Below are 144179 nucleotides of genomic sequence, written 5' to 3'. Positions count from 1 at the left end.
GGAGACAATAATATTTATTCATTATCTCTAGCAATTATTGTTGGTCAGGAATTTGAGACTAGCTTGGTTGGGTGCCTCTAGCTTGGTGGTCTTTTACAAAGTTCCAGGTAGATGTCAGCTGTGGCTGTATCATCTGAAGGCTTGACTGAAGCTGGAACATCAAATGTCTCACCCACATGACTGGCAAGTTGGTGCTGACCGGCTGTTGGCAGGGGGTCTGAATTCCCAGACTCCATAGGGCTGCTTGCATGTCTTCACGACGTGGTGAGCGTGACCGCAGTCTGAGTGAGCTACCCCAGAGGCAAGGTGGAGCCTGCAGTGTTATTCATTATCGGCAAAGACTAGAGCCTTGAAAATCATGCACTTCTGCTGCATTCTACTGGCCACACAAGGCCAGTCCTGAATCTTGTGGGGGAGGAGACAGAGGATCAAACACCAGGTGAGGGTCACTGGGGGCTAAGCTGACACTGTGTTCTATTTCTGGATCCACAGCTGTGCCAAGCTGTCTTATCCCATTTTAACTCCCCATGTGTTGGTATATTTCAGCAGCTACTCTTGGCTCCTCAGGGCAGATAGGAGTTTTGCCCCACTTCATGTTTTCTAGACTTCTGAGAATGCTGTTTATAATTAGCCAAGCAATAATACCACCGCTGAGCTAACTCCAAGGCTCATTTGCTTGTTTCTCTGGAGGTTTTTAAATAGACAGGGATGTGCTAATGACACAGTACATTACCTGTCTGTTGCCGTTTGGCAGGCAGTGTGGAAATGTGACTAATGTATGGCAAAACCACTACAACATTGTAAAGTAATTAGCTTCCAATTAAGACGAATAAATTTATGAAAAAAAATAAAAGGAGGAGTTAATCGGTATTAAAGCAGCTCCAGTGGCATTGTGCCAAAACAGGTGCCAATGGCTGCCTGGGAAGGCTGAGCTTCCATAGTGCCTGGGGCCTGGCAACTCACCCTTTGAGTGCTGATGGGCAAGACCCAGGTGCAGAGATGGACAAGCTTACTAGGACACATCCCAGGAGGTCCCAGTGTCCTGGCCAAATCAGGCTCATTACCACTGGCATTTTCTCATTCCCTCTGCTCTTTGAAGGTGTTGAGTTTGCTCACACACTCCACATCATTCTCAGGGAGGAAGCCTATGAAGTGTAATCGTCGCTGATGCGCTGATAAGTCTCATCTATGTGCTTACCTTACCCACCACCAAACCTGTGCCCTGAGTCCAGCCTACTTACTGCTTGTCTCTGTTTGGAGATCTCACAAGCACGTTGAAAACTGACCACGTAATGTTATTCCCACCCAAATTCATGCACCCTTTTATGTTCTCCACTTCCAGAAATGTCAGTGATATACACACAAGGGCCCTGTGTGCCTCCTGGGCACACAGCCGTGCTATGTCCCCCATTTCTTAGATGATTGGAAGCAGCCTTCATTCAGCCTCTGTGATCTTTTCTGAGTTCAAATGGGCAGATTCACGCAGTTGTTAACTAGAAGTTCTTAACTAGTTGTGAGACCAGGGAGAAACAAACAGTCAAGAGCAGCCTTGGGGTAAAGTCTTATTCCCCATCAACAAATACATACAATAATATCTTTGAGCTACTTACAGATGCTGAGACCCCCCCGTCCAGCCTCCAGGTGGGAGAAGTTAATGTTGGTCTGCTACTCATAGCAGTAGACCCCAGACCAGTTAGATCTGAAGGTTGATAATGCTGACTCCTACTTACCTCAACACCAACCCATCAGAATAAAGTCCAAGAGCTGGTCTCTTTGAACAATTACTATAAAACTTTTCATTATCTTCTCCAAGGGAGGAAATGCAGTTTCAAGGACAATAGCCCAATGTGGCCCCCTTTGCCTAGAAGTAAAGTAATAAAGCTGTCATTTTCTACATTACCCAAATCTCTGTCTCTGAGATTCAGTTTGGCACCAGTGTACAGAGAACCTGAACTCTGACATTAGCACCAACATTTCTCACTTTTGCTCCAGCCAGACACCCTAATGGAAGGCATGAGGATTAAGAGGGAAGGGTAGGGGGATGGGAGCTTGTGTGTAGTCCTGCATCTCAGCCCAGCCATTGACAAAGCGGGTGGTCTTTTGCAATTTCCTCCACTTGATGTCTCCCTTTCTTCTTTAGAAATGGAGCTAACGATTGAGACAATCCACGGAATTTGTTAGAATTAAATAAGATGCTTTATGCCTGTTACACAGCAAGACCTCAGTCAGTGCTCTAAGAATCATTAGGCTCTTTGGATTCTAGCTCCTAAACATTTCCCGAATTCATCTACTTCTTAACATTTGCCATGGTTCAGCCTGGATCACCATCATTACTCAGCTGGAAAAGTGCTTCCTGATGGAATCTCTGCAGCCAGGAAGATATTTTAAAAGTACAAATATGAGTGATGTCACATTGCTCTCAAGCCCAACCTCTTTGTTTTTGGGATTTGGGACAAATTCCTTGCACAGACCTCAGGGCTGTGCAGACTCTCCCCTGCCTGCCTCTCTAGCCTCATCACCCACTCCCCTTATTGAGTTTCTTTCAGTTCCTCTATTGGAACAGTGATCTCTTACCTTCAGGTCTCACACACGCTTTTTCCTCTTCAAAGAAAATTCCCCTGGTCAAGACCATTCTCAATGTTCACCACGGATCTTATTGTTGGGAAAGAAAAGGAGAGGCAGGTAAAGGTGCAATCAGATCAGGGTGTTTTATCTCTTCATTTCAAACTACTCTTAGGCTTTCAATAGATCCAAGGGTGGAAGTGATATTTGACTTGAGGTGTCTTCATTGAAGAGCTGGGCATGGAAGATTTTTCAGCTAGAGCCAGAGTTTTCCTGGGTAAGTCCTGTGACACCTCCAGCTCTGCCTCTTTGCCTGACCCTCAGCCCCTTTCAGTTCTTTTAAATCTCAGTTACACATCACACCTTTGAGAATGTTTGCAGGAACTTGGCCTAGCTCCCCTCGCCTCTTCCCTCAGTCATGCTCTTCATCTCCCCTTACGTTCTCCACAATCAACTAAGATTTCTGAAATTATCTATCATCTGGGGGAAATCAGGCTTACCTCTGTATCCTTCGTGTGTACATAGTGATGGGTGTTTAATAAATATGTGTTGAAGTAACATACGAATGGGCCGCTACAAATTTGCAAGTCCATGCTATGAATATCCAAAGGGCAGAACTGAGTACATAAATCAGATTCTTAGCTTAAATGTGTTTGGCATTTCCTTGGGGAAAAAAAAAGGAAAGATAAGTAGAATTCCTATGTTTACCAAACAAATACTTTTTGCTGTTTCATATATACCAGAAAATGCAGGAGATGCAAAGTTGAATATGACATAGTTCTAGGCTTCCAATTATCATAGAATTTTTGGTCATTAATTGAGTTATTGAACAAATATTTGTGGAATGAATGAATAAATGATGAATATGGGCTTCCCAGGTGACTCAGTGGTGAAGAATCCTCCTGCCAAGTAGGAGACACAGGTTCGATCTCTGATTTGGGAAGATCCCCTGGAGAAGGAAATGGCAACCCACTCCAGTATTCTTGCCTGGAAAATTCCATGGACAGAGGAGCCCAGCAGGTACAGTCCATGGGTCACAAAAGGGTTGGACATGACTTAGCAGCAAAACAACGAGTATTTAATCTTAAAAAAGCAAAGCTCTTAAGCATTATAATTGGAGACCTCTGAATGTGTGTTGTTACAGTGCAGTAAGAAATCTATCTTTACATTCACTTATTCATTTTTTTTCACTTAACCAAATTACTTACTTATCTATTATACTCTTATACTTATCTGCTATCTATTATATTTCAAGTATATTAATTGATTTCTGGATGGGAGCCATCAACACCAAAAACCATGGAAAAATATCATGGACTTTTGAAGACCAAATCAAATGTCCACACAAAAGAGCTATTTGCAAGTTAAATGTGAAGTCACCAGCCTTTGTAATAAACTGGCCAATAAACAAACCCTGGGAATTTCTTGTGAGAAGACTAGGTTTAGTAGTTCCCTTAAATTATAAAAGCAGTTAAAATCTAGGGAGCTTCTGATTTGTTTACCTCCCATGTTTAAGGCCACGGCATCAATCTGTACTTGGGAAGGGCTGTCAGACACTTGGGCTGTTTGTAAACCAACCAGCTTCTGCCTGCACATCAGGGATTTTTAACTTTTACAGGCAAATTCCCTTTGGAAAATCTGCTGAAAGCAATGAATTCTCTCCCAAGAAAATATAGGGCCAGTGTGTTTTGCATTCAGGTCTAGTTCTGATACACTGGGAGCCCAGAGTCAGGGACCCTGGAGTGGAGCCATATGTGTGAACCCATGTGGTCCCCCAAAGGTTGCTATTGTTACTTTGGAGCTGGAACTTTTGTACCATAATGACATCTTACTGAGACTGAGCACAGTCAACATCTGTTTGATGTAATTCTTGGAGCATTTGAGGGCACCTCCTGGCAAATGGTGGTAGCTCTAGACCTATGCATTAGTAAGGGTCCAGGGCAACTTCTATAAACCAGGAGGTGCCCCACATCACGTGTTTTCCATATACGGTTATGTCTTCTTTGCTGGAGCAAAGAGATCCAGAACTAAAACCCAGAAAGGCCTTTTAATATGGATTGCAGTGTTTCCTGGGCCCATGGCAGTTCAGTTAGGGTTGGTGACGGAGGCTAGGATTGGATTGAAGGAGGGTCGATAGCAATGGCTCTGGCTTCTGCTCACTGAATGGCCTTTCCTGCCACTGTTCTGCTCCTCATTACAAAGGAGGTGGGAGGTAGATACACAGAATCTCTCTGTCAATGTCATCAGAACTCTCAGTGCCTCCAGGGCTGGAAACCTTCATTTCCATCACTTTGAATCACTGCCCTTTTCTCCCCAGGAACCTGGCATAGTTTCCACAAGGGCAGGATTAGATGCTAATCTGAGGGAGTCTCCATTGACCTTGACTCCATTTTAGCTTAGGTTCCTTCTTCAGTGGTATTAAGGAGTTTATGGGCACATTTCCCCTAGGTCTTAGAAGAGGAGGAAGAGAAGGGCTTTAGATTGATTTGCTTAGATGTCAGCCCAGCCTGCTTGGTCATCGTCTCCATCAAATCTACCAAGTCCTGGTGGGGCCACCCACATCCTGGAAAGACACCACAGATGTGCCAGGAATGGGTCAGAGGTACACAGAAAGGTAGTTGCTTGTTAAAAATCTTGATTGCTCTCTGCCTATTTGCATCTGAGTTCTTTTGTTTTTTGTTTCCAAAATCCCTAGGAGTTTTCAGGGCTGACTCAAAACGCCTGATGGTTTCGGAGACATGCTGCTCCTGGCAGACACTCTGACACCTCCCTCCAGGCAGGAGGACCTGGGCCAGGGCTGGCGAAGAGCTGCTCCCAGCTGGAGCTGCTGGGGTCAGGGCCCATGGACATGCCCACCCAGACCGTGACAGTCCTAGGCTTCCACTCACAATTCACCATTTTAGCTTCCCAGGGTTTGACAAAAACCCAGCTTTTACACCACCAGCATAGCATGAAACTTACTGTTTGAAATATATTAGCAACTGCTGCTATATCCAGCTGGCACGGTGCCAGGGAAGGAAATTAAGCCTTGCATTTCCCCAGCCCCCCCTCCCTACTTCCTGGTAACCCATCAATTCTGTTCAGAATGTGCCCAAGAGAGCCAACCCTTGCCATTTGCCATTGTCATGGCACTTGGAACTCTCAGTGAAACTGGGTATCCATTTAGCCTCTGCCAACCCATTGACGGGCTCTGAGAATTCTAATCTTATTCCATGGAGAATCATTCTTGTCTACCCTGAGGTGCGTGTAGCCAGTGGAGAGATGGAGAGGGGGTGATGTTGCCAACATCTCAATTTGACTTTTCAGTGATAGGAAATAATTTATGAAAGTCACAAAAGGGATATATGTCAATAAATTATGGCTCTATTTATTCTGTGAAACAAAACTGTAATCTTCCACTGAGAGAGAAAATGACAAATTTACTCTCTTCTCTTGGAGATAACCACCACTACCATGCTGAGGAATTTTTGTCCTTCTTTTCCAAACCATTTACCCAGACTGCCTTTCGGCCCATGTCTGGTAGGGGCCACAGGAACGTGGAAGGCCCCTTCTAACACTGGGGAATTTATGGCCCACTTAGGGAGAGAGCAAACATGCTCATTTTTATCTCTAACATAAGGCTGTGTAAACACTTGTCTGAGGGAAGAGGCATCTATAACAAACATAGGGCACAGCTCACACCCATTCATTCTTTCAGAAAACATTTACAGAACTCTTATGATGCTCTCAGATTGATTCTTGCATGTAGGATTCAAAGATTAAACATGTTAAAAAAAAAGTTTCTATCCTCAAAGAATTCGCCGTGAGGAGCCAGGGAAAGAACATGACTTTCGTAGAGAAGACTTGGGCTCAAGTCCTATATCTGCCTCTCGCCAACTGAATAACCCTGGGCAAGTCTCTTTTCCACTCTGAGTCTGTGTTTCCTCACCAACAAAATAGAGGTGAATGAGAACAATCTCAAAGGGATGGTGAACATGAAGTGAGATAAAGCACGTGAAGAGCATTGTAAGTACAAATAAATCACTGCATAAATGGGACTATCCTAGGCCATCAGGTGGATTGAGAGCTGGGCAGGCTAACTGAGGCCTCCCGGTTGGACGTTTCATCACCAGACCTGACTGCTCCTCCCGTTGAGGGTCTGGGGATCCTGCAGTCTCAGGGCTCCAGACCTGGAGCCTGGGATTCACCACCTCTGTTTCTCTGCCTGATGGCCTGGGCTTTTGGGGGATGAGTCCTCTTGGCCACAAAGCTCACCTACCTCTCCTCCCTGCCAGATATCTGGAACCCTAGTAAGACTCCAGCGTGATGTGGCATGAAATCTGCTGAGTGCCTTGTCCTTTGTTTATCATTTATAATTTTTATTCTTGAAAATTTCAGACATATATAAAAGTGGCGAAAATAGTATGGCAAACCCTCATGTCTTTTCAATGTCAATAGCTACCCGTGCATATCCAATATTATTTCATTTGTAATTCCACTTGCTCCTCCTGCCCTCCGGATTATTTCAAAGGAAAGCACTTTTTTAAAAAAATCATAATTGCAATACCACTATCAAACCTAAAAATTAAGAAAAAGATTTCTTAATATTAGCAAGCATTTAGTAGGAGTTCTCTTTTCCCTGATTGTGCCACAAATGCTTATATGGAGTAGATTTCTTTAAACTGTGGTATGAACAAGGTCCAGAGGATGTACTTTGTAGCTATTTTGGCCTGTGTGCACGGATGGGAATAATCTATTGGGAGGGTCAACTTCTTAATGCAGGACTGTGAGAGAGAATTTCAGTACCAAAGTGCTGTTGTGGATGGAGGGTTCAGGGCACCAGCAGAAATGTTGACATTAGAGAGGGGTAAAGATACTTTCCCACTTGACCAAAGGAGGAGGCAGGGGGTATGGCTTTAAGGCAACAGTCCCCAACATTTTGGCATAGGGACTGGTTTTGTGGAAGCAGTTTTTCCATGGACTGAGGGCGGGGTGGAGTAGATAGTTTGGGGATGATTCAAATGCATTACATTTTTTTGTGCACTTTATTTGTATTATTATTACATGAGCTCCTCCTCAGATCATCAGATATTAGATCCAGGAGGTTGGGGATCCCTTCTTTAGAGGAAGGTGGATAAGAAGGTGGAGATGATTCTTAGTTGGTTGCTTTCACATTCTCAGTTTGGTGTGAAGAGGATAAGAGATTTGATTTGAGCTGGGGAGAGCCTGAGGGCCTCTTTGAAAAACCTTTGTTTAATAGATAAGGAGAGCAAGGTCCCAGAAGAGATTTGCCCAAGATTCCATAGCTAGTTAATGAGAGGTTTCAGAGCAGAACCTAAGTCTCCTGGGTCTTAGGCCAGCGCTCTCTTAACTGACCCTGACTGTTCTTGAACAGGAGACTTTGTGGTTTTTCTGTCTCCCTCTAGTGATGGTTTGTTGGGCTCTACTGGGGCTAACAAGGAGTGTGTGTCCCTGGAGATGGTCATTGCTATTCCATGTTGGTTTGGGTGAATCTGGATATTGAGTAGCACAATTTAAGTCTAAGAGCTTTGCTAAAGAAGGGACTCAAAATCACAGAATTTCAAACCTAAAGAGGCCCCTTCCAGTGGTCCTCAAGTCCCATCACATTTGCTGGAATATTCCCCAAGGCGTCCTGTTCAGTTCATTCAGTTCAGTTCAATTCAGTTGCTCAGTTGTGTCCGACTATTTATGACCCCATGGACTGCAGCACGCCAGGCTTCCCTGTCCATCACCAACTCCCCGAGCTTGCTCAAACTCATGTCCATCGAGTCAGTGATGCCATCAACCATATCATCCTCTGTCATCCCCTTCTCCTGTCTTCAATCTTTCCCAGCATCAGGGTATTTTCCAATGAGTCAATTCTTCCCATCAGGTGGCCAAAGTATTGGAGTTTCAGCTTTAGCATCAGTCCTTCCAATGAATATTTGGGGTTGATTTCCTTTAGGATTGACTAGCTTGATCTCCTTGCAGTCCAAGGGGCTCTCAAGAGTCTTCTCCAACACCACAATTCAAAAGCATCAATTCTATGGCACTCAGCTTTCTTTATGGTTCAACTCTCACATCGATACATGACTCTGGAAAAACCATAGCTTTGACTATACGAAACTTTGTCGCCAAAGTAATGTCTCTGCTTTTTAACATGCTGTCTAGGTTGGTCATAGCTTTTCTTCCAAGGAGCAAGCATCTTTTAATTTCATGGCTGCAGTCACCATCTGCAGTGATTTTGGAGCCCAAGAAAATAAAGTCTGTTACTGTTTCCATTGTTTCCCCATCTATTTGCCATGAAGTGGTGGGACTGGATGCCATGATTTTCATTTTTTGAATCTTGAGGTTTAAGCCAGCTTTTTCACTCTCCTCTTTCACTTTCATCAAAGGGCTCTTTAATTCCTCTTCACTTTCTGCAATAAGAGTGGTGTCATCTACATATCTGAGGTTATTGATATTTCTTCTGGCAATCTTGATTTCAGCTTGTACTTCACCTAGCCCGGCATTTTGCATGATGTACTCTGCATATAAGTTAATTAAGCAGGGTGACAATATGCAGCTATTATATACTCCTTTCCCAATTTGGAACCATTGTGTTGTTCCTTGTTCTGTTTTAACTGTTTCTTCTTTTCCTGCATACAGATATCTTTGGAGGAAAGTAAGGTCGTCCCATGTCTTTAAGAATTTTCCTCAGTTTGTTGTGATCCACATAGTCAAAGGCTTTGGAGTAGTTAATGAAGCAGAAGTAGATGTTTTTCTGGAACTCTCTTGCTTTTTCCATGATCCAATGGATGTTGGCAATTTGATCTCTGGTTCATCTGCCTTTTCTAAATACAGCTTGGAAGATGGCAGAGTAGAAGGGCATGTGCTCATCTTCTCCTATGAGAACTTCAAAATTGCAACTTGCTGCTGAAAAACCATTGACAGGAGAATGTTTGATTCCACCAAAAAAATGATACCCCACATCCAAGAGCAAAGGAGAAGCCCCAACAAGATGGTAGGAAGGGTGAAATAGCATTTAGACCAAACTCCAAGGCTTCCTACAATCCCTCAGTGGGTGGTTGTCCAGCTACTTTTTGATCACGTGCAGTGACTGGGGGCCAGCCACCACTCAAGCTGTGTACCCTAGCAGGGGACATCTTTAATGGCAAGAAAACATCAGGCTAATGTTGGGTTGAAATCTTCCTCCCTATAATTTCTACCCACTGAGCTGAATTCTGCCCCTGAAGCTATATGCACAAACTCATCCCTCTCCTTCCTGACAGCCTTTCAGATCCTTGGAGCTGCCTCTCAGCTCCCCCTGCTGAGAAGTGACACTGCTTCTGAGCCTGTCCCCAGAACAGAAGCCTCAGTCTGGAGCTTAGAGGGTTGATTCTCTTGAGAGCTCAATTTTGTTACTTGCTTTGTGGAATCCAGGAAATAAATTCTGCTATTTCATATTCTGTTTGTGAAAATTGCTTTTTTTTTTTTTCATTTCTGTGCCCTGGGACCCCAATCAAAGCTATTTAGTACATCCTACTTCTCTTCCAAGAATGTTGCCTGCACCATCTCATGTGCCTCAGGCACACCACAGGGCCTGCTTGCAAGAGACAAGCTCCTTCCTTCTCCATTAAATTCCAACAAGGAGCTCCGGGGCACCAAGCCTCAGTCAGAAGCTTCTTCTCCACCAGCTCATTGATCTACAACAAATAGGAAGTCTTTGTGGGGTGGGGGGAATGCTGCTCAGTGCAGCAGACATAGTTGTGGGATCTTGACTGGAATCCTTATACATATCCCTTGTTATTTACATTCTTCCCACAGAATCTCAGATTTTGTTCACCTGAGAAGTCTTTTCAAGCTACTCTAACCTACGTTAACCTCCCCCTTTTTCGGAATCTTTATCTTAAGACTAGTGGTGTATGGGTAAGAGCCATCTTTGCCTGTGAGGAGGAAAATTCTATCAGAGATGTTATTTAATTACAGCAATGGTGATAATAAAAATCAGATCTGCCTTCAATGAGTGTTTTGCTTCTATATTCTTTCTGCACAGAGTACCAGCTTACCACTTGCACTGGATGCATGCTCCGCCGATTAGCCTTGGCCTGCTGCTTGTTGACAGTGACTTGTAGCTTACCCTGTGGTTTCTCAAATGTTTTCGTGAACCTTGGTTTTCTCCCCCAGCCCAGGGATAAGCTGTTGGTGCTTGGGAGGAATCTGGCTGCTTTTACCCACAGCCTAAGCCTGGCGCAGACATGGGCACATGGTCACTGCTTAACACATGAATCCCTGATTTTGTGAGTGAATAATTGGAGTGGTTCCCTGTTCCCAACTCCAGAACAACGCATTGTGATTTTCATTTTTTCCTTTGAAACATCCCTTCAGATCTGCCTCAAGGAGGAGAGAGACAGGGGTAAGCAAGGTTTTATACTTACCTGAATAAAGAAGAGTGATACACACAGGCTAACCCTCCTGGCTTTCTCACACCTGTCACCCTCAGCTTCCTGACAATGCAGAGCTCGAGGCTGTCTGGCAGGTGGGGTCCACAGGTTTCTGATTAGTCAGGGGCAGGAATCTGACTTTTCCCTACTTCTCTCATCCTTCTTCTCAGCCCCACCTTCCTTTCCTAATTACTTTGATGGAATTTCAAAGACCAGAGCATCTTTTTTGTTGTTGTTCCTAACCTCAGCAGTCCATATGATTTCATTCTGGTTTTGCTTTGGCTGAGTCCTTGGCCTGTTATAATTATTTCCCCAAACTGCCTGCAGTCCCCAGGGCACACAGCTAATTATCTGCGGAGTAGGCCCAGAGTGTTCTGTCTGCTTCTGTTATATCTGGGGCTCTGCATCCCTTGTCTGTTGGTTGGGTGCTGAGTGCCCCGGCTGGACAGCTCTGGCCCATGGGAGGCTCTGTAAGGGCCCCATCCCTTACCCAGGCTGGTTGTCTGTGAGGATCACCTAGTGATCACCCATTAGTTCCTCTTGAATCTCCATTCCAGCCACAGCCTCTAGTCTACTTCCTGGGAATGAGGCCATCCTGGGAAATGATTTCATTCAATTATTTGTTCAACTCATTCCTTCATGTCTTCAACATCTTTTGAGACATGACTATGTGCTAGATATCATGCCAGGTGCTATACGTCTGATTCAAGAGTCAATAAGCCATGGCATCCGCCCTAAAGAACACCAGTCCAGTTGAGCAAACAAGTACATAAGGAAGTCTTGTATGCTATGAGGGGGGCACAGTTCAAATACTCCTGGAGCTCAGAGGACAGGGGGGAAATTTACTTTTAAATGGGACAGCAGGGAAGTCTTCTTGGGAAAGGCTCTGGTGAAGCTGGATCTGAAGGGTGGATGCAATCTGGACATTGGAAGCAGGAGGTGGAAGAAACCATTTGTGTGAGTGAGTCTGCAGGACCCTGTTGAAGGCCAATCAGGATCCTGGCTTCCCCAAGGCCAGCTGCTGGCTATCTTCAGAAACTTTGCCTACCACCTATCTGCCATTCCCCGTTCTTACTTTCTCAAGTTGGAGCAGTGATGAAGACTGATGGTCAAGGTTACATTCATTCAGTGTCAGGCTCATGACTTCCACTATCTTCTTTCTGGCTGATCGCATGAGAGCTGAGGAAGCTCCCCACTTCTAACTTCTTCTACCTTCTTATGCTACACTGCATCTTCTCCAAGTACTGGATGAATTACTCTAGAATGTCAAAGATGCGTCACTCAGACTGACGGCCCATAGAAGCCCTCATCCCCTGCCCTCAGACCAATGCTATTTTTCATCTTTGTTCCTTAGCATACGCTGGTCTTCCCTTCTCCTCACTCCTCTTGACAGGCTGACTCCTTACAGCCTTCCAGACTCAGCTCCAGTGTTGCCCCTCCTCCTGGCTCAGGCTGGATTATGTGCCCCTCTCAGTGTTCCCCTAAATATCACCGTTGCCCATAACCACAATACCTAAAATTATGTTTGTATTTGAACCTGTGTGCTATGTTTTGTGAGCCCCTGAATACTGTCTTCTTTGAGGATAGCAACTCTGTATTGTCCCATCATGGTGCATACATTGTAAATGTTTAGTTGGCATTTGTTGGGTCAAGAAATGCAGGCAAGGTACTCTATAAAGCAGATGTCTCTACAATCTGTATGGTGAGATTTGGCTTGAGGAATTGAAGGGAAAGACTGCAAACTTTTTCTTAAAACTGTCATGATATTTAAATTATCTCTGCTCTGGCCATTTTCTGGCTAGCAAGAAGGCTCTGGGAGCACATTCAAAAGCAGGAAAGTCTTTTTAGACGTGATGGAAGGCAGTGGTCTAGAGTGGCCTACAGGTCTGGGGTCTGGGGACCTTCTAGGTAAGACTCTTCTTTTGCCCAGATGAGTGGCCTCAGTAGTCGTCAGGAGGTCAGCAGTTCTCCAGGTGTGTTCCCCAGGCCAGTAGCATCGGCATCCCCTGGGACTTTGATGAAAAGTCAGATTCCTAGGCCGCACCTTAGACCTACAGTGTCAGGGGCTCCAGGACTGGAGCTCAGTTATCTGTGACTTAATAAGTCATCTAGGTGACTCTGATAGATGCTAAGGTTGGACACCCTGTGGACTAGCTCAGTGCTTCTTAAATTTCCCTCTGTGTAAGAAGCACTTCAGTTCAGTTCAGTTCAGTTGCTCAGTTGTATCCGACTCTTTGTGACCCCATGAACCGCAGCATGCCAGGCCTCCCTGTCCATCACCAACTCCCGAAGTTTACTCAAACTCATGTCCATTGAGTCGGTGATGGCATCCAATCATCTCATCATCTGTCGTCCCCTTCTCCCGCCTTCAATCTTTCCCAGAATCAGGGTTTTTTCAGATGAGTCAGTTCTTCCCATCAGGTGGCCAAAGTATTGGAGGTTCAGCTTCAGCATCAGTCCTTCCAATGAACACTCAGGACTGATCTCCTTTTGGATGGACTGGTTGGATCTCCTTTCAGTCCAAGAGACTTTCAAAAGTCTTCTCCAGCACCACAGTTCAAAAGCATCAATTCTTCTGCAATCAGCTTTCCTTATAGTCCAGCTCTCACATCCACACATGACTACTGGAAAAACCATAGCCTTGACTAGACAGATCTTTGTTGTCAAAGAAATGTCTCTACTTTTTAATATGCTGTCTAGGTTGGTCATAATTTTCCTTCTAAGGAGTAAGTGTCTTTTAATTTCTTGGCTGCAGTCACCATCTGCAGTGATTTTGGAGCCCCCCAAAAATAGTCTGCCACTGTTTCCACATCTGGGGTAACTTATTTAGAATGATGATCCCTAGACTGCATCAGAGAAGTACTGATTTGGAAAGTCAGAGAGGCCCAGGAAGCTGCACCTTTAACAAGCACCCTGGGAGATTCAGAATTCACCTCCAGATCCTGCCTTCAGATTGTCAACACCACAGGAGATGATCCCTGAAGCCCCTGTGGCAGCAGCTGGCCTTTGGTTCTGATTGGCTAGGAGCTGTTGGTACAAGTGGCAGAAAAGTGGGTCTGGGAGGCAGGTATTTGGCCTGCCTTCTGATTGGCCAAGAGAGTCCCTTGGAGAGAAAAATGATGACCATGCAGTGGGACAGAATTCTGAAAGGAAAGAGGTTCTGTGCCTGGAGTAGGATATTCTTCCCCCAAAATAGCCCAGAGGGGTATCGAAGGTAGGGTGTAGCACTTCTGCCCCTTTAAACACCCTTGTATATTTGCATTTAAAAATAGAAAGAAACTCATGAATAATTTGCGAGTCATGAGCAAGCCCCTTCAAAATACAGTCATGAATAAAATATCCTGCTTTGCCTCCTCTAATGGCACCGGCCTTTGATGTTTTATTGATGGTTTGCCTGTCCTGAGTGCTGCTGGCTCCTGGATTAATTCCTGTGATTGAGCCCTCGACCCTCCTAGGTTGGGGGACTTGGCCTCGCTGGCTGTCTGGCTTGCTTACACATAAATACACTGCCCTGTTTTAGACAGTCCAACAGGGCTGCCTCAGACCCCTTCAGAACAAGAAGCATAATTACAGGGTCGTGGGAACCTCTGCCTGGCCCTACTGGGAGCATGGGATGTAAATTACCAGAAACCATTGCTTGCAGCAAGGTGAGTCTTTGGGGCAGGTGCGAGTGTGTCTCCCATTTTATTGCTTCCTAAGAAGATGGGTATGGAGAGCAGACATTAAGAAGCTGCAAATAATAATCTCCCAATACCTGTATTGACCAAGGCTCTGAGGCTGTGCCCCATTGGAACAGAGGTTCCACTTGCCCAGGGGCTGTGTGTGTGAAACAAGGCAGAAGCCCCATCAAAGGAGATGGAGGGGGTGCTTGGCTTTGTATCAACCTAGGGAGTTGGTGGGTCTGGGCACCTGTCAGGAACCCTATTTTAGGCAGTCTCCAAAAGCTGCTAGGGGTATATTGCTGCCTATATAGGCATAGGAAAAATTGTGGGGGAGAGTAGGGGAGGGGAGATACATGGCTTTTAAAATTAAAAAATAAAATAAAACTTATAAGAAAGAAAGCTCCATGGATAACAAAGAACACCAAGAATGAAGGTTCTAGACACTGGATGTCCTAGTTGTGGCCAAGAAGTGACCCTGGCTTCACAGAGGATGACCCTGGAAAGACAGGGAGCCAATGAGCTGGGACTCCTAGGGATTGTTGGAGGGTGAGATCGTTTCAGGGTAGGAGTGTGGGGACCCTACAGATGTATTTTGGCTCAGACATTGGATCAGGCCCCCAGTTTATTGAGAAAGATAGCCATAAGAACTGAGAAAACAAAGTGAGCATTTGAGGCACCTACAGTGGTGGAGGCAGAGCCCTTTAGAAACCCAGTCCAGCAATGTTGGTAGCTTCAGTCATTGTTGTGGTTCCAAAGAGGACCCTGCCAAGTCTGCAGGGATGAGAGGAGCCCAGGAACACTAGGGGCTGTGGCAGAGCAGCTGAAGGCATTCAGTCTAGGGAGCAGGAGCGTCTCAATAGCTAGAGACTACAGTGGTCAACAGGTAGACCACGTGAGCTCCCTTGACCCCTGACTCCAACCCCCTCTCCCCACTCTGTGACTGCCCATCAACTCCTGGGCTGGAGTCCCCAGACAAGGTTTCCTATGGGAGAGTGGGACGCAGATCCTGGGCAAGATGCAGAAGGAGGTGGTGGAGGCAGATTGAAACCACCAGGGAGCACATAGCCCTGGTGGGAAGAAGAGACCCCAGAAGACACAGTTCAGGATGCTTGCACCCCCTCCAGGGAGTGAGGGCAGCAAGGAAGTTGCATTAGGTGGGTTCTGTCCTGTTGGGAGCAAGCAGCACCAAGACTAGACCTTTGACCACCGTCTGCTGAAAAGTTATTCACACACACACACACACACACACACACACACACACACACACACACACACACCTCTGTTGTTTTTCAGTTGCCAGGTTGTGTCTGACTCTTTGTGACCCCATGGACTGCAGTGCACCGGGCTTCCCTGTCTCTGACCATCTCCTGGAGTTTGCTCAAACTCTTGTCCATTGAATAGGTGATACCATCCAACAATTTCATCCTCTGTTGCCCTCTTCTCATTCTCCCTTCAATCTTTCCCAGCGTCAGGGTCTCTTCCAATGAGTCGGCTGTTCACATCAGGTGGCCAAAGTATTGGAACTTCAGCTTCAGCATCAGTCCTTTCAATGAGTATTTAGGGTTGATTTCCTTTAAAATTGACTGGTTTGATCTCCTTTCTGTCCAAGAGATTCTCAAGAGTCTTCCTGAGAACCACAGGTCGAAAGCATCATCTCTTTGGTGCACCACTATCATGATGTGTAAATGACATCGCATGAGTTGTGGAGCATATAGTCCATAGTCACATACAGCACCCACGACAGGGACGGGCTTTCTCACCATCACTTCAGGCTGCCTTCAGAGTCAAGTGTATTTAATAGAATCAAAGCCTCCTGTGAAAAGAACTCGTGGTGTTGCCCACTGGGGGTGGTGATAGGTATTTTTCAAGCAATGTCTTAGTCTGTTTGGGCTGCTATAATAAATTGCCATAGATTGAGCATTTATAAACAACAGTATTTGTTTCTCACATTCTGAAGACTGGAAAGTCCAAGACCAAGGTGTCAACAGATTTGGCGTCCAGTGAGGGCCAATTGCTGGTTTGTAGATGACCATTTTCTCCCTGTGTCCTCACAAGGTGGAAGGGAAAAAGGAGCTCTCTGGAGTCTCTAAGAGCACTGATCCCCTTCATGAGACTCTATCCTTATAACCCAATCACCCAAAGGTACCATCCTTTAGTACCATTGGGAGTCAGGATTTCAACATATGGATTTGTGGAGGACACAAACATTCAGCATGTAGCATCAAGGGTGCTGGAAGCGGGGTTCCCTGAAGATCCCGAGAAAACCATGCATCTGTCATTAAGTCTTCCACCATGAGAATATAGTCTTGGTTTCAAAGATCTTCACTGTTCATCCAGCTCATTCATTTTACACCTACCCCTACTTGATCAAGAGTTCATTCCAGTCTCTGGAAATAAGTCTAACTTAGTGTAGAGCTGATATTCTGCTGTAAGAGTGTTGGTTTGACAAATTTGAAAGTGGATGCAGAAGTGTGTGTGCGTGTGTGTGTGTGTGTGTGTGTGTGTGTGTGTGTGTGAGAGAGAGAGAGAGAGAGAGAGAGAGAGAGAGAGAGATGGAGGTAGGGGTGGGGTGGGGAGAGAAGCTGTCAATAGAGGCTTGATTTGGAGACACTAAGGAGCTCACAGGAGGTAAGAACAGCTAATTGTTTTCTTGTCCACACAGTCTGGGAGACAACACAAGTTTGGGTATTGCTGAGACTCAGGGGAAGCAAACACCCCAGAAAAGAGGAAATGTGTGCAGGCCAGAGGAGGGAGCAGATTGACTTCATTTCCTCATCTGCCTCTTAGTCTGTATTAAACAGAACATCTTTTCTCTGGAACCTTTGCCCAAATCTCATCCAGACCACTTTGTTCAGTATTTACACAGGAGACAAGAAGGTGGACTGACAGGGACTCTGCAGCCAAATGACTGGGATTTTAGAATAACGTTGTCGCATCCAGACCAGGTGGTCTGGGGAGAGTTACTCAGTGCTGGTGAGCCTCGGCTTCTTCAATGGAAAACCTGTGAAGTGGTCATCCCGTGACCTTGCAGGGTTGTTGTGAAGGTGAAATGAGGGCGTTTAAGCAGTTGTCACTTAGTAATCTCAGTAAATGTAGTTTTCAATGCTTGTTGGAAAGGAAATACGTAGGAATGGTAAAACTATCACTGTAAGATGTGGAAAAAGCTATTACATTAAATATGAAAACTTTTGAAAAGCTATTACACATACATAGAAACAAATCAAATATGGCAAAAGGGTGTTCTGTAAGAATTAATTCTCCTTACCCTGTTCTTACTTTCTAAGACCCTTCTCCCGAGAGATAATAAGATCTTTTGTTTTCCTTCTGTCTGAAGGGCTGTGTTTCAGACCCTCCTGTATTTCACTTTTGTGATTTCATCATCTCCACTTCCAAGATTTTTTATGCAACTCCTCTTGCCCTGGAGCCAGTTTTTACCACAAACATGATATGAAATGTCTAACAACTAAATAAGCATTCTCCACATTTGCTCTACAAGGGATTTGTTTTCTTACACCCTGTTGCCCCAGACAAATACATCTGCCTCGCTGGCACTTTGAATGGCAGCTGGTGTGCTTCTGTGTGATGGCTAAGGGGGGGGGGGGGGGGCAGTGCTGTGAGTGCACGAGATGTGAAGGACAAATGCCACTTGGGAGTGGGCTTCCGTGGCATTCAGGGTGGTGTGGGGCTGTGGTTGCACCTGAGCTTGTGCCTCTTCATACTAAAATGTAACCTCCATTGGTAACTGGCTCCTGCCAAACAGCCTTTTGTAATAGGAGCATTTGAGAGTAAACCCTGGACTCTGTGGTGGCTCAATGGTAAAGAATCTGTCTGCCAATGCAGGAGACACAGGTTTAATCCCTGGATCAGGAAGATCCCCTGGAGAAGGAAATGACAACCCACTCCAGTATTCTTCCCTGGGAAATCCCAACGACAGAGGAGCCTGGTGGGCTACAATCCATGGGGTCGCAAAAGAGTCTGGCGTGACTTAGGGACTAAAAAACAAACAAAAAACCCTGGACTCACAAAGCAGCAAATACCATGGCTGAAATCTCACTTTCATGGCAAAAGACAGACAACTGAAGCCAGTGATGTTTTCTTTATCCTTCTGGGCTCCTAAAAATGGCATTGATGTGAGTTCCTGCTTGGGTTTTCTGTATAGGCACTTAGTACCAATAATGGGATCATCAACTGTCCCCTGCCCCTACTCACATCTCTCACCTTTCCAAGTCTTCATGAAGATAGGGCTGTGCTCAGTTAACTCCAGCTCTGGGAGGCACTGCCCCACACCGAGGATGTTAAGTCTCAGGCCTACAGAGAATGGGACAGATGGCCCGCTTCAAGGACCTACTGCATCTTCCGACAGATGCAATGGGAGAGGAGAATAACTCAAAAAAAGAAATGTTTTGCTCCAATATAGATGCTCCCTGGGCTTCCTTGGTGGCTCAGTGATAAAGAATCCTCCTGCAATGAGGGAAACCTGGGTTCGATCCCTGGGTGGGAAGATCCCCTGGAGGAGGGCATGGCAACCCACTCCAATATTCTTGCCTGGAGTATCCCATGGATAGAGGAGCCTGGTGGGCTGCAGTCCATGGGGGTCCCACAGAGTTGGACACTGAAGTGATTTAGCATGCACGCATGTATATGCTCTCTTCACTGGCTGCAATAACTGCCCTCAGAGAATCAGATTCTCAAGAGAGCTCTGCGATCCTAGAATTCCATACTCATTCACTAAATGAATATCTATTTTGAGGTCCTGGGAACACGGTATTTCTCTTGACCTAGAGAAGCTCACAACAAACGAATTGCAGAACGGCTGATGTGAGTTTAGAGGTGTGTGTGAGCAGGTTGGAATGACTGGGCTCTATGGCGCGAATGGGGCAGGGAGCGAGGGGCATCTGTAGATGGAGCATCTTGTGCAGAGACACCAAGAAATCAGCATGACTTGTTCACAAAGTTCTGTCCAGACATCCATGGTCCTGCCACCACCCCAGGAGTCCTATATTTATTTCTTCTTATTTGCTTTCCTCCTTTCCTTTCTCTATTCAGAGTTCTGAAATCATCTCCATCAGCTGTCACAAGTCTAGGAACCACTGAAGAATCTTCATGGGGAACTTGACCACCCAGCCAGAGCATCCTCCCCTCTAATGAAGACCAGTGGGCAATGTCAGTTCAGACTCAGTAGGGCTCTTGAATGAGCTCCTGGCATGCTGGGTCTTAAAAACAAGGTTAATTCCACTCTCACCCCTGTGGGCTCCTGCTGTTCCTCAATCTCATCCATGTCCATCTTATTCCAGCCTCAGGGCCTTTGCACTGTTTGTTTCCTCTTCCTAGTAAGTTCCTTCCCTAGGTATCTGCATGACTCACTCACATTAAAAAAAAAAAAATGTAGTTGCCATATATTAACTGCCCACCACATGACAGGGGCTGATCTAGCATTTTTTGCATTATCTCATTTAATCCTCACAGTTAGTCCATGAAGTAGGCATATCATTCTTCACCTCCTAAGAACTAGAAGTGGTAGAGACTGAGTGACTGGCTCACACCCACTCTGCTAGGAAGTAAAGGGCTCTGTGTGTCCAGCTTTATCTGGTTCAGTATCTGTTCTGTTTCTGCTTTTTCCCACCTGCATCTTCACGGTCTATTTTTATTGGAGTACAGTTGATTTACATGTTGCATTGATTTCTGCTGCACAACAAAGTAAATCAGCTACATGTGTAAGTATAGGTCCTCCCTCCTGGGTCCCCCTCCCGGGCCTCTTCCCACCAGAGCACCGAGCTGGGCCCCCTCTGTTACACTGCAGTTCCCACTAGCTGTCTATTTTACACATGCTGGTGTATACACATCAATTCTAAGTCTCTTTTTAAATGCTCCCTTTTCAGTGAAACCTCACTGACCACCATATCTTCAACCCCTCATTAATCTACCCTTCATCTCTTGCTTTATTTTCCTCCAGAGCACTTATTCACATAGACTATATTTTGCTTACAAATTGTCTGTGTCGTCTATCTCTCCCCAGTTCCCAATTTTGCCTGCCTTGCTCACTCCTGGGTCCCTCACTCCTATAATGGGTGCTAGAGTGTATCAGGTGTGCCCTATATGTGTGTTGAATAAACGGTAAAGACATGGTTGTTTCTGAGGGCTGAGCAATGAGACTGAAGGGAGGTAGCTGGGCCTATCTTGCACATCTGCTGAAAGGAGCTGGATGATGGCTGTGGGTTACAAGAGAAACTGCTGCTTGGCTCCTCTGTGCCATTTCTGAGCCCTTGTTCCCCTGACTCTGGGGCCCACAGCCCTGTTTCAGACAGGCCTCATGCCCTTTAGGCAGAGCTGGTCACAGCATCCTCGAGATCTCCTCCTCACCCTTGAGAGCTTGGGATAAGGAAGGCAGCAGGGCTCCTGTTCCCATCCCCTGCACAGTAGATGCTGCTCAGATGTTTGTTTATCCCCTCTGCCTCTCCCATCACAGGCAGGATTTTCTTAGTGTAGCCTGGCAACAAAGGTGTGAAACAGAGATATAAGGATGTCCTTGTACAGGCTCTGGTTCCTGCCTACCTGAGCTCACCAGCAGGGAGATCTTTCACTGGGGGGAGCAGGCAGTCCAGAGCCAGGGCCCCTGATTACCTTTGTTGCTGTGTTTCCTGCCGCTCCTGCAGTGGCCTCCCTGTCCCTGGGACCCCAGGCTGTGTGAGTACTGAGTCACTCAGTTCCCTAGACTAGCCGTACACACACCATCAGTGCGGTGATGCTGGTCTTCATTTCATCCACCTTGAGACCTCCCAGTACCCCTCCTGGGTACTTTAGGGGAGGTAGGGGCTATGACACAGGAAGGTGAAACAGGAGTGAATCATGAGGGGAGACACTGGGGAGAAATCTCATCATTCCCTCACAGAGCTGGGTCACCCAGGGTTCCCTTGGAATCACGCTTCCTAGGTCAGGGGGATTTCTTCAGGGCTGGAAAGGGAGGTTGTCCTCAGCCTTTGTGGGGTCTTAGCAAGACCCCCAGACACAGCTGCTTCAGCCCCCCTCACTCTGCCCACCACAGAGGGAAACTTGGTCCTCAGGAGCCTTCAGCTAGAGGGCGCTTGAGTGGAGTTGGGACCCAGCACCAGACCAAGCAGGCCTGTGTGTTGGTAGATGGGCTAGCCTTCTGTGGGCATCAGTGGTATTTTGAGTTCTCATCCAAAGGCAGCTGCGTTTCTCTTCCCATTGCTTCTGTAGCTTTAGGCACAGAACTGATGCTACTAGTGAAATAAGTGTCTTGCTGTTATGCCCAAGAGAGCTCCCAGCTAATCCTAACACTGCCCTGGGGTTCAGAGGGAGAATCCTAGTTCTGCAACTTGTTCTTGTGATGGAGGTAGATGATTCCCAGAGGACTGACCTCAGGTGGAAGAGATACATCAGAAAGTTTCAAGAAGAGCACAAACCCGCAGGAAATAAATTGTGGCTTTCTCTGCCTGTCCCCACCTGACCAGGGAGGGAGAAGCCAGAGTTGAGAGCAAGGGCCCTTCTCCTGGTTGGCTGCCTCTCCATCCCTGAACCTGGGGCTAGACCCTGACCAGAGGTGTGTTGGGGATCCAGGCACCTCTCTTCTGCACTTTGGGCAATTCCTGTGGCTAAGTGAAAAATACAGTGACTTCTCGAACCTCAGTGTACTCATTGCTAAAATGGCCTGACCGCATCATAGGTGGGCTTATTTCTTCAGTTCTAAACTTCCAAGCTGGAGCCATGCAAAATGCACTGCATAGAATAGAGACGGGGACACTCCAATGAAAGTTTCAGGCCAATGTTTACTTTCAATCTTTCTGAGTCTCTGTTTTTCCCTATGTAAATCCAGGCTAGTATCATGAAGAAGGGGAAAACTAAGGACAAGATGGTTGGATGGCATCACTGGCTCCATGGACATGAGTTGGAGCAAGCTGTGGGAGATAGTGAAGGACAGGGAAGTCTGGCGTGTTGCAGTCCATGGGGTCGCAAAGAGTCAGACACAACTGAGAGACTGGCCAACAATTATCACCCTACAGGGTTACTGGTAGTTCAAGTACTGTGTGGGACAAAGTTTTATCAACTTCTGGGTTTTATACAGTGGGACATGCATAGAAATCTCTGAGTTTGGGAATGAGAGGAAACTGCAAGTCAGGGTATGTGAGACCTGAACCCTCTAGGAGCGAGCTCACTTCTCTCTCAGAATAAATGATAACTACAAATGGAAGGCAGCCCTGAGGTCACTCCTTGTTTGACACTGAGGAGACATTTGAACACCACTAAACACTCAAGCGGAGAAGGCACTGGCACCCCACTCCAGTGTTCTTGCCTGGAGAATCCCAGGGACGGGGGAGCCTGGTGGGCTGCCGTCTATGGGGTCGCACAGAGCCGGACACGACAGACGCGACTTAGCAGCAGCAGCAGCAGCAGCAGACACTCGAGAGTCAGGTGGCCCGAGGCCTCTTGACAACCTCAAATACAGCCTGGTCATGGGCATCCCAGAGTGCTCGGCTTTCCCCTGGGAGGTGGTTCTCCCGCTGGAGGCAGGCTCTTTTAGAGAGCTGGCATTTGGAGCGTCCTTCAAGCCATCAGTTTACCACTGTGGTATTTGGAAGAAAGAGCCAGAGTCAACTCAGACTTGCCCAGGGCAAACCGTCCAGTCTGCTGCATTTGCTGATGCTGTGTGGCCGCCTCTGTTTGGGATGGGAGAGGGATGTTAGGAAGAGAGGAAAAATTCTCCACCAGATGCCACTTTTTACTCGCTCAGGATATAATCGATTCCCATCATCTTCAGTGTAGATAATCCCACTAGAATGAAGAGTTGCCACACCACGGATTGGGCTATGGGGCTGAGGCAAAGGTAGGTTCCAGAGTTTTGCAGATAGATTTGATTCAAATTATTTTATGTACCTGTCTCATTTGTGACACAAACTTTTGGTTTGAAAATTATGATCATCATGATTTTAGCATTTCTTTTTATGTATTCCTGAAGTTTTTTTATTGTCTATCTTGGTTTATTCTCTGTTCTTTGCCATCAAAATGAGATTTGCCTACTTCCTTCATTTTGGACCTGGGCTCACCAAGAAATTTTTGTTTTTTGGGTGATTTTATCCAACTTCTCTTGGAATCTTTTTTGTTTTTCTTTCACTGTTATTTACTTATTTATTTTTAAATTTTAATTGGAGGCTAATTACTTTATAATATTGTGGTGGTTTTGCCATACATTCACATGAATCTGCCATGGGTGCACATGTGTTTCCCATCCTGACCCTCCCTCCCACCTCCCTCCCCATCCCATCCCTCAGGGTCGTACCAGTGCACCAGCCCTGAGCACCTTGCCTCATGCATCGAACCTGGACTGGTGACCTATTTTACATATGATAATATACATGTTTCAGTGCTATTCTCTCAAATCATCCCACCCTCGCCTTCTCCCACCAACTCCAACAGTCTGTTTTTTACATCTGTGTCTCTTTTGCTGCCTTGCATATAGGGTCATCGTTACCACCTTTCTAGGTTCCATATATATGCGTTAATATACTGTATTGGTGCTTTTCTCTTTGACTTACTTCGCTCTGTATAATAGGCTCCAGTTTCATCTACCTCATTAAGTCTGATTCAAATGTATTCTTTTTAATAGCTGAGTAATATTACATGGTGTATATGTACCACAGCTTTCTTATCCATTCGTCTGCTGATGGGCATCTAGGTTGCTTCCATGTCCTGGCTATTATAAACAGTGCTGCGATGAACATTGGGGTGCACGTGTCTCTTTCAATTCTGGTTTCCTCAGTGTGTATGTGCAGCAGTGGGATTGCTGGGTCATATGGCAGTTCTATTTTCAATTTTTTAAGAAATCTCCACACTGTTCTCCATAGTGGCTGTACTAGTTTGCATTCCCACCAACAGTGTAAGAGGGTTCCCTTTTCTCCACACCCTCTCCAGCATTTATTGTTTGTAGACTTTTTGATAGCAGCCATTCTGACCAGCGTGAGATGGTACCTCATTGTGGTTTTGATTTGCATTTCTCTGATAATAAGTCATGTTTAGCATCTTTTCATGTGTTTGTTAACCATTTGTATGTCTTCTTTGGAGAAATGTCCAATTTTTCACCATTGAGGATAATGTTTTCTGTGGGTTTATCATATATGGCTTTTATTATGTTGAGGTATGTTCCTTCTATGCCTGCTTTCTGAAAGCTTTTTATCATAAATGGATGTTGAATTTTGTCAAAAGCTTTCTCTGCATTTATTGAGATAATCATATGGTTTTTATCTTTTAATTTGTTAATGTGGTGTGTCACATTGATTGATTTGCGAATATTGAAGAATCCTTGCATCCCTGGGATAAAGCCCACTTGGTCACAATGTATGACCTTTTAAAATATGTTGTTTGATTCTGTTTGCTAGAATTTTGTTAAGGATTTTTGCTTCTATGTTCGTCAGTGGCCTGTAGTTTTCTTTTTTTGTGACATCTTTGTCTGGTTTTGGTATTAGGGTGATGGTGGCCTCATAGAATGAGTTTGGAAGTTTACCTTCCTCTGCAGTTTTCTGGAAGAGTTTGAGTAGGATAGATGTTAGCTCTTCTCTAAATTTTTGGTAGAATTCAGCTGTGAAGCCATCTTGTCCTGGGCTTTTGTTTGTGGAAGATTTCTGATTACAGTTTTGATTTCTGTGCTTGTGATGGGTCTGTGAAGATTTTCTATTTCTTCCTGGTTCAGCTTTGGAAAGTTGTTCTTTTCTAAGAATTTGTCCATTTCTTCCAAGTTGTCCATTTTATTGGTATGTAGTTGCTGATAGTAGTCTCTCATGATCCCTTGTATTTCTGTGTTGTCTGTTGTGATCTCTCCATTTTCATTTCTAATTTTGTTGATTTGATTCTTCTCCCTTTGTTTCTTGATGAGAGTGGTTAATGGATTGTCTATTTTAATTATCTTTTTGAGGAATCAGCTTTTAGCTTTTTTGATTTTTGCTATGGTCTCTTGTTTCTTTTGCATTTATTTCTGGCCTAATTTTTGTGATTTCTTTCCTTCTATTAACCCTGGGATTCTTCACTTCTTCCTTTTCTGGTTGCCTTAGGTGTTATTTATTTGATTTCTCTCCTGTTTCTTGAGGTAGGCTTGTATTGTTATGAACCTTCCCCTTAACACTGCTTTTACTGAATCCCATAGGTTTTGGGTTGTTGGGTTTTCATTTTCATTCGTTTCTATGCATATTTTGATTTCTTTTTTGATTTCTTCTGTGATTTGTTGGTTATTCAGAAGTGTGTTGTTTAGCCTCCATATGTTTGTATTTTTAATAGTTTTTTCCTGTAGTTGACATCTAATCTTACTGCACTGTGATCAGAAAAGATGCTTGAGATTATTTCAATTTTTTTGAATTTACCAAGGCTAGATTTACAGCCCAGGATGTGCTCTATCCTGAAGAAGGTTCCGCGTGTACTTGAGAAAAAGGTGAAATTCATTGTTTTAGGGTAAATGTCCTATAGATATCAATTAGGTCTAACTGGTCCATTGTATCATTTAAAGTTTGTGTTTCCTTGTTAATTTTCTGTTTAGTTGATCTATCCATAGGTGTGAGTGGGGTATTAAAGTCGCCCACTATTATTGTGCTGCTGTTAATTTCCCCTTTCATATTTGTTAGCATTTGCCTTACATATTGTGGTGCTCCTATGTTGGGTGCATATATATTTATAATTGTTATTCTTCTTGGATGGATCCTTTGATCATTATGTAGTGTCCTTCTTTGTCTCTTTTCAAGGCCTTTGTTTCAAAGTCTATTTTATCTGATATGAGTATTGCTACTCCTGCTTTCTTTTGGTCTCCATTTGCATGAAATATCTTTTTCTAGCCCTTCACTTTCAGTCTACATGTGACCCTAGGTTTGAGGTGGGTCTCTTGTAGACAGCATATATAGGGGTCTTGTTTTTATTTCCATTCAGCCAGTCTTTGTCTTTTGGATGGGGCATTAAACCAACTCCCATTTAAGGTAATTATTGATAAGTATGATCCTGTTGCCATTTACTTTGTTGTTTTGGGTTTGAGTTTATACACCCTTTCTGTGTCTCCTCTCTAGAGAAGATCCTTTAGCATTTGGTGAAGAGCTGGCTTGGTGGTGCTGAATTCTCTCAGCTTATCTGTAAAGCTTTTGATTTCTCCTTCATATTTGAATGAGATCCTTTCTGGGTACAGTAATCTGGGCTGTAGTTTTTTTTCTTTCATCACTTTAAGCTTTCTTTCTCTCAGCTTATCTGTAAAGCTTTTGATTTCTCCTTCATATTTGAATGAGATCCTTTCTGGGTACAGTAATCTGGGCTGTAGGTTTTTTTCTTTCATCACTTTAAGTATGTCCTGCCATTTCCTTCTGGCCTGAAGAGTTTCTATTGAAAGATCAGCTGTTATCCTTATGGGAATCCCCCTAGTGGGTTATTTGTTGTTTTTCCTTTGCTGCTTTTAATATTTGTTCTTTGTTATGATATTAGATCTTCTTTAATTTGATTAATATGTGTTTTGGGGTGTTTCGCCTTGGGTTTATCCTGTTTGGGACTCTCTGGGTTTCTTGGACTTGGGTGGCTATTTCCTTCTCCATTTTAGCGAAGTTTTCAACTGTTATCTCCTCAAGTATTTTCTCATGGCCTTTCTTTTGTCTTCTTCATCTGGGACTCCTATTATTTGAAAAAATGTTGGGGCATTTAATATTGTCCCAGAGGTCTCTGAGGTTGTCCTCATTTCCTTTAGTTCTTTTTTCCTCTCTGCTTCATTTATTCCCCCCATTCTATCTTCCACCTCACTTATCCTATCTTTTGCCTCAGTTATTCTACTGTTTGTTCCCTCCAGAGTGCTTTTAATCTCATTTATTGCATTATTCATCATTAATTGACTCTTTTTTATTTCTTTTAGGTCCTTGTTAAACTTTTCTTGCATCTTCTCAATCCTTGTCTCCAGACTATTTATCTGTAATTGTATTTTGTTTTCAAAATTTTGGATCATTTTCACTATCATTTGTCAGAATTCCTTATCAGGCAGATTCCCTATCTCTTCCTCTTTTGTTTGGCTTGGTGGGCATTAATCATGTTCCTTTACCTGCTGGCTATTTCTCTGCCTTATCATCTTGTTTAGATTGCTGTGTTTGGGGTGGTCTTTCCATATTCTGACAGTGGTTCCTCTTTATTGTGGAGGTTCTTCCCTCTGGGTGGGGTTGGACGAGCGGCTCATGAAGGTTTCCTGGTTAGGGAAACTTGCATTGGTGTTTTGTGGGTGGAGCTGGATTTCTTCTCTGTGGAGCGCATGAAGGGTCCAGTAGTGAGTTTTGAGGTGTCTGTGGGTTTTGTGTGACTTTTGGCCGCCTGTATTTCTGTGCTCAGGGTTATCTTCCTGCATTGTAGGAGAATTAGCTTGGTGCGTCTTGCTCTGGAACTTGTTGGCTCTTGGGTAGAGCTTGGTTTCAGTGTAGGTATGGAGGCTTTTGAATGAGCTTTTGTCGATTAATTGTCCCTGAAGTCGGTTTCCTGGTGTTCTCAAGTTTTGGACTTAAGCCTCCTGCCTCTGGCTTTCAGTCTTATTCTTATAGTAGTCTCAAGACTTCTCCATCCATACAATACTGATGATAAAACATCTAGGTTAATGATGAAAAGATTCTTCACAGTGAGGGACACCCAGAGAGGTTCACAGAGTTACATGGAGAAGAGAAGAGGGAGGAAGGCGATGGAGGTGACCAGGAGGAGAAGAGGGGGAATCAAAAGGGGAGACAGCAAGCTAGCCAGTAATCAATTCCCTATTTGCTCTCTACACTTGAACACCCAGAGAGGTTCATGGAGTTATATAGAGAAGAGAAGAGCGAGGAAGGAGATAGAGGTGACCAGGAGGAGAGGAGGGGGAGTCAAAAAGAGAGAGACAGATCTAGCCAGTAATCAGTTCCCTAAGTGTTCTCCACAGCCTGGAACACTCAAAGAGATTAACAGAGTTAAGAAGAGAAGAGAAGGGGGAGGGAGGAGATAGAGGTGACTGGAGGGAGAAGAAGGAGAGTCAAAAAGGGAGAGAGCAATCAAGCCAGTAATCACACTCCTAAGTAAAAATTGCTACTGAAAATTGGATTCTTAAAGGTACAGAATTGATAACAAATACCAAAACGCGAAGATTAAAAATCTAGAGTAGAGGTTAGACTCTCAAAAATTCAATATTAAAAAAACAAAACAAAATTGCAAAAGGTATAAAAAATATGAAATTGCTTTAAAAATAGGGCCTTTCCCTCCCAAGGTAATAGTAGGTTTTAAAAATGAAAATTAGAGTAATAAAGAAATTTTTAAAAAATTAAAAAATGATAATAGTAAAATATACCTAGGAATTTCTCTGTAGCTGTTGAGGGCAGTGTGGGGTCAGGGGAGATGCCTGGGATCTTTTCATTAAAGGCACCAAACCTATTATGGAGGCTCCTCTCACACAGGCTTCCTTGGTAGCTCAGAGGGTAAAGACTCTGCCCACAATGCAAGAGACACTGGTTTGATTCCTGGGTTCAGTAAAATCTCTTTCAAACCTAATTACCTCCCAAAGACTCCATGTCCAAATACTATCACTTTGAGTATTAAGGCTTCAACGTGTGAATTTGAGGAGTGTACAACATTCAGCCCATAACACTTCTCCTCCTATAGTTTGTATCTTCTAAGCTTTCCCAGAAACAAAATTCAGTCTTATTTCTTAGCTTAGACTAGGAAATAGTACCAGACTAGGCTCAGTATAAGCTGCCTTTCAGGAAATGTGACACCTTTTTAAAACAATTTACTGGTGGGGATTCTCCAATTGCTGAGATAACAAAAGATAACAAAAATGATGAAGAAACCTAGAAGAGAATAAGAAACACAACTAGTTGCTCACAGCCACAACTGTACCCTGGGATGTGTCACAGGAATGTCTTCATCTGCAATGATGCTCAGGAGCTCCTAACAAGGTCCGTGTACCAGTGCTTCTTCAATACGTTTAGCGTGATTATGCATGTGCAGTTACAGAACATCTTCAAAGCGGGTTTGCTTTGAATCTCTTTGAATCAGATAATTAGTTTACAAACAGAAAATATTTACTGTTTTAATTTGCCCAACTTTAGTAAGAACTGCTTTGGGAGTTGTGTGCAGTATGCTATAAAAATAACTCCTTTTAATTATATTTATTTACTTAATGAATCACACAGATAGTAGGTGAACGGAGTGTTGAGGCAGCCTGCAGAGTTGCCCCAAGGCGCCATATTTGTACTGCGCCTTATGATTTATAACGTAATTTAAAATCCAGTCTTATCTTATGTTTGCAGGGAACTTTTCAAGGTTTCATACACCTAGTTAAGACACAGTGCTGGGTCTCAGTTTTGGATTTTCTGGCTTCATATCTTGTGCTCTTTACACATGCTTTGAGAAAATCACACAGTGGACTCAAGAGAGACTTATTGGAATTCTCACTGTGACAGTAGCTATGTGACCTTGGGAAGGTCACTTAAACTCTCTCAACTGCAATAAATTAAGTCCTCATGGGTTAAGATAGGAGACAATAAACCTAAGACTGCTTTGGAATGTATAAACTGTAGATCTCAAGCTTTACATGGAAAAGGATGCCTGTTAATGCAGAGATTAAATGGGGTGTCTAGAGAGGCCATAATTATTTGTTGTTGTTATTAGTAAGCGCTTTTGACACTTTTTCTTGGTATATAGCCTACACAGAAAATCACCTGGAAGCAGATCTTCTAGAATCTTGATCCTCTTATCTATTCTTTCCCCCTCCCACAGTACTTCTTTCCATCTAACTACTGTACAATGTCCTTATTTATTGTATCTACTGTCTGTCTTTCCTCCCACTAGAATGGAAGTACCAGGAGGGACAGATTTTCATCTGTTTGGTTCACTGAGGAATGTCCAGCATCCAGAACAGAGCATCTGGCACATATTGGTCATTAATAAGTGTTTGTTGAAATAAAAAATCTTTTTTCTCTAAGGGTCAATCCAGTGATCTCCTTCACTTATGCAAGAGCAGGCTTTCAAGGGAGGGGGCATGGAAGAAACACATCGACTTGCAAAGAGAACCTGGGTATTTCTGTGATACAAGGAGCCAACTCCTCCTCTACAGGCTGGAAGCTGGGATCTCCAAGGGGCCCCCACCCTGGCTCAGAGTAGGATGAGTTATGAGACTGCTGACCCAGGGAGGACAGGGCTCAGCTCCTTGACTTGGGCATAAAGCAGAGGCACAGAAATTTGTGATGAAGGTGACTTTGGCATAAGGTAGGACTGATTCTGGAAGGTCACCTACAGCAGTGAGAGTGGCCCTGCCAAGCTCCATCCTTAGAAACTACACTCTCAGCATCAAGCCTCCCTGGTTTTGAATTGTGTCTGTGAGCATCTGTGCTTTATATAAACTCATTCGGTGCATCCGTTAGCAAGATGTGTCCTAAGGTAATTACTTCTTTGCTTTATGCCATTTTGATTGATGAAAGGTTTCATTGGCTGCTCTGCTTTCAGATAGTGGGAGAGACCCCTATATATACATACATTCATACTTGGTGCATTCAGCCTTTGCCAGTGCATTGTTTATTTCTTAAAATGAATGACATAGAAAAAAAAGTGTAAATTGCCCTTTCTCAGAGACTGTAGCTCAGAACATGCTTTCTAGTGGAGAAGATGCAGAAATTCTTTCCTAAAACGTGTCCACAAAGCTGCTTCCCGTGGAATTGAGGATGTGTTGCTTGGCTGACTTGTTAAGGTTGTGGGGGTGTGTGTCTTTGATTAAAAATACATGTGCTTAAAAATGCATTCCCCTTGCCTCATGACATGTATGATAGAGAAATATTTTTTTCCAGGAATGGAAACCACTATTTGCCACTATTCTTATATCTGGGCTTCCTTTCTTGCTCTCCCTCTTTTGAGTGGTGGTGATGGTGATATGTGTGTATGCATGAGAGAGATAGAGAATTAAAGAGAGATGAGAGAGAGAGAGAATGTGAACTAGTGACTCAGCCCTCTGAAAACTGCTGATCCCACAGAATGGTCACAACTCTTGTTTAAAATAGCCACATCAGATTTGAATAAAAGTTGCAGGAGAGAGAAGAGCTGGTACCTAGATGACTCCAAGCTCTTACCAGCCAGGCACTGACTTCCAAAGCAGAAAAGCAGGTTCAGGGCTAGGTAGTAGGGAGAGGTGGGGTGGGGCTGGGATTCTGATGGGCTGGGTCATCAATTCCTTTTATCTCCATTGGGTTTCAGAATCTAAGAGGTCCATCCCCACTGCACCTCCCACTCTTGCCTAGCTGCCATCTGATCATCTGAAAATGCAACTCTGAGACAGAGAAGGCAATATCCCAGAAGGTTTAACTGCCTTCAGGAACCCAGACTCTTCCAAATATCTTGTTGTAGTCAGAACTTGGGTAGCAAGTGTTAAGCTAGAGGAAAATCATTTAGTAAAAGGAAAGTACAAACTGGTCAAAGAGTGCTCCAGGGAAGAGTGAAGGTGGAGAGAGGATGGAAGAGCAAGGTTTGCTCTTTGTGTTTCTAGAATGTTCTCCTTCCCCTAATTTCACAGCACTGAGTCACAGACTAAGACAGAATATCATCAGGGAGAAGGATGAGGATCCCTTTCTGTTCCTTACTCAATGTCATCCAGCTTCTTTCTCAACTGAGACTTGCCTTCTGGACCAATGATGATTGCATCACTTGTCTTAGTCTGCCAGATCTCCTTGCTGAGCAGGGCTCCTGCATCTGCCTCTGTATGTCCCAGGGTCTTATTCCTGGAGCTTTCCCTGGGCTTTTTGGAAAACCCACCACTGCATCTTTAAGGACCAAATTACAGAGAAAAGATACATTGTTGTTGAATACATACTGTATTTAACATTTTTTAATCCCAGAGAAGTGAAATGCAACATCTGTTTGAGTTTATGTAATGTCCAACGACTGACAATTCAGAATTTCCTAATTAAAGTCATTTTTAAGGCACTCTGCAGAGCCAGCTTTCATTCTTCCTTCATTGGGTTTTTCTCCAAACTGTAGCAGAATACCTGGGTTCTCTTTCTTCAGAGTGACACACACATGCTCATGCTTCGAACCTGCTCTTTGTCCTGACGACACAGAAAACAGCACAATTCCAATTGGGAAACAGGAAAGGAAGGAAATACGTGTGGTGAGGTGGGTCAGAAGAACGCGGAGAAGATGTACAAATCGATGAACTGACACAGTGGGAGCAGAAAAGAGAAGGAGCAGAAGGGAAATGGGACAGGGTGGGGTGGGCCAGATGGCTGGCAGCCAGTGAAAAATAGGCTACATTTCCCAGTGAGGTTTCAATTAATTTAGCTGGTTCCTTTTTTTTTTTTTTAAGATGTGGCCGATATAAGGGAGGTGTCCCAGAGTTATGGAAAGTGTATATACATTCAGTGTGCTTGCTTGTGCTCATGCACTGAAGAAGGTTTGATTTTAGACATAGGCATGATTTAGGGGCTCTAAAAAGCCCCCTTCTGATAAAAAATAACATCCCTTACTGGCCCACTACTGTGCCTGAAATTCCCACCACGAGAGCCACACTTTCGGATTAAGGCAAAATCTATAGCCCCTATTAAAACATAAGTGTCACCTGAGAGGGTAACACTGAACTCTTTAGCACCCACTGACTGAACTGCCTGTCACCTATCCAGAGCAGGACCCTGAGAGATGGGATGGAGGGGTGGGCACATTCTGACTGTTGGGGGAAGAAGGCTTGGTGACACGGGAGGCAGGAGCGGGACAGGCTGGGCAGCTGAGGGTGTGTGATGCAGTATTAATAGTTGCTCCAGGAGGTTTCTCAAGGGCAAGAGAGTAACTCTTGGAGGGACGGGGTGGCAAAAACAACTCCTCCCACACCACAGGTTTCCTTAGTGTGTGTGTGTGTGTGTGTGTGTGTGTGTGTGTGTGTGGTGTATCTAACAGTTTGTAAATGTTACAACATTCTGGGTATATACCCAATATATTGGGTTGGTCAAAAATGTTCATTCATGTTTTTCTGTAACATATTATGGAAAAACCCAAATGAGCTTTTTGGCCAACCCAGCAGAATTCACTTGGGCCTGTGAAGAACAAGGTATATCTCTATGGGTCCCTATGGTGTGTATACAGTTTGTGCACATGTGCACACACACACACACACACACATTTCCTTATAGTCCACAGTAAGAGATCTTGTAAGCTGTCTGGGATTTGGATGGGTCCAGTTCTCGGGGAAAGGACTGGCTTGGGGCAATGGGATTCCTTTCTTCATCGTCAGCAGACTTTCATTAACTTCAGGTGGCTCTGCAGAAATGGCCAAGGCTTGGGTTATAAAGATTGGGCATGGACCTTTCCACCTGGATTGGGATCTGAAGACATTCATGTGGAGTTGGGGAGCCTGGGGGAGCGGCAGGTGGAGAGAGAATGTGGCAAAGGGTAGGTCTGAGATCAGCCCCCAGGCTGCACAGGAACCACTCTTGGGTACAGCTAGCAGGATCTGCCAGGCTGATTGACCTAATGGGGAAGAGTCAGAAATGGGGAAGGCTCAGGGCTGGAGGAGTGGGACGAGAACGCGTCATTCCTCAATGGCCTTTTCCTATTCTTGGCACAGGAGAAAACTTGGGAAATCACGGATGAAGAATGTGGGCGGGGGGAGGGCCAAAGGTGGGAAGACACTAGAAGTGCTTCTCAATCCCAGTCTCACATTAGGATCATCTGGGTGACTTCCTAAAAACACCCGTCCCAGGCCCCACCCACAAAGATTCTGCTGGAATGAGTTGGGGCGGGGATCAGACACGGGTTTTCTGTAAGCTCCTCGGTGTCTCACATGTACATGCCGCGTTAGTTAGGAAGACAGCACCAGAGCAATTGAGAAGTCTAGTTCTGAGAGGGCCAGGCTGGAGCTGACTGCTCAGTCCCCATCATCACATGAAGGAGAGGAGATGGGTAGATATGAGGCGGGACAGTGGGGGGCAGTTCTGAGACCTTCTGTTTTGACAGTCAAGCCTCTACTAGTCTGTTTGGCTTTACAGCCTCATTCGGTCTCTAACCCGCTTCTGGTTTAAAATCTGTCTGAGGTGGAGGTGTCTGGGCACAGGGAGAGAATCTCCCCCCTGTTTCCTGTCGCTTCAGAGAGGAATAATTCACTGTGCTGTACGGGGCCAAGAAAACAAATTCTGGGGTGAGATGGGAGTAGATTTTTCCATTATATAATAAACACAGGTTTCATAAATAAATAAACAAACCAGTAAGCAAGGCAATAAACAAAAAAATGCACACAGTTTTTGTTCTCTTAGAGTGGTTCTCTCCCCACTCCATTGATCCTGGTGACGTACACTTTGCCCTTGGTCACCTGAAGGTAACCAGCCCAGTCGTGTGGAGGAAGTAGGACTGCTTTGGCCTCGGCTCTGCAAGGATCAGAGAAATCTGGACAGAGTATTAACACTGGCCACCCATGTGGAGGAGGGAGAAAGAGAGGAGATATATATTCCCTCTGTTTTTCACCCAAAAGTATAGAGAGGGAAGTTAGGGCTTGGGAACCAATGCTGGAACATTTTAGGTATCTGAAGTCGAAGTTGACCAGCACTTAGAACTGTGGGAATGGACTTGAGATCTGGATGGACCCAACCGTTCCACACAAAAAGATACAGCCAGCACAACTCCCACTTCAACACAGCCCCCCAGGAGCCAACCAGCCAGCCTGTGGAGAGTGCTGCGTGGCGTGTATGGGGGGGGAGGGGGACAGGTCATGGGGTGAGGGAATGGGAGGATGGCAGGGAGACAGGCAGGATGGCGCCCATTTTAATGGGAAGTCAGCTATCCAGGGCTTCAGCTTCTGGAGCCAGCAGCCATTGCTCACTTCCTCCTCTTTAGTCTCTGCCATGTGGTTCTGCTCCTGGGCGTGCCTTGTTCTACTAGGTGACCTGTATGTGGACATGGAAACATGTAAATAAAATGGTCATTAAGACAGTGGCCAAAGAATGTCATTCCTTAAAAGCAGATGTTTATAATCTGGGCTTCGTAAATAGATTGCAAGGGGACAATGCCCTGAGATTTTTATGCAAAATTATGAGTACTTATTTACATATGCATTGCTCTGTCAAGACAGTCTGTAGTATTTAAGTGGTTTTTAAACAAAAGCAATATTAGATTCTAGATCGTCTGTAAGTGTAACCCATTAGCAAGGGACGAAAGGGTCTAGAGAAATGGGTGGGAATTCCAGACCCTCCACGGCTTTGGTTCTCAGCATCCACAAGGCACAAGGTGATTTGTAAGAACTGCTGATTCACAGAACTCCACAGCTCTCCCAGTATACCTGTGCATGGGCATATATTTGAGCTGTCCTAAAACATTTTGGATGTGAGTCTATATTACTCAACTTGAAGTTGTTGATCAATTTTTCTTTTTTTTTTTAAAGACTATTTTTGGGGAGTACTTGCATATATGGTAAGTTGTGGTCCTAAAGAAGAAGTGAACTGAATTTTTTAAAATAAAAAGGGTATTTTTGAATGCATGAAAGTAGTTGCTTTGAGGTAAATCCACGCATTGGACATCCTCCTCTTGCTTTCCTGATCATTTGTTTATGCTTTGTATCATTGGATTGTTGATATGTGGGGTTGGTTATAGCAATGTACTATACTACTATAATGGCACAATGAGTTTTTGTGATTCCAAATGAACACTGCTGCATTCAGATTTTAGGCATGGTTTCAGTTTCAGAAAGAAAAAAAATCTCAAATTCTTATAGAGATGGTGAAATAAACCTGTTCCAATTGTTTGAAGTTTGCCGACAACCTCATTATATATACAAATGGGGACTTAATAGCCTAGTAGCCATTCTGGAAACTGTCCCTCCCTTCATCTTGTGCTCTGGAATAACTGCCACGCTCTAGTGTCAATGAATGCCAGTTCCCCTTCCTGCAGTGAGAGACTGACTGTGCTGGCCTCTGCCAGCCTTTGATGTCATGCATGCCACAGAGTGACACATATGGTGGGTGATGGGAAAGAGTGGGGTTCTGAGCGGATACAGGTGTGCAGAGGCTTGGAGACAACCTCGGAATCTGTCTACTGTTCATGGACCACAGTGGAGAGATACCTGTGTGCAAAAGTCACATCATCGTGATGATAACTTTATATGACTATTATATTTATTATCATATTCCTATTATATTAGTTATACAATAAAGATGCCTTTAGATTAGCATAATTTTTGCACAAAAAAGTTTATCAACTACATAGTTGAGTTTCATCTATCAGTTTTCCCCAAGGCAAGGCACAGGAAGCTTAGAGTTCTCTGTCAATGTGCTCCCACAAACCCTAAAACTTTAAGGGAGTGACTGTGGCACTGAGGACAGGTTTTCTTCCCATTTCACAGATGGAAAAGTGCAGGTGATCTGCATGAGAAGTCTTGCCTAATAAAGTCAATCTAATATCAGGCCTTAGGGATTCTCAAGTTTCCGCATCCACAAGACCTCCTGAGCACTTGAAATAGGCTTGGTAAATGACTCTTTCTCTACTGAAGAGGAAAAGACAAGATTGTTCTGGCTGCAGGAAGTTTGGAATCTAACTGAGTTTAGAGTTGCTTATTCTCTCATAAGAAATGGCCCATTTCCTTTCTGATAAACATGCCCTAAGATAGCATTTCTCTTGGCTATTGTGAATGGCTTTTTGGAGGTGGTGTTTTCTTGTTGTTTCTTCAGGTGAGATAGCGAGTCTTTAGTCCCTGATATGTGTGTGTGTGTGTGTGTGTGCATGTATGTACACTGTGCATGCATAAGTGCTGTGCCTGAAGAGGTAGGTAGGTTAGTGCCTTGGTCCCTGTTCATTGGATATGCACACACAAAGTCCTTCTTTATTTCCTAATTAATTAGTAATAATAGCTTTCTATAGTTTTTGGTATGTGAGGGAGTGAAGTGGGAAATAATCTAATTGGCTGTCTTGCTTTCATAGCCCAGTTTAATGAAATAGTTCTCAGCCTGAAGTGCATGTATTATCTTTCCTGTTATTTTTCCAATTAATATTTCATTGGATCATGTCTGTGTGGAATATTCTAATTGGTTTGAGGTGGGGGGTGAGGGGATGAGAGCAGATGGAGAGATGACCAGCTGTTCCTCTCATCACCAGGACCATGCATGTACTGATGCAGCTGTAGGTTTTCCCCAATGCCTTTCCTTGGAAGAGCTCAAAGAACTTGACAGAGTGCTGCCTTGTCACCTTAACCATCCTCACTGATCTCTTGGGCCAGACAGACAGACAAGGGGACCTCTTGCCAAGCTCCCTGGGTTCGCTGAGATGTGTGACTCCAAAGGGCAAATGAGTAGCTCCTGAAGTTTCCTGCGAGCATTGTCTACCTGCAGACTCTGTTTAGCCTAGAAGAGTGAACACCTCTTATAAATACTTGCTTTAAGAGTGAGTCTCCAGAGGGGCCTCACAATACCTTCCCATATCTGCTCTTTTTGTGAAGAGAATGATGCATAGAAGATGGCATGAAACAGGGCTGGGCCTGGGGTAAGGCAATCCGGGTGCCCAGGGCAGACACTGAAGGGACCTCCCTCTCAGCAGATGCAGAATCAGTGTTTACAAACAGGAGTGAGTGCCTTCTTAGATTTTCCAGGGCAGGCACCTTGGTTGGTTTATGTCTGGCCTGAAGCAAAGCATGCTGTCCTCTCTCCTGTCTCCTCCTTGCTCCCAGTGATGTTGGGTCTCAGGTATTCTGAGTTCAGTCCCCAGGCTTAGCCATCTCTCTATTCAGATGCTTCATGTGCATAATCAGAGCCCCTCACAATCCCCAGGGAGGTCTGCATGCAGCTAGGCTGCTGCTCTGCGTCTTGGCCTTCTCCCTTCATTGCTGTAAGTTGAACGTCTACTTTCCCTTCTCTCGGGCATTTCTGACCCAGTATTCAGCTGTTTTAAGGGCCAGGCCACATTTTCTGGGTTAGTGAAGGACAGATAGGAGCCGGAGGCAGAGAAGAGCCTCCTTTGCGTGGCCATGTGACCTGCTGCCCAAAGGCCTGACTTCATGTTTGTCTTGGTGAGAAAAGATAGTCGGTTCTCTTTGGGATCACTCTCCAGCTGGGCAAAATTGCCTTTCTTCCCAGAAAGTCTGTGGTGCGGCCAAGCTGGGAGTGACGCACAGACTGGGATGTGGGGGCGGGGGCCTTGGGAAGCAGCGCTGAAGCCAGTGCTGTGGCTGGTCCGGGGGGGCAGGCAGGGAAGGCAGAGAAAGGGGCCATAGCCAATTATATTTCCAGTGTGCTGAGACAGCCTGGGGTCGGGGGCAGTGTAGGAAGAAGTATTTCTTCCTTTTACAAGCATCCATGTGACCAAATCTGTAACGTTACCTACAAACTTGTAGTCCCAGCCAAGATCTGGTGCATCTCGTAGAGATGGGAACTGTGTAGAGACAGACCACACAGGCCAGTGGAGACCCACATAAAGATATGTATACATATAATAATAAGAGTAATTTCCCCCTCTGTATTTCTTGCCTGAGCCCATGATAGGAAAAATGTAGCTGTCCTTTGCTGCCTTCTCCAGGAGGTTTAAATAGGCAAGTCATTTTGGGATTTCAAGTCTGGCCCAGATCTGATCAGCCTCTTTTCCTTTCTGAAAGATCTCTTGAAATTCCAGCTATAAATTCTTCCCAGAGCTGCTTTCTACAGGGCTATGTAGAGGTCTTCTTTCTTTCCTTGACTGCCAGGGTCCAGGCCTCACCATCAATGTATCTGGGGGCAGGGTGAACTCGGGACCGCCACCAGCCCCCACAGGGCCAGGCCTCCCCTGGCAGGGACATTGGGTTTCCCTGAGATGGTCTTGGGCTTCCAACTTGATGGGGCTTGAGGGCCTGCAACTCATCCTGGGCCCCGTGATTCTACTGACACGACAAGACCTTACATCAGGCAGCACTTCAGACATTTTGGAGTGTTTCCAGACATCACATCACTGTGTCTTCCTGACTATGATGCTGAGGCTGAGATGAATGACATGATCTGTTGAAGGTCTAGTTCATCAGCTGGGTTTAGAAGACTCAGGTCACTCGGAGGTCCTGGGCTCTGGCCTCTGACCTCAGAGTGCCCAAGTAGCCCTCCTTTCCAATACGGAAGAGAGAAGTCACCTGAAAGCGCAGAGCCTAAGACCACCGAACCCAGATTCCTCAGGAGAGCTTACTCTGCCTGGTCAAAGCGCACCAGAGATCAATCAGGGCGGCTGTGCACAGACTTCCTCTGCAAGTGAGTCAGCCCTGCCTCAGGAGAGCAGTGGAGAAAATGCTCCACCAGAGCGGTGGAAAGGTGAGGAGCCAGAAGACTGAAATTCAAATCTTAAGAGCACCATTGGTAGTAGTGTGACCTTGGGCAGGTCACTTGACCTTCAAGTCTCTCATCTGTAAAATGGGCATATAAACTAGATCTTACAAGATTGTTGAGAATCAAATCAAAAAGTACTTGTGTCTGTGCTATGCAAATGGCAACAAACTAGTCAGATGGGAATTATTGTTGTTAATAACAGTAAGAATACAAGGATTAGACCAACACTAAGAATTTCTATCTTGAATAGAGATGTTTCATACTCTGTGTAAAAGGGAGAAAATAGACTGTAAGCTGTAAAGTGCTGTAGACCTCACAGGGATTGTTAGGAGGAAGGTCAATTAGCAATGTGACCCATCATGGGAGGGAGCACGGCTGACCAAGGTGGGCAGCAGGACTCCATCTCTCCAGAGGCATTCTTGTGAGTGTTTAAAGATCACCAAACAACCTTGGCTGTCCTCTAGTCACTGAGCTGGCAACTCTTCTGAAGGCCTTCCACAGGCAGATGTCCTAACTAAGAAACTGGAACCAGACGTACTCAAGATCTCAAAAGAAATTAATGGCAATAAGACTCTGGGGTAAAAATATCTCTGGGCCCTGAGCTAGCTCACTCCACTCCCTTTCTGTCTAAGGATCATTTAGGCTTAATTATAGAGTTCAGGCATTCATTGGGGTTTTGATTAATTTTCTTTTCAGCTTGAAGCATGTGTGAGTGTAGCAGGTCTGTGTGTGTGTGTGTTTACATCTTTTTTTGCAACTCAGTTGGGAGCTGGCTCTGGCAATGTTTAATTGCGCCCTCGGTTCTAACAAGAATAGTCAATGTGCCAACTGGAGCTTGGAAAGCCATTGTCTCCAATGCCTCCGCCCCATGGGCTGTTCCTGCTGCATTGAGGGGTGGCGGGTGGTAGGGCCTTGCTCAGCTGGCACCTCGGCTGTGGGATGCTTGCTTTCCTCCCCTTTTTGTGCTCTTGGTGTTTCAGGGATTCTGGGACCCGGAGAGTAGATTTCCTACTTTGCTAATTACCAGTACTGTGCTAAAAGCTGGTGAGTGACAGCCAGCTCACCCACACTGCAGCCCCTGGCAGGATTTTTTTCTGGGCAAATCTCCTTGTGGATTACACAGTTTTCTACATAAAAAAACAGTGCTATTTCTCTTATTTTATTATGCCCCCTTAGTTGATGGGTAGGGACTACATGACTAGTGTAGGTGAAAGTGACTTTCTTTCTCCATTCCTTCCTTCTCTTCTGAGCTCTCTAGGCAGGGAACAACTCAAGAGGCACCACAGCATAGTATAGCAAGAGATTTGGAGCCAAATGGCTCAGTTTGAATCCTAACTCCTCACATTTTCTATTTGTGTGCCTATCCACTTAACCTCTGTGGATCTCAGTTTATTGTTACACTCATAAGACTGTCTGGGGATGAAAAAAAATGCATGTGGAAGCCTTTGGTAAATGACTCCATAAATCATACTTCTTTTATTTTACTGCTCAGAATGACTGCTGAGAACATGATTTTGACCTGTGAGATATTCCTAGCTCCAGAAAAGAGGGAATTGGAAAAAGGCCCATGGAAAGTAAGACAGAGAAAGAACTAGCTTCCAACCTTCTTGGGTGCTGTGGACCAAAGCAACAAGCTGGGAATGTAAGATGCTGCAAAGACCCAGATTAAGAGTTCAAAACAGTTGGTATAGATAAAAGAGAATCAGGAACATTCATTTCTTGGGCATAACTGTTCTTTAAAGGATGGATTTGATTGTCTCTAGTGCTAAGAGGGTGAATGACTCAAGGATTGTGACCATGTTTTGCCTGGAGTCAAGAGGAGAACTATGGGTCTCAGGTGGGTGTGACCATGCTGTGATATGAGATATGGGGACCCAGGTCTTCTTTTGGCTCTGCTGCTGATTATGACCTTGAGAATGATGTGACTCTGAACAGATGAGACCTCAATTTCCTTGAGATTATGGAATAAAAAAATCTCAAAGGAATCTATGAAGAATCTATGACTTAATAAAATGCTCTTTTCCGCATAGGAATTAAAAACTCTTGTGCCACTAAGAGACTGTTGTGGTATGTATGTGTGTTTAGAATCCAAATATAGTAGTAAGACCACTCAACTAAAACCTGATCGAGGCACCACACAGACCCCTTTAAACTGACGGCATCTGGTGTCAGATACAGGAGCTGTCAGGGGAAGAGAGGTCTGATGGGGGGATGGAGGTAAACTCACTCTTGTTGGAGAGCCTTTCTCTTGGCAATATCTGACTAAGCTGAAAGGTAATGACCGAAAGGCACTGTTTCCTTGTAAAGCAAATCTAACTTTAAAATAATAGGCTGCAGAGCAATAGAACATTCTGCCAGGCTGACTTCAGAATTGAGAGACCCAACTACAGATTTCAGAGCACTACCACTGACAATAATCATAATGTATATTTGCATAGTACCTTTAACTTTTATAAGTACCTTCCTATCTATTTCTCTCATTTTTTTTAATACCTAATTTTCCAGAAAACTTGCCCAGGGTAATTTCTTTTAAAACTCTAGAAAATGTGAGTTTTCAGTGGGAAAAATGTCTAAGTATGTAGCATTTATAAATATAGATATGCCCTTGAAAAAGTTATGCTATATGTAAACATAATTGTGTAAGTCATATCATATTTTCATGGGCAGAAATCTTGTGTAGCATTTTGTAATGTAAAAAAAAAACTTTCTTCTTTAACCTTCTGTTTGTTACAATTTTAGATTTGTAAATATCAGGTTTTCTTAAAGTAGGGCCATAAGGATTAGATTTCAGGATCAGTATCCACACTCCAGAATTCCATAAGGGTAACATGTAATACAGTCACAGGGAGAGATTCCTATTTCTGATGTCAATATGGAAAATTAAGCAGCTTTGTATTTAAACCATGGAGCTCTCTGAGACTATCTCTCCCATAAAATAAAGAGAAATAGGAAAGGACAGGGAAATCCAAATGTAACAGTTGAACTGTTTCTAAATGGAAAGTCTCCAGGTCTTCTGTGAGTCACTGATGTGTCATTAATGTGGTGTTATAAATAACTCAGCTTGCCATCAATAACTAGTCTATAAGAGAGTAGTTGGTGGTTAGGGTGTAAGGTTAAAATTTGGAGCGGGTCTGTTTAACCTCTCACGTAAGTAAGCACCTACTCCTGTGACCTGAAGTAACCTGAAGTAAATGAGACTAAACTTAATTTTTAATAAAAGTAATGAACAAGTCTTCCTGCTCTTTCTTCTCCATCTTCAAACTCAGATAAAAGATAGATCCGTGGAGCCAACCATGGGATTATAGTAACTGCATGAACCTTAACTGTCTCATCTCTGAAATTAGGCTGGCAATATCCACTCATAAAATCCACAATGGTATTGTGGGAGTTTTAGAATTATTTTGCATGGAGGATTTTGAAAAAGGATCTTTCTATCTATCTATCAAAATTAGCACTATCAAGAATAAAAGGAAAAGCTCTTTTGTAATGATTTAAAAGTTCTTTTTGTGGTGATCCTTATGGCAAAGATTGGATACCTTTAAAAACGTATATTGTCCTGACTAGAGGGAATATAGCTTCTCATCCTTATTGGTTGGATCTCACCAATACAGGTTTGTTTGCTGTGAGTAGTTCAGATTTTCATTGAGAGTCTGAAGTTAAGCATGAAGAAGCACTTTCTCACAAATGCTCAAACAGTTAAAGTTGAGCTTCTGTGAAACTGAGCTAAAATAAACACATAGAGATACACAGCATACGTACTGTGTATACATGAAGGCTACAAGCATGCATGCAGATATGGCCAGCAAGTCTGCCAGCAATCATGTTGGCACGTGTGTCTGCATGTGTGGATGTGTAAGAGTAAAACACTATTCTTACTTGTTGAAATGTTCTCAAAACCATACCTGGGTTCATGTTTTATAAACAATTATCTTTTTGTAAATTTAGGGCTGGTAATGGGAAGAGAAGCAGCAGCTGTAAACAAAACCACAATTTGGGTTTCAGTAAAAACATGGTGAAGGCCCCAAAGAGCACAGCTATTGCAGAATTCAGAAACTATCTATCCAAATACTGGGGTTGAGGATACTCTAAATAAACAGATTTTGGAAAGATGTGGGTAGGTGGAAACCTAGAGTCATCATCGACTAGAACCACCGTCAGCACCCTGGACAGTTCCTAAGAGGCTCTCCCGCGGAACGGAACAAGTATGTCTTGTTTTCTTAGCGTTTCTTTCATTTCAGTGAATGTGCTGATGATCTGATGATTGACTAACACATGCATAGGTATTACTTTGCAGTAACAAAGTTACCCCCTCCTCTTTCCATTGCCCATTCACTTTCATTCCACCCCATTCCCCAGCACCCTCCAGTTAGACAATGGGACATATGTCTTACAAACACCTGGTGTGGATGTTTTCACTTTCACTTCTAATTGGTTGGGAAGCAGCATTTGCCACAGGCACTGTTTAATTTTGTTTCCATCCCCTGCATCTCACAGGAAAGAAATGGTCAATAGTTCAGAAAAAATAATCATCCTGGTCAGCTCCAAAATATGGCTACTTGCATGGTAATCACAGCAAGTCTCAGAGTAGTGATTTTCTTTATTCCTAAAAGGAAGGGATTTTTTTCCTAAGGATTATGGTTCTACCACCCAAGGAGCAGCTCTACTCTTCACAAGTGGCTGCAAAGGCTGGCAAACCACGAGGTCTGCTTTGGCTCAGAAACTCCGTTTGGCTCCTGCCACTCCTGGCAACCTCACTGCGTGTCTCAGCGGCATAAGCTCCACACACAGTCAGGCCAGTCTGCTTCTACTTAGGAGGGATCACGACTAGAGGTGGCCCCCGCTTGGGCCTCCACATGAGGACCTGGGCATCGTTGGCATTGGGCTTCACTAGTGCATTGGGGGGTATGGGCTCCATCCGGCTCAGGATCCGGGGCTGCTCCTGCTGAGTCCTGCCCACCAGCCGGGCCCGTTGCCCCAAGAGTTGCAGAGGGTCCACCTCAATGTCCACCCTCATCCTCCACTTGATGGTCTGCAGAATGATCTTCTCTTTCGTCGTCGTGTTCATGGCCACCAGCCAGGTGGTGAAACTTTGGTCCCTCTTGATCCTGGTGAGCAGCGGTACATTGCTGTCACTCACTGGCACTGCCCACGTCACGCTGGGGTAGAAATTGTCATTCATGCTGACGGAGAACCTGGAGATCTTGTTGGTGGGGCCAACCAAGGTCACAGTTTCTGTGGTGTTTCCGTACCAAGGGTAGCTCACCCCATCTGAGTCACTGATGGCTTTTACTCGCCCTTCCCTCAAGTCGGGCAGTTCCCAGCTTGACCTGGCAAAGCAGAAGAGACGCACAGAAAAGAAGAGGCTGAATGAATTTTTTAAAAGCTGGCGAGGTGCCCACCACTTACTAACAGTCATTTTGGGCAAAATAGGAAGTTTAGAGGGGGAGTTCAGGTAAAAAATTTCTATGCTGTCCTGGCTTAAGGATTAAATGAGAACAAATCAAAACAGAACAAAAATAAAATGCAACACCAATACAAATTAAATTAAGCCATAAGTAGTTCAACAGAGAGCAAAAATCTCAAAGAAGCATTTGTGAGATCCACAAAGGCACCAACTAGCTGCAATAATATAATTGTAATGAACTATCTAGAGGTATTCAACTGAATAAAAATACCTTCTCAGGAAGTATGAGCTTATGTAAGGTTTGCTTGTTAAGAAAAGATGGTGGTTGAAATACAACATACTTGTAAGGAAGTTTCAGGTGGAAAGGAGGGCAAAGAGAGTTAAGGTTAAGGTTACACTGATTTCATATGAAATCACAGTAGTAGAATTTCTACTCAACAGAGAAAAATGTTTAAATTCTAGTCATTGACCAATCCAGTGTTTAGGAAACCTGCACACAGAAACTCATAACAGGAGATAATGGTCAGCTCTGGGAAGGCACCTCCGTGAGCAAGCTGAGCCACAGACCGGCATCCATAGTCTACTGTGCTCTTCTTCCACCACCTCTGAGTCCAGCCTGGAAGTCTAACTGCTTAGCTTAGCAATCACGCCATTCTGGGTACATTGCTACTCCTCCTGGCTGCTTCTAAATTTGAACAGAAGGAAGGAGAAGATATGCCCATATTCTTAGCCCATGTTTCTCCCCCAATACTATGGAACATTCTCCATCATCATCATCATCATAACTGATACTTATTGAGTGCTTACTCTATTCCAACCTCTATGCTGAGTTTTTTATGTTATCTCAGTTAACGCTCAGAATATCCCACAAGATATATATATCTTTATTTCCATTTATACTTGAGAAGATGGACAAGAAATATTAAGGCACATGCCAAGAGTTCTACAGGTTGTAAGGCATGGAGCTGGGAGTTGTCTCACTCCAAAGTCTATGATTTTGACCACTAAGCAACAATGCCTTCTGAAGTGTCATTACATGATGCTGGAAGAAGCCAGAGTGGAGGGGATTCAGGTTATCCAATGATCTAGCAGCTCCCAGAGCAGCCACAGGAAGCTGGACTGGACCCCACTGGGGGGCAGATATTTAGTCAGCAGAGTCTGGCTATGGAACCTCCATATATCCTTTCCTGGGACCAAGAATAACTCTCAGTAATGTATAAGAATTTAATAATTAAGGAAAGAAAGGAGACTGTGCCACTCATCAGCAAAGAGGTGGTTTTGTTTGATATAAAGTTCTTCCTCTTATGAAGTTACAGAAGAGCCTGCAGGACTTTATACCAATGGCCTGAAAGGGAGCTGCATCGCCAGGTTAATACTGAACTGTCTCAGAATCTTTCATACAAGGACACTAACTACTGCCTCTTGCTGCCGCCCCCGCCCTGCCCCCCGCCCCAGCATTTCCTATGCTAGTCAGACCCAGCCTGAAGGGAAGGGAAAGCTGGATTGCCTGGAGAGGAGGTGAGCCCACTGCTTCAAGAACCTATTATCTTGCCTCCATGCCCTTAATAACTGCTGGCAATAACTGCAATGTATAATGGTTAGCAGAAACTAAGTAATATGAACTGACTTGATGCAGAAAGTTGGAGATTTTGTTACTATTTTGTTACCTGTGCTAGCTGTAGCTGGACCAAGGAGTAGCCAGATAATTCTATAGCTGCTTCTTACTGTACAAAAGGGAATAAGTGTTGTTTGAGTGGGATATAATCATACAAGGGTCAGGTCAAGTGAGAATCGAACTGCTTGCTGGGTTGATGAAACAACCACACTGGAGGTAGCTTTGTGTCCCAAGTCAAAGGGTTGCTACAATTATTCAGTCACAAGGCGCTCATTTTCTGTGTTGCTCCAACCCGCTTCTTCACTTTGGTTATAGTGACCAGGCTCTACTGGCCTGTGGTTCCTCTGTGGGACTGGAGGACAAGTATTCTCAATAGTGTAAGGCTGTACTCGCTCTCCTGTCCTAAACACTGGGCCAACTGTGGCATGTTGTTTGGCTTGTTATAACACTGTCCTTTTCTGGGCTGAATATCTTGCCATTCAATTATTTTTCTCTATAGAGTATTTACAGTTCACAATTTGCCTTTATTTTCCTACACAGAATTATGTGAGCAGAGACTTGGGCCCAAAGCTTAGTTTGGTCCCAGATTTTCTGAAAGCAGAGATAATAAAATAAAGTTGCACTCTTGTGCCTGTCTTGAAAGAGAAGGAAGATACCCTTGTCTTGGAAGATTCTCTGGATCAGAGAAACGAAACAGGCTTCTTAATCATCACAATGGACACGAACTTGAGCAAATTCCAGGAGATAGTGAAAGACAGGGAAGCCTGGAGTGCTGCAGTCGATGCGGTCACAAAGAGTCAGACATGACTTAGCAACTGAACAGCAATCATCACATCAAAACAAAGGCATCTGGAAAGTGTAGCCAGTGAATGTGGTGACCTTGGGAGGCTACACACTTGTTCATTCCACCCACTGCTCTGACTTTGCCCACTGCTCTATGGGAATCCCTCAGGTCTGAGGCATGGTCTCTTTCACAGACCCAGATACCCCAGGACTACAACGGTTAAGGAAGAGTTTGATTTTAGAAGCAGCCAAACTCATTGTGACTTAAACCTAGTGATTGGGAGTAGGTTTCTTTCTGAAAAGTATCATATCATTTTTATTTCTTTTATGAATAATAGCTATTACATGTGCACTTCAAGGTAGTAGTTTTTACAAAAAGAGTCCTGCCTATATAATGCATAACTGGTTAATGCAGTTTTTAAAATAGTTTTCAAAGAGATCCCTGATAAGTTCCAAGAATAGCACCACTGGAATCTTTCTATGACTATTACAACTACTTTGAATGAGATGCCAGAATCACTTCAAATTCCACATGACCCAAACTAAGTCCGCCACACCCACCATAAATTTGAGCTTCCCTGATAGCTCAGTTGGTAAAACATCTGCCTGCAATGCAGGAGAGCCCTATTCAATTCCTGGGTTGGGAAGATCTGCTGGAGAAGGAATAGGCTACCCACTCCAGTATTCTGGCTTGGAGAATTCCATGGACAGTACAGTCGATGGGGGTCACAAAGAGTTGGACACGACTGAGCGACCTTCACCATAAACGTGGTCCTTTCACCCTGTCTCTGCTGCAGGCATTGGTCTACTGCTCATCCCATCTTCCAGGCCAAAAGTGTGATCATTTTTGGCTCTTCCTCTGCCCTGTCCTAGACTGCCACAGCTACTGTGTGACTGCATATTGTGAATTTTTCCCCATAAATGATGCTTGACTTTATCTCCCTTTCTCCATCAAACTCTCACTGCCCTCGTTTAATCCAAGCCCTCAGCATCTCTGACCTGGTCTACTAGAATGGTCCACAACTGGTCTCTCTGCATCCAACTCTGATCCCTCTTAAATTCATCTTCCAGGCTGCATTGATGTGCAAATATGCAGATATGATTATGTCTTTTCTCTGCCTAAAACCCTTCATATTCTCCTTTACATGGACATCGCTGGCATCACCTACAGGAAAAATTCCAGTTCCTTAATAGGACGTTTGTCGCCCTCTGTGGTCTGGCCTCCTGTCCCCATAAACCATGCTGTTTCTCGCCTCTGCCCCTTTGCTCATGTCGTGCCTTCTACCTGCACTGCTCTTTCCTCTCCCAAAGTCTTACTGTGTATAACTACCTGATATCTGAGAATCATTGCACGCACCACCTCCTCCAGGAAGCACTTCCATGGATATCTCCAGGTCCTTATAGGTCCCAGATTTTAATTATCTGGAAGGCTTGCCCCTTTGCCCCCATTATTCCTGGCAATCTTTCATGATTTCTTGAATCTCAGTGCAATCTTTCCTGATCGCCATGTTTAAAATCAAAACTTCCTGCCCCAGCCCTCACCATCCCCCATCTTTGCTTCATTTTTCTCTATAGCACTGTCTAATATAGTATATTGGCCTTCCCTGGTGGCTCAGAGGGTAAAGTGTCTGCCTGCAATGCAGGAGACCTGGGTTCGATCCCTGGGTCAGGAAGATCCCTTGGAAGAGGAAACGGCAACCCACTCCAGCACTCTTGCCTGGAAAATCCCATGGACAGAGAAGCCCAGTTGGCTGCAATTCATGGGGTCACAAAAGTTCTGGGCATGACTTAGCGCCTAAGCATGGGTAAGGAAAAGAGAACTATGCAAAGTCACATAGATGGGAAGGGGTGATGCCAGGAGTTAAAGCCAAACCTCCTTGACCTCAAACTCTGCCTTTTCCACTGCATCACACTTGTGGGAACAGCTCCTTTGAATTCTATATTTCACATTTCCTTCCTTGAAGTCTTGGTGTGATGGATGCAAGAAGCACCAAGGCTGCCCTCAGGAGTCTTGGATGTCAGCCCCAAGGTGGCAGCCGGCTGACCTTAGCAAGTCAGCCTCAGGCTGTTCATGTGTAAAATGGGAAGAAAAATAAGCCCACCTCCTTAATCTCAGGGCTATTTCAAGGATCAGATGAAGTGATGTGATGTGTGAACAACTGCTTTGTAAACTGTAACACACTAAGTCAATATTAATTCTTATCATCTCATTCCCCTCCTTCTCCAACAACCCATCTCCTCACTGTTGTAAACACAGTGTTTTTGTTTTAGACAATCAGCCATTGACCCAAAGCTCACAGTTAATGGACTCGCCAATGGAGCTAATAATGAAAACATCGATTATTGCAACCTTCATGCTTTGTGAATCCTGTTTCTAAAATAAAGAGGCAAATCTCAATCAAACAAGCTTATGTGAAGCATTTCATTCAAATAAGCAGTCCCTGGGTTTAAGTACAGGCCTCCACCCAGACCCAGCCAGTTTTCCCAGTGTCCATGAGGGCCAGAGCAACCTCTCTGAGGGAGCCTTGCTTTGCTCTCGTGGAAGCCTTGTGGTCATCAAGTGGACGGGGGCAGGGGCAGCAGCCTTATTGAAGGCGGGGAGTGGGCAGGTGTGCGGGGCACTGCTGACACTAACACCCTCTGATGGAGACTGGAATGGGAGTCAGAGAACCACACATGAGAGGACAGATGTTTTCAAGCCTGTATAGCTGCCAGGGAAGGCTCTGAGATCCTGGATGGTTTTACCCACCAAGCCTAGGTAAAAAGAGCCCCTGCCTGGCCCTACACTTTAGAGAGACCCACTCTAGTATCTCCTGGCCATGCCCTTACATGGTGGGCAGGGAGTCTGTGGGGCCAAGAGGGCATGCCCACCTATAACCTGGACCCCTCCTTAAAGATCCTCCTCTGGGTGTCTGAGATTCAGCTCACATGGCCCCAAACTTGCCTTCAGGGTCTACATAGGCCTTTTTCCTGGTCTATTTTCCTGAGGGTAGTCCACGCCACCTGTGTGTACCCCTGGACCCAAGGTGTTTGTACTCATGGAATTTGCACATGCCTCTGTATGATGAACCACATCTTGATGTGATGCAGAGCATGGGGAAGGAAGAGCAATGGAACTAGATCCTGAGGGTCGGGTATGACACAGAGCAAGGGGAAGGAAGAGCCACGGAACTAGGTCCTGAGGGTCGGGCACTCCTATGCGGCTGTATCTGGCACAGAACTTTGGGAGCTTAAGAATTCTAAACCTGAACCTGGCTCTCCAGGTTGTTATAAAGGTACATCTGTTAAGGTCAGAGGATAGAACTTAGCATTCTGTTAGTATGACTTTTACATTTAGCATTGTTAGTTTGACTTAAAATTAATATTCAAAAATATGGTATGTGGGCCTTCATGCTTCTCTTGGACCATGAAAATATTAGGGGTAGGTAAGAGGTGGGACTCATTGGAAAAGATTGTGATACTGTGAAAGACTGAAGGCAGGAGGAGAAAGGATGACACAGGACGAGATGGTTGGATGGCATCATCGAATCGGTGGACATGAGTTTGAGCAAACTCCAGGAGATGGACAGGGAAGCCTGGTGTGCTGCAGTCCATGGGGTCGCAAAGAGTCAGACAAGACCGAGTGACTGAACAACAGCGAGAGATGGGAGATCTCTAGCCACAGCTTTGGAACCATGGAGAGTTCCAATTCTGAATTTTCTCGGGTATGTGAGCTTTATTCACATCCATTTAGTCTTAACTCTTGGAAATAGCGTTGCATCTACCTCTTACATGGATTGCATGAGGTGGACACCATTCCACTTCCATTATAATGATAAGAAACCTGCTCAAGGTCATCCAGCTAGTGCTGGGCAGAATTGGGTTGCGAACACAAGATCTTATTCTAAATTCCCTACACTGACTCTCTAGCATTAAATGAGTGCTCCAAAGGCTCTGAAAAATAATAACAGTCATGGATGATAATGGCTGACACACACGCTATCAGCATACCCCTTGTTAAAACATTAAAACATTTTTTGAACAATTACTAAACTGACTTCCCTCTTCCTAGAAGCGCCCTCCCAGGCTACCCAGCTTCTTCCTTGGGCCCTGGTTCTGTCCAACAACTGAAGGGTTAGCGCAGGCATGGCAGAGGACACGTTCCGCCACTGATTCTCCATCCTGGTCATGTCACAGGCCATGTTCTGAGAGTCTGTGGCCTAACTGCCATGACAAGCCTGCTCTTAAGGGAAGTCTGACCGCTGCGTAAACGTCATTGCACTTAGATGGTGGAGAAGAGGCCCCTACTTGTTTCTCATGGTTTGAACCTATGGAGTTACCAGTCAGGAGTGTGGAAAGTTTAAAGAGCACATCAGGTTTTCTGAGAATTCATCTTTCCTTCTTCCGACTGTGTTAGGAGCCCTGTGACCATGTCCCAGGAAACCTCCTGCTCTGCATTACTTCTGGCAGATGCAGCACCCAGTATCTTTCCTCCCCACAACCCCCTGCAGAAGAGGCTCTGGAAGCAGCAGTCCAAGGCAGGCGGGGAGGTGGAGAGGGAGACGATGGAGAAAGCCCGCTGGGGACAGGGCTCACAATTGGAAGAGGTCTAAGGTGGCGGTGGGGTGAAGCCAACACCCTGTGTCACCCAGGGGAGTTATGAAGCCACGGCCCCTCGGCTCACGCAGGCACCAGTCCCAGCCCGGGTGCTGGAACACGTACTGATTCTCAGATGGTCTGCATCATGATTACAGAGTAAGTTTTAAAATTAGGTTTTTCCTCATTCTGCTCTGTTTATGTCAGACTCTTGAGAAGCCTGTAAATACCACCCTCCCACCTCCCCCTCCGCCCTCTTCCTTCCTGACCACATCCTTTTCTTTCTGGCACACAGGGAGGCCTTTTTTCCCCCACAGCAGAAAAGACAATTTCCAGTGTTTTTAAAGAGTCATCAGTGTTGGGCAGGACTCCATGTTTAAGTGAAAGGCTTCTTTGGTCAGTCACCCTCATGTTCTGTTTAGACTGGGTTTCTCTACCACTGGAGACACCTTTTTAGCATGTACTTATCCTTCACCACTTGGAGGTCAGTTACCTTCTCAAAGCCCCTGCCTCAGAGGCCTCTCCTGGGCTGTCTTATTTGACAGCTCTGAGGTCTTGGATCAGTGGCCAGCTTTCTGGGTCATGTCTGAGGATGGTTTGTCTCTGACTCCAGTTCTGAGTTTCTTGGAGCAAAGTCCTTTCCCCACGGAGCGAGAGTGAGCTGCAGGCCGGGGTAGTTTTACCTGGGAGGATCCTCATGCACCTGTGGGGTGGGAGTGAGGAGCTCTGTCCCTTACAGAGCTAACCAGGCCCTGCACATGAGGGTCTTTATCCACCCTCAAAGAGCTCACAGCCAGCCTGAGGTGACAGACCACATGTCCTGATGAGCTGGAGACCAGAATTCACATTTTCTCTCTATGTGCGTGGCCCCCATCCTGCTCCTCATCATTGCTCCTCTCACTGGGATGCTGCAATGACCTCCTTGCTGGGCCCCAGATCTAAGCTTGCTCTACCCCCACAAGCCACAAATGTGGTTTTTAAGAAATGTAAGTCAGGTCATGCCTCACTTCTCTGAAAACTCCTACGATGGTTTCTCTTATACTTAACATCCACAATGCATTATTTGCCCCCTGTCAGTTCTCCAGCCTCATCTCCACTGCCTTCCCCAGCTGCTTATACTCCACCAACACTGGCTGTCTTCACCCTGGAACAAGACACCTCCCCACCTCTGGGCCTTGGGACTTGCTGTTCTCTTTGCCCAGAGCCCTCTTCTCCCAGTTCTTTCAATGCTTGGCTCCTTTCCATCCTCAATTTGCAGTTACAAGTCACCTCCTGAGAGGGGCTGCCAACAGCGTGTGAACTTCCCGTGTGGTGCATCTGCCTGTCCCCACGCCTGTCTCCCCACCAAACCCAAGCATCTTAAAGACAGGGACGCTGCATCTCCAGGGCTGAGCCCAGAGCAGGAACTTCCTTCAAGCTGCGGCAATGAGGGGCTGAGTGTTCCCTGTAGAACAGGCAAAGCAGGCTAATGAGGTGAGTTCTAGAGGGCAGCAGGGGGGATGAGATGAGGAAGGCTCTTCAAGAGACCAGGGGGACAGGCCAAAGGAGTGCAAAGGGATCTGACGAAGATGCATTGGGACAAGTGTCCTGGGGCTTCTGGCTCGGTGCTGAGTGCCCTCCTTCTGACAGGCAGCCCTGCCCATGGGCCCGGCCCCCCAGGCGGTGGGAGAGGCCGTAGGAGACAGGTGGCGGGGGTGCACAATCGGGCATGGCATCCCTTGAAGCAGACAGATGGTGGACCAAAGAAGAGGGAAAGTGGACATGTGTTTTTTCTTGTTTTTATTTTGGAATTCTGCTACTACAGGTAGAATCTTAGTTAAAATTTTTAAAAGACATTGTTGGGTGGAGATCATCAAAATGTTAAAAGTATGATGATAAGATTATGGGTATTTCCTTTTATTTTTATTTCGTATCCTTCTCATTTAAAAGGGAGGTTCCCTGGTAGCTCAGTGGTAAAGAATCTGCCTGCAGTGCAGGAGACCTGGATTTGATGCCTGGGTCAGCAAGATCCCGTGGAGAAGGAAATGGCAACCCACTCTAGTATCCTCACCTGGAAAATCCCACGGACAGTGAAGTCTGGCAGGCTGCAGTCCATGGGTCGCAAAGAGTTGCGCATGACTTAGTGACTAACACTGCGTCACTGGGCTTATATAAAAAATAATTAATATGTATCTATTCTGTAATCGAAAGTGATGAGATGTTTCACAGGACTGCATTCGGGGAGAAAAAAGAGGAAGAGGAGTGGCAACATAATGTAAGATGAATTGAGCTGGGCAGGCGAGTGGCGACTGGAGGTGACATGGGGAGGCAGTGGGTGGGGCTGACTTTGACCTATGTGTAGCTCTGGACAGTACTTCCTGAAGCGCCACACAGCCTTGGGCAAACAACTAGGATTCTGGGGTTTTCAGTCTCCAACAAGGACGGGAGTAATAACAAAACCTATCTTATAGGTTGCTTTTAGAAATAAATGAGAAAGGTTTGCAAAGCAGTCTCTTTAGTGCCTGGCACAGAGTAGGTGCTTCATGAATGGGAACTGTTATTACAGACACAGCTCATTTAGGGAGAATGTTGACTGGCTGGGACCCAAGCATCCTCAAAGGGTAAGAGGTATTTCCTCCTTTTATGCAGGTGATGTGGGTACCTGAGTATATCCCCTCCATCCCAGCTATGGTTTTTACAGTAGTCACATATGGATGTGAGAGTTAGACCATAAAGAAAGCTGTGAAAGTCGCTCAGTCCTGTCTGACTCTTTGTGACCCCCTTGGAATTCTCTAGGCCAGAATACTGGAGTGGGTAGCCTGTCCCTTCTCCAGGGATCTTCCCAACCCAGGGATCAAACCCAGGTCTCCTGCATTGCAAGCAGATTCTTTACCAGCTGAGCCACAAGGGAAGCCAAGAATACTGGAGTGGGCAGGCTATCCCTTCTCCAGTGGATCTTCCCAACACAGGAATCAAACTGGGGTCTCCTGCATTGCAGGTGGATTCTTTACCAACTGAGCTATCAGGGAAAGCTGAGTGCTGAAGAATTGATGTTTTTGAACTGTGGTGTTTAAAAAGACTCTTGAGAGTCCCTTTGACAGCAAGTAGATCAAACCAGTCCATCCTAAAGGAAATCAGTCCTGAATGTTCATTGGAAGGACTGATGCTGATGCTGAAGCTCCAATACTGTGGCCACCTGATGCGAAGAACTGACTCATTGGAAAAGACCCTGATGCTGTAAAAGATTGAAGGCAGGAGAAGAAGGGGACGACAGAGGATGAGATGGTTGGATGGCCTCACCAACTCGATGCACATGAGTTTGAGGCAGCTCTAGGAGCTGGTGATGGACAGGGAAGCCTGGTGTGCTGCAGTCTATGGCATTGTAAAGTGTTGGACATGACTGAGCAACTGAACTGATTTGAACTTTCTTCTCAACATTGAGTCAGACTTTGAAGTTAACACAGAGGACCAAGGACACCAACGCTCTCAAATTTTGCATACAATTTCATGGGAGAAGAGTTTTCAATGTTAAAATACCTCTTTTGGAAGCTACTAGCCTGGTGAGAGACCACCCTCTCATGCTCTTCTGGGATGATTTGTGGGGCTCCTTCTCCAATACCAGCCCTTTCATCCTCAATTTCTTCATCTGTAAAACTGAGAGAATGAAACAAACAGCCTCATGAATAAGGCCATGTTCAGCTCCTATGCTCTTTGACCAAAGACCTCAGCCCTTGTGCTGATGGCCAGTGGGGTTTCCAGGGCCACAGAGGAAGAAGCTCTGCTTTCAGAAGAGAAGTGTTGGGGGTGCTCCCCAAGGACAGGGAGGAGCACTGTCCCAGAACACACGATCCAGCACAGATTGTCCTTCCTGAGATCCAAGGACCCTGGGGACTTACAATGGCTTCCCTTCATCCACACTCCACTCCAGGGTCTGACAGCATCCTGCCTGAGGTTCCTACAGAGGCTTCCCTTCATCCACACTCCACTTCAGGGTCTGACAGCATCCTGACTGAGGTTCCTGAACTACCTGCAGCTGGGGAGCCACTGCAGTTCTTGAACCCTGATGGCTGTCTCTGACTTGCCAGTTGGCAGACTTCTAACCTGTGCCTTGGTGGCGGAAGGAGACACCATACCTGCCTTCACATGGCCTGGATCCCAGCCCCAAGGCAGACAGGCCTCCCCTACAGTTCCCAATGGAGCCTAAAATCTGGGAGCTTTGTGATGATGAAAGGCCTTTGACAGTGTGAATACTCAATCTCTTTCTTTCTTTGCATTTTTCTTCTTGTTTCTGACTGGGAGGAGGTGTGGTTCACTTCTTTCTTTTTCTGTTACTTAAGTAGGATTCCTAGTATGGAATCTTTTGTTGATCCTGGAGGTGGACATGCTGAGGTCCTCCCATTTACTCCATCTCAGTGAACTGACACCATCTGGCCCTGCGTGCTCTGCAGTCTCATTGACTCTTTTACCCCAGAATATATGCAGCTTTAACTGTTATTTATACAGATATGGCTAGTTTTCTGGGGGCTGAATCTGATGGTGGCACATATGTATAATGAAGGCAATAAGAAGAAGGTTGGCTGGGAGCCCTGGGCAGCCCAGAGGAAGAGACAGACACTCTGCCACCCCAGTCTGTCATCTGCACCTAACATGGATGGGGGCTGAGGCCAGAACTCAGAAGTCTTCCTATCTGTTGGCCTGGACAGCAGTTATTGTGATTTCTAGATTTCCATCTAATTTGAGGACTATTAAGAGGAAAAATTCTTCAAGATCAAGGAGATATGGGTAATGACACAATTGCCAAATCTTCCCCGAGATGAACAGGAAGTCACTAGACATTCACCATCTGAGTGAACAAATGAACCAGAGCAGGACTCCCGGAAACAAGTCTCTGTGCAGGCTTGCAGGGGCACCACTCACCCTCTGGTGGTAGGGAGCATCCTCACCTTTCTCCTGTTTCTGGTTACAGAGGTCTCAGGGGCCAAGTGAGAAATGACCATGATCTGGACTTGTCTGCTTGCCATTTGTTTAAACGTAGTTACTCGGACCAGAGCCGCGCAAGGCTCAGTGATCCCAGCCTGGGGAGGAGGAAATGTGGCCCCCTTCCACTCTCGCCCACTCCACCAGCTGGCCCTGAGGAACATCGCACAGAGGTCTGGATGCTTTGGGGGACTAGAGTTAGGCAGGTAGAGAGGCAAACAGACTGTGGCCTGTGCCACTGACCCAAGGCTGGGGCTCCAGAGTGGCCCAAGGATTTGGGTGCAAGGGGTGGGCGGCCAATGCAGGGTTTTGGGGGGCGGGCTCCCTGGCCTCAGTGGTCTAGAGGAGGCTAAAGTCTGGAAGTTGGGAAACAAAGTCAAAGTTAAAAATACATTAATTGGAGCAAGAACAAGACCAGGAGAATCAGACTGAGCAAAACAGCCATGCTGACAAGGTTGAGAAGATCAAGGCAGACAGAGGGGAGAATCTCAGAAGTCAGGTATTATTAATACCGCTACTACTCATAAGAGCTGGAGGCTTACTGCGTGCCAAGCAAATCTACTAGATGCCTGATACATCAGCTGCAAAGGAGGCACTGCTACTCCCTGCACCCTTTTTCTCCCCACTTAAGGGAACTGAGGTTAAATCACTTGGCAAAGTCACAAAGCAAGTAGGCGGCTGAGCTGGTGTGAACCTAACTCTCTAGCACCTGTGCACAGCTTTTGCCTGGAACCAAAGGTATTGACCACCATTCCCTAACTTGATTGCTTGAGTAGCCCCCAAACGCCGGTTCTCTGTACAGGTGACACTGTAGCTGACACTGCAGGTCCCCAGGGGAGCATGATGGCAGAAGGACAAGAGTGTTGGCTGCTGCCAGCTGGCTGCTGGGACCAGTCCTCTCTCCCCAGTAACTGGGCCAGGTGCAGCTGCGAGCCACATTGGCAGAATATGGATATGCCTGTTCCCCTTCTCCCAGCTGCCAAATCCTTCCACCGCTTCTTCAGGGAGCTCCTATATTCTGCCAAATATTGGCCAAGGTATTATTAGTAGCTGAGTTGGTAAAGAATCTGCCTGCAAAGCAGGAGACCTAGGTTCAGTCCCTGGGTCTGGAAGATCCCCTGGAAAAGGAAATAGGAACCCACTCCAGTACTCTTACCTGGAGAATTCCATGGACAGAGGAGGCTGGCAGGCTGCAATCCATGGGATTGCAAAGAGTCGGAAACGACTGTATGGCTTCCTGTCACTTTCAGTGGCAAAGGAGGCAGAGGGAAGGGTCAGGTTCACCAGGTTCAGCCAAGGAGAGAGGCAGACACAGAGACACAGAGCAGACTAGGCTAAGGATGGAGGTGGGGCCGTGCAGCTGCACAGCTGTTTTCATTAGCTTCCCACCATGTGTTCACCCCCGGCCACATTTCACCACAGGCTGAGCAGGGCAGCAGATGTGGGGAGTTACTGTCAGCAGCTAAGCTGGGGTCAGACCATGAGGATGCTGGCAGCTCAGTGTGTGTTCTGGCGACAGAGCCATGAAGACTGGCGCCTACTTAGCACATGGAAGGCGCACCTGTGTGCAGGGGTTTGATATCTGCACACATGTGGGCGCAGAGGGCTTCACGTAGGGCATATCAGTGTTTCCCCAGCGCGGCATGTCCAGGAAGGATGTCCCTGCGGGCAGAGGAGGTAAGTGCTTCACACTTGTCCTCATTGCATCCGTATCACTACCAGGTGCTTTCTATCAGGTTGATCAAAAAGTTCGTTTGGGATTTTCTGTTAAATGTGACGGAAAAACCCAAACAAACTTTCTGGCCAACCCAATATTGCTCTTGCTCAGTCACTTCAGTTGTATCTGACTCTCTGAGACCCCATGGACCACAGCCCACCAGGCTCCCCATCCATGGGATTCTCCAGGCAAAAATACTGGAGTGGGTTGCCATTTCCTTCTCCAGGGATAAAGTATGAAGTGAGTGAAGTGAGTGAAGTGAAGCCGCTCAGTTGTGTCTGACTCTCTGCAACCCCATGGACTGTAGCCTACTAGGCTCCTCCGTCCATGGGATTTTCCAGGCAAGAGTACTGAAGTGGGTTGCCATTTCCTTCTCCAACCCAATGTTATTGCCATCCTATCTTGCAAAGGGGGAAACAGATATAGAAAGATTCAGAGGTGCCCAGGATCACGTGACTGGTAACCATGAGGCCAAGATTCACACCCAAGCAGTTCTCTCCATGGCCCATATTCAGGCACTTGGCTCTTTAGAGACAGAGAAAAATACTTTTTTCTTGAGTACCTCCCATGCTTCAGGCAGCATGCTAGGTCCTTGGTCAACTTGTCCAGGTTTCATAACTGTCCTTGTGAAGGAGGCAGAGACCTGACTTAGAAATGCAGCAACTTAGATTGACAGAAGTTGGTAACCTATCTACATCCTCCTGGCTAGTAACTGCAGAGCTGAGATTTAGCCCAAGAGAGATGCCTCAATGCTGTGCTTTCCCCTAACATGGGAAAGAGCATGGTGTGCCTCCTACATGACATGACAGTATAGTGTTTCCAATTTTAAGAAGTTACACTACAATGGGCCCTTGGCATCCAAAGGTTCTGCATCCACAGATTCAACCAACAGTGGATTGAAAATATTGGGAAAAATTATTCAGAAAGTTCCAAAAAGCAAACTTAAATTTGCCACTGTTGTTGTTCATCAGTCACGTCTGACTCTTTGCAACCCCGTGGACTGCAGCATGCCAGGCTTCCCTGTCCTTAAACATCTCCTGGAGTTGGCTCAAACTCAAATCCATTGAGTCGGTGGTACCATCTAACCATCTCATCCTTAGTCATTCCCATCTTCTCCTGCCAACTATTTACATAGCACAAATGGCAACCCACTCCAGTATTCTTGCCAGGAGAATCCCATGGATGGAGGAGCCTGGTAGGCTACAGTCCATGGGGTCACAAATAGTTGGACACGACTGAGCGACTTCGCTTCACTTCACTTCTACATTGTATTTACAACTATTTACACATTTATATTGTGTTAGGTATTATACCTAGGTATAAGTAACCTAGAGATGATTTAAAGTATATAGGAAGACTTCCCTGGTAGTCCAGTGGTTAAGACTCCATGCTTCCAATGTAGGGGCCACAGGTTCGACGCCTAGTCAGGGAACTAAGATTCCACATGCCATGGAGTGTGACCAAAAAAATTAAAAAAAAAAAAAAGTATATGGGAGAATGTGTGTATGGTATATGCAAATACTATGCCATTTTATATAATGAACTTGGGCATTCCCAGATTCTGGTATACTCTGGGGGTCCTGGAACCAATATCCTGTTAATTGAGGGACAACTGTATTTATTGACACTGCTTTGCTTGTTGATTATTTAATTCCTTTAACATGTAATTTTTGAAGTCCCCTGTGTCCAAGGCAACATGAGGGAGGGAACCAAAGCTGGCTGTAGTCTGGCTCCTAGTGGGTATCTGAGGAGGAAGGAGGAAGGTGAGGAGTGTTGCTCAAACAGAGAACATTTTAGGGGTGTCAGGGATGTTCTTAGTACTTTATTCTTGATGCTATTGTAAATGGGATGTTTCCTAATTTCCTGTTCAGATAGTTCATTATTAGTGTATGGAGATGCAGATGATTCAGGGAGCACCTGCATCTGCCACTGTTCCTTTCTGCACCCTGGGGAAGGTGGCTCAGGAGTCAGCCTTCCCTAGTGTGAAGTCCAGGCTTACACACTTTGAACCAGTTCCCTTCAAGCCGTGGATCACCTCCATCAAACACTCAGGGGATTGGCTCTTTCCCTTGGATGGATCATCTCTGCTCTGATGATTCTGGTGTCAGCCTGAGAGCCAGGAGGAGAGCTAGCTTTCAACAGAGGCCTCTGGAATCTCATGCTTTTTAGAGGGTCAGTTGAAAGCAGGAGCTTTATGACTTTTCCTTTATTTGAGAGCCCATCAAAGCCATATGGGAGCTACTGTGGATTCAGAAAGAACACCAGCATCACACCTGCATGGCTAGTAGGCCCACCATGTTCCACTTCACTCTCCTTCCAAGGGAATTTTCTTTCTTCTGCAGACCCTGCTGGGTGGGGCAGAAAAAACACTGGGAGGCAGAAGCTCCAGGTCCACATTCCCAGCTGTCACTCAGCGGCTTGACTCTCATGAGTCACATTCTCCTAGGCCTCAGTTGTCTGAGCTGTAGAATGGAGATAATAACACCATCTTGTAGATCCAGCATGTGAGTTACATGAGAAGTAAGTGAAATGCTAGGTTTTATGTCCATTACAACTTCTAGGCTTCACTGAGTAACTTTCAGCTACAGCCAAGTCATTTCTACCCTCTGAATCTCTGTGAAGGGCTGCTTGATTAGTCTAGCCCACCTGACTTCCAGAGGACTGTGTGGCTTCTTCCAAGATGCTCGGGCACAAGAAGCAGATGCCAGATTAATCTGGGGTTTGGGTTTTGCTGGGCTGGTGGCCTCCCCAGTTTACGGCACTTCAAAGGCTTCCTATCACAGGTAGAATAAAACACAGAACCCTGACTTGTTCCACATGGCCTCACCTATTCTGGTCTCTGACTCTCTCCCCAGCTTCATCTTGCACTGCACTCCCTGTGCTCCCAGCTCTCCATCCCCGCCAGCTTCCATTATAGTTCTGAAACATGCCTTCTCTTTCCTGACTCAGGGCCTTGGCACATGCTGTCGAGAAAGCCCTTTTCCCACTGTCAATGTGGATAACTGAGTAATCTTCTCTGTCAGTGCAAGTATTACTTCCTCTGGGATCTTCTCTGGTCTACATGTGATCACCGAACTAAACTAGGTCTCTTATTGAGCCCAGATTAATAGAACATATCACCATTTGCAAATACATATGTGTGAATGCGTTTATGGCTTAATCTCAGCTTCTTCATGTCTGACTGGACATGTAGACCCTGATGACTGTTACAAACTCAGCAGCTGCCAGTCCGGCTCATGGTGCTATTTCGTGAGTTTGTGGAAGGGTGAACATCTGCAGAAGAGGCAAGAGGATGGAGAGTGTTGCAAAATGAGTGATGATAATAATGCACCTGAGAGGTGAGGAGGCAGGGAGAAAGCAGAGGGCTCTATGAGATGGAAGATAAGTCCAGTGGAAGATCTGAGTATTTGAATTTAAGATTTCATAGGAGCAATCTTGAAGGATGGTCAGTTTTGAAGCTCCCGGAAAGGATACGTGCTGCCTCCTGATCAGGTCTTGTGCAGCTGGGGTATACAGAGGCCCCGGGAGCTGAGGAACAGGCCAGGAAGCGAACTCCTGTGTTGTCATGACCCTGTGGGATGGGGCAGCCCTGCTTCCAGGTATCTGCAGGAGTTGGGATTTCACGTGTATCCCTTGGACTCAGCAGGAGGGAGCTCTCTCTGGGAGGCAGGGGTTCTGGGAACATAATTTCAGTGGGGGCTAAGTAGCAGTTTTCCCTCATGGTCTGGAGCTGTGTGGCCAAAAACGCTGCATGGACTCTGTGAGCCTCAGCTTACACTGCCCCTGGGCCACACTGGGGCTCTTCATCCTCTTGGTGACGATGATAAAGCTGAACAGCAGAGGAGGGAGGGAAGGCCAGATAGGAAGCTGGTAACAGCCTCTTGCAGAAACAGCTCTTCTGTAATACAGAGGTTCATACCAAGGTCAGTTATACAACCCTCGCCCTGTCCTGCCCAGGCCTACAATTCTTCTCAGTGTCTACTTCCTGACCCGATGCTCTCATGTGGATTGAAAGGTGTCAACATGAAAACTGGGAAACAGGAAGAACTGTCCCATGTGTATCACTTTTCAGGGCTCTTGAGCATACAGCTGTGGGGTAAATTTACATTTTCCAAGCCAGGACCATGATAACCATCTGCTTGTTCACAAGCCCTGCCCCTAGACAGACAGACCACATTCCAGAGCCGCTGAAACTGACCCTCATGCAACAGGAAGACAGGCTGAAAAAGTAGAGGTCATCAGGAGAAGCGGGCGCCAGAAGCTGGCCACTTTGATGAGGACAACAGAGTCAGAGTCACACAAGAGTATGGGTTAAGTCCACCCATCCATGGCTATGACTAGCTCCACTGAAAGGAATATTGTTCCAGTCAAAATCGATAGTAAAGAAAAACCACCCCAAGCTGACAGATGGTAACTAGACATTCTGGTGGTCATTTTCTAATGTATAGAGATATTGAATCCTTATGTTGTACACCTGGAATTAACATAGTGTGGTAGATCAAGTTATACTTCAGTTAAAAAAAACAATCATGATCAAATGGATATGGAGGCAGGGAAGTTTGCCAAATTCCTTTTAGCAGCATCCTGCTTGCACACCTAATTAGATAAATCATGGAAAGAAGTTACACTGAAGTCCCACCCAACTCTAGAGTCTTCATTCCAGACCCAAAGCTCAGATGCCAGTAGACAGGACAGAAGTCATCTAGAGTGTACACTGAAATGTCATGTTACTTCTGAGAGTGGTGGTGAGGGTGATTTTATTTTCTGCCTTATATGCTTACGTATGAATTACTTGTGTAATAAAAAATGGTATTAAAGAAAAAAAGAAAAAAACACCACAGGGATATTTGAGATCAGTTCCATGATTTCTTGAACCGTACCTCGTGCCTGGCTTTGTCTGGGTGCAGAGAACATCAAGACTTATAAGACAGGGTACCTGTCCTCAGAGAATGTCAACATTATTTAGGGAGGAATTAGAGGCAGACCACTTCAACTCAGTGTGGTATATTTGGGGACAGAGACACATCATCATGGGAGAAGGAGTATGTGGGCATTGTTCATGGCCCTTCACATGTATTATCTGATTAATCTTCACAGTCACCCAGTAAGACTGGAACTAGCCTTGTCCCCTGGGAGAAGGAAAGGGCAACCCACTCCAGTGTTCTTACCTGGAGAATCCCAGGGATAGAGGAGCCTGGTGGGCTGCCGTCTATGGGGTCACACAGAGTCGGACACAACTGAAGTGACTTAGCAGCAGCAGCCTTGTCCCCATTTTATTTATTTTTTAATACTTACATTTATTTATTTGCTTGGTTGTTCTGTATATTAGTTGTCTCATACAGAATCTGTAGTTATAGCATGTGGGATCTAGTTCCCTGACCAGGAACCAAACCTGGGACCCCTGCATTGGTAGTGTGAAGTCTTAGCCACTGGACCACCAGGGAAGTCCCAGCCGTGTCTCCATTTTAAAAGGGAAAAACTGAGGTTTGGGGAGGTGAAGAAACTAGTCTTAGGGTAATGCAGGATTTGAATGCAGGCCAGCTGCCTCCTGAGCAGAATCAGGAGAAAGAATGGGTGGCAGAAGAGGAAGCAGTGTGAGCAAGGGCCTTGATGTGTGGGGTGGGCGGAAAAGGTAGAAGAAGTAATTTCTGTATCACCTGAACAGACGTTGGGCTAAAAACAAGGAAGGACGAGGCTGGAGGGGAGGTAGTGGCCTTGACAATTGCCCCAGGGCTGTCTGCTCAGGTTGGTACAGGGAGGTGGGGTCTCAGGAACGATTCCTTGTGGTCCTGTCACCTCCTGCTGCCACGGAAATGCTCCACAATGTTTGGTGACTGAACGGGAAAACAAACACAGCCAAATACTGGTTTGGGCTGTACTAAGTTGCTTCAGTTGTGTCTTACTCTGTGTGACCGCATGCCCAGTAGCCTGCCAGGCTCCTCTGTCCATGGGATTCTCCAGGCAGGAATACTGGAATGGGTTGCCATGCCCTCCTACAGATGATCTTCCACATCCAGGGATTAAAACCCACAGCTCTTCTGTCTCCTGCATTGGCAGATGGGTTCTTTACCACTAGCGCCACCTGGGAAGCCCAACAAATATTGGCTCCGCCTTCTACTTTTCACAACATCCTTTCCTTTTTCTTGGCCATGTCACGTAGTTTGTGGGATCTTAGTTCTGTGACCCCAGTTCAGTTGCTGGGTTGGGAAGATCCCTTGGAGAAGGCATAGGCTACCCATTCCAGTATTCCTGGGCTTCCCTAGTGGCTCAGATGGTAATGAATCCACCTGCAATGCAGGAGACCTGGGTTTGATCCCTGGGTTGGGAGGATCCCCTGGAGGAGGGCATGGCAACCCACTCCAGTATTCTTGCCTGGAGAATCCCCATGGACAGAGGAGCCTGGTGGGCTACAGTCCATGGGGTCTCAAAGAGTTGGACACGACTGAGCGACTAGGCACAGCACAGTTCCCTGACAGGGGATCGAACCTGCATTCGCTACATTGGAAGTACAGAGTCTTAACCAGTGGACCACCAGGGAGGTCCCAAAACATACTCCTCTAATAAAGGATCTTGATTAATCCTCACGATAATCTTATGAAATAGATAGTATGCCCTCTATTTCATAGACAGGGGAACTGAAGCTCAGAAAGGCTAACTAATTTTTCTCAAGGTTCAATTCTTCTCTTCAATTCTCTTCAATTCTTCTCAAGTCAGCAATGGAGACAGTTCTTGAGCCTACATATACATTCTGTGTGTTTCCTACCACACTCCCCATAGCCGTCACTGAGACAAGATGGAGGGGAATGTAGAAACTCTGTTGTTGACACAGTTGAGCTATCATTTTTCTGAAAGACAGAGGGATGAGAGCCTTATCTATCAAGCATCTATTTTTTACGAAGAATTTTCCAGGACTTGACTGTCAGAAAGATGTGTCCAAATTGTCAGTAATACACTTGGTAAACATGAACGAGAAATAATTAGCTAATGAGCTACCATCAGTGCTAATCATCTGTGCCAAAAGAAACAGGCACTGAGGAAGGAGGTAAAAAGTCACAGGAAACCATCTTTTAGATGGTGGGGCCATAGCCCTGCCCCCCAGCTGGGGGTCCTGGGCTGGCCTGCCCACCAAACCTGCCTAATGGCCCTGACCCTGCTCTCTCTGGGGGGCTTTGTTTAAAGGGATCCTTCCAGGTGGTCAGTGGTCCCAGCCCCCCTCCTGCCTCCAGTTGGTCCTGCTCATCTTCCTCTCTTTTGCAGACCTTTCACCTTGGATTCCATTCTGGTTCTCTACCTATTCTCTGCCTTCATGCTTCCTTAGCCTGTTCTTGTCAATCAGGATGCAGACCTGGCTTCTCCTTTACTCCATGACCCTTAGTTACAAGCCAGTCTTGCCCACCCAGAACTCCAGTCCGGACACTTGGGAGCCATGGGCATGGGCTCCCCAAAGTGGATTTTGTGTGCACAGCAGAGTTTTTTTTTAGGTCCAACCATCCCAAACACAGTCGCTTAAATTTGCTCACATCTGCCAGGTTCTTTTTGTGTGAAACAGTACAGGAGTCTCAGACATGCCATTCTAAACCACACTTTTGATGAGTGAAGTGATAAGGAAATTGTTTAATCCTCTCAACAATGTCCACTGTACAGATGAGCATGTAGGATCTTGAGGTCTTCTCACTTGCCACTAAGTGGCCAGGCTAGAATTAAACCTCCACCCGTTTGAGCCCCAAGTCTATACTCTTAAATACACTTGGAACTTCAACAGTAGTTAAGGGTATGTAAAGAAATGAATACATTGGGCAGCTGCTCCTTAAATGAGCCTCTCAGGGAAGCACTGTGGAACAGAAAAAATCTTTATGTAATATAAATAAACACCTATTAGTCTTCCAGTTTTATAAGTTTCTCTAAATATATATGTCCAGTTCCTTAAGGTGGGGCATGTCACTTTGTGAGAAATGACCCAGAAAAAGTATTGGGCAGAAAGGGGTGGTAGGAAGACACAGCCAAGTCATGTCTCAAGTCTAATCATGAATGGTGGTTGTGAACAGCAGGGAGAATACAGAGTTGATCATGAATTCTCATTTTCAAGCAGCTATTCTAAGTCCCTGCCCTTCCTACTACTCTTACCAAGAAAAAAAGGGGTCCTACAGAGACTCGTGGTTGTCAAGGGGGAGAGAGTTGGGGAAGATATGGATTGGAAGTTTCGGATTAGCAGATGCAAACTGGTATTTATAGAATGGATAAACAAGGTCCTATTGTATAGCACAGGGAACTATATTCAATATCGTATAATAAACTGTAATGAAAAATAATATGAAAAAGAATTTATGTGTGTTATTCACTTAGTTGTGTCCGACTCTTTGTGACCCCATGGATTGTAGCCCGCCAGGCTCCTCTGTTCATGTAATTCTCCAGGCAAGGATATTGGAGTGGGTTGCCATTCCCTTCTCCAGGGGATTTTCCTGACTCAGGGATTGAGCCGGATCTCCTGCACTGCAGGCAGATTCTTTACCATCTGAGTCACCAGGGAAGCAATGTATATATATGTATGACTGAATCACTTTGTTATACAGTAGAAATTAACACAACATTGTAAAACAACTATGGGCTTCTCTGGAGGCTCAACTGGTAAAGAAACTGCCTGCAGTGAGGGAGACCAGGGTTCTATCCCTGCATTGGACAGATCCACTATACTTCAATACAATGATTTATTTATTTTTTTTTTAAGAAAGAATTCTTGATTCGGGTGTGTGGTGGGGGGAGGGGCATCTGTTGCTTTTTATTTTCTTTTCCCCTGGGCCAAAAGCAGAAGGAAAGAGGTTGATATGATTAAAATACTTAGGAATATATCTACCTAAAGAAACAAAAGACCTATATACAGAAAACTATAAAACACTGGTGAAAGAAATCAAAGAGGACACAAATAGATGGAGAAATACACCATGTTCATGGATTGGAAGAATCAATACAGTGAAAATGAGTATACTATCCAAAGCAATCTATAGATTCAATGCAATCCCTATCAAGCTATCAATGGTATTTTTCACAGAACTAGAACAAATAATTTCACAATTTGTATGGAAATACAAAAAACCTCAAATAGCCAAAGCAATCTTGAGAAAGAATGGAACTGGAGGAATCAACCTGCCTGACTTCAGGGTCTACTATAAAGCCACAGCCATCAAGACAGTATGGTACTGGCACAAAGACAGAAACATAGATCAATGGAACAAAATAGAAAGCCCAGAGATAAATCCACGAACCTATGGACAGCTTATCTTTGACAAAGGAGGCAAGGATATACAATGGAAAAAAGACAATCTCTTTAACAAGTGGTGCTGGGAAAACTGGTCAACCACTTGTAAAAGAATGAAACTAGAACACTTCCTAACACCATACACAAAAATAAACTCAAAATGGATTAAAGATCTAAATGTAAGACCAGAAACTATAAAACTCCTAGAGGAGAACATAGGCAAAACACTCTCCGACATAAATCACAGCAAGATCTTCTATGACCCACCTCCCAGAATATTGGAAATAAAAGCAAAAATAAACAAATGGGACCTAATGAAAATTAAAAGCTTTTGCACAACAAAGGAAACTATAAGTAAGGTGAAAAGACAGCCCTCAGATTGGGAGAAAATAATAACAAATGAGGAAACAGACAAAGGATTAATCTCAAAAATATACAAGCAACTCCTGAAGCTCAATTCCAGAAAAATAAACGACCCAATCAAAAAATGGGCCAAAGAACTAAACAGACATTTCTCCAAAGAAGACATACAGATGGCTAACAAACACATGAAAAGATGCTCAACATCACTCATCATCAGAGAAATGCAAATCAAAACCATAATGAGGTACCATTACACGCCAGTCAGGATGGCTGCTATCCAAAAGTCTACAAGCAATAAATGCTGGAGAGGGTGTGGAGAAAAGGGAACCCTCTTACACTGTTGGTGGGAATGCAAACTAGTACAGCCACTATGGAAAACAGTGTGGAGATTTCTTAAAAAACTGGAAATAGAACTGCCATATGACCCAGCAATACCACTTCTGGGCATACACACTGAGGAATCCAGATCTGAAAGAGACACGTGCACCCCAATGTTCATCGCAGCACTGTTTATAATAGCCAGGACATGGAAGCAACCTAGATGTCCATCAGCAGATGAATGGATAAAAAAGCTGTGGTACATATACACTATGGAATATTACTCAGCCATTAAAAAGAATACATTTGAATCAGTTCTAATGAGGTGGGTGAAACTGGAGCCTATTTTACAGAGTGAAGTAAGCCAGAAAGAAAAACATCAATACAGTATACTAGGACATATATATGGAATTTAGAAAGATGGTAATGATAACCCTGTATGGGAGATAGTAAAAGAAACACAGACGTACAGAACTGTCTTTTGGACTCTGTGGGAGAGGACGAGGGTGGGATGATTTGGGAGAATGGCATTGAAACATGTATATTATCATATGTGAAGAAGATCGCTGGTCTAGGTTCAATGCAAGAGACAGGGTGCTCAGGGCTGGTGCACTGGGATGACCCAGAGGGATGGGATGGGGAGGGAGGAGGGAGGGGGTTTCAGGATGGGTTTCAGCCATGTACACCCATGGCTAATTCATGTCAATGTATGGCAAAAAACCAATACAATATTGTAAAGTAATTGGCCTCCAATTTAAATAAAATTATATTAAAAAAATAAAAAAAGAATTCTTGATGTGGGTGTGTGTGTGGGGGGAGGGGCAACTGTTGCTTTTTATTTCCTTTTCCTCTGGGCCAAAAGCAGAAGGAAAGAGGTTGATATGTCACTCCCTGCCAGGTCCTATGGGACCCGGAGCTCAGAGAACCCTTTTAAAAGCAGTGAGCTTGCCCTCTTTGCTATTAAATATCTTCCTGGCCCTTTCCACATGTACAGCCTCTAAAAACCTGTGCCACATGAACAGAGGACATACTCATGAGAGAAAAGTGTGTCGGAGCAATTCTTTGCAGAATAAAAGATTCCTGATCAGCAGAAGCTTTTCAGGGCCCTGGCAATGGCAGGCAAGTGGGTCATGCGAAAAGAGCGCTTTATTATTTATTTTATTTTATTTTAAAGAAAGGGAGAGGATGAGCAGATGCAAATTAGGCACTGGAATTAAGGCAGGCATTGATTTTTAGGAAAGATTTGATGCCTCCTGATTGGCTCGGATAATAGAAGAATAGGGCTGCAAGGAAGAGACTGTGTATCTTGGGATCAATGTCTGCTCAGGGGAGAGGCAGATGTGGATGTGGGGAACAGGGGAGGGGGCACATGAGGAGTGTGAATCTGTGTGTGTGTGTGTGTGTGTGTGTGTGTGTGTGTGTGTGTGTGTGTACTCTGGAGTCCACGTTCTACAGAGCCAGAGGGCCGGCAGAAGGAGGGAAGCAGGAGGTTGGGACGCAGGGCTGATCTCAAACAGCAAATGCTGAATTCAGTCCCACATCAGAAGCCATTTGAGGGGGGCTGTGCCTAGGGAAGTGCCCACACCCAAGAGAAAAATGGTGCCAAATGAATAGGAAACAGGGGTGGTGGGAATGAAAGTCGAGGTGGTCCTGATGGGGTGTGAGGCTGCAGCTGGGAGGAGGAGATGGAAGTGGAAGGCCACCGCCCCACTACAGAGGCAGGAAACGTCCTGTGCTCCCTGTGAGTCAGCCTGCCTGCCTCACTCCCAGAGGGGTGTGCCATGCTGACATCTGTGCCCCATGAGAAGGCTGTGGCAGGCCTTTTCCAGTCAAGGTGGACCCAGCATACACTGCCCTTGGCCAGGCTGCACTGGGGCTGCAATGAGTCTGTGGATTCCTGCTGTCGTGTTCTGCCAGAGAAGACTTCCCTCTGCTTCAGACGGCCTGTACTTTAGCTAGAAGGCTGATGGGGCAGGAATGCCCTGTAGGAATGGGGACAGAACGTGCCTTACTTCTTCTGAAGTGAACATTCTGGTCCCGTATGGATGCTGCTATAAATTGAAATGGTCGCATATTCTGGGAGGAGCCCTGAGAGGAGAGGAGGATGGTCGGGGCCACCTGAAGCTGAGAAGTGCAGGGGAGGGACAAGGCAAGGCTTCTGTTGCAGTGACAGCAATAGGAGTGGTACTCGTTACTGTGGTTTATGCACCTGTGACATGTGAAGAGGGTGAAGAGTATTTTATAGACGTTTCTTCCCTTAGTACTGAGAACCATGCTTCTGCATAGTGGGTATTGTTAGAGCCATTCAATATATAAGAACGCAAGCTTAAGAAGCTGGTGAGTCAGAGATGGCTGAGCTGATAGGTAAGATGCTTGCCCTCCTCATTAGGCAGGGGACCTCTGTCCACCTGCACCTGCCCTTGGGACCCTGCAGGAGCAAGGCTGCCAGCACACCCAGGGGCTCGAGAGGCCGGGCCTCAGGTGGCTGTGTTTTCCCATTCTCCAAGGGCTTGCCAGGCCCTATGGCAACAGTTTCCTTTCCTTTGAGCGTGGCAAACTCAGTGCACAGGCTTCTCCCTCTGTCTCAGCCCCTCTGTGGTGGCAGGCCAGGCCCGGAGGGACTTGGGTGGAGGAGTGCAGAGGTGAGACCAGGGTAATGGGGAGGCATCTGGACAGTTTAAATAAAAGCCAGAGAGGCAGGTAGAGGCAGCAGTCCAAGTGGCCAGTGGGCCTGGAGCCAGGCCAGGCAGGCAGGAGAGCTCATGGAGATGCAGGAGTCAGAACACACACAGAGGCTGGCCCCATGCTGGCCCAAGGTTCAGGCACACTGGGGGCATGGGCACACTTTACAGCTTCCTGATGGGGCAGCGGGGCTGTCAGGAGCTCTCAGGAGATGGGAGGTAGGGACTTCACGGGAAGGAAGGCCACCATGAGCATTCTCAGTAGAAGAGGTACAGCTGGAGCCTCCAGGCACAGACTGCTGGGCAAGGCCCTGGAAGAGAATCCTCACTCCCTGCCTCTGCCCCACAACTCTTGAGCCCCCGAGAACTCTGGGCCACCCCCTCCCCCCCAGTCACCCCTCTCGTCACCCCAGCCAAGACAGAGGCAGGAGAAACAGGCAGCGCATTGCCCAAGTGATAGATGCAGTTAGTGAGGCACAGACCCTCCCCAGAGAAGGCCTCTGGGACTGGAGCAGGGGAGGGAATCAGGAACCCTTGTGGGTGGAGACACTCCACCAGCAGAGAGGGGCAAGGTGCTGGCTCTGGAAGACTGGTGATGGTTAGAAGAAGCACAGAGATGATCAGATCCTAAATGCACAAGCTGCAGACAGAAAGGTAATTCCCCAGCTGGCAATGACAACACCTAAAAATACTGACCTGTGCTTCTCACAGGAATGCTTAACGGCCCACATTCAATCTACAGCAGCTTCTGGATTACAGGTTAGAATAAGTAAAGAAGATCAGCTATGCAACATAACCATAGGCTTTTAGCTTAAAATGACGTCTGGTACCAGCAGAGTGTCTGTTTCTAAGAAACTCAAATTGCCAGTCATCCCAGGAGACTCTCTGCTGCTCTCAGCAAGTTTTCATCCTGACTTGTTCTGACTGGTGGGAAGAACACAAGTCTGGACCTCCAGCCTTCCTTTGGGTTTCTGTTGCTTGTAACCCAGGAGAGACTGCTGGGGATGACTGGTCACTGGGCAGCAGGTGGGTTGGCAGGTCTGGCAGGGGCAGTGAGGTGGGTCTACTCCCACCAGTGGGCCAGAAGCTCACCCCACTGGGCAGCCCTAACAGCACCCCCCATGCACCTCATTGTATACCTGCCTCTTCTCCAAGATAAGCAACTTTAAGCACTCAGCTTCCTGATGGCTGCTCAGTGGCAGCATTTTCTTTCGAAACCAGGAAAGTCACTCCATGATAGATGTAATTCCTGGTTCTACAGTGTCCTTCCCATGTGACCTAGGGCAGTCACTGAGCTGCTTAGCTGGTTCAGTTTCATCATCCAAGATAAGGACTAAGGAGAATATCTCTGGCTGCCCTGAAGTCATCAGAGAGGACTGCTTCAGTGTTCTCATCCTCTCTTCACTCAGTTGGCCTTCCTGTCCTGAACACCCATCACAGCAGATCTTTCTGCATCTTGCTGCACCCTGACCTCTGCCTCTGGAAGCCAGTCTAGTCACCAGGGAAACCAGGCTGGAGTCCCAGGATCAAGAGACAATGAAGAGCTGTCTTCAAAAGGAAAAGAGCAGGATTTATCTCTGGTCCTGACCCGGGGTATCATGAAATCCTGACTTCACATCCTTCCTCTGCACAGCTGGGCATCTTTGAAGAGTCAGGCAGTGAGAGACTGTAACTGCTGTCTTACTTCTGCTGTTTTGGACGTTATTCATTATCTTTTCTTCCTGTGGCTGAGGCCAAGGTAAGCGGTGAGCAATGGCTGGCTTTTCCTCCCATGAGCGGCTACCCAAATCCCAGTGAACAGTGACCTTCCCTGCTCCTTTCTTGCCCGCTGGCCACTGATACCCTGAGCCCATCCTGTGCACACTGGCTGCTGGCTAGGTGGGCATCAGGCACTTCAGATTCCACAAAGTTGGGGACTCCTCTGCTTTGGGAAAGTAGAGCCTGTGGCCCTCAACGATGAAAGATTCATCTTCTGCTATCTTGTTGGGCAGAGCTTCAGGAAATTGAGCATGCCTGGACTTGTGAGGAGGAAGGCAGGAGGTGGGATGGCATGGCCTGGGACAGGCACCAGCTCCGAGCCTCCAGTTTCTTGGCTTACAATACTGAGAATTAAAAAGCTACAGTTGTGAGCTTGGGCTGGTACCATACCATCAAGCTTTGAGAGGTCCTGAGCCCTACAAGTGTCGACAGGAATGACCAAGAAACCTGAAAGGTCCCTGCAGAGCAAGTATGATGAAGGACATCATAGCTGTGCCAAACCCAGTGACCAGGATGAGCTGTCTTTGATGACCACAGCTGGAAAGTGGAAAGAATTAAGCCTCTTCATGAAGACAACTGATGGGACCGCTGTAGATAAGGGTCTCCTGACCAGCCATGAAATTAAAAGACTCTTACTCCTTGGAAGAAAAGTAATGACCGACCTAGATAGCATATTAAAAAACAGAGACATTACTTTGCCAACAAAGGTCTATCTGGTCAAGGCTATGGTTTTACCAGTGGTCATGTATGGATGTGAGAGTTGGTCTGCAAATAAAGCTGAGCACTGAAATAGTGATGCTTTTGAACTGTGGTGTTGGAGAAGACTCTTGAGAGTCCCTTGGACTGCAAGGAGATCCAGTCCATCCTGAAGGAGATCAGTCCTGGGTGTTCATTGGAAGGACTGATGCTGAAGCTGAAACTTCAATACTTTGGCCACCTCATGCGAAGAGTTGACTCATTGGAAAAGACCCTGATGCTGGGAGGGATTGGAGGCAGGAGGAGAAGGGGATGACAGAGGATGAGATGGTTGGATGGCATCACCGACTCAATGGACATGAGTTTGGGTAAACTCTGGGAGTTGGTGATGGACAGGGAGGCCTGGCGTGCTGCGATTCATGGGATCGCAAAGAGTCAGACACGACTGAGCAACTGAACTGAACTGAACTGACCACCTTGAAAATGCTGGTCTGGACCTGACCTTTCCCTTTCATATGTCCCCTGGATCAAGCAACCATGGGATTTAAGCAGCTGAGATCAGTCCAAAGAATGCACTTTCAGTGCATCTGCTCCTTCTGTATTAGGAAACCCCACAAGCATGTTTTGTTAAAAGTAGGTACTCTCTCCAGCACTTATGGGCAGAAATAGGAAGGATAAGATTATACTGGGTTTTATGTTTGTACTCTGCACTGCAGTAAAAGTTCCTCTGCATTCAGAGCTTGCTTGTCAAGTCAAGATGCCTGATATGGTAATCTCATCAATGCAGACAGAAAACTAGAAGTCTCAGACAAGTCCAGGACAACTTGTAACAGAGGCTAGAATAGCTGTCATCCAACGAGGACACACTGACTGTGGTTCATGAACAGGCTCTGATGTACCTACAGTTTGTTCTGGAAATGTAACCAGTCCTGCCTTTATTACAAATAACTGGGAACTGCCATTTCTTTTTGGCCACCCGAAGTGGGAGAAAAGTCAAGCCGCAAGGTCCCAGGATATGTCTTTATAACAGAAAATTGTCAAGTGCTTACTAAAACAGGATGCCTCCTGCACAGGGCTTTTAGAGGGGATCCAGTGAATGCAGGTTATTTGAAGTACAGTTCTTAATACATAATAAGAAAAAATATATATAATAAGTACTTGGGAAATGTTCAATTATCTAATTTCCAATAATATTTAATATATAACCAGCCAGAAAATAGGGTTCCTGGTTTTCCAGAGGCTAATTCATTACCTATGGCTTTCTATTTTTTAATGCTCTCTCGCTAAATTTCTATCCAGGTCATAGTGATTTTGCCTAAGAGAATATAAATTGAATTCAGTAAGTTGCATGATCCATGTTCTCAGAGACTTGATTAATATCAGGAATCATTACTCAGCACTATGAACTTCCCTGGTTATATTCTGTAATCTTGTTTCCAGAAGCAGCCAGGTCTCTCTGGCATTGCTGCTTCTGTCTAAATTCTTGGGGTGTATCACCCCACTGGCTCTGTCTACAATCCTCTTTCAGCTTAATCATTCCTTCTCCTGAATAGACTTACTAGAGATTAACTTTCTTATTTATCACATTTCTATTATAATCATACTCACAACCCCAGTCCCTGGATAGACACAAGACAGAGAGAAAGGCCAAGGGAAAATACAGGCCCAAGCCCCAGGCAGGGTTCTGTGGGGTCCAGCCTATTTCTTCTCTTGTGTTCTTCACCTCATTTGTGTGTGCTCAGCCACCAAGTCATGTCCAAATCTTTGTGGCTATGGCCTGGGACCCACCAGGCTCCTCTGTCCATGGGATTCTCCAGTCAAGAACACTAGAGTGGACTGTTACTTCCTCCTCCCAGGGATCTTCTTGACCTAGAGATCGAACCTGTGTCTCCTGCACCAGCAGGTGGATTCTTTTCACTGGGCCACCTCACCACTGAAGCCCAATCTCCACCTCACTTCACCCAGTTTATTACTTTCTTTTCCATTATGGTTTATTACAAGATATTGAATATAGTTCCCTGTGCTGTACAGTAGGACCTTGTTATTCATCCATCCTATATCTAATAGTTTGCATCTGCTAATCCAAACTCCCAAGCCATTTCCTCTCCTGCATCCCTCCAACTTGGCAACCACAAATCTGTTCTCTATGCCTGTTAAGCACCAACCAGAGCTCTTACTTAGGTCAACAATCTGAATTACCTTGGACAGAAACCTCTGGAACCCAAAAGGGTACTTTTCCTCAAAATCCTCCTTTAAATGTTGTCAGACCAAGCTCCCGGCCCTCAGCGCTCATGGCACTGCCTCAATGCACCTGAGGAAAGGTCCTGAGGGAGATGTTAATTCATGGATTTCCCTGAAGAGCAAAGCACGCACCAATGTCCCACTCCTCTGCAGATGGCTCACCATTCAAGGAGCAGCTAAAATACAGTAGGTGATCTGTCACTGCAAGAGGCAGGTATTGTTTGAGCTCCTGTTCTCAAATCAAGAAGGACAGGGATTTGACAACAACGACCATCTACAATTCTGGGAGTACTTCCTATATGCCAGGCCCGATGCTAAGAATTCTATACAGTCATCTCATTTCATCTTTGCAACAATACTAAAAAGCACAGACTAGGTCACCCCTATTTATTCATGGGATTTTCCAGGCAAGAGTACTGGAGTGGGTTGCCATTTCCCTCTCCAGCGGATCTTCCTGACCCACAGATCAAACCTGGGTCTCCTGTATTGCAGGCAGATGCCTTACCCTCGAAGCCACAAGGGAAGCCCATTTTATAGATGTGCAAAGTGAGGCCCAGAGAGGTTATGTAATTTAACCAAAGTCACTAATATGCACCAGAGCTGAGATATGAAACCATTAGGCTGTATTCTTGGGAAGCCCACTCAAAGTACATTGTTAAATTGGCTAAATTAGAGATGAGAGATTAAAAACAAATATGCTTCTGAATTAAAAAATAAAACTACAGAAACTTACTATCATTAATCAGGCTTGGCTGTGCCCTGCCTGATGGTTATGAGCCTGAAGACAATCACTGGCCCCCAGGTCCCGCATGCCCTGTCCTGGTCCAGGGGTGGGGGTGGGTGTGGGTGGGTGGGCAGCAGGTGAGCAAGCTGACTCTCATGATGAGCCTCTGGACTGCTTTGCTGTCCTCAGACAGGATTCCCCTGCTGCAGACTCTGGACTCAGAGCCCTTCCCCACCAGGGTCCTGCCCCCCAACAGGTCTCCTTGGAGACAAGAGACAAGTGGGGGTCGGGAGGGGGAAGGGGGAAGCTGGATTTGAAATTCCATCTTTCTTATTTGTACCTACATGTTCAGATGACTTGGCTGCTCCAGTTTTGGCTTCCTCAGCTGTGAAGCAGAGCTAATCGGTCCATCACAGTTGTGAAGATCACATTAAATGTGTGGTGACAGAACACAAGGAGAGCTTTGTAAACGTTAGCAGTTAAATATATAACAAGATTCGTTTTCATCAGGGTGTGAATGACCATTAGGAGTTTTGCATATTAAAGTGCACTTGCATTTTAAAAGGTGAATCTGACGAAACAAATGAGGCTCGAAGCCCTGTATTGTTGATGTGACACCAGGAATCCAAGAATCCCATTTATTTCCTCCAGCAGGCAGGCCTGCTGTCCTTGCTCCAGAAAGGCTCAGGCCTTGCTGTGTTGTTCTAGCTGGCCTCAGTGCATTCACACTCAAGTGTGTTTCCTTGAATAGCCTGGTGCATCCACCCTCAAGTGTGTTTCCTTGAACAGCCCAGCGCAGAAATGAGCTGGTGTTTCCTGGTATAGAGGGGCTGCTGGGATGGGCAGTAGGGAGTGGGGCCTGCACGCAGATGAGAGCAGCTGTGAAACTTCAGCTCTGTCATGTGAGATGGGGAAGCTGGGGGAAGATGCCACCTCTGGCAGGAGCTGTGTCAGGATCCAAAGGTCAAACAGGCCAAAAGGAGGCAGCCCATCGTAACCTGTAACACCTCCTACTGTCCCAAGATTCACCACCCTGAGGATGCTTGCTGGCATGCAGATTCTTTATGTAACAAGATGCAGGGCAGTAAGTAAATCAAAGAGGCATTGTTTATGCTCTTAATATTCAGGCAAAGACCCGCTCTGTGCTCACTCTATGTTGGGTACCACTGGGGGATATGATATATGATATAAAAAGGCATTTCTAATGCACATTAGAATTTTTGAGGCCCTCACACATGTTTTGTCTAACTGAGTCCTTGCAAAAAACTGCAGAACACAGTCTAATGCCCATTTAGAGGTTGGGACACTGAGGTTCAGAGAAGGTACCCTGAATCAAAGTAAATAACAGAGCTCAGGCTAAAGGCCATTTGTTCATTCATCTATTCATCAGTCACAAAGTGGCTGGGATTTTTCTTAATTGATTTTGGTGTAGATGTGTCACTGTTGAGGCCAGAGAATCCAGTGGCCTATAAGACACAGAGATGTCTGTTTGGTTGATGTGGTCTTACTAGGACAGTGGCTGCTCTCTTGAACACAGAGAGGGGAGTAACAGGTAGAAAACTGAACTTTCACCTGCTTCAAACTGTGCCTCTCCTTTGCTCAGCTCCTGTGGGTCCAGAGACCATGACACAGAGGATACAGGAAGCCCAGCATCACAAGTCACGCTGGCTGGTGGTCAGCTGCCATGTTACACACTCTTTTCCTCTCTATAACATCTGTGGGAGGAGGTGTGAAAATCCCACTTTACAAAAGGGAAAAGCAGGACAGGTACAGGAGGCAGAGAGCTGCCGCATCCTCCCACTGCTTCGCAGGTTGCCAAGAGCTCTGACCACTGCAGGGCTGCCTACCATCTTGCAAGTCCTCTCCTTCCTTCCATCCTCCTGCTGTCATGACTCGAGTTCACCCAGACCCTGATTTCATCTCTCTTATACTACTGCAATCATTCCATCTGACATTTGTTAAAAAAAAATATGTGTACAGTTAGTGAGTACCAACAGTGTCCCAGGCTCTGTGCTGGACACTGGGATAGAATAAGACACATAAGTCAGTGCCTGCTGCTCTAGTGAGGATGAGTGCTGTCAAAGGGAGAAGTCCAAGTGCAGCATGAGTGCCTGGCAGATGCACCTGGTCCAGCTGGTGGAGGCAAGGGGGATGGTGCTCATGGTCAAGGGAGGCTCCAAGATGAGTCCAAGTCAGCCATTTTCCTAAGAATCCCCTTGGAGAGTCCTTTTGAAGATGAAAAGCTAAGCAAACCACTCCTCTTTTCAAAACATTTCAGTGGCTCCCCATCGGCTACAGAATGGAGAACAGGCTCCTTAATGAGGCTCCCAAAGTTCTCCATGTTCTGACCTCATCTCCCACTGTGTCCCGATGTACCTACACATCTGTCTCCTTCAGAGTGGGAACATCCTAGAGGCAGAGTCTACGTCCAGTTGTTCTTTGTACCCAGAACAGGGCTGCCATTTATTTAGCTGTGTGATGGACTTATTCAAACAATGAAGACACTCCTGAGGTCTGAGTTATTGTCCCCAGTAAGAATCTTTACCATCTGAGCCACCAGGGAAGCCCATTGTTCCCAAAGAAAAGGCCAATTCTGCTTTCCTCTGGGACTGCAGATAGGAATGGTCCAAGCCCCCTGCAGTTTTGGTCCCTGAGGGAAGAAAAGAAGTTTAAAAAGGAGGGCATGTGGCTCCTCTGGGATGTAGATGTGCACCCCAATTTCTTGACCTCAGCCTTACAGAGAGTTCTTCCTAGCCTTGACACAGAGGAATCCTGGGTCAGTTTACAAGTCCCTGAGTCAGACCAGAGTCCATGGAAATTCCTGAGTGGCCTGTCCCTTCCCCACATCCTTGGCATCCTACCCCTAGGAGCCCCAGGCCCCTGTACAGTGCTCTGCACACACCAAGTGTTTAGGAAGTTCTGTGTGAATACTGAACACTCTTGTAACCAGGACGAGGTTTATAATGGAGACAAATTCTCCTGCACTAATTTTCAAGGAGAAAAGAAGTGCACTTCAAGCAAGAAAATTGGACATCTGGGAAGGTTTCCAGCCAGGAGATTTCCAGCAGGACTTGAAAAAAATGTAGTCCATCCGCATTATAATGGAGTTGGGGTGGGGCGGTGGCCTTTACCACTCACATCCCCCCCCCCCCCGCCCCCACCTTTCCCCAGCCCTGCGATAGTCCCCTCGGAGGACACAGAAAGAAAGGCGTGTTGCCAGCTCAGGAGAGTATAACAATGTGGATTCCTTATTTTAAAAGAGGCAACAATGCAGCTTAGGTTCTTTGTGGGTTCCCCCCCAAAAAACTCAGAAGCTGTAACTGTGGTGGCCAATGTCTTAGCAATGTCAACTTCAGGGCTCCTGACTCCCAGGGAGACAGTCTAAGTGAAGGTCGCTCAGTCGTGTCCGACTCTTTATGACCCCATAGACTATACAGTATGTGGAATTCTCCAGGCCAGAATATTAGAGTGGGTAGCCGTTCCTTTCTCCAAGGGATCTTCCCAACCCAGGGATTGAACACAAGTCTCCCACACTGCAGGCAGATTCTTTACCAGCTGAGCCACCAGGGAAGCCAAGAATACTGGAGTGGGTAGCCTATCCCGTCTCCAGGGGATCTTCCTGACCCAGCAACCTCCTGCATTGCAGGCGGATACTTTACCAGGGAAGTCCTAGGAAGACAGTCTGGCCTTGTACAGAAGGTTACCCTCAGCATTCTCTAATCGTGAGCATGGAGATGGAGATTCTCCAGTTTTGGGGGGGGAGGTGGTGGGTGGAAGGGTGGAGGATGCAGATGAGGGATGAGGAGGGGCATGTGGTACCACTATGCTCTCCAGATGTAACAAGAAAGCAAGTTTTGGTGCCTTAACATGGAACAGTAGGGCTTGTTCATTCATTTGAAAGATGTCTGCTGAGTGCCAGGGACTGTTCTAAGTTCTGGGGTCACAGTAGCAAACAAAACAGCTCCTGCCTTAAGGGAGCTTACGTGGTAGGAGAAATAGATAATAAATAAACAAACACGATAGAGGTAATGATGAATGGGGCTGCTTTTTAAGACAGAATTGCAAGGAAGGCCTCTTTGGGAATGTTGTCCCATTGCCATTTTAAGCAAACAACAGAATGAAGTGAGGAAGACAGCTGCTTGTATATGCGAAGGCAAAGGGGGGCTTCCAAGGCCAAGACCCCGGGAAGTACTTCATGCATTTGAGGTCATCTTGGAGAAGGTGGGTAGAGGTGAGGTCGTGGGGGCTGTGGATCCAAGGGTGAGGCAGATGTTATGGGTCCTGGAAGCCGCTTTGAATGGACTCTGGTGCACCCGAGTGCATCTGGTTCTGGGTCTGCTGAGCATCTTCTCTGTGGCAGTCATGTCCTAGGACCTGGGATACTCCGGTGAGCAGTCATGGCCCCCACTTTCAAGCAGCTTTGGTGTAGGAAGGGTGACAGACAGAGAGAGGGAGTCCAGGACCCACTGTCAGTGCTTAGCGGACACTTGAAGGGGCCAAGGGCTCAGGAAAGACCTTCCAGAGATGTCACTAAAGCCGGCAGGAGTCCAGTGCTCTGTGTTCTAGACCCAGTTTTGGTCATTTGCTATTTCTGTCCAATGCCTCTCTGAGCCTCTCCTTTCTTGTGCATAGAATGGGAATAATAATACCTGTTCTTCAATGAGAAAAATGGCAGAGGATGAGATGGCTGGAGAGCATCACCGACTCAACGGACATGAATTTGAGCAGACTTCAGGAGACAGAGAAGGAGAGGGAAGCCTGGGGTGCTGCAGTCCATAGAGTCACAAAGAGTCGGTCTAAGCGATTGAACAACAACAACAAAACAAACAGGGTCATAGATGTGAAAATGCTTTGAAAACGGTAAAGCCCCAGACAGATGTAAAATACTGTGTTCCCTCATTGCACGGTTCTCTTTTCCTGTGTGTTAGGATTGTGGGTGTGAGCACACAGGCTCCTGGGCTCTCTCCCTCCTCTTGAGCCCAACCGGAGCTGGAGGCTCAGCCTGTGAAGATCTAAGTCAGGCTCCTCAACCAGAGGCCTGGTGGCATCCTGTGGACCCCTCACATACTTCGGACTCCAGTGGGGCTGGAAACGGCAATCCCCTTCAGCGTGCCTGTCTGGGAAATCCCACCAACAGAGGAGCCTGGTGGGCTACAGTCCATGTGATCGCAGAGTTGGACACAGCTGAGCGACTAACACACATCAGACTTGGCTCTGTCCAGAGAGGCCGTTCTCTGCAGTAAGAGGCACTCAGTCAGAGAAAGGGCAGAGCCTGCTCTTTTTATAAAGAAGGTCCATCTTGGGAGTAAATTTTCATCAGCAGATTGGCAAGGTCATAGTTTAACTCCAAACAATCCCCAACGAACTTAGAATGAAGTGCTTTCCACAAATCTTATTCCATGATTAAAAAGCTCTTTTTCCAGATCCCTTTATGAAGAAGAGAATTTCCTTTCAATTATTGTGGGCTTTATGCACCTCATGTTCCAGGGTATTTTCTCCAATCAGAGTTGTCCTATGGAAACCTCACCCTCCTCAACTGAAACACCCATTCTTGATTCATAGGGGAATACTGGCTGGGTTTAAGTACTGGTTCTATGACTCTGAGCACCTGGGCTTCAGTGACTGTGAAATGAGGGGATGAGACCAGATGACTCCAAGGTCTCAAGACTCTTCGTTTTCAATGACACCACCCTGCCATCTTGTCCCGTCTGAGAAGTCACTATGTCCCTTGAGTTCACCTTGACTTTTCCCTTTCCATGGTCTGTTTCTGCATCTTCCCCCAGTTCAGGGAAAGACACAAGTCCCTGGAGAGGATTCCTGCCTAATATGATATTGTATGGAGCATGTAGTTAACTGTTAGTGCTCAATAAACACAACAGCAAAATAACAGACCCCCAAATAGCAGGTTTTTCTTTGTTCATTTAGACGCTCAGCCATTACCACCTTGGTACTCCCAGGACTGTGCTTCCTCTTCAGCCAAGCTTCTACGTCTCTGATAGGATAAAACATAAGTGTCCATTTATTCCCATCCGAGAATCCAAGTTCCGATGGCTGCTGCTTCATTCCCAGTTTTAATGGCACTTATTTTTCAATGGATATATGCTTTCATTAGCATAGATTTCTGTTGAAAAGGCAGTTAGCTTTTTTTTTCAAAACAGGAATGGCTGAACTGTGGCTTTGTAGGTAGACTAAAGACACTAGGGAGTCTGCTTGGCCTGAAAAAGAGTGGACTTTAAATATCTAAAGAGTTATCATGTATTCTAAATGTTCCTGGGTAACTGGGGCCCAGGCGCTATCCAGGCAAAGCTTCTGGATATCTGGGAAGGTCACAGGGGCTGAACCAAGTGTGGTCTGAGAAGTAAGGGATGGAAAGTTAACATGCAGTCCTCCTGGAGCAGGAGTTCTTCCCCCAGAAGTCTGCACTTGGGTGAGCCAGCCTGACATGTGGCAGCTGGGAAGGTATGAGGGGCCAGGGATAGTGGGCCAGGTTTTTACTGGAAGGAGGCAGCACTGAAACGGTCCTTTGAGGCAAACCTCTTGGACTCGAAAGAGGAAGTGCAACTCATCTGTGGGGGTTGACGGCAGAAACAGAAGGTAGAAGCAAGAAGCACGCACAAGTGGGACCAATGGGGTAAGTCACAGGGAAGCAGAGTCTGCCTTTGTTGAGAAGTTACTGACAGCAGGAAGGGCCTGTGTGGAGTGGGCTATCTCCTGAGATGAGGAGCTCAGTGCAAAGTACTGGTAACCACGAATCAGGAACTCATGAGGGGCTTCCAGGATGAAGCAGGTGGTGGTCCCTAAGACCCTTTAAGTTATGAGTCCACCATTCTATGAGATTTTTAAAAGTGCATACCAAGATAGTCATCTAATGTGTAACTCAGCTAACCACACAGCAAATAAAATCACGAACAACTTCACATTCTAATGGGTTTGTGCTTTCACAAGATAAAACCTGTAACTTTATTATTAGGTAGAACCTTACTGGTAATGTTTATTACCTTGATTGAGGTGATGGCTTCCCGGGTGGATGCATATGTCCAAACTCATCAAATTAAATATTAAATATGTGCAGTATATCAGTTATACTTCAATAAAGTTGTCAATTAAAAACTTGTAAATTAAAAAAACCAGGACCTTATTGGTCATCTAATCCATGGTTGGCCAACTATGGCCTGCTGGTTATTTTTACAAATAAAGTTTTACTAGAACAGTCATGCCCATTCACTTACATATTTTCTTTGACCGTTTTCATGTTATAATGGCAAAGCTGAGTAGTTGCAACAGTGACCAAGTGGACTGTGAAGCCTAAAATGCTTATTTTCTGGCCCTTTAGAGAAAAGGTTTGCCAGCCTTCAACCTAACCTGGGACTTCCCTGATGGTCCAGACAGTAAAGAATCTGCCTACAATTCAGGGGACTAGGGTTCTATCCTCTGGAGAAGGGACTGGCTATCCACCCCAGTATTCTTGCCTAGAGGATTGCATGGACAGAGGAGCCTGGTGGTGTAAAGTCCTCGGTCTAATCGAACCCCCCATTTTATAGGTAAGGGAATGGAGGCTGGGCCTCCCTGGTGGTCCAGTGGTTAAGAATCTGCCTTGCAGTGCACGGGACACCAGTTTGATCCCATGTGTGGGAAGATCCCACGTGCCACAGGGCAATCAAGCCCGTTCACCACAAGTACTGAAGCCCAGGCGCCTAGAGCCCGCTCTGCAACGAGAGAAGCCCCTGCAGGGAGAAGAATGCACATCACAACCAGACAGAGCCCCCGCCTGCCGCAACTAGAGAAAGCCTGTGCCCAGCAACCAGGCCCCAGCGCAGCCAAAGATTAAAACGAAGGAAACAGAGACCGACGCAGCTAAGTGACTTCCTTTAGGTTGGGTGAGTTGGTGACTGAGCTGGGTAAGAATCACAGCATCTGACACCCAAGCTTGTGTTTCTCTGCCTCAGTCCATACTTCCCAACCCTGGCTGTTCTCTGTACAAGCACCTCTTCACGTCCTGCCACGTTCATATTTCACAGACCCAGGGCCCCAGGGCAGAGGTGGACTGACTGGCCATGGACACTCCGCCCACCTGCTGACCACGGGATGGGTCTCACGCTTGCAAGTTCTGACCTGACAGGGCTGGCTCCAAACTGCTCCTCCAGGAAGGCTGAGGCCTTGGGAGGCAGTGTGAGCTTCTGAGAGCTTCTAAGACAAGCACTCATCTGGCTCCCCGAGTCCCTCTCAGCATTAACATTCACCTTCTGTTATCCAACAAAAGGACACATTTACAACTGTCTTGAGTTCAGCCTGAAAACCCTTTTCACAGGTTTCCAGGGAAATTACTCCAAGCAGCCCTGATGGGTTGAAATGATTTTAACACACTCAGTTGCCTTCAATTTCTTTGGTGGCATCTGCTACAAACAGCAAAACATGAGTACCTGATATTTACTTTCTTTTGAAATAAGATTCCAAAGGAGACAACGCAAAAGGAGGAGGAAAGAACCACAAGCCCTATGTACCCACAGTCATATTTAAAGGAAGAAACAGGCACTCTGAGGCCCAAGTCAGGCCTCCACTGTCCTTGTGGGAGATTTCCCAGAGTGACGAGGATCAATCAGACTCTTAGGATGATCTACATTTGTCCAGGAGAGTATAAGCTGAAAGCCAACCCCCACTTTGCCTCCCTAAGAGGGCTATTTTCCTCCTCCTTGCCATTTATAAACCTTTAAATTTTCTGCATTTCCACTCCTATTACACATCTCTCTTAGACAGATAAGAAAGAATATTCATGCAGGAGATTAAAGAGCATCAGCAGCCCTGACATAAGTGGTCAAGAGAATAAAGGACGAGGTTTGTAAGTGGCCGCAGGAGACCCCGCAAGCCTTGCCAAGGCGACACATTTGACATGTGTGTGGTTCCCTGGGCCCACAGTACTCCTGCCCAATCCCAACTCAAGCTCGAATTTCAAGGGTGACATTTTCTAGCCAAGGGAGGAAAGCTAATGATTGAGAGAGAAGATGGATCAACAGAGGCAGCTGTGCTTGGGGTTCAGCCAGTGGATCTGCTGTCACTTGTACCTTTAAACTCAGTTCACTCCCCTCAGCAGAGTCAGCTCCTAACAGCTTAAAGAAGAGAACCCACATGTATTATGCCAGCCATTGGATGGGGTACTGGGAATCAAAAATAAATAAGGTCACTGCCTTCACATTTATTGAGAATTTATTTGTGCCAGGTCCTACGCTAGGGGTTTTACATGTGTCGTTCTTTAAATCCTTGCACAGTGCTAAGGTCAACATTATTATCCTCATTTTATACAGGCAGCGCTCGCAGCTCAGAGAAGTGAAGCACCTGGCCCAAAGATGCACAAGAATTAAGTGTGGGAGCTGGGCTTTGCACTCATGGTTGTGTGCGGGTGCTTCCAATCGCTCTGTGCCACCTCTGACATCTGGGGACTTTCTTTCACCGCAGGTGCTGGCTGACTGTGCTTCACGCACTCCACAGGATGCTCAGCAGCTGCAAGAACCTGGGTCGAGGAACGACGGGCACTGAGTTGCTCTGTGTCATGTTGAAACCGGAGCTTCTAGAACTTCTGAAGGTCATTTGGAGAGGGAAGGCAGAGAGTGAGACAGGGAAGGACAAACCCAATCTATGTGGGAATACAATTGTTTATGTTGGCATGAGTTATGTGAATTATCTTGGCTGGCGAGAGCACCAGATGTACAGACAATCGTGCTAAGTCAGACCCTAGGGCTCCTGAAGAGCAGTCCCGGAAGGCCTCCACCAGGGGTGCTGAAGATAACAGAAACACAAGATTCCAGCTGGATCTGGAGTGAGGTGGGTGGAGAAAACAGGAGGAATGCTGTCTCCAAGAGAAGGGAGAGTGGGACCCCCACCGAGAGCTCCCAGTTGACCAGCGCAAACTGGGTGTTTGAGGTGGGAGGGCCCGGCCTGACTCCAGGAGCCCGGTCGCGCCTGTACACACTGTTGTTTTCTTTGTCATTCCTGTTTCCAACACCTCTGCCTTCTCTCTACTTGGCCAGTTAGCAGAGGGAGGGAGTGAGAAAACAAATCAATACATCCTGCTGTCACTCCCAGGGACTGGGCCCAGAGCATCAGCTCGGCAATCACTCTCCATTTCCCCCTTCACCACCAATATCAGCAGCACATTCCCTCAACTCCCCTAAAATGTTCAAGGTTTGGGACAAGATTTTTTTGTTTTTAAAGAAAAGCCCACATTCAGTATGAGTAAGTATTTTGAAGTTAGAGGACAATCTTACAAATTGCTAAACAAAATATGTGCTCTTCTCTGACCCTGACAACTCTAAAGCTTCATGTCTGGAAGACTGGATCCAAATTTAGAATTATCAGTCTCTACCGAGTTTTGCAGGACCACGATGGTGGGACACAGCAGTCAGACACATGGATGTGGACACTGCAGTCCATGAGGAGCACACCCACATCCCCAAGAGGCATGAGGGGCCACAGACACACAGGTGCAGACCCCGCGGTCCACTGAGAGCTGATCACACCCAGGTGGGGACACCGAAGTCCACAGGCCCAGGTTCCATCCACACCATCATCTTCAGTTACTTGGGGCCTCTGGGCCCCAAGGCAGTGGAGTCCACCCCCAAGAGGCAGACGTGCAGAAAAGGTCTACAGGAGTTCTAGAAGCAGATATGAGGCTGTTTCAGTGGAGATTCTGAAGTCATGGTACTGAAGCTCATGGTCTAGAAAGAGGAGCCTGGACGTGTCTTCTTGGCCCTTTAGAACGTGATACATTGTGGGGTGCAGGGTTCTCTAAGGCATGGGGTCTAAAGACGAGGGTCTAAGAGTGATAATGATCTTCTTTGATACCCACTGAGCATCACATAATAATAGTTGTCCTAAGCACACTATGGAGCTTAACTTAGGTAATTCTCACAGCTCCATGAGCTAGGTACCATTATCGCCATTTCTCAGATGAGGAACCTGAGACTCAGAACGGACAGACTACCTACCCAGGGTTATATTTGATGGAGTGGGCTGTCTGGCTATAGGTCTTCACCGTTATCCATCACTCCATGTCCCTCCTCACATGGTAGAGCCCATCTTCAGGGCACATAAGGCTCTTAGCACTCTTAGACCCTTGTCCTTAGACCCCATGCCTTAGAGAGTCCTGCACCCCACAATGTATGGAGTTCTGAAGGGCCAAGAAGACATGTCCAGGCTCCTCCCTCCCAGAGGGATGCATGGCCCTCAAGATAACTTTCAATCAGGCACTGTGGAGCACCTACTATACACCTGTTGCCCATATGCCTGAATGTTTGGAATAACTTTTTGTCACATCCCTGCATCTCTGATGAATCACAGATTAATTCCCAGGTCTGTGTGGTGGAATTGCTGAAGGATCATTTTGAAGAGTTGAAAGTAACTTAGAAGATGGATCTTTTTCTTGACTCAGCTGAGATAAGGAATTGAATCTTTCCTAAGGAAGGGGTAAGCATAGTTTGAGGGCACGTGTGGTTTGATGCCATAGCTGATAACCAGAAAACAGTTGCTCTGCCCAGGACAGGGATCTGCCTAAAATGCGAGAGGTGGAAAACATCCCAGATGAGTGAGGTTTCTAGTAGCCAGTGATGATACCTGCTCTGAAACTGGGGGAAATTACAAACCAACAAAAAGAAAACTTCTGTACCTCAACTTGGTTCTTTTAAAAGTGCAACTCATCTCTACTTAAATCAGATAATTAAAGTGAAGATAAACACCATCAGTTTGATATTATATTTGTAAAGTTTATTATCCAACGCTATGTCAACCAACTCACATCTTAGATAATCATAGCTGCTGGACTTGAGATAACAGCAACTCACTCTAAAATGGCTTAAAGAAAAAAAAAAAAAAACTGTCTAAAGGTGAGAATGGCCAAGGAGTTGGGCTCCAAATTTCATTTTTTTCCCTTAGCAGTTGCATGATGCTGTTTATGTTATTTGATTTTCCTGAACCTTGGCTTTCTCACCTATAAAATGGAGTAGAAAGTATCTACCAAGGTATTGTGAGAATTAAATGAAATGACATTTGTAAAGTCTCTTGTAGATATAATGAACTTTTTTCTTAAATTTTTTTAATTTAAAAATTTTAAAAACTTGAATGAAAGGTTCTTCAAATTCTGTAGTGCTTTACGATTTTATAAGGTTTCACATACATGATTTTATATAATCTCACAATAACCATTTTTTCTTCTTTTCCTTACTCCCATACCCTCTCTCTACTGGAAACCACTTGTTTGTTCTCTATATCTGTGAGCCTTCTACTTTCTCATATTCACTAGTTGGTTTTACTTTTTTGGTTCTACATATAAGTGACATCATAATACAGTATTTGTCTTTCTCTGTCCAACTTCTTTCACATAGCCTAATGTCCTCCAAGTCTATCCACGTTGCTGTAAATGAAAAACCTTCAATTTTATTGACTAAATAGTATTCCATTTATAAATATATACACATATATACCACATTTTCTGTATTCACTTGTCTGTTGATGGACACTTAAGTTACTTCCATAGAATGTACTTTTAAAATGCTCTTTCCCTGACTCCTAAGCCATTTTCCCCTCCACTCCTCCATCCTGGCAAGCCTCTCTCATGCCGCTTTTAGGCTCCTGTGGGGCGGGCTGTCCACAGCTCCAGAAGGCCTATTCTGTACGGTGGAAACAGGGCCAGCGTGGGAGCCCCAGGAGGAAGGCACAAAGGCAGCAGAGAGCAGGGCAGACTTCTCAAGAGGAATCACTCTAAGACAGACAGGAAAGCGGACAAACGCATTTAAAAGGATTCCCTCGGCAGTGGCAGATAACAGAGCACTGGGGTGGGCTGCGGCTAGGGGCAGGCCCGACATGGCCAGGTGATGGTGTGCTGAGCAGACAGGGTTTGCTGCAAGGGGAGAACAGAATTTCTCCCTGTCTCTGCCACCACCTGGCCTTGACCTTCCAAGCCAGGCCACCTGCAGCTGGTCGAGAGACCTCAGGCCCTGGGCCTCACGGGCGGGACGTGGCTGGGGGCCAGTCAGCTCCTGGTTCCTCCTGCTCTGGGCTGCCTCAGGCATCCACCTCGTTTCTGGGGCCGGCCTGTCATCTCCATTCCTACTTCAATCCCCTCGGGTCAGGCCCTCGCCGCTCCTCTCCTGGCTGAGGATGACAGCTGGTACCTGGTGTCCCCATCTGCAACCTTTCTCTCCAATTCATCCTCCGCAGGGCTGGCAGGGCGAGGCCTCTGAGAGGCCCAACTGACCCCAATTTAACACCCTTCAGTAGCTCCTCACTCTCAGCAGATGAAATCCCAGCTCTTCGGCGTGGTCTATTAGTCAGGCCTTTTTCATTTGCAAATATCAGAAACTCACTAGAAGAAGCTCAGATTCTAAAAACAGGTTTGCTGGCAGAACAATGGGAAAGTTCGCAGCCCAGAAGGAAAGCCTGCAGGCACCTGGCAGTTCCAGGACCTGAGAGGCCCGGACTGGGGACCATGCCACAGCGGGAAAGAGGCCTTTATTCCCCACAACCACACTCCTCCAGCAATATGCCACGAGGGGCCCTGGGCTGGTCCTCCCAGGCCCCAGTGGAAATTTCAGGGGACCATTATGATTGGCCAGCTTGGGGCACACAGCGATCTCTCCAAAACTCTTTTGGCCAGTAGTACAGGGAAGGTGACTGCTACCTGGACCTGGAGGAAGTGAGAAGAAGAGTGGGATCTGGGCTAACAGAATTCAGAAGAAGGTGCTGAACTAATAAAACCCACCATGATCTGACCTTGCTTCAGCCTCATCCCTTAGCATCCTGCCTCGAACCTCAACACATAAGCAACACTAGTCTCCGTGAAGTTCCTAACACACTCGGGAACGTCACACTCATGGTTGACCAACACCCCTTCCCGGCACCACCTTACACCTTCTCAACTGGGGTAATGCCTACTCATCGTTCCAGATTCAGGTCATTGTCACCTCTTTCAGGGATCTTTCCCAGATTAAAGTCTCTTTTTGGACTCCTAGAACCCCTGTGCATCTTTATAGCACTTATTACAGAATAACACTAAACAATAATAATGACAAGAAAAACAAACATTTACCATAAGCCAGGCACAGTTCTAGGCACTTGACATTCATTTGTAGCTCACGATAACCTGATGATATAGGCACTATTATTAGTCCTCATTCCCCAAGATCACAGAGCTAATAAGTATTACTGCATGCTAAGTAGCTTCAGTTATGTCTGACTCTGTGTGACCCTATGGACTACAGCCCACCAGGATCCTGTCTATGGGAGCCAGGTTCAAACCCAGGTTGCTCTGGGTCTGTATTCCTAACTATTGTCTCTAGAAATGGCTTGAAGAGCCTCAGTTGGCAGTGTTGGGCCGGAAGCCCTGATTCAGGGACAGTGACAGGCATCCTCACATGCTGAGTGATGGCTGAGCGGGCCTTCACAAAACACCACCAGACAGAACTCAACAGAACCTTCTCCGTTGGGAGACAAAAGGAGGAAGAAGGAAGAAGAAAAGGCTACTTGGGCCCCAGGGAGCTGAGTTTGCAGGGCTGAGGAAGGAATGGGATCAGAATCCAGTCTCACATCACCTGTGTCCTAGAGGTCACGGGACTGGGTGGGGGTGGGGCTCAGGCACAGACCCCACACAGGCTGGCCGGGCCCTGCAGCCCGCCAGGCCCTTTCTGTGGAGTATCTCTGGTTGACTGGGCCACACTTTCTGTTTCTCCAATTTGTCTCTATATTTTTTAGGCAAATTTAGCTTCTCCTACGGTCTTCTGAGACTTGTCTAGTGGCACAAGAAAGGAAGCTTCTGCAATGAACTCTCAGGTTGCAGTTCTTTCCCACACATAATTTGGTAAGGCCAGGCACTTCGCTGAGGGGATGCTCTCCCAGGGCTGAGGCATTCCTCAGGGTAGCTGCACTTTCCTACGGTTGCTGGATGACCACACAGTCAGGGATCTGACTCACCATCTTTCCTTAAACAAGCTACCAAAGGCGCCCTGACTGGGCTTCTCCAGGTACATACTGAAACTGACGGATAGCCTGCCCCAGTGGGTCACAGAGCTTCACAAAATGTTCTCTCTGTGTCCACTAGGAAGGTGGGTAGCAACAGGGGACCTCGCCTACAGTGGATGGGCCTGTGGAACATACCCTGAGTTTCCCTCTAGTGGGACCTCAACCCAACAAATTAATCAGCATGAAGGCTGGATACAAGAGCAGCCTTGTATTGAGTCTTTGCTATGGGTCAGGCTTTGAGCTCAGTGATTACGAGATACTCTCTAATTTAATCCTCACAAACTGTGTTAATCATTTCAGTGCTATGACCTGAGCATCCGGATATACCAGGCTCTGTACTAGGCACTGGGGCCACAGTTGGGAACAAAACAAAGACCTTTACCTTGCATACAGACAGTAAGCAATAAAGATAATGAACAAGTAGCAAACTGCAAGGTCAATATGTAGTTGGTTAGGGAAAAATACGATGGATAAAACAGAGGCACAGACAAGAGGGACCGACAGTGCTGGGGGATGGTCCTCATTGAGCAGATGGTATCTGAGCAAACATTTGTTGAAAGCAGAGGAATAGGCTGTGTGGCTAGAGGAAAATCATTCTAGACAGAGAGGATGGCCAATGTGAAGGCTTGAAGGTGGGAATGTGACGGGAGTGTTCAGGGAGCGGTGAGGAGGCCAGCGAGGCTGGGAGAAAGTGAGGTGGGAAAGGTGAGGGTGAGAGGGGCTTTGTAGGCCATGAGCTGAATACCGCTATTATCTCCATTTTACAGATGAGGAAACCAAGGCAGAGAAATTTATGCCCAACGTGCCACGATTTGTATTAGAGCCGGGAGTTAACCAGCTTTAACCACAATCACAACCTATGTGCGTATCCTAATACTATATACCCCCTTCTCCACCCATGGCAAACCAGGAAGTTTCTTGATATCCTCCCATGTCAACCAAGTTAGGCTGAGTGGGACCCGAGATTCAGAAGTTTCTGAACTTGCAAGGAATCCTAGAAACCTTCTTGTCCAATTCTGGTATTGTGGAAGGAACAACAGACTTTGTGGCTGAAGCCTAGGTACTCCCTCTTGCTGGGTGACAGGTCATATGACATTTGACAGGTATCCTTACCTGCAAAACAGAAACAATCACTCCTGCCTCATATAGTTGTGCACATTAAGTGAAATGATGTATGTTCCAGGGCTCTGAAAAATGCTTAACAATTCATCATTTTTTTCTATATTCTCCCCCCACTTCTTGCAACTGCAGTCAGTGACAATCCAATCTCAAAGTTCAACCCTGTCTCAAACAGAGACAGGATATATATTTTAAATTTTTTTATTGCAATATAGTTGATTTATAATATTGTGTTAGTTTCAGATATACAGCAAAGTGATTCAACTGTACATATATATGTATCCATTCTTTTTCAGATTCTTTTCCCATATAAATTATTACAGGATATTGGGTAGAGCTCTCTGTCTTATATAGCAGGTCCTTATTATTGACAGAGGAATGGAAAAAGAAGATGTGGTACATACACACAATGGATTATTACTCAGCCATAAAAAAGAATGAAATAATGACATTTGCAACAACATTGAAAGAAAGGATATGTATTGGGAGCCTGCCTGCAATCACTGCCAGTGTACTGGGAAGCTTGGCGTTTCCCTGGGACTGTGGGGCATCATCCCCCTTATCTGTCCTGTGCGTGGCGTGTCCACTGGCCTCCATCCTCACTTGGTGCTCCAGAGGGCCCCCACCTTGAGTCCCCGCAGTTCCTCTGCTATCAGCTGGGGCCCTACTGTATGCACTGGCAGCTCTGTTTAAAGTGTTAGACATGTAGTAGGTACTCAATAAACGGTTGCTGCTATTACTAGTAGAAATGGAACTCACTGCCACCAAAACTGTCTTGCCAATTTGAACAGACACTGGAAAAGGAAAACTTAATGATGAAAGAGAAAGATAAATTGAGTTCACAAATCTGTCTGAACAGCCATTACACATGTGGGCAAGTGAGTGAAACAGCCGCACCCAGAGGCGCGTGCACACTCGGCCTGCCTGCCAGGGCCGGCCCTCGGGCCGCACCAAGGGCACGCCTCGCCTGCGGCAGCCCCGGCCCATCAGCTGGCAAGTGGGTGATCTGCACAGAACTACTGAGTGTGCACCTTGATTAGCTTCAAAGTAGCCAGCGTCAAATGTGGAGCTGTCATATCAGACAAGGCATCTTTCTACAAGATAAAAACCACGTGTGAAGCTGGCCTCACTAGTATGCACTTTACTGCACAACCTCAGAAAACGCATAAAACAAAAGCCCAGGACACAGGGGCGAAAGGAAATGGGTAGAATGAGAATTAGGAGAGTTCGGCCAACAAATGTCATTTTGACACCATAATTAGATCTACTCCCAGCAGCTACACTTTGCTTCTCTGTACATCTTATCCTTTCATTTCTTTATTTATTCCTCTAGATAATTCATTCCTCATTCATTTATTCACTCAAAGTATTATCTGAGTACTATTTATTTATTATTATTTAATTTGTTATTTATTATACAAAGCATTATTTATTCATCCCCAAGTCACTTATTTTATGCATTTATTTTTTTCCTCCCTTGTTGGTTCTTCACTCCATGGCAGCCCCAATCAACAAAGAAATGGACCAGGGGAAGCCTGCAGCAGGAGAAAGGTAAGCAAAGGTGATGGACTTGACAGAGGTCACCAGGGGGCCGGAGCCTGGACAGAGGACTGGATCTTTGTTCTGGCACAAACGAATTGTGTGGCCCTGGGTGAGTCACGCACCGCTCTGTACCTCAGTCCCCGACAAAGCAGGGGCAACTTACTACCTGTGCTAGTTTCCATCATGCCAGCTGGCTGGGCTAATGCAGATGAAAATGTTCAATCAATTGTGAAAAGTTATCCACAGGTAAGGAGTGGTTTTTTGATCGCTGCTGGAGAACAGAGGGAAGAAGTTTCACAGCTGGCTCCCACTGCCAACTTCTATAAACCAGAGCCAGAGGACTTGGTCCTTGGACCTCTCCTCCCACTCTCCCCCTGAGAGTGAACCGAACATGGGGCTGTCATTGAGAATGGCTGAGGCAGGATGGCCATCTTTCCTGTGACAGTCCCACATATGCAAGAAGCATCTCTTTAGCTGATTAGCAGATAAATATTAATGACTAAACATGTATGTAGAGTGGAAGACGGATGGGTGTCTGGGAGCCATCCCTTTGATTGTCCCTTCTTAGATGCATTTAAGAATCTCAACATAATTGCAGAGTGCGCTGAAATAAAATAACATAAAGGGTGAGGGTGGGGGCAAAGAAAAAATAAACCAAAACCGTTATCACCTGCTGACGGGACAAGATGGGAATGTGACAGAGGAGTCCCTGGGAAGGGTGAAGCCTTTTGTGGCAACATAAGCATGGGGATACCTGCTCCAACACTCAAGGGTCCAGGCTCTGTTTTCCTGACTGTGTGAGCAGTGGAAGGAAGCCCACTCAGCTGGACCAATTCAAGCTCAGAGCTCCTGCTGTGGGCACACTCTTGTGTATATGGATTTAGAGCGTCCCGGTGTACTGTTAGAATATTAGGAAAAAACAGCATATGGCATATACTCTGCATGCAACTCTGCTCCTACTGTTACTTAGTTAATTCCAAGCTCTGATTCTTTTTGCTTATAAAAGATGCTTTGCACAGGGACTCAGGCCCTAAGCTGAGCTTCCCCCCACCCCACCTCTTTTCACTGAATGTTAGGGACATAAGTAGTCCCTCAAAAATGATAAATGGATTTGAGAGGCCCATCTCCATTGAGAAAAAAAGCATTGTGCAAACAACGGTGTGCCTTTTCCCACATGAAGTGTGCTAGACTGCATCATGCATGGATGTGGAAGGATTTGGGAAACACATGCATTTAATGCTTTTCCCTGGCCCCTCTCCAGTGCCCAAAGATCCTGGTTCCTGGTTCTTCCTCCATCTCATCCTGTTCTATTAATGGAAACCTCTTTCTCAGGGATCAGATTCAATGTCCTCTTTGCCTCCTTCCCTTCCTCCTTCACCTCCTACAAGTTCTGTTGTTTCTCCCCTGTACCTTCTTCTCCACTTCCTCGTCCCCCACTCCAACCACTATCACTCTAGTCTGGTCCCTCAGGCATCTTGTACTAGGCCCTTCCTCACTCAGATACATCCCTGACACTACTGCCAAAGTCCTTCAATACAGCTCTGACCCTGCCATCCCACTGCTCAGAAATTTTCCATGGTTCCCCCATCAAGCTAAAGACAATATGTAAACATGGCATTTGGAGCCTTCATGAACAGGCCACAGGGTCTTATCTCCTGCTGCCCTGTCGTCTAATCCTATGTGCTTCTCTGCGCTTAATCACACTGTTCCCTACTGAAATCCCATTCGACCCTCAGGACCTGTCCCCAAAAGCACCTCTTATATGAGTATTTTCTCTCTGCTACCTGGGTGCCTTTTTCTGGTCTTAGGTATGTATACTCTGCATTCCAGTCATTTCTGTGTTTAAATATTCCTCCCATTGGAATTTATCATCCGTGAAAATAGGCATGGCTACTCATCTTTCTGGCTCTTCACCTAACACACAGTTGATACTAAATATGTTGAAAAAAGGACTTCCCTAGTGGCTCAGATGGTAAAGTGTCTGCCTATAATGCGGGAAACCTGAGTTCAATCCTTGGGTCAGGAAGATCTCCTGGAGAAGTAAATGACAACCCACTCCAGTATTCTTGCCTGGAAAATCCCTTGGATGGAGGAGCCTGGTAGGCTACAATCCATGGGGTGGCAAAGAGTGGGACAGACTGAGCGACTTCACTTTCATTTTCACTCATTTTTCTGGCTCTTCACCTAACACACAGTTGATACTAAATATGTTAAAAAAAGGAAACACCTGAATTGCATGAAGTAAAGAATGGACTTATCAAGTGTGGGACCAAGTAGGGATATGGTACAGAATATGTGGTTCCTACTTTCTGCTTCTGGCTTTCCTGGTGGCTCAGTGGTAAAGAGTATGCCTGCCAATGCAGGAAACATGGGTTCAATCCTTGGGTTAGGAAGATTCTCTAGAGAAGAAAATAGCAACCCACTCCAGTGTTCCTGACTAGGAAATTCCATGGATGGAGGAGCCTGGTGGGTTACAGTCCATGGGGTTGCAAAAGAGTAGGACATGACTTACGATTAAACAACAACTTTCTGCTTCTACAGTTCAGTTCAGTTGCTCAATCGTGTCCGACTCTTTGCGACCCCATGAACTGCAGCACGCCAGGCCTCCCTGTCCATCACTAACTCCCGGAGTTCACCCAAACCCATGTCCATTGAGTCGGTGATGCCATCCAGCCATCTCATCCTCTGTTGTCCCCTCCTCCTCCTGCCCCTAATCCCTCCCAGCATCAGGGTCTTTTCCAATGAGTCACTTCTTCGAATCAGGTGGCCAAAGTATTGGGAGTTTCAGCTTCAACATCAGTCCTTCCAATGAACACCCAGGACTGATTTCCATTAGAATGGACTGGTTGGATCTCCTTGCAGTCCAAGGGACTCTCAAGAGTCTTCTCCAACACCACAGTTCAAAAGCATCAATTCTTCAGTGCTAAGCTTTCTTTATAGACCAACTCTCACATCCATACATGACTACTGGAAAAACCATAGCCTTGACTAAACAGACCTTTGTTGGCAAAGTAATGTCTCTGTTTTTTAATATGCTGTCTAGGTTGGTCATAACTTTCCTTCCAGGGAGTAAGTGTCTTCTAGTTTCATGGCTGCAATCACCATCTGCAGTGATTTTGGAGCCCAGAAAAATAGTCAGCCACTGTTTCCCCAACTATTTGCCATGAAGTGATGGGACCGGATGCTATGGTCTTAAGTTTTCTGAATGTTGAGCTTTAAGCCAACTTATTCACTCTCCTCTTTCACTTTCATTAAGAGGCTATTTAGTTCTTCTTCACTTTCTGCCATAAGGGTGGTGTCATCTGCATATCTGCGGTTACTGATATTTCTCCCGGCAATCTTGATTCCAGCTTGTGCTTCCTCCAGCCCAGAGTTTCTTATGATGTACTCTGTTAAATAAGGAGGGTGACAATATACTGCCCCTGACGTACTCCTTTTCCTATTTGGAACCAGTCTGTTGCTCCATGTCCAGTTTGAACTGTTGCTTCCTGACCTGCATACAGGTTTCTCAGGAGGCAGGTCAGGTGGTCTGGTATTCCATCTCTTTCAGAATTTTCCATAGTTTATTGTGATCCACAGAGTCAAAAACTTTGGCATAGTCAATAAAGCAGAAATAGATGTTTTTCTGGAACTCTCTTGCTTTTTCGATGATCCAGCAGATGTTGGCAATTTGATCTCTGGTTCCTCTGCCTTTTCTAAAACCAGCTTGAACATCTGGAAGTTCACGGTTCACGTATTGCTGAAGCCTGGCTTGGAGAATTTTGAGCATTACTTTACTAGCGAGTGAGATGAGTGCAACTGTGTGGTAGTTTGAGCATTCTTTGGCATTGCCTTTCTTTGGGATTGGAATGAAAACTGACCTTTTCCAGTCCTGTGACTACTGCTGAGTTTTCCAAATTTGCTGGCATATTGAGTGCAGCACTTTCACAGCATCATCTTTTAGGATTTGAAATAGCTCAACTGTAATTCCATCACTTCCACTAGCTTTGTTCATAGTGATGCTTCCTAGGGCCCACTTGACTTCACATTCCAGGATGTCTGGCTCTCGGTGAGTGTGAGTGATCATACCATCATGACTATCTGGGTCGTGAAGATCTTTTTTGTGCATTTCTTCTGTGTATTCTTGTCTCCTCTTATTAATATCTTCTGCTTCTGTTAGGTCCATACCATTTCTGTCCTTTATTGTGCCCATCTTTGCATGAAATGTTCCCTTGGTATCTCTAATTTTCTTAAAGAGATCTCTAGTCTTTCCCACTCTATTGTTTTCCTCTATTTTTTTGTACTGATCGCGGAGGAAGGCTTTCTTATCTCTCCTTGCTATTCTTTGGAACTGCATTCAAATGGATATATCTTTCCTTTTTTCTTTTGCTTTTTGCTTCTCTTCTTTTCACAGCTATTTGTAAGGCCTCCTCAGACAGCCATTTTGCTTTTTTGCATTTCTTTTTCTTGGGGTTGGTCTTGATTCCTGTCTCCTGTACAATGTCATGAACAGTGTCATCGTGCAGTCTCTCTATCAGATCTAGTCCCTTAAATCTATTTCTCACTTCCACTGTATAGTCATAAGGGATTTGATTGAGGTCATACCTGAATGGTCTAGTGGTTTTCCCCACTCTCTTCAATTTAAGTCTGAATTTGGCAATAAGGAGTTCATGATCTGAGCCACAGTCAGCTCCTGGCCTTCTTTTTGCTGACTGTATAGAGCATCTCCATTTTTGGCTGCAAAGAATATAATCAATCTGATTTCAGTGTTGACCATCTGGTGATGTCCATGTGTAGAGTCTTCTCTTGTGTTGTTGGAAGAGTGTGTTTCTGCTTCTACAGAGTTATAGTCAAATCAGAAAACACCAAAATGTCAAAAGACTGATGATGTCAACTATGATGTCCTGTATTTGCACACATTGTCACCTCATATATCCAGATAATCTTATCAGTAAATGCAGTGCCTCTCAACAGGGGGCAGTTTTGCCCACCTGGGGACACTCGGCAATGTCTAGACACACTTCAGGTTGCCATAAGGTGGAAATGCTACTGGCATCTGGCGGTCAGAGGCCTGGCCTTCTGTTATACATGCTGCGATTCCCAGGACAGTTCCCCACTCAGGCCCCCGCCAAAGAATTATTTGGGCCAAAATATCAATAGTGTTATTGTTGACAAATCCTGGATTAATGTAAAACAGGCATATTAACCCCATAATTCAGATGAAGAACTGAGAAGACAGATGATTTCCCCAAGATAACACAGCAGTTTAAGTGACAGTAATATTCCTCTGTCTAATCTCCAGGTTTCCTGTTTCCCAGCCCTATGTTCCTTCTCTTAGATTATGCATCCATCTGCAGAGCAGACACCGTGGCAGGAACTCAGAGGCACCAAACCTGACCAAGATGCTATTATTAAGCCTGGTTGATGCCAAAACAACCACATGGGTAGGCCCTGGTTGGATAACTTGGTCTACCACCCACTCCTGCTCCAGGATGCTCTTTTATAGATCCTCCAAATTGAACAAGAATGGAGAAGGCAATGGCACCCCACTCCAGTACTCTTGCCTGGAAAATCCCATGGACAGACGAGCCTGGTAGGCTGCAGTCCATGAGGTCGCTAAGAGTCGGACACAACTGAGCGACTTCAGTTTCACTTTTCACTTTCATGAGCTGGGGGAGGAAATGGCAACCCACTCTAGTGTTCTTGCCTGGAGAATCTCAGGGATGGGGGAGCCTGGTGGGCTACCATCTATGGGGTCGCACAGAGTCGGACACGACTGAAGCAGCAGCAGTAGAAGGCAATGCCAGCAGCCCAGAAGGCAGTGGACTCACATCCCAATAGGTAGGGCCAGATTGTTCTGGGGTTGATGCAACTCCACTGCCCCATGTTGGGGAGGGAGGGTGTCAGAGAGAGGAAAATACTGGCCCTTCCCATCAATAGATAACAGAACCCTCCAGCAGACAGTGGCTTCGTGGAGACCAAATAGTTTCAAGGTCAGTTTTCCTTGCTCCAAGTGTTGTATGAAGTCTGGGAAGAGGCCCAAGGAGAGTCAACATCCAGTGACGAAAATGCCATGCTGGGAAACCCTCCACCAAGACTTGTTTACTGCATTCCTTGACTCAAGAGAGGCAGCTTGCTGGCATGGAGGGCATGACAGACACAGATATCACTTTTTCTTAGCATTTGGGCCCATGTCCTGAAACCTACCATCAATAGGAGAGCAATAGGATGGAAAGGGGCTGAGGAAGGCTAATGGGGAGAGCAGAGACTTGGTGGGTACGACCACTTCCTCAACAGCCATGTGGATCTCTGAGAAGGCATTATCTTGGGGGTCCTTGTGGGTAGAACTGGGATTCATGGACAGGATAAAATTTGACAGATATGGGCCCAGTATGACAGAGAATAGAGACAATGTATACAACTGCATGAGGTTCCATATCACTGGGATTCTGAGTAAGCTAGATGATCTCTAAGAGATGTTGAAGAAGTTCCCAATTAGATACCTCCAAAATCCCGTGCACTTTATGAGAGAAAAAGCAAGGTTATGTGACAGTGTGCCGATTGCAGGGTCTAAGCTTATGATCTGTCTGGGATGGAGACGCGACTTGAAAAAGCCCTGCCCCCACATAGCAGGAGACGTTCAGCTGAACTCAGAAGATCTAGGTCTTAAATTTTGCAGTGACAGGGATGAATATGCATTGCTTTCACTCTGATCAAAGCTGTTGATTTCAGTTGAGAAAGCCTTCTACTTCAATTTGAGACTGAAAGTCAGGAAGGCCTTAAAAGCTCACCTAAGTACAGTTTTCTCCAGTTTTTAAAATTTTTTAGCAGATGTCTCTATGGTAAGTGCTATGTATGGTAAATGCTATGTATGCTATGTATGTATGGTAAGTGGCTATGAAGATTCAGCATTTATTAGTTACCATCATGAAAACTTGTAATAAAGTGGGTATGTTCAGTGATATCTTATTACTTTTGTGTACCATGGGGACTAAGTGGCTCAGTAAACAATTGAAAAGTGGTTTTCCTGTCCTCACTTTGTCACTGGGAGGGGTGGTTCCAATTCTCTTCTCCCCCAACACTCACAGTATGCAGAGAATGAGACACTGGCGTTGACCGCCACTGCCTGAATTCAAAATCCGACAGTGCAGTGTAACAGTGTGACCTTAGGCAAATGATGTAATTTTCATGTTGTGGTTCCCTCATCTGTAAAATTGGGATAATACGACTACTTACCTTTATAGGGTGACTGCTGAGCGTTAAACGAGACGGTCATACAGGGCACAGGAAGTGTGGTCACAGGAAGTGTGGTCACAGGAAGTGCGGTCACAGGAAGTGGCTGCTGAGTGTCAGCCATCATTACAAGGGGCTTTCCCAAGTCTTCTCCCTATCCTTGTACCACTGAAGGCGCAGCAGAGGAAGAATCTCCTCTGCCTCCCTCCACTGCACAGTTCTCCACCTAACAGCTGTTCTCACTAAGTTACTCTGCCCAACTAGACAAAGATTTTCATGTTGAGATGAAGGCACCAAGTTAAAAAGCCACACGCTTCCAGTTGTCTGCTGTGAAGGAGCTACTATAAAGGATAGTATAATTCATCAACTATGTGAGCCAGGAAGGTCAGTTTTGTTGCTAATGGCCCCCAAGTATTATTAGATAAACAGTGACCCGAGTTATAATGCTGGCTTCTCAGTGTGATGAAACAATATTTCATAATATCTGCTGGCTTCTTAAGATGAAGCATGATGAAAGCAGGAAGAGCAGTTTGTAAGGATGTCCACTGTCCTATGTATCTCTTCAGGGGTATGGGGACAATCTCTGGGGCCAGTCCAAGGTTATCAGCAGCACTGGGTATTTGCTGGGCAACTGTGCTTCCAACAATGTGAGAAGGTATGGGTTGTTTATTAAATTGGCAGTATCTTGGCAGGAAAGGAGCATTGCTGACTCTAAGAAGGACAAAGTGGCTTCCTTTTCAACTTTGAGAACAGTATTTCTGCTAGAGTCTGGACCCCAGTGTTCTTCTCTTGGCATTTTTTGTGGTGAATAAGGGCTGAGCTTTGCAGAGCTGAATGTCCTGATCCAGGAGCTGAATGCAGTGCCTGAAACTCCTAATAAGGCCCTTTTCGTTTCTTTCTGAAGAGCAGGTTACATCTCAGGAAAGGTTGATTGCTGTTCTTGTGTAACTTTAGGTTTATCTTTCCTAAAGATATACCCAAAAGGTACAATTTCTTGAAAGAACCTGCAATTTACATACTCTGCCAGTAGATGACAATGAAAATGAAAGAAAGTGAAAGTGAAGTTGCTCAGTCGTGTCCAACTCTTTGGGACCCCATGGACCTTAGCCCGCCAGGCTCCTCCATCCATGGAATTTTCTAGGCAGGCGTACTGGAGTGGGTTGCCATTTCCTTCTCCAGGGGATCTTCCAAACCTAGGGATCGAACCTGAGTCTCCCGCACTGCAGGCAGATGCTTTACCGTCTGAGCCACCAGGGGGGCTGTAGATGACAATGATGTGAACCAAACAAGACATCTGCTTCTGTGGAGATCTCTCCCCAAACTCCACAAGTGTATGTAACAGTTATGTCCACTGATTTATTAAAACATGTACAACTTTTGCATAATGTTATATGCAAAGCTGAGCAATCTTAAAGAAAAGAAAACGTGGATATAATGTGAAACACTGAATCTGACTTTTACTGGTTAGGAATGTTTTCCACTGCTAATTTCATGCCTAATTAATTGCAGAAGACTTTGCACAGCTGTGGACTGCAGGCTGCAACTTTTCCCAAGCTGCTTCCTTCAGCTGCACCAGCTTCTCCTTCCCTGAAGGAGCTTGCCATTATAGCTGTTCTGTTTTGGAACACCTCTCTCCTTTCTCTAAACATTATGATTTATTGAGCACTGACTCTATACGAGAAACTGGACAGAACTTTATGCCACTAACCTCATTTCAGCCTCATCACAATGCCACAAGTTCCATTTTATTTCCATTTTACCATAGAAAGGCTGGAATCTGCTGGTGACTGGGCCACATTAGAATTCAGATTTTGCCTCACTCTTACACACACTGTGAGTTCCCTCCTCTCTGTCTCACATCATCTACCAAATTCAAAGAAAAGGAAGTTATGAGTTTCCTGGTGCTGACACCGGCTTCCTTGAACCGCCCTTACAATGCCCATTTCCTATCAGAAGGGGGAAATTCTCTACTTTATCTCTATTGTAAAATAAGACAAAACAGCCCTTCCACCCCACTATTCTTTTACTCTACGAATTACCTGAATGAATGTGCATAACATACTTATTTATAGATTCAGAGAATTTCACCAGCAATGGGACTCAGAGGGCATTTGACTGAACTCCCTTTCTTTTGAGAAGAAAACCAGGCAGGAGAAATGCAGTGACACTCCAGGGCCACTCTGACACTCTAGTTAGTGGCAGAGGCAGGGTTGGAGCTCAACGGTCCTGTCTTATGGTTGGACTGTAGTACCCTGTAAGCTTTTTTTCTTTATTCCTACTTAGAATTTTTATGTTTTCTCCACTAATCCCCTGTAGGTTTTTCAGACCACTTCAGAGAATTCTGAAAAAGTGGCTGGTTGAAACGATCAGAACATCATAATCATCAACAGCAGAAAGAAAGAAAATAATGAAAAAAAGAAAAAAAACAAGAGGTTCGATTGGTTAAAATGGCTTAAAAAAAAGAATTGAGTATGAGAATTTAAAACACCTCAGTGAGTCAGACCAACATTCACTCCACCTTACCCGGAGCCCCTGACAGTGGTGTCACCAAGGGTTATGGGGAATATGGGAGACTCATCTCTAATGTTAACTTAAGCATGTGGAAAATGTTCCCTAACTCATCCTGTTCCTTAACCCAATATATACTTGTCATCTATGACTCTAAAAGTTCATTCCTGGAATCTATTTATAATTTCAGCCTATACTGTTTCTAGGAGTAACGATTTTCACACATTTACTACCTACAGTGTAAAGTACCACTTCCTTTTATTGGCCTAAAACTATCAGGTTCTCTAGCTGTGCTCAGCAGGTCAGGATGAGAAGCCATTAACATCTTTCACCTGAAGAATTATTTTTAAAGCAGCTAATTAAGTCTACAATGAAAACAGGTATATTTACTATGCAAAAACATTAATTAGGCCAATTTTGAGGTTCCTACAAGTTTCCTGAAAGAGTTCAGTCCACCTACAGGGTTTTATCTTCTCCAGATGTCTTCTGGGTAGAACCTACTTCAGTAGGAATTTTCTTTACATGCCTGTGTGGACAGGTTTGTGCCTTCCCCAGAAGAAAAATGAAAATAGGGAGTCTGAGGGGCAGGGATATATAATCTATAACTAGAGTCTTATAGCAATGACATCGTGAAAATGCATTATTTTGTTTTCAAAGTCCAAAACTGAAAATAACTTCTTTCTGAACAAAGGTATGTTGGGAATGGTTAACTGACTGCCATAGCTAAAGCTGGGAGATGTGATAGCAGAAAATACCATTTTGATGAAGATTCAGGTTTCGTCACCTGAATCCTTCCAGATCACAATTTAATGAAAGTATGCATTGTCCCTCCTCTGTTTCACTAACAATAAGGAATAAGCTTCCATTGTTTTCTATTTAGCTCATAGCATGAGACGTGTTGGGTGAAGACATTTTCCTTAAAGACTCAAAGAAAGAGCAGAGAGATGGCACCCTCTTAGTCTCCTTTTGTGGTCAGGGCAGGAAAGGGGTGGAGAGGCAATTGGGCCAGAGGGGATTTCAGACGGAGTGGTTTCCACTAGGGTGGCAGGTCCTGGGTTACCAGCCCCAACTGACACAGGCACAGAGTGCTTCTAATTCAGCACCAGGACATCTGTCCAGAGGACAGGGAGGCTGGTGCCCAAATGTGTTCCCTCTCCTCTAAATAGATTTACAATCTGTATGCATTCCACAGAGATAGTGCAAAGGTTAATAATCTGAGGTATTTTAGAATCAGCACAGACCAAACCCACTTTCCAAAAGCTGGTTTTTGATGTATTAAGAAGAGATCTAGTCTCCCAAGACCCAGGAAATCCCCAGAGGTTCCTGCATTTGTAAGAAGGAACAGAAGGAATGTATAAACATAGCAAGCCTCAACACTAAATCTTTTCAAATAGCCCCTTTGAGGGGGACTTGTCAATCACCAGTATTTAAAGATGGGCTAAGTACAGTGTCTTAACCAAACCCTGCCAGCAATTTGCTTGTCTATGAGACCAGCTGGCAACTAGCAAAGGACACGGAAGATGTAACAGAACAGGGCTCTAAGAATTCTAATGCGTGGAGGGTGTCAGAGATTTAATGAGTTCAATCTATACCAATGTCTGAATTCACAGCATGGCTTATTCCAAGAAGTGCCAAGTGCTTTAAAGATGACACGTTAATCTTCCCAGAGCCTGGGCAATGGAAAGCCTGAGCCTTCGGGGACAAGATGTAAGGTTGGAGAAGCAGACTTGTAGCTGTGTGCTGGCCCCCAGAGTGGATCACTGCCGTGGACAGCCGTATCCAGATGCCTCCTCCTTCTGCCCGGATTGCTGCTGCCCGTGCTGCCAGCTCTCACTGCCAGTGTTACTCCCGACTGTGACTCCTTACTTCTCACTTTCTTTATGGCAGCAGAACTTTATTAAGTGATAACCAAAAATAAGAGAGCCAAAGAGCAGATGAGTGAGTAAAGGGGTAACAGAAAGATGTGCCAAAAGAAAAGAGCAATGAGCACATGGAAAGTGTGGGGTGGACAAACTGACCTCCTGCCTAAGGTCCCGGGCCACCCTGTCCATAGCTGGGAATGTGTCTGCTCCAGAGAGTCTAGGCTCTTTGTCCCTGGGCAGGAAGAAGATCTAGATGCCTGGTGGGGTGCTCAAGTTCCTGGCCTGACCCAGTACAAATAAGGCTCTACCCCATGTGTCAGCTCAGTGCCTGGCACACAGCAGGTGCTCACTGTTAAGTGTCTATACATGTACCGCATTCTATAGTTTAGTAAAGGGCTCGCTCACTGCTTCCCCCTCACTTCTCGTAACCACCATGGTGCTACTGACCCTCAGATTAAACTCAAGAACACCACGTCTCTAAAGGAGAGAAAAAGCACCTGGACACAGATCGTCTCATTCCATTATCTCTTCTAAATGTCTGTAGAAAAGGGATGTTCCAGGCTGACTTAGTAGAAACAGCATGAGTTGGAAGGGAGGAGGCCAGAACGTTAGGCTAGAAAATAACCCGGTGAATCAGCTGGGGCATGACAGGCAGTTTCCTTCTGTGTGCGAACTTGGATGCTCAGTGGTGGCTGCTGACACCTGGGAGCACAGCCCTGAGAACGCTCGGCTGCTGAGGGCAGAAGTGTGCTGCGATCGATTAGCCATGTCTGTCACAGGTATGGAAACGGTGAACAGAACCAAAGATGTTATCTGTTGTCATATTTTCTTTTCCTGGCCTACCTATTTGTATTATAGATAATAAAGCCTACCAGAAAATTAATATTTTAAAAGCCACACAGGTGGACAGAAGGGAGGTGAAATCTGAAGCCAGGACTCTTGACTACTAGTCCAAGACATTTTCATTATTTCATAATAATATCCTGGCCCCAATACTTAGTTCTACCTCTACAAATACAGACAAATGAGTCCCCTGTGACTCTTCTTTCCTCACTTGCAGATTAGAGGAGATGAAACCCTGTTTTATCAGTCTCAGAATTACTCAAAACCAAATGAAATGCCAGAATCCCAGAACTTGAAGCTTCCAGGCCCACATTCTTGCTACTGCACCATGATGCTATCAATAGACATGAAAACAGTGAAAGGCAAGAGCAGCCCTAAAAATGCAAAGCAGTATTATTGGAAGTGAGGAGTCTGGAGCCCTAGATTCTCTTCAGCTGCATCTGCTCCACACCTGCAGGCTTTCTCTCTATAGCCGCACGTGCTCCTGTAGGCTTTCTCTCTATAGCCAAACGGGCTCAGCTCAGGAACAGTCAGGATGGCAGAGAAGCAAGGCTAACAGGGAAGCAGTCCTCAGTCCCCTGGGAGGCAGTCCGTCTTGTGTATGTTGCAGAGGAGAGCATGGACCTGGAGGTAGAAGCTCTGTCCTCTTATATCCCACTCATCCTTCTAGCCTACTTTCCAGAGTCCATGTCAATGAACATGAGTTGTGTGACTGGACTCCGGACTGCAGGTAACGTCCCCACTTGTCAGTATTAGGGCTTACAGGTGAATGAGCCGGGATTTCTGGTTTTGCATTGAGGGGTTTTCTCTCTCTCTCTTACTTCTGCTCCCATCTCACTCTGCTCATCAAAGGTTCCATCTCTCCAGTTTGCTAATTCCTCCTCCTTCTGACTCACTCTCATTGGTTCTTCAACCGAGTTGCATAGCCTCTGAAGTCCTCCTTCTTCAGCCTCAGTATCACAGTGATATCAAGAAAAAGCACCCACCCCTTGCCATACATGTTTGTGAAGTATTGGGTTTCCATGCCTTTCATAAAAACAGCCACGGCATCTACCTTATCTCCTAGAATGAAACTCACCAGAGTAGAGGCCATGATTAAGCCTAGAGGTGTTAGAATACAGAGAGATCACTCATCTTAACTAGCCTTAGATTCATAACATTGCAGAGCTAAAAGGCATTAAGAAGCTTTGGTCTAACCAGTCACTGGAAACAAATTATAAATATTAAAATTAATGTATTTGAAGTCACACAGCTGGACTGTAGCAGAAGTGAAATCTGAAGCCAGGACTCTTGACGACTAGTCCAGTTCATTTTCATCACATCATATATTCTGGGCCCGACACCTAGTTCCCCCGTGCTGCAGTCTATGGGGTGGCAAAGAGTTGGACATGACTGAGCGACTGAACTAACACTCAGTTCCAGCTCTATAAATATGCATATATGAGTCCTTTGTGACTCATTTATAAACGTAACCCTGAACGCAGCAAACACTAGCTCCCAAGCAGCCCATTTTGGGAGTCCAAGAAACTCCACGCAATACATTTATTTTATTTTTGGATTGCCACTGCTCACTAGACAGTAAACTCCACGAAGGTAAGGATTTTTGTCTCTTCTATTCATTACTGCATCCCTATTGCCTAGAATAGGGCTTCCTTGGTGGCTCAGCAGTAAAGAATCCTCCTGCAATGCAGGAGATGCACGTTCAGTCCCTGTGTCAGGAAGATTGCTTGGGGAAGGAAACAGCAATCCACTCCGGTATGCTTGCCTGGGGAATCCCACACATAGAGGAGCTTGGTGGGCTACAGTCCATGGGGTCTCAAAAGAGTAGGACATGACTTAGCGACTAAACAACAACATTGCTTAGAATAGTGCCTGCATATGGAAGATGCTTAATAATTATTTGCTGAACAATAATTGGCCTTCTTTCTAGCCCTTAGGGCCTTTTGAGAGAGTCTGCTCCTTTTTATCTTATATATTATAACACCTCCTATAATTCAAGACAACTGGTATATCCCCGAATCTTCTTCCTCCATCCCTAAATACTGACAATCCCTTAAATATTATCTAAAGAATATCCAGACCTTTTACCATCTTGGGGTATTCTCTGAACGCGCTCCAGAATCACAAGGCAGCAAGAGGGACAACTGATGTTTTCCGAGCTAATCCATGTTCTCATTTTAGACACAAATTTGGAGACCCATAAAGGCGCAGCACGGAGAAGGCGATGGCACCTCACTCCAGTACTCTTGCCTGGAAAGCCCATGGATGGAGAAGCCTGGAAGGCTGCAGTCCATGTGGTTACGAAGAGTTGGACATGACTGAGCGACTTCACTTTCACTTTTCACTTTCATGCATTGGAGAAGAAAATGGCAACCCACTCCAGTGTTCTTGCCTGGAGAATCCCAGGGACGGGGGAGCTTGGTTGGCTGCCATCTACAGTGTCGCAGAGTCGGACACGACTGAAGCGACTTAGCAGCAGCAGCAGCAGCAAAGGCACAGCAACTATGCTAGGAGGAGAGGCCTGGGCTCAGATCTTTATTAAGCAGCAGGTAGGCCAACATAAGGGCTTCCCAGATGGCACTAGTGGTAAAGACCCCACCTGCCAATGCAGGAGATGCAGGAGACCCAGGTTCAATACGTAGGTCAGGAAGATCCCCTGGAGGAGGGCATGGCAACCATTCCAGTATTCTTGCCTGGAGAATCCCATAGACAGAGGAGCTTGGCAGGCTACAGTCCATAGGGATGCAAAGAATCAGACATGACTGAAGTGATTTAGCATGCACGCACGCAGGCCAACATCAGAAACAACTGATAAGCTCCATGATGCAGAAACTTCATAGGTAAAACAGATCCCAATGTATTTCCCAACTTTTTGGTGCTATCCCTGTGAGTGGCATAAACAGATGTCTCTAAAAGGAAACTAATGACTATGGCTCCCTATTTAGTCAGACTTTTTATTTCTTCAACGAGCATCGTTGACAAGTCAGGGTGTGCTATGAATTGTGCTGGGCTTTGAGGCTACAAAGCTGAGGAAAAATCACTCGACACACATCTATACACTTGACACTTACACTTTGATACACTTGATACTTACAGTCTAGTGGAGAAACCCAAGAAAACACAATGGCCAGAGTGATACAGGGGTAGAGTTAATAGGGAACAGAGAGAGAGGGGCCACTACGTCAGTGTCAAGGGGGTGGGCTAGGCTTCTTGGAGGAGGAAGCAGCATGTGAGCACAAATAAGCACCAGCAAGACATACCTGGTCTGGGTTTGAACTCTGATACATACAAGATGTGTAGCTGGCAGAGGGCGTGCAGGGCTGGTCTCAACCACACTAGCAAATCCCATGGGCTACTCTTCCTGTGGACGCCATCAGCCAGACTTGTGTTGCCCCAGAAATACGTTCTTTCAGCCAGAGAGCTGAACAGCCTGTTCCTGGCACTTTCTCATGCAAGCCCAAGGTGGGCTGTCCTACTTTGGGGGTGAAGGTGAGAGGCTGAGCTCTACTCTGATGCGGAGCCAGGTTGCAGCCTCCCTACCACCGTCGCCAGGGGCCCCTCAAAGGCAGGATATGATGAAGGCCATACAGGATGTGGGGCAGGGTGGAGGGAGATTTCTCCAAACCTTTTTAGAGGGCTGCTTTAAATGACCAGGAAAGAGAGCTGCGGAGTACATGTGTTTCTGACACCATCCAGCAGGACTGGACTCTTCTTAGCTAGAAGATAGCCTTTCTGTTCCAGGAGCAGAACTGCTACCTACCCATCGCACCCCCCTCCCCACCAAGCCTTCAGATGTGCAGATTCCTTACTCATTCTTTCATCCACCACAATCCACCGCCAATCCACAACTCCTAAGAGGTGCCCCCATCCTGGAGAGAAGAGGCAAGAGCAGAAACCACAATTAGGGGTGACAGCCAGCCCCAGCAGACTGCGGCCTGGGGGATATGGATTGGACAGTGAAAGTGAATATGCAAATTAGACTCCAGACATTGTTAGGGGCTAGAGACTGACTATAAATCTGGGAAGTCAGACAGCAGCATTACAGAGCACCAGGCCTTCAGAAAATGATAGGGCAGCTAATGAATCTGAGCCAGAGGAGAGAAAGAGGCGCCCTCGTCTCTGCTCTAGGGTGGGATGAGGAGACAGGCCTGCAGAAGGCCTCCATCCTTTTCTAGGTTGCCAGTGATAAGTCATGTGATGTGCCTCAGATTCCCTCATTGCAAACAGTGGGCAAAGCTGCTGAATATAAGGAAACAGTGGACGCTTCCAAGAAAATGCTTGATAAGAAAACTACAAAGAAGACTTAAAAAAATTTTATTTTGGCATGGTTTCTATCAGACTTGACCACTGGTTTATAGCAAGAGAGGAGGGGCAGTGCTCTGAAATTTACAAAATCTTCCTATTCCCATCATCCTATTCACTCTCAGAACATCCCCATGAGGCTGGGGTCTTGCTATTAATGTCCATGGTGGCTCAGATGGTAAAGCGTCTGCCTGCAATGCGGGAGACCTGGGTTTGATCCCTGGGTTGGGAAGATCCCCTGGAGAAGGAAATGGCAACCTCACTCCTGTACTCTTGCCTGGAAAATTCCATGGATAGAGGAGCCTTGTAGGCTACAGTCCATGGGGTCGCAAAGAGTCGGACACGACTGAGTGACTTCACTTCTACTTCTTCTACTTCTCTAGATGAAGAGACAATGATGGCTTAGAAAAATCAGGCAACTTGCTCAGAGTTTATGGTCAACCAATAGCAGAGCTGTGACTGCAATCTGACCTTCAGACACTAAAGCCCAGGCTGCCTCCGTAAGTGACAGTAGCTGAATTAGAGGGGCACTTAGTGTCCAAAAAGGGGACGCCTTTGTGTGTTTGCGAAGCTCCATTGATATTGAAGGCTGGGTCAGTGAGCAGGCAAAATGCTCATAAACGGCTCACCTGCCATGAGCCAGCAAATCTGCATGATGTGCCCATGGGGGCAATGACATGTAAGGTGCACAGAGACAGTATCTGCCCTCATGGTCTCTAGTGCAACAAAGAGAGAAGTCAACACACAGTTACATCATAGTCAGACAGAAGACTGATGCGGCAAGGGCCCCAACACAAGCAGAGGTTTGGAAACATGGAAATCTCTGAGGGATTTACTCTAGTTACCGAGTAAGACACTCTATTTCCCTGCATATTCTAAGAGCATCAAACAATTGAAGGAAAAGAGTTGGAATATTGCTACCTGTGCATTTTTCCATGTTGTTGTGAAACCACTTTGTCTAAGACGGAATTTCTTAAAGCTATTACATTTGAGTGTTTACTATGTACTGGAAGCTGTGTCTCTAATAGGTACTTAAGTATCTGTTAAACAAATAGCTGTAGAATCTTCACAAACACTCTGCAAAGTAGGTATGTTTATTCCCATTTTACAGAAGAGAAAAGTGTGCTCCTACTAGAAGGTGACAGGACTTGGATATCCAAGTGGGACCTGGTAAAGAGTGACCTATAGAAGAGTGGGCAACCCTCTGGCTGTCCGCGGTGCTCCTAGAGGCAGTCCCCGACAGCGTGCATCGTCTTTTAATCCACACTGAAGGATGCAAAGCTGTACAAGGCAGGAATAGACTGCAAGTGCCCCTGACTCTGTTAGAGGGAAACTGTTCTGGGCTGGATGGATGAGGTAGAGAAGGGGAGGAGGCAGGCTGATAGGTAGTGAGCTGTTCTCACAAAAATGTGGTGTTTTCTGCAATCCTGGCAAGACGTGCGAACTGTGAGAGGTCCTCGGTTTCCCTGCTCTGAGAATGGTTTCCCTGTGGTCAGACTGGCTAGGGGGGTGACTGACACAGTGACAGGCAGCCCTGCTCTGCCCTAGGGCATGTCTGCATGGATGGAGGCAGCTGCCTTGTAGAGTCTATTGTGCAATGGAGAACAACTGGTAATGAGTGGAGGGGTCAGACTGTGCTTACTGAGGCTCCAGTGTCCCGAACAACTTGGCTCAATTGCAGCTTGGGACTCTTGTGCCCAGAAATTCACTTTCAACCTGGAATCTCTCAGATGACTGTGTATTGTGAGTGACCTTTATTACTCAGGCCTGGAAAGTCTGCGTAACTGAAGCTAGGACACAGTGCAGCTGAAGAAGCCTTAAGTTCACAGAGAAGCACTTGCTGAGCATTGGGCACTGACTGCAGTTCACTGGCTCTCTTTTCAAGGGACTTGGGGTCTAGTGAGAGACAAAGGGGACAAATGGGAGACTATTTTTACACAAGGACTGATTATAAAACAAAGAAACTGATTTTGTTTGTGATTTGAGGAATCAATATCATTACTTTAGGCTTGTGTATAATGTTCTCTATCTCAACCAAATTATAAGTTTCCCAAGGGTGCAGCTGCATCTTCTCCACAACTTGGAGTTAGAGACACTAACTCCAAAGTTTTAGCACTTGAAAGCATTCTAGACCTTTTTTTTATGGAATGATGCAGGGGCAACTGGTGGCAAACTGGGTTAATCTACTGAGTCCCACAGACTTAGAACGATGGTTTGGTGGAAAGCCTACCTGAAAAGGAACTGTGCTTACACCCTGAGTGTGACAGTGGGACAGGCTCCAGGATCAAATATGCATAGCACAGGGCCTCTCAGGCCAAGGTGCTCGGACCAGAGAGGACTGTGGTTTGGCCAATAGCACTAGAGCTCGAGTCAAGTTCGTTTGGGTTCAAATCCCAGTTCCAAAGAGCTGTGAGATCTTGGACAAATCAGTTAATTTCTCTCTGTCTCAATTTCCTCATCTGTGAGTGGCCACAGTAACAGTACCTAGTTCATAGGGTTGCTGTGAGGATTAAATGTTTTGTTGTTATTGTTTAGTCACTAAATCATGTCTGACTCTTTGTGACCCTATGAAATGTAGCACTCCAGGCTTCCCTGTCCTTCACCATCTCCTGGAGTTTGCTCAAATTCATGTCTATTGAATCAGTGATGCCATCCAACCATCTCATTCTCTGTTGTCCCCTTCTCCTCCTGCCCTCAATCTTTCCCAGCATCAGGGTCCTTCCCAATGAGTCAGCTTTTCGCATCAGGTGGTCAAAATATTGGAGCTTTGGTTTGAGCATCAATCCTTCCAATGAATATTCAGGGTTGATTCCCTTTAGGATTGACTGGCTTGACCTCCTTACAGGCCAAAGGACTCTCAAGAGTATTCTCCAGCACCAAAATTCAAAAGCATCAATTCTTTGGTGCTCAGCCTTTTTATGGTCCAACTCTCACATCTGTACATAACTACTGGAAAAATAATAGCTTTGACTATATGGATCTTTACCAGCAAAGCAATGTCTCTGCTTTTTAATATGCTATCTAGGTTTGTCATAGCTTTTCTTCCAAGAAGCAAGTGTCTTTTAATTTCAGGACTGCAGTCACCATCTGCAGTGATTTGGGAGCCCAAGAAAATAAAATCTTTCACTGTTCTCACTTTTTACCCATCTATCTTCCATAAAGTGATGGGACTGAGCCATGATCTTAATATTTTGAATGTTGGTTTTTTTTTTTTTTTCTTTTTTGAATGTTGAGGCCAGCTTTTAAACTCCTTTTTCACCCTCATCAAGACACTCTTTAGTTCCTCTTTGCTTTCTGTCATTAGTGTGGTATCATCTGCATATCTGAGGTTGTTGATATTTCTCCCGGCAATCTTGATCCCAGTTTAAATGTGTTAAGATATATGAAGTATCTGGAAACACATAAGTGCTAGTTATTAACACATAGGAGAGGCTGGGCCGGTGGAAGGGACACTGAATCCAGGCTGGGGGAGGGTGCAGGGGACTCTCTGGGCAGATGACACAGCCTGGCTGGGAACTGTATGTAATGTGGGGTCTCAGTTCTGGCTGAGGGGGTCTCCTCTGGTGGTACTAGGGGTAAAGAATTCACTTGCTAATGTAGGAGACACAAGTGATGCAGGTTTGATCTCTGGGTCAGGAAGATCCCCTGGAGAAGAAAATGGCAAACCACTCCAGTATCCTGGCCTGAAAAATTCCATGGACAGAGGAGCTTGGCAGGCTATAGTCCATGGGGATGCAAAGAGTAGGACATGACTGACTGTGTCCATGGGACCTGGTGGAGGGACCACAGATGAGATGGGTAAGAGATGCCTCAGATTTTCTAAGTGGGGAAGGTTTGGCATTAGTTGCTAAGGAGTTTGAATTTTATCTTGAAGGGCATGCAGAACCTTAGGAGGGGGTGACCTGATCAGATTTATACTGTGAGATGCTCATTCTGACCGTGATGCAGAGGATGGGTGGTAGAGGTGAAGAGTGTGGAGATGGGAGGCAGGGAGGCCAGTTAGGAGGCCATGGCAGTAAGGGGGATGGGAAGCTGAGGTTGGCACTAAAGAAGTGGGGATGGAGAGACAAGGACAGACAGATCCCAGAAAGATTAGTTAAATAAGTAGTGTTAAACAACAAGACTGGCAGATACTAAACCACCACCAATAGTAATACATATGGAGTCCACAACAACGTGTCAGGTCCTGGGCTTAATAGCTGGCATGGATCATCTCATTTAGTCCTTACTCATACCCTACAAACTTCATAGGGGTGCGGTGAAGGGATGAGGGAAGGACAGATGCACTTAGGGACTGGAGGACCGATAAGATACTACCTAGTAACTTACCTTTGATAGAAATAAAAAAGGAAATTTTATCAAGGAGTGAGTAATCATGAGGCAGCCAAAACAGCTGACAAAAGGCACCAAAGAAATCCTGAACACAAATTAGTGGATACAGTAACCACGGTTCCCAAGGGATAAAGGAATCGGTGGGTCTCTACTGCTAATTATTCAGGAAATAAATATCAACATGTAAAATTGCCTGATAGTCTGCAGTCTGTCAAATGCATGTGCGTGTGTGTGTATGTGTGTGAGACAGAGAGAGAGAGAGAGTATGTTTTCACAAATTCAAGCATGCTCCAGCATTTGGATGGGAAGAAAGAGCTGTGAGTAAGGGAGGGGTCTAGGAATGAGTCTGATTCTCCTTATGAATGATCGTGATGTGGGTGTCACTGGAATGAAATCAACAGATGGCAATAAATTTGTAGAAAATGAAAGAGACAGATTTAAATCCAGGATCACAGGAAACTTAAACTGCTTCTATGCAAGGGAGGCATACGAACATTAAATATTTCCTGAAGGATAAGCTCAGTTCTGGAAGGTGGGAGGCAAGGATGGGGAAGAGGCGGCTGGCTGTCCCCATGATGGAGCAGGAAGAATTAGAGAGTAATGGGGCAGGCAGAGACGGGTGCAGATCGAGGTCTCCATTCATCTTCAGCTGTATTGGCTCTTGACAGGCAGGGAGTGGGTGGCTGTTTATCTCTCAAACCTCAGCTATTTTCTTCAGCAACAAGGTGTAAACTAAGTTTGCTCAGGGCAAAATCTGCTGCTGCAAAGGGGAAAAAGCACATCAAAGGTATAGAGCCTATGGGTGAAGGACAGACCTTCCAGGGAAGGCCCCTCTCTGTTCTCTAAGGAGATACCTCGCCTGGAGGCTTCCTTAGGAATTCGTTCATCTTTCCATAAGAAAAGCAACTCTCTTTTCAAACCTCCTGCCTGGGAAAGGGAGAACTTTGGGGTTTCTTTGAAAAAGCCAAAGATGGGGTGGGTATTGTGAGGACTCAATACCTGCCAGACACGACTATCATTTGAAAGGCACACATCTGCTCCCAGTTTCCTAGATCTCAAACTTTGTCAAAGAAGACAGGAACCAGGATGCCCTCAGGTTGGGTTGAGTCCATTATAGTCAAAGTGAAGAATGTGCCTGGGGACAAAAAAAAGCGGAACCCTTGTCTGACATCCTCAGGAGGCCTAGGACTGCAGGCTTAGCCATCCTTGCCTCAGACCCTCATCTGTTCCATCAAGGCTGTCTCTGTCATGTTTGTCTCTCCAAGTGAGAGGTGCCTCCTAGACAAGGAACGGAGGGAAGATTTTACATTTTGGAGGATTCCCAACCTGCCTCACTCCTCTGCCCAACCTGGAGCACATCTGGCACCCTGCTGGTTGGCACCAGGTGCCATCCTAGCCTTGGCACTATGCCTGTGCTTTAAAAGGCAAAGGGGGCTTCCTAATGGGCAGGGGGAATGTGTGGAAGGGCCTGCATGCTACTGGACATCCACCTGTTCTGCACTGTGTGGAGGAGGGGGAGGAAGAGTCAGATGTTTTCCCCAATTCCCTTCCAGTTGCTTCACAAGTTTGAGTGAAGCCACAAAGCATTATCTTAGAAAAAGTCAGCAGAGTGTCTGGTCTTGGGTCTGTATATGATCAAAAACAATCTCCAGTCTGACACATTTGTGGCACCCAAGAGGGCCCATCTAGGCAACTTTTCCAAATGAAAGGGGACTGACTCTTTTTCTTGGTTGGTGGCACATTAAACTGTTTCTCAAATTGAGGACCCGAAAGGCTAGCAGGATGGTAAAGCGAACAGTGCATAATAAGTCAGAAGACACTTTAGTCCATCTGCACCTTCTGGCCTTGGACAAGTCACATAGCTTCTGAGTCTTTGTTTCTTCATTTGCAAGAGAAATGATACATTCCACACTTTTACTTTCATAGCTACTGTGAGAAGCAAAAGAAATATTATAAGCAAAAGCACTTTGTAAGCTTTTATTACCAGGATGGAGGATGGTTAGTAGTAACATGGCTTGCAAGGGCCAGAATCTTCCCTGAGGACAATTCAGAGGTGTGCTTTAGGCCTTTAGTCCAACAGACTAATATCTCAGAGTTACTGCCACCACCATTTTGTTGAAAAGGCTTTTGACCTCAATGGCCAATTTCTAACTTCTCCATTCAGGGTTTTATGGCATCTGGGACCACAAAACATTGGCTTTATTGAGGATCCTGTCTGAGTTACCTTTTCTGTCTCTGAATTAACCTTTTGGATTATTGGGCCAGGGGTGGCACATTATAAAGCCAGCAGGATGTCAAAGTGGGCTGAGAGCAGGGAACATGTCTTGGGGGACATTTCCTCCAACCTCTCAGCAGAGGCAAAGAGCCTCCCGGGGAACTGGTATTCATTTCATTTGGGCTCACAGGACCCGGAATTCTCCTGGGCTTCCATCTGTGGAAGCGTTAGTTCCTTAGCCATCTCCAGCAGTCAGTGCTCAAGCTCAGTTTACGACTTTGTGATAATGACCTACAGTCCCTCTTTGCTGGCTTCACCCCCTGCCATCAGGGCGCCTAGAAATTCTGAGCTCATAACCTAATTCCAGGGCTTTGAGCTCTGGGTCTGGATCTCACCTGTCTGGGGTTTAAGTGAGACCATGAGCAGAGAGACGTCAGGAAAGAACAAAGTGCAACTTTGCAAGCCAGCAACTGACACAAGGAAAGGAAATTTGTTCAAACCCAGGACAGGAAAGACTGGCTGTGTGTGAAGTGAGGACAGTCAGCAAAGTCCTAGGGGCCACTGAAGGTAACAGCTGGTATCTCTTACTGGAATGCTATGGTTCCAGACATAGGAAACAGGTATAAAGCTGGGAAAAATAACACCCAGATGGAAATCAGTAAACAGGAGGCCTGGGGAAGTCTCTCATGGCTGCTGCCTGCTCAGGGATGAGCTAGTTAGACCCCATAAGGATGCTCTAGGAAACTGGATGCCTAGAAATTCTGCCTAGAAAAATTGGATGAAAAGGTGAACTGTATGTAATGGTGGTTGTCAACTGGTCTTTACACATCTACAGGGATCTCCCTCCTCTGCATGGGCTTCCTGGACCCAGCACAATGCCAAGTACCAAGGCACTGCCTGGTACCATCAGGCTGATCTTCATACTATGAAATATTTCCCAGCACAGTTCCTGCCACACACCAGGTATTCAATAAGTATTTGTCCATTTAATTATTTGTTCACCCATTTTAAAAAAATGTAACAGAAACATATGATGCCTGTGACTCATCAGGCACTGTTCATTCAGTTCAGTTCAGTTTCAGTTCAGTCGCTTAGTTGTGTCCGACTCTTTGCGACCCCAGGGACTGAAGAACATCAAGCTTCCCTGTCCATCATCAGCTCCCTGAGCTTGCTCAAACTCATGTCCATGATACCATGATACCATGGTACCATCCAACCATCTCATTCTCTGTCATTTCCTTCTCCTCCGGCCTTCAATCTTTCCCAGCATCAGGATCTTTTCCAACGAGTCAGTTCTTTGCATCAGGTGGCCAAAGTATTGGAGCTTCAGCTTCAGCATCAGTTCTTCCAATGAATATTCAGGATTGATTTCCTTTAGGATTGACTGGTTTGATCTCCTTGCTCACCAAGGGACTCTTAAGAGTCTTCTCCAGCACCACAGCTCAAAAGCATCCATTCTTTGGTGCTCAGCCTTCTTTATGGTCCAACTCTCACATCTGTACATGACTATCAGAAAAACCATAGCTTTGACTAGATGGTCCTTTGTTGGCAAAGTAATGTCTCTGCTTTTTAATACACTGCCTAGTTTTGTCATAAATTTTCTTCCAAGGAGCAAGCATCTTTTAATTTCATGACTGCAGTCACCACCTGCAGTGATTTTGGAGCCCAAGAAAATAAAGTCTGTCACTGTTTCCATTGTTTCCCCATCTATTTTCCATGAAGTGATGGGACCGGATGCCATGATCTTAGTTTTCTGAATGTTGAGTTTTAAGCCAGTTTTTTCACTCTCCTCTGTCACCTGCCTCAGGAGGCTCTTTAGTTCCTCTTTGCTTTCTGCCATAAGGGTGGTGTCATCTGCATATCTGAGATTATTGATATTTCTCCCAGCAATCGTGATTTCAACTTGTGCTTCATCCAGCATTTCACATGAAAACTCCGCATATAGGTTAAATAAGCAGGGTGACAATATACAGCCTTGACGTACTCCTTCCCTGATTTGGAACCAGTCTGTTGTTCCATGTCTGGTTCTAACTGTTGCTTTTTGACCTGCATACAGATTTCTCATGAGGCAGGTAAGGTGGTCTGGTATTCCCATCTCTTGAAGAACTTTCTACAGTTTGTTGTGATCCACACAGTCAAAGGCTTTGGCAGAAGTAGATGTTTTTCTGGAATTCTCTTGCTTTTTCTATGATCCACTGGATACTGGCAATTTGATCTTTGGTTCCTCTGCCTTTTCTAAAACCAGCTTGAACATCTGGAATTCTTGGTTCATGTACTGTTGAAGTCTAGCTTGGAGAATTTTGAGCATTACTTTGCTAGCATGTGAGATGAATGCAATTGTGCGGTAGTTTGAACATTCTTTGGCATTGCCTTTCTTTGGGATTGGAATGAAAACTGACCTTTTCCTGTGGCCTGTGGCCACTGCTGAGTTTTCCAGATTTGCTGGCATATTGAGTGCAGCACTTTCACAGCATCATCTTTGAGGATAAAAAGATGGAATTTCATCACCTCCACTAGCTTTGTTCATAATGATGCTTCCTAAGGTCCACTTGACCGAACACTCCAGGATGTCTGGCTCTAGGTGAGTGATCTTAGATTTTCTATTGTTCTTATGTGTATCCTTGCCACCTCTTCTTAATATCTTCTGCCTCTGTTAGGTCCACACAGTTTCTGTCCTTTATTGTGCCCATTTCTGCATGAAATGTTCCCTGGATATCTCTAATTTTCTTGAAGCGATCTCTAGTCTTTGCCATTCTGTTTCTTTCTTCTATTTCTTTGCACTGATCACTTAGGAAGGCTTTCTTATCTCTCCTTGCTATTCTTTGGAACTCTGCATTCAAATAGGTATATCTTTCCTTTTCTCCTTTGCCTTTTGCCTCTCTTCTTTTCTCAGCTATTATTTCCATCACCAGTCACATCCACAGCTGGTTTCATTTTGGCTCAGCCTCTTCATTCTTTCTGGAGCTATTTCTCCATTCTTCTCCAGCAGCATATTGAGCACCTACTGACCTGGGGAGTTCGTCTTTCAGTGCCATATATTTTTGTCTTTTCATACTGTTCATGGTGTTCTCAAGGCAAGAATAATCACGTGGCTTGCCATAGTGGATCATGTTTTGTCAGAACTCTTCACCTTGACCCGTCAGTCTTCGGTGGCCCTACATGGCATGGCTCATAGTTTCACCAAGTTAGACAAGGCAAAAATCCATGTGATCAGTTTGATTAGTTTTCTGTAATTGAGGTTTCCATTCCATTTTAAAAAATGCAACAAAAACATATAATGACTGTGACTCATCAGGCACCATACTAAGCACTTTATAAATGTGAATTCATTATATCTTTCTAATAACTTTATGATGTAGGACATATTATTACCTCTCATTATGGATGGGGAAGCAGAGGTGTAGAGAGGTTAGTGATGCTGCCTGAAGCTACACAGCTAGTAAGTGGTGGAGGCAGGGAGGGGCTTCCCAAGTAGCTCAGATGGTAAAGAATCTGCCTGCAATGCGGGAGACCCAGGTTTGATCCTGGGTCTGGAAGATCCCCTGGAGAAGGGAAAGGAAACCCACTCCAGTATTCTTGCCCGAAGAATTCCATGGACAGAGAAGATGTCCATGGGGTCGCAAAGAGTCACACATGACTGAGCAACTCACACACACACACAAGTGGTGGAGGCAGGGTTTGAACCTGTGTACAGAGACTGCGAGGTCAATGCTTTTTAATACTACAGTGCTTCCAGCCAGAGAGGAGTAAAGGGCAATGCATTTTCAGTGACCAGCAGCTATGAACACCATGCTCTTCTCCCCAGTGGCTTTGTCTATAACAATAATAACTACAACAATGAGTCTCCAGTGCTGTGGTCCACCCACACAGAAACACCAGATGACTGCAAGGTAAGATGTAAGGGGTCTAGACAGCTGGTAACACAAAAAGAACTGAAATCTTTGATACTATTCTGTTAAGGGTGATTTTTTGCCTTACAGATAAATCTTGAAATATGTTTCATATGCATGCAGTTTGGTAAGAGTGTTTGCAATAGTTTTGTTATCAGATGTTCAAATTATTTCTGTTCCCAGCATTCTCAACCACTGCCTGGAGTTTGAATTTTTCTTTCAGGTGAAGCAATAATATACAAATATTGGTGATCAGAGCATATGTTTGGAGTCCTTTGAACCTGGTGTTAAATTCCGGTTTTAGCACTGTGAGTTTGGGCAAGTTACATGATCTTTCAAAAACCTCAGTTTCTTTATGTGTGAAACAAAGATAAGATGAATATAAATAAACTTTAAATGAGATATAATTTGTGTACCTGTCTCCTGAGAAACCTATATAGGTTTCACAGATCAAGAAGCAACAGTTAGAACTGAACATGGAACAACAGACTGGTTCAAAATTGGGAAAGAAATATGTCAAGATCATATATTGTCACCCTGCTTATTTAACCTATATGCAGAGTACATCACATTAAATGCTGCACTGGATGAAGCACAAGCTGGAATCAAGATTGCCAGGAGAAATATCAATAACCTCAGATATGCAGATGACACCACCCTTATGGCAGAAAGTAAAGAGGAACTATAGAGTCTCTTGATAAAGATGAAAGAGGAGAGCGAAAAAGCTGGCTTAAAATTCAATATTCAAAAAACTAAGATCATGGTATCTGGTCCCATCATGTCATGGTATACAGGTAGGGATACAATGGAAACAGTGACAGACTTTATTTTCTTGCACTCTAAAACCACTGCAGATGGTGACTGCAGCCATGAAATTAAAAGACACTTGCTCCTTGGAAGAAAAGCTATGACAAACCTAGGCAGCACATTAAAAAGCAGAGACATTACCCTGCCAGCAAAGGTTCATATAGTCAAAACTATGGTTTTTCCAGTGGTCATGTACGGAGGTGAGAGTTGGACCATTAAAAGACTGAGCACTGCAGAGCTGATGCTTTTGAACTGTGGTGTTGAAGAAAACTCCTGAAAGCCCCTTGGGCGGCAAGGAGATCAAACAGATCCTAAAGAAAAGAAAATCGTGAATATTCATTGGAAGGACTGATACTGAAGCTGAAGCTCCAATACTTTGGCCACGTGATTCAAAAAAATGACTAATTGGAAAAGACCCTGATGCTGGGAAAGACTGAAGTGAGGAGGAGAAGGGGACAACAGAGGATGAGATGCTGGGATGGCATCACCAACTCAGTGGACAGGAATTTGAGCAAGATTCATGAGATGGTGAAGGACAGGGCAGCCTGGCGTGCTGTAGTCCACGGGGTCACGAAGAGTCAGACACGACTGAGCTACTGAACAACAACAATTTATGTAAAACACCTAACATCTCCTGTTCGTCTTCTGCTTACTAGCTGATGAATCAATAACAGATATCTGGGTTAGGAAAGGATCTACACTGACAGCCAAGTGGGTTACACAGCTGAGATTTCTGATGGGCACTGAATGAACGTGAGGGGGGAGACAATTCATTCGACCAGCTGGAAGTCAGGAGGCCCAGCTGACAATTGTGGTTCAGGACCTTTCTTGCCAATACAGTTGTCTATTTGGCTAGGCCATTCCTGTAGACTATCATTACATTATGGAGAGTATTTCCCAAAGAAATGATAAGCTTTCATAAAAAATGAAGTTCACTGAATTGAAATGCTATCAGAAACACAAAGTTTTAAAATAAATGCAATCCTTTGAGGACTGCTAAGTGGTCTGCCACTTTACTTTTTGTATGACCTTGGACAATTCCTTTTACCTCTTTCTATGTTTGGGTTTTTTGTTTTTTTTCTCTTCTTTTAACCTGCAAAAAATTTAAAGGAGTCAGAGCAGGGAATTTCAACATTTTTCAGCTTCCAAAGTTCTATCACTGTTTTTTCTTCCAATATCAGCTACTTAAAGGGAATAATCAATTTGGAATCAGGTAGCAAGTGTGACCACTTCCTCACTTAACCTGCCAAATCACTTACAACTTGCATAGCCTTGGCTTTCCCCTTGTTATATGGACAATAATATCATCTCTAAGAGTAAGCATTAAGTTCAACAGAGGTAACATACTTGAAAGCATTTTTGTAAACGCTGACATGCTAGCTTTGTCTTTCGCTATCAAAGTTGAGCTCTATGTGGCCCCAACCACCTTGAGATCTCCACAGCCATAAATAGCTCGATACAGGGAATCTCCACCCCCAGCCCCTACCTCTGGAGAGAGTCAGCCTGCTGAGTGCCAGGCCATGCCAGGCATGTGTGCCTTCTCAGGGGTTCCTGGGTATGCCTTCCAAATAGCAGACAGCTTTGCCTCCCCACTGCCCTCCCACCCTCCCTCTTCCTGTTGGTCCTTCTCAGAGCCATCTGGAGCAGAAGGAGGTAAAATAAGCCCACTACTTGCCAGAAGTCAAATGCCAGTGCAAAGTGAGCTCAGGGGGGAGGCCCAGGGGAGGACAGTGGGGAATCTTGGAGGCAACTCATGTCTCTGCCACTACAGAGAGTCACTGAGGGTGCCTGTGCTTGAGTGGGGCCTTGAGGTTTCTTAGGAAAGCAGCTTCTTCTCCAGCAAAACATTCTGTCCTGTCAAGGCCATCTCAGTGCCCTGAATTGTGTACAAATGGTTGGCAAATGCACTCATCATTCAGCGGTCGCTTACTACGCTGCAGAGGCACTGGGTCCACTGAGGCAGTGGTTTGCACCTGTCATTCATGCCCAGTACAGAGTAGGGGTCTTGTTGGACACTCTTGCCCTTAGCTGTGGACCCACAATTCTCACAGTACCTTGGCTCCCCTCTTCACCCTCAATGTCGGTGCTAAGAAACTTCAGCTGTTTTTATCAAAGCACCTTAGCACCTTGCCTAGAGAGGCAGCTTGCTTTGAAAGGCATCTATTCAAACTGGAAAAAGTAGCCACTAAAAGCTCTGTCTATAATTGAGGAACAGAAGAATCTAGCAAGCAAATCATAATTGTGGTAGACTCAATATCTTGAAAAACCCTCCGTTACAAATTTCTTACTGAATCCACAGTTGAGGTTGCAAAACAAATCCTCAGGAGTCAGAAATGAAGAGCAAACTGAAAATCAAACAGGTAAACAAGCTCAGGCTCAAAATGTATAAAATGACAGTGAACAGCCCTGCAGGAAGGGTCATGAATACACAAGCAAGAGAGAAATTTCAACAGACTTTCTCAATCATTGATAGATTGAGCAGATAACACTTGGCAACAATATAGAACATTTGCATAACATAGCTAACAAGCTTGAGCTTATGGACATAAGAAATAGTAAAAATACATTCATTTAAAGCATACATAGAAGCCCGTTGGGAATGTTCAGAAGCTAAATGGAGTAACCTGGTACTGGGGTTTTGAACTCCTTTGAAAAGTGATTTCTGCCAGGGAGACCCACCTCAGTTCTGTCCTGAGTCAAGTAAATATCCCACTGTTGACAAACAGCGATGCATCTGAAGAAAACGAACACTTGAGACTGGAAACGACTGCATGTAGACTTGTTCAAGAGTTCATTGCTACCTTGTAAATTGGTCTGTGCTCTTGAACTGTAGATATATACTTAGCCCTTGACCTGTCCCAGTGAAGACAGCCTGACCATCCCACCCACTTCTTTCTCTCTGGTCACCCTGCTTCCATTTAACCAGAGCTATTTCTAGGAGAATACTTTTTCAATGTCTTTGTTCTTTCAAGATGGCATGACAACACTCCAAGATGCTTTTCCTTTTCATGGACACAGACACTAGCATGTAATTCTAGATACCAATTCTGACAACCAGACATTTCAGGAAGCACCAGATGCTGAGGGTAAATCTTGAAAAAATCCTCTTGGCATCCAAGCAGGGGATTTCTTTCTCAGAATAACCACATAAACATGCCTGTGTTCTGATCTAGAAGCATCCCCACTCTTCTTGGCTCAACAGTGGTTGTTTGTCTGACTGTAGGGGTACCTGGCCTGTGACTCCTCCATCCCAAGTCTGAAGGCATTGATACAAACTGCAGAAACTATGGCCTCTGTGAGTGGAGAGGAAACCATCTTCAGTTCCAAGTGGACAAAAACAATCCTCATTGAGGGCTGTACCCACACCTCAGCTTTAGGGTGGGATCCAGGCCACTATTCAACCATTCGGCGAAAGACCACTGGCCACTTGATGGAAAGGTGACCGTGCACAGATCCTCAGGTTGACAGTTTCCATGAAAACTTTCTCATGTCGACAAATTCTCCCCTTCCATTCAGCGATGAGGCCTGGGGCCTGCTGCAGGAGAGAGGGGCCCTTGTCTGCACCCCTCTCTGTCAGCCTTGCTCTGGGTCCAACTCTGTCTAATCATACATCAGGTCCATTTCTGAAAGTCTTTTCAACAGTGATTTAGCAATCCCACTAGTAGCCAGATGGTCTAGGTTCCTGGTGGGATTTAGGCCCTGAGAAGATGAACTCTTCCAGAGACATCTGAGAGAAGCCGGCACTGGCCCGGGCAGAGGATGTTTGCCTTGGCTGCAGAGGGACCGCTTTGGAGTTCCCGGCTCCTGTCCTTCCTTCTATTTCAGAAGCTTCTCAGTCGGGGCCACCCAGCTCGACTACTAACGTGGAGAAAGTTACCTGAGGGGGCTTTTCTGCAGGGAAGACTCTGAGGGTGGTTATTCTCTGGCATCGGTCGTGAGGTAGGGTGGTGGCCCAAACAAGGATGGGCCACTGCCCTGCAAGTTCACAGCTGGGAGGACAAAGGGGCAAGAGCTTGCTCGGTGCGCTGGGCAGGGATTAGGCTGACTGTGGTTTCCCTGGACTCTGTCCCTCCCTGCCGGTCATCCTCTTTATCTGAGGGTCTGCTCTTGACACCCACTTTCTGATGGCTGCTGAGAAGTCAAGGACTGTAAAGCAGGTTCTGAACCTCCTTTCATGCCTCCTCTCTCTGCTCCAGACTGTGTGCCGACTAGGCCTGGAAGCGTGTCAAACTGATCCCCTCATCCCTGCCCCCAGCTGCCTCTGAGGCTGTCTCTGGTGCTCTGGTCCTAGCTGTTCCAGCTTCCTCATAGACCTCCAGAACATCAGCTGCCCATTTAAGGCACAAGCAGCTTTTTTACAGAGACCATGCTCACTCATGAGATGAAGGAGGAAGTCCAGGACAGGCTTGGAGGGTCCAAGGAGGACAGAGGGGTGTGTGAGCTTCTCTGGCAGAAGCCCCCTCTGCATTTGTGTTCCCCCCCAGAGGGAGAGAGTAAGCCTGACAGGGAGGGCCAGGAGGACAGGGGGCCTGGGAGCAGGCATCTGGCTAAAGCCCAACAGCTTGAAAGAGCGCCTGACCAGAGACAGGGTCAGAGGGCAAGCAGAGAGATACTGAGATGGACACGGAGACAGCACCGGTGTGGGACAGGGATGAAGGCAGGCAAAGCTTCCCAAATACAGGCTGATCAGACAGGAGACCTAAAGGTGCCTCCTCCTCAGGGAGGCCTCTAGAGAATGCCAAAGGTAGGTCACTAGTACAGGTTTTGAAAGGGAGGGCTGAGGCTGGAATGGGACCATGTGTGGAGAAAGCAGACTCCCTGACATCATGCTGAATTTCTAGACTCTTCCTCAGGAGAGGCAGCCTGGAGTGGTGCAAAGATCTCGGATTCAGCCAGATAGGCAGAGGTGACAGGCCGCACGGAGGCACACACTCACCTCCCGCTTCCTCTAACCCATCCCTCAGATCCCAACAAGGGCAAGGAAACTGTGCTGTAGCCCCGCCTGCCCGCGCCTTCTCCTCCCCACCCTCACCTCCTTTAGAGTAAGCAGACACAGCTCAATTGGATCAGAACCGAATGCTAAACTGTATCGAGTTCACAAAAAATAAAAGGAAAAAAAAATGAGAAAACCCAACTAAAAGCCACAATAGAAACAGTCTCCAGGCTTCCAGGATCTCCCTTTCAGACTCCCCATCTGCTCTGCTCCACAGGGGCCACCCAGCTGAGCCCCGCTGTCAGGGGAGGGCCCTGGCCCCCACACAATCTGTCATCTCTGACATCACTTGGATCTCATTTCTTCTGGAGCTGCCAGGGGCCCTGGAGCTACCCTGCCGCCTGTGGGCAGGGACCCAGGGGCCCGGGGATGGCCTCGGCACCTGGGCTGGGGCTGGGGAGCATTGAGGGGCGGAGGAAATGGTTTCTGGGTTGTTGGGCAACCGAGCTGAATCTCAATGTTCAATTTTTCCATTCATGCCTCCTCCCCTGGCTGCCAAGCCCTCCCGTTTCCTGCCATCTGTGATGGGCGTCTCCGGGGAGCCCCTCTCCTTTCTGGTTTGCTAATCACTGCCCATGGACACTGGGAAGAGGCTGGTCTCTGTGCTCCTGGCAACTGGGTAGCCATTCCCTGGGGCCCATCTGAGTTCCTCTCTGTGCAGAAGGGCTGTGTTAGGTCCTCCCTTGGGCGGACCCTCGGACCCTCAACAAACGGGGGGATGGAAAAATAGGTGGCGCTGACCCCTGACGACTGCATTGCAGAGCAGGGGTGCCCCAGCCTTGACACGGAGTGAGCTCTCTGCTCCCCATCAGGCCTGGTGTTGCCTGGTGATGAAGAACATTGGCTGTGGAGGCAGACAGACCTGGGTCTCTTCCCAGTCCCAGCACTCACTCGCTGTGTCAGGGCCCCTCTCTGGGGCTCACTGTCCCTGTCTGCAACATGAGCAGCTGGGCTACATGATTTCCCACACGGCCCTAACACCCCCAAGTCAAGGGTGACTCTGTTGACCCGCCACTCGCATTTTCCTGGCTGTGCCTCTGCCCTGTAACCTCGAGTCTGCTCTGACTGGTACCTGGAAGCAGTCTTGTTTGAGGCAGCTGGAAGGGCAGAGTGCTGGCCTGGGTGCTGGGAGGGCCCCCTGGGTCTGACCCCAAGACCCTGGCCTCATTAACATGCCTGGACCAGCTGAGCAAACCAGCGGGGAGGTGACGAGACTGGCTGCTTCCAAAGTGATTTAAGCCCTTTGTTCCCCAGGTCTCCACAGTAAGGACAAAAGCAAGCACTCAAGAGCATTATCTTGAACGCTTTCTGCTCATCCATGCGTTCATTCGTTCACTCCACCATTTGGGCTTAATGCGGCGGTGAAACATGGTAAGGAGTCATAGGAATTGTGGGTTCTGATTCTAGCTCTGTCGCTTGCGAGTTGGGTAATGCTGGGGAAGTTACCCACTCTCTCTGGGCCTTGGTTTTGTCGTCTCTAATATGGGCATAGTATGGTACCTGTCTCTCAGTGCAAACGAAGCATCTAGCACTGGCTAAGTCTTCAACAAATGGTGGCTGCGATCATCATTAAGTTCAATACACTGTTTACAGCCTTGTGGGGAGACAGACAATAACCTAATGCCTGCCCATTTCTTAAAGTGTACATGCGTCCCAGGAAGACAGGCTCCCTGCCTCCAAGGGCCAGGAAGAAATCTTCAACAGGAATTTGGGTTTCGTTCTTCAGCACAAATCTCTTATCCTTCCTCAAAAGAAAAAAAAAAGTGAAGTTTATTTATGGAAATTTGAAAGAGTCCCAGATATTTGAGTCAGTTAAAACCTGGTCTTGAGGCGAGTTGCCCAAGCTTTGGCGTGAAGGCTGTCATTTGCCATTTTGGAATGGAGGCTCAGCTGGTGGCTCTTGGGAGGAGGAGGAGGGAGAAGCCACCTCTCATTCTCCAAGTCTTCCCTCCCGACACATGCCAGATCCTGACTCACTCCCCTTACCCGTGCCCAGGGCAAAGGAACATTTCATTTGCCTGTTTCTGGCAGTTTCCAGCCTTGCCAAAGGCTGTCCCTGTCACCACTCATGCCCACGAACCGTGACCTCCCTGGCCTGCCTGTCCCTTCAGAATGCTGCTGAGCTTGCTGACTGAGGATGCCGATTTACTGCTTCCCATTAGCCAGACTTCTGACAGCCTCCAAGTACCCTGGCCTGACACAGCCGACACCCCAGCTTGGAAAGGTCAGGTCTCAAGAGCCAGTCAGCCAGAGGCTTTTTGAGGCAGGCCTGTCACAGTAACCCCACCGAGGTGCCATCAGGTGGCACACGGCCGTATTTATTCTGCTTAATTGGAGAGCCTGAAAATTTCTGTTTGCCTTTTTGGAACACATTTAGATGTTCCTATCTACCCACTCTCATCTTGAGAGACCATAAACGATGCTGTCCAAAATGCCTGTGTGCCGGCCAGCCCTGGGGCTCCACCCACACAGCCCTGGGGATGACCTCTCTCATCCCCACCTCCGGTACAGAGTTGGCCAGGAGGGCAGGAGGGAGCCCCGATTCTATCAGTGCCTGCCGCAGTGACCTTGAGCACATGAGTTATTCAATCAGCTTGCTTATCTAAAATAGGAAAAATGACTGTCCTAAGTAGGTTCATGATTTCAGGATTATGTGAGGTTCCCTTCTAAAGAGACAAATTCATGAAAGTATATGTTAAAGATTTACTAAAGATGTATCAGGAAGAATGTATTAGAAATAGTTTTGGACACAAATTATTTCAGGTGTGGGTCTCATTATCCACCCAGGCTGGAAACTCCAGACCTTCCTGAAAAGGGTCAGCACAGCACCACTCCAGCCCCAAGTCCCTGACTCCTCATCTGGGGCCTGATACTTACACCAGGGGGTCTGCAGGCAGGGCAGGCAGTCCCCACGAGGACCTGGCTGAGATGCAGCCATGGAGCCGAGGCTGGGGAGCGGCAGGGTCCTGGCTGTGGCCCAGTCCACAGCTCAGACCAGATCTGGGAGGGCAACCTCTGGGTGGGACAACAGGTAGTAGCTACCCCTGTCCTCTGAGTGTGAATGAAAACAGCCAGGGCTCTGAAGTATAAAGTGAGCCTTTCTCCTCCCCTCTGACTCCCCTCTGATCAGCATGGCTGATGCATGAGGGACCCTTCCCCAGAGTGTGAATGCTTCTCTCTGCCTGGGAAGCCACAACCTCCCTATTCCTTGAGACTGATCCAGAGTCACCCTCTAGTAACAACAGCCAAGTTGCTGTTTAGTCGCTCTGTCATGTCTGACTCTTTGCAAACCCATGGACTGCAGCCCACCAGACTCCTCCATCCATGGGATTCTCCAGGCAAGAACACTGGAGTGGGGTGCCATGGCCTTCTCCAGGGGATCTTTCCGACCTCTTTACTGCTGAGCCACCTGGGAAGCCCAATAACAGTCATCCTCTCTCTATATATATAAAAAACCACACATGTGCACAATACACTAGTTTGCAGAGCACTTTCACAGTTTTCATCTCACTTGATTCCGGACCCCCAGCCAAGTAGACAGGACAGGACTTTTTGCTGTCTATTTTCATGAATGCAAACTAGACATTAGACTGTTAAGGAATCTGCCAAAGGTCACATGGCTGGGAATCAAATCCAAGGTCTTCTGACTCAAATCCCTGTGCTGGAGAGATAGCTGGTATACCCTTAACCGGCACAGTGGACAGTTCCAACTGACTTATGTCAGAGCTGCTGAGGGAGCAGGGTCCACACAGCTAACACAGTGGCCTGAGTGAACCTTGCAATAATAGTACAAGAATTCCTAGGAGCCACCGGAATGTCCGATGAGCTGAGGGTAGAGCCAGGGGTCCTTCCCACTATCAGAAGGGGGTCCTCTTTTTCTTCCTAATCATCTGTCCAAACAGCAATTGTCTGGAGTGTTTGAGGGATGAACAGGCTCACAAGTCCAATAACTGAGGGGTGTGTGTGACTGCTAAGGTCCAGAGCTGCCCATCTGGGTGGACATGTGAGCCCCAGGGAAGATCCTGGAGGAGACAGCACAGGACTAAACCCTGCGGTCCCGGTCAGCTTGGGGTCCCTGAGAGGTGAGGCGGTGTCCCCCTGCTCCCAGGGAATGAGCTCAGCAATGGATGGACCTGGTACTCCACCCTCCTGGCCCCACGCTCTCACAAAGATTCAGCTCAGCCACCGACTAGATGCATGGTCTCAGGCAAGTCCTCTGACCCCCTGAGCCTTAGTTTTCTCAAGAGATAATCAGAGCATCTAGCTCCCAGGGTCATAATAGGGAGGGTGAGACACGATCAGAGCACTCCACAAATCAGAGGGAAGGGGATGTTTGGAATCTTGCATCTTACACTAGGTTCTGCATTTCCTGACTCGACTGGCAGCCTTCTTTAACCTGGAACACGAAGCGTCTGCAGACCGGACCCCGCACACAGCACCTGCCGCTGCTGTCGTGTGGAAGGTCGCTGACGCCCTGCAGGCCCACACCGCCCAGCTCACCCATCCTGCTTTCTCCATGCAGGGCAGCTGTGTTTTATCATCCCATGCTACGCGAGCCACATTTTGTTTTCAACTCCCACGTATTGCTCCCCTTCTTTTTCTGAATCATGTTTCCTTGCCTGTTCCTCCAACCCCCTCCAACACCAGAGTTGTGCTTTATCTCCAGTGAGATTAATGCTTCCTGATAAGACCAGCTAATCTGCTGCTGCTCCTCTTTTGCCGAGATGGAGAAGATTAGAGGCAAAGGGTTAGGCCGCCTCCCCTTCAAGGGCACTCAGGACGTTAATAAGGGAATTGGATCCTGCATCCATCTGATGCTCTGGGACAGGGGTCCCCATTGTTTCTGGTGAGGACCAGCCTTCACTACTTCCAGATAATGAGGCCCCTGCCTGGGGGTGTCATGGGAATGGGGGATGGGTGCTGGTTCTGGTCTCCACAGGGAGACTGGGGACACGGCAGCCAGCCGCTGAGGGGCAGTGAGCCTGGCGGGACACCACACCTGCACTCATCAGGCTCCTGGGACGCATGAGGCGAGCTGGTCCACAAGAGCAAAATGCCTGAATGACCGGCGAGGGCCACATTCAAAGCCAGGCTGCACAGGCCGCCCTGAACAAGGCCAGTGCTTGCTTTCGGGGCAGTCACCCTAGCAGGCCAGGTGTTTAGTGCTGGCTAGGACCATCGCCTCCAGAAGTCCGGAGCTCAGGCCGTGAGTTAATGATGCAGGCGGAATTGTGTTACCACACGGTTTCCACGTCCCGTCTCCTTGGGCAGACGCTGAATGCCACTCTGCGGCAGGCGACGTGACAGGCCTGTGTTTACTGAGCCCCACTCCTGGCGTTCAGAACACCACAGGGAGACAGAGGACGTGACAGACACGAGCCCTGGGCTGAGGAGCAGGGAATCTCATGGGACAGCGTAGCTCAAAATGACACAAAAGCACAGTGGAGCTCAACTGCTCGAGTGTGTGAAGCGACTGCTGGAGTGTCGGGAGTTAGAGAGATTTGTGGGATTAGCACCAGGTTTTACATGAAAGGCTAACTTTTCAGAGAGACATGATTTGTTGAAAGGGACACAGACTATTTGAAGTTAGAAAAATGGCTCCTTTATTTTGATCAAATGTTTAACACCTGTTATGGGCCAAGCACTATTCAGAGAAATAAAATGTATATAATAACCTGCTTTAACGGGACTTACAGTCCTGTAGCTAAATCAGAAGTTAAGTAAACATATAAATACCTGCTTACTAACCGTAACAACTAAAAGAATAGTGTGTTACTCAAGAGAACAGGAGAACCCTAATATAAACTATGAACTCAGGGTTGCCCCTCTGAGGCATCGGCTGAGACCTGAATGAGGAATAGGAATTTGCTAGAAAAGGGTAGGTGTGTAGAGCATTTCAGACAGAGAGCAGCACATGGAAAAGTTCTGAATCAGGATGAAGCTCATTCCTCTGAAGAAATGAGAAAAGGTTGAAGGGGCTTAAGAACAGAAATTCAGAGTGGGAAGAGATTTTCAAATTTTATCTTGGGATTGTAACAGGAAGCCATTAAAGGGTTTAAGCAAGAAAGCAACAGCATTTATATTTCTAAAATGTCACTTGACTATCATATGGGGGATAGACTGGGTGGAGGGCAAGAACAGAGGTGGCGAGTTTGGTCAGAAGTGATAGGGGAGCAAGTGATAGGGGATGATGACATGTCCTAAAATGGAAGAGGGGGATACAGAAAGTGGTGGTTGGATTAGAGTTATCTGCGGGATGGGATCAGCAGGATTTGATAATGGAATGAATGTCTGGGGAAATATCTAAAGTGACAAACAGATTTTCAGCTGAAGCAACCCAGGGACTGAAGGTGCTACTAAGATGGGAAAGAATGGCAGAGGCGCAGCTTTTAGGTGGGAGCTGTAGCGGAGATCAAGAGTGCAGGTTTGGATACATTTAGCTTGAGATTTCTTTCAGCCAGCCAAGTGGAAACTGTGTGTGGACACATACGCCTGTACTGCAGGTGACTCTGTATCCCAGAGACCATCTGGTGCCACTGGGGTGGATGAAATAACTATCCATCCAGTACAGAATGAGAAATGTCCCAATGAGCTGCATTTTGAGGTCAGATAGGAGAATAGCCAGGTAAGCAGCATGAGAGCTAAGTGATGGAAGTGATTCAAGAAACAGGAAGCTGTCAACTATGTGGAATATTGATGAAAAGGTAGGTGGCCGCTGGGTCTGGCAATGTGGAAAGCCCAGACGAGCTGAGTAAGCGCAAATCTGGAACTGAGAGAAACCAGCTTGGAATAAACTGAAAAGGTAACAGAGGTGGGTGGGTATGGTCAAACCTTCGATAATGACTCTCTGCGGGAGCAGTAGAGAGACAGGCAGGAGCTGTGTCCTGAAGGTGAGGAGTGAGCTCTCACCTCCTCAAGCTTCACCCAGGCCAAGGTTCTCCAAACCCTATACCATCAACCCTAAGCTGACCAGAGCTGACCCTCGCAGCTCTAGAAGACACCACACCGAGGCTCAGAGGGGAGTGGGGAAGGCCTTCAGCCACTGCCGGCTCTCCTCCGACCTCAGACTTGCCTGCATCTTTGGCACATGAACCCCATTCCTTATTCTTGGGTATTGTACTCTAGCATTCAAAACTTCCATCATGGGGTATGATCATGGGGTGGGGGGAGGGATGGATTGGGAGTCTGAGATTAGCAGATGCAAACTATCACACATAGAATACAAGGTCCTACTGTGTTGTACAGGAAATGTGCTATATCCTGTGATAAACCGTAATAGAAAAGAATGTATGTATGTGTATGTGTGTGTGTGTGTGTGTGTGTGTGTGTGTAAACATATATATGTGCTTGTGCATAGTCACTCAAGTCATGTCTGACTCTCTGTGACCCCATGGACTGTAGCCCACCAGTCTCCTCTGTCCTTTGCTGCCTATGCCCCTCCTTACCTCCTGCACTGAGGATCACTGAAGTTGCCTGCTTATTCCTTTGTTTTCTTTGCTGGCGCTGGTACATCAGAGGCAGTTGGTAAAATAAACATTTGTTTATTGATGGGTTGATTGAGAAAATTCAATGGTTCTTCCTCCCTGTAGGATGAAGCCTTGCAGCAGTCTTGGCAGGGCTGCAGGAGCAGGTTCATCAGGGACAAATGAGAAAGAAATGGGGGGCCACAGGCATTAATAGTCTGCTTCCTACAGAATCACTAGAAGGAGTTTCAAGTCACTTGAGTTCAAGTTCAAATTAAGCTATGGCTATTCTGACCATCAGCTATTTCAAATGCTCCTGTAGAAGCCTTCTCTTTCTTGGAAATGTGGAGAAATTCAAACCAAGAAAGCTTATGTTTTCTTTAAACCTATAGATAAAGTTTTCTTGGCATTTTAAGTTGCAGGTTTCCTCTGGCATAGTCCCTTTTAAATGTTGAAAAAGGCAGTTTTATAACCTATAGTCTCTCATCATACCATGCTTCATGTAACAAGAGCATTACACAAGGGTGAAAATTCAGCCTGCAGTGTTTTCTCCACTCAAGGTACTGGCTAAAATGGACATAATAACTAATAGGTTGCAGTGACTTTCATGCAATAGGGGTTTCTATCAGAAAGTTTACACTCGCCAAGTTTTCAGGGCCTAAACATTTCATGGAAATTGGTTCAATCAAATCCAGGCTCCAAGCTGGCCTTAAACACACACAAGCCATTATTGCAGCCCCAAAGACAGGGGGGCCCCTGGACACAAATCTAAAATAATATGCTTTACGATTTCTTGGGGACTATTTTTGTCCCCCGCCAACAACAACATGAAAACCAAGAATCTTAAAATAGTGAAAGTGGTAGTTTAAAGGCAGAACTTTCTTCCCCCTCCAAATCCCAAAGGCAGGAACTCAGCAAGCAAGGGTCAGGGAGAATGTGTCCCTCTGAGCAGACACCAACTCACACCCTAAAGTGGGTGCCCACGTGGACACATCTTCTCACAGAGTCAAGGAAGTTCAACTACCATGTCCATTTATACCTCACCCTGGCTTCTCCTGAGGTAGAATATATTCTCTTTTATGAAAGAATGATTTATTTACTTTCAGATTACTAATTTACAGGAGATGTGAGGCAACAGAGCGTCTTGGCTGCGAAGGCTTGGGAAAAGTAAGACTTTCAGCTCAGTCCGTCCTAGTGTCTCCCAGAGTGGCCCCAGGCTGCAGTTACTGCCCCCAACCAAAGCTGCACACGGCCGGCAGGGCCAGGCCCAGAGAACAAACGCGAAGGTGCCCTTGCCTGTCTGGGGCTTTCTCTGATTTAGCTGGAAATAATGAGTTTCTTAAAAAAAAAAAAATCTTTACGCGACACACATGTTCAGATATAATAGCTCTTTTGAGGGTGTGTATGTTCTTAAATGGCATGTGTGTTAGTTGCTCAGTCGTGTCCAACTCTTTGAGACTGTAGCCCACCAGGCTCCTCTGTCCATGTGATTCTTCAGGCAAGAATACTGGAGTGGGTAGCCATTTCCTTCTCCAGGGGATCGTCCCAACCCAGGGTCTGAACTGGGATCTCTTGAACTGCAGGCAGATTCTTTACCGTCTGAGCCACCAGAATTCACCCCAAATAAGATTTCCGCTATTTCTCACATCCAGCTGCCTTCCAGAAAGACAAGAACACTCTGGGTGCAGAGAGAGAGCAAACCGGGCTGTCACACATCTTTCCTAGGAAGGAGCTTTCTCCAGCATTGAGTTTTTATGATTAGAGAGGAAAGTTCAGACTCTGTGGGGTGGGGAAAAGGGTGGGAGTGAGAGCCGGGAGAAACAAAGCAACCTGTCAAAATTCCTTTTAGCACCTATGACTAGTGTTAACTTACATGCTCTCAAAGTGCAATAAAAAGCCTGCAAACTGCTGTTAAAAAGATAGTTTGACCTTTTAAAATGGAAACTCTCCCAACTTATATCCATATTCAAAAGATGAACCTTGGGAACTCTGGAGTTTTAGATTACTAATGAAATGAGGTTGACTTTTCAGAAGAGGGTTTCCCTATGGGCTGAAAGCTAATTAGGGTGCTCTAGACCTACATTGTAACAGCAGGCAAAATGCAGGCCCCAAACCTTTTAGCCATTGTAGTTGCCAACTGCGCAGAGTGTACTTCTGAAAGGAGGCTGGCAGGGAGTTATGAAAATTTAGTTAATGAAAAAGTCCTGGACGCGACTGTCAGCAGCCTGCGGTTCCGGGGCAGGTTGTCGGCCCCTGGCGGCAGAGGAGTCGCCGCGGTCCCGGGTCTCCACCGCAGCTGCGGAGCCCGGCGCGCGCCGAGCGGCGCTGCTGAAAGAAGTTGGAGAGCGCCCAGCTCGCCGACAGAATTCGGCGGTGGGCGCTGGGGAACCCCTCCCAGCGCCGGAGAATAAAGTTTTGGAGTAAGTAAAGACCCTAGACCGACATGAGACCCATACTTTCACTGAGCAAGGACACGTATCGCACCGCGCCAATCAGAGGCTGCTCGCACAAGGCCATCAGCCTGCTCCGCTGGGACGCGCCGGGTGCCTTCCCACTCCCACCACCTCCGGTACTCTTCCGGAGGGCGCTGAGCCAGAGAGGTGGCTGTCGGGTGTGCGGCTCCGGAGGGAAACGCCTCCAGGCTTTCCGGTTCGGGGGACAAGGGCTCGAAGTCAACAGTCGAAGGAACAAGGGCAGACCAAGTCCAGGCTGGACGCCTGGGACCTTCCTCTCCAAACCGGCTCGGGTTTCTCCAAAGCACGCGCGGTACAGCCCACGCGTCCCCGGCACTCCACTACTCTCTACAGGTCCCCCCAAACTCTTCCCCAGAAGCCCTGCAAAGCACAGACGGCGCCCCGAAACTCCCAGGGCACTAGCCAGCCACCCCCCACCTCCGTCTCTTGAACCCTCCTCAGAGCGTTCTTCCCGCCCCGCACCGTGCTCCTAGCATTCATAGGGAATCAGAAGCAAACCACAAGAAAATGCCTTCGCGAGGAGCCTCCCTACACACATCAGCCCTGTCACTGAAACAAAAGCGTAGGGAGGAGGGAGATGGAAAAGGAGGCGGGAGGAAGGTTTATAAAAAGGATGGGGAGAGCAGTAAGAAGGAGCTGGGGAGGAGGGTAGGGGTGAGAAGAGACCAGGGCCACGGACCCCGCTCCTACTCCGCGCGGCCGGTCGCTTACATGCCCAGGTCGCTGTAGGTGTTGAAGAACTCCATCTGGTTGCACGCCTGGATCCAGCCCACCACCCAGGTCTCGTGGCGGGGGATGGGGGGCATGACCACGCGGGCCGAAGCTTTGAAGTAGGGGGTCTTGTAGCGCAGGACGATGGGCGAGGTCTCTTCGATGCGCGTGGGGCACTGGTCGATGGTGGCGCACACATCGTACACGACGATGTTCTCGCGCCGGATCCTCGCCTTGCAGGTAATGCTTTGGATACAGCCCATCCTGCCGCCCGGCGCCGGCGCGGCGCGGCGTGGGGCAGCGCCGGGGACCGCGCGGGCAGCCGGGGGCGCCCGTCACACCGGCATGGCGACTCGCCGCCCGCTCTGGGTCCGGCTCAGCTTGTGCCTAAGAGCGGGGAGCCGCCGCCGGGCATCCTCCCAGGCAGCCCCCTCCTCTCGCCGCCTTGCGGGGTCCCGGCTGCCCCGACGCCCGCCCGCCCCCGCCCACACCCGCCCCCTCTCTCCCGCAGGGCGCGCGGAGAGCGTGCGCTCCTAGAAGGCAGCGGGCGCCCCCGCCAGCTCCAGGGCCCGAGCGGAGGGCAGGGTGGGGAGCGGCGCTGCGAGCAGTGGTGCCCACCCCGGGCCGGAGACCCCCGCCCCTCGCCGGAGAGGAGGAGGCGGCAGCGGTGGCGGCATGGAGCCGGGGGAGGGCGGCGGCGGCGGCGGCGCCCGGTCTGTCTGCCTCCGCGGCGGCAGCAGCAGCAGCAGCAGCAGCAGCCGCTGCCGCCGCCGCCGCCGCCGCCGCTGCCGCTGCATGAACCTCTGCACCGCGGCTGCCCCCCGCGTGCAGCGCACCCAGCGGCGGGCGAGCGGGCGGCCCTCGCAGCAGGCGGAGGCAGCCGTGGCAGCGGCGGAGACCTGCGCTCCCGCCGGCCCCGCCCCGCAGCTGGGCCGCAGCGACACTCCTCGGCCGGGCCGCCGCGGGCTTGGGGCCGCCAGGGCTGTGACCTAGGGTGGAAGGCCCCACGGGCCGGGTGGTCCGGGACGAGATCCGCGGAGGAAGCTGGCGGAACGCCATGAGTTTTGTCCCTCTCCGGCTGCCGTTCGGGTCGGGGTGGGGGGGTACTGTGTAAGGGTGGAGGTGTTTAAAGGGCCGCCAGCGCCGGGGTGGGGCCGGACACGTGGGGCCCGGGCGGGGCGGGGCTGCAGTGGGTGGTTCTCCTGGGGTGGGCTCGGGGGTTGTGGGGACCCTTCCTGGGGTGGGTAGGTGTTTCCGAGAAGGGCAGGGCGCTGTCCAGAGTCTGGGTGGGAACCCGGCAGTGAACCTCTGAGGCAGCCTAAGGGTAAGGGGAGCAGCTATATCGGAGATTGGCCCGTCATTTATAATGTAGTTTGTTAAGAATTAGGCTTGAGCTCCCCTAGTATTTACCTTGAAGAAGGCCGAAGTCTGGGCCCCAGTATGGTGCTAAATGCAGTGGACTTACGTCTTTCCCTGACTGGGTTTGCCCTGGAAGCGTTTCTTTCCACCACTCTCCATGGTGAGGGTATCCAGAGAATTCTTCCGTGCCCTAACACGCCAAGAGTTTTAGTTGAAGCTCGAACTCAGCTTCACTCATCATCTGCCTTCATCCAAATCTTTTCCTCCTTAGAAAAGCGTCTTTCAGCAAACCTCTACCCATTGGGAGATCAGAGCAGTAGTGAACTTACCCTAAACGCTGCATTTTGAATGTAGATGTGTCCCGAGACAGGTTATTGCCTTGCGATACAGACTGGCTGCATTAGAATGCTTAGCAGCCTTCTTGAGGTTACCCAAGGTAACTTGTGACCTGTTAAGTACAAGGAGAACTTGAGAACATTTTTGGAACCGGGCTGGATTTAAATAGTAACTGCTTAATGATACAAGCCCGGGGCCATTTGTAGTAATCCATCTGTCCTGTAGAAATCCTGGATCTCAGGGACCTGTTCTTTCCTTTGCTTTTGCCATGGTGACTGGCCCGCAGTAGCTGCTCAGCAGTTTCTGTGAGTGAATGAATGAGTGAACAAAAAAAAGCATCACAGTAGCTTGTCCGTGGAAACTGCCACCACAGATATTGACATTGTACACAGTATGACGCCCTGTGTCTGATACCGTGCTCTAAAATGCCAAACGGCGGGGGGGGGGGAAGCAAGTGGTTTTACTGCGCATTTTTTTCCGATTTGTTTTTTTAAAGCCAATACCTTCTTTTTAAGTATTTCTTTCATGGTCATTGAGCATTTGTTGGATCTAGTGTCCAGCTGTGAAATATTCTGACTTAGGCTGCACAGGACTCTGATTAGCGTTAGTCTTTAGCTAAGGACAGATGAGTAATTTAAAAGTCAGTTGAGGTCTAAAAGTACCCTATCCTTATTTTAACTTTCCTGGCACCTTGAGTCAGTTTAAAGTTAACAAAAAAATGTAGTTTTTGCCCTTTGATAACAGGCTTCTCTCATTTTACCATGTAACCCCCAATTTCAATCGCTGGTCCTTTTCTTCAGCGAACACTGATTGTGTGGCTGGAGCCCAGCATTTTGCTAAATACTAGGATTCAAAGACAAGAGCTTGTGGGCCACTGGAGAAGATAACTTTGTTACCACGTTCTTGCTGTAAACTGTGACGCTTGCCTTAGTAGCATGTTTTCAGGGCCGCAGGAGCCCAGATAGGGGAGCTGCTGAGAGGTTTGCTCATGGCTCTCCTGCAGCAGTGGCATTTGAACTGAATCTAGAAGGTGTGATAGAAATTCCCCAAGAGTACAGGAGTGAAAAGGCCATGCAGCACAAGAATTGGATAAATACAAAAATGCATGGAGGTATGAAAGAACACAGCATAATTAGGAAGATAAGCAGCTCACAATCAATGATGTTCTCAGTGTTATGTGTAGACCCATGGGCATCAGACTCACTGGCCAGGAACCAGTTATTGATGTGACCATATTTTTATCTTCAGTGGCAACTAATGAATGCAAGATTTGCATTTTGAGAAAAATTACTCTCAGGTTAGAGGCACTGTGTCAGGATATTGTGATGCCAGAGGATTTGGGTCTGAGCTAGGCCAGTGCTATGGGACTGGAGAGACCCAGCTGGTTTTGAGAGTCATTTAAGAGGTCAAATCCATTGACTTGGTAACTGATTAGGTATTGAGAGAAGAGTCTAAATTTTCCAGCTTCAGCAATTAAGTACATGTGATCCTAATAGCCAAAACAAGGTGACAAGTGGAAGCAGATTGAGGTTGTGTGTTGTCTTGTTAAGTTTGAGGTATTTTGGGGAGGGGGCCAGATTGAAGTTTCAGTGGTTATTAAGTTACAGGAAATAGACTAAGGGAAAAGCATTCAGTTGGGGGAATTTAGTTATCTCTGTTGGTTTGTCAGGCTAAAATTTTGTGGATAAATATTCTTTGTCTTCTGGTAATACATACTGAGCCTTCATAAACAGGGAAAAGCAATAGTAGTCTTCTCCAAATTATAAGAAAATCATATAAAAGAGAATATATCTTATTTTTCCAACTTAAAATGAGAGCATGTTATATCCAGTAGAGTGCCAATAAAATATAATTCATTCACAGACGTGGACCCCTGACATTCTCAAAGGGTTCATCCATGACCTTCATGAGTCTCCAGAATCATGAATATCACCATGACATATAATTTCCACTATAAAAAGCAGTAAAATGTAACTGAAAAATGTAAGGGATCTTTTTTAGACTCTTAATGGTTCTATAAATATGGTGCCAAGGTAATATCTAAAGCTTCTTAAATAAATTTTGCCATTAAAATAAACTTTTTACTTCATTACATCTATACCTTATTAACTCCATATTTCTCTGACTCTGCAAAGGAAAAAAAGTTAATCACAGTGTGAGAATTACCAATGAGAAGAGAAGAGGTAAGCTGTGCTGGGGCACAAATGCCAGGTGTGGGGTGTGATCCATTCACCAGTAAATGGCTGGCAAGTACACTCTGGTCTCCTAGCAGACCATTCAAATTTGTGTCTCAGCAAAGTATCTAACTACAGGGACATTTTAGATCACTCAATAGAGACTATTTTCATTCATGAACATTCAGTCTGCAAGGCTGCTACATGTAGCTCAAACCAGAGTCCTCAGAAGTGCGACAGTGCCTCTGTGCTGCTCTTGTAAATTTCTCTTTCTCTCTTGGTGAAGTCTCCCCTGCCTCTGTTAGCACCATGTTCCTGCCTCTGTTAGCATCTTTTCTGCTGTTTCTTGTCTCCCTCAGCAGGCTGTACACTTCTCAGAGGGATGTGTTGTCTGCCTTGTTGCCCAGCCTAGTGCCTGGCACCTAGGAGCTGCTCAATAAGTGTTTGAATGACTAAATTTATTTGTTTAATCTGATAAAATACTATTTCCCATAACTTGACTATGAGCACTATCTCTTTACTTACATTGAGCATATATATATATATATATTTAATTCATTTTATTTATTTATATTTGGCTATGCTGGATCTTCGTTGCTACGTGAGGGCTTTTCACTGGTTGCGGTGTGTGGGCTTCTCACTGTGGTGGCTTCTTTTGTGGAGCACGGTTCTAGGGCGTGTGGGCTCAGTAGTTGTGGCTCAGTAGTTTTGCTGCATGAGCTTGGTTGCCCCATGGCATGTGGGATCTTCCCAGACCAGGGATCAAACCCATATCTTCTGCACTGTCAGGCAGATTCTTTACCACTGAGCCACCAGGGAAGCCCAGTGAGCATATATTTTTAATCTACTTCTTTCTGCATGGCACCTCTTTGTCCCCCCACCCACTTTGTCTTCCTCTGTCGAGCATCCATCCGTACTTGATGTAAAGTTGAAGTCTTTTGTCTTTGAGCACTATTATCTCCTCTCAAAGTTTATCAGTCCTAAACACCAAGAAATGGAGCAACTTTAATGTCAGGACCTCTGTGGCAATCATTCCTTGTGAATAATTTCATTCGAGTTTATTCTCAGGGCACACACAATTCCTCCTTTGTACTTCATGCTTCTGATGCTCTTGTGCATGACAGAGCCTCTCAGTTTCCCAAGTTAGAGCCCTAGAGTGCACTCTCCAGGATGCTGGCCTCTGTATCCCCTTTACAAACCCCTCCCTCAGCCTCCAGTGACCCCGCACCCCATGTTTCCAGAAACTGGTCAATCTCTGACTTTATTTTTCCTATCAGTTGACTCATTACTCAATTTGCCAAGTGAGCTTTTTGGAAACTCTGGGTCACAAAGGCCTATTTTCTAGTTGATCTTGGTAAGAATTTTCAGAGACTGTAACAGACCACCAGAAGTTGTTGAGGAATTACCCTTGGAACTTCTTAAAAGGGAGATAATTTCTATCTGACTTAGATGGTCTGAAGGCAAGCAAGGGGTTAACTGAATCCTCAAGGTCTTAGAGAATATGATTAAAGAAACAACTCTTTTGGGGGGTAAAGCCCTCCTACCACCACTTCAAGTCAGAGTAACCAGTCTCCTTTCCAGGCTCGGCTAAGAAGCCTTGCAGGAGGTAGACCCTGGCAATGGACGCAGCCTGCTTTGCTGAGTGCATTCAGCCCAAGGTGCAGCAGCTTCTTCAAGTGGCCAATATTCATCAAGTTTTTCTAGCAGCCTCACATTGCAATAGGCTGCAGAGACTACCAAGGATGCCCTAGTTGGTGAGCTGTCTTGCTGAATGTCACTTGTGCCTGTCTTTGCCACGAAATCCTTTTCTCAGTCCTTATATGCAGGGCTTGATGCTTTTCTTCTTTTTTAAATACATAAAGCATGTGCTTTTTTAAAAAAATATTTATTTATTTGACTGCACTGGGTCTTAGTTGCAGCATGTGGGATCTAGTTTCCTGACAAGGGATTGAACCAGGGCCCCCTGCATTGGGAATACAGAGTCTTAGCCACTGGACAACTAAGGATAGCCCTTGAAGCCTTTCTTTTAATTCCAGGATTCTGCAAATCCCAGTTCTCTTGG

At 46.3% G+C, this 144179-nt stretch overlaps 1 protein-coding gene across 1 annotated transcript; it reads right to left on the bottom strand.

Moving 5' to 3' along the window:
- Positions 1-44692: 44692 nt before the first annotated feature.
- On the bottom strand, positions 44693-138511 carry FAM78B (family with sequence similarity 78 member B). The gene is made up of 2 exons (XM_065924798.1): positions 138249-138511; positions 44693-45215 (listed from the first exon to the last, which is right to left on the bottom strand). The coding sequence occupies exons 1-2, from the start codon at positions 138509-138511 to the stop codon at positions 44693-44695; spliced, it is 786 nt and encodes a 261-aa protein (XP_065780870.1).
- Between the last annotated feature and the right edge of the window lie 5668 nt (positions 138512-144179).

The sequence above is a fragment of the Muntiacus reevesi genome, chromosome 1, assembly GCF_963930625.1.
Source record: "Muntiacus reevesi chromosome 1, mMunRee1.1, whole genome shotgun sequence".
Taxonomy (NCBI): Eukaryota; Metazoa; Chordata; class Mammalia; order Artiodactyla; family Cervidae; genus Muntiacus; species Muntiacus reevesi.
The sequence above is the reverse complement of the archived record's forward strand: the minus strand, read 5'-3'. Positions and strand labels throughout refer to the sequence as shown.

Bases quoted from the DNA above. Each gene is read 5' to 3' on its own strand.
- FAM78B (XM_065924798.1), bottom strand. From the start codon at position 138,511: ATGGGCTGTATCCAAAGCATTACCTGCAAGGCGAGGATCCGGCGCGAG. The intron at 45,216-138,248 runs GTAAGCGACCGG...CTGCTTTGCCAG, and splicing joins ACCTACAGCGACCTGGGCAT to GTCAAGCTGGGAACTGCCCG.